This window comes from Lithobates pipiens, unplaced genomic scaffold, assembly GCF_037356315.1.
Source record: "Lithobates pipiens isolate NorthernLeopardFrog02 unplaced genomic scaffold, aLitPip1_a1.2 Scaffold_8, whole genome shotgun sequence".
Taxonomy (NCBI): domain Eukaryota; kingdom Metazoa; phylum Chordata; class Amphibia; order Anura; family Ranidae; genus Lithobates; species Lithobates pipiens.
This window is the reverse complement of record NW_027507903.1, coordinates 380,207,233-380,351,411: the sequence shown is the minus strand read 5'-3', so window position 1 is coordinate 380,351,411 and position 144,179 is coordinate 380,207,233. Positions and strand designations below refer to the sequence as shown.

Sequence of the window (144,179 nt, the reverse complement as noted above, 5' to 3'; positions counted from 1 at the left end):
GCTTTAACTGGTAATTGCGCGGTCATGCAATGTTGTACCCAAACACAATTTGCGTCCTTTTTTTCCCACAAATAGAGCTTTCTTTTAAAGGTATTTGACTGACTCTGCGATTTTTATTTTTTGCGATATAAACGTAAAAAGACCGCAAATTTTGAAAAAAAATTATATTTTCTACTTTTTGTTATTAGAAAAATCCAATAAACTCAATTTTAGTCATACATTTAGGCCAAAATGTATTCAGCCACATGTCTTTGGTAAAAAAAAAGTCAATAACTGTATATTTATTGGTTTGCGCAAAAGTTGTCACATCTACAAACTAAGGTACGTTTTCTGGAATTTACGGTGCTAAAATGGCAGGGCAGTACAAAACCCCCCCCAAATGACCCTATTTTGGAAAGTAGATACCCTAAGGAAATTGATAAGAGGCATGTTGAGCCCATTGAATATTTAATTTTTTTGCCTCAAGCGATTGAATACACAAAGTTGGCACTAAATGATATATTGCTCACACATGCCATGGTTATATGTGGAATTGTACCCCAAAATACATTCTGCTGCTTCTCCTGAGTACGGGGATACCACATGTGGTCGACTTTTTGGAAGCCTAGCCGCATACGGGGCCCCGAAAAGCCAAGCACCGCCTTCAGGATTTCTAAGGGCATACATTTGTAATTTCACTCCTCACTACCTATCACAGTTTTGAAGGCCATAAAATGCCAATATGGCACAAAACACCCACAAATGACCCAATTTTAGAAAGTAGACACCCCAAGCTATTTGCTGAGAGGCATGTTGAGTCCATGGAATATTTTATATTTGGCACAAGTTGCGGGAAAATTACAAACTTTTATTTATTTTTATTTTTTTTTCACAAAGTTGTCACTAAATGATATATTGCTCACACATGCTATGGGCATATGTGAAATGACACCCCAAAATAAGTTCTGCTGCTTCTCCTGAGTACGGGGATACCACATATGTGGGACTTTTTGGGAGCCTAGCCGCGTACGGGGCCCCGAAAACCAAGCACCGCCTTCAGGCTTTCTAAGGGCGTACATTTTTGACTTCACTCCTCACTACCTATTACAGTTTTGAAGGCCATAAAATGCCAAGATGGCACAAAACCCCCACAAATGACCCCATTTTAGAAAGTAGACACCCCAAGCTATTTGCTGAGAGGCATGTTGAGTCCATGGAATATTTTATATTTTGCCACAAGTTGCGGGAAAATTACAAACTTTTTTATTTTATTTTTTTTCTTCACAAAGTTGTCACTAAATGATATATTGCTCACGCATGCCATGGGCATATGTGAAATGACACCCCAAAATACATTCTGCTGCTTCTCCTGAGTACGGGGATACCACATATGTGGGACTTTTTGGGAGCCTAGCCGCGTACGGGGCCCCGAAATCCAAGCACCGCCTTCAGGCTTTCTAAGGGCGTAAATTTTTGACTTCACTCCTCACTACCTATTACAGTTTTGAAGGCCATAAAATGCCAAGATGGCACAAACCCCCCCCAAATGACCCCATTTTGGAAAGTAGACACCCCTAAATTTAGGGGTACACTAGTGAGACTAGGTAATAAATGGCGGGTGCCCTGAAACTATAAAAAAATAACTAACCAACCAGCGTCACCTGTAACAGTTATATGGTGATCACTGGTGAAAGGGTTAACTAGGGGGCAATCAGGGGGCTTTATGCGGTAGTATATGGGAGTCCCTGGCGCTATAAAAAGCTGCGGTGAACCTAAATACCTACCTGCCTAACTAGCGTCACCTGTGGCACTAATACAGCGATCAGAAAAACGATCGCTTATTAGGCTGGGTTCACACTGGAGCGATGCGGGAACGCCACAAATCCCCGGCGGGTTCCCGCATCGCATGCCTCCCGGCGGCAGTTCACACTGCCCTATGCGAACTGCTGGGAGTGTCAGTGAAATGTTAATGACACCCCCAGATCAGTTCGCATATCGCAGTGCGATCTGCAAACTCGGATCGCATGGTGTGAACACCCATGCGATCCGATTCTGCTGCGGACCAAAAAAAGGGTCCCGTGCGAGTTTGCGGCGGGTGCGGCGCGAATTCAGTCATCGTATCTGTATGGCTGAACTCGAATCGCACAGAGATCGGATGTGATTTGAACTGCAGTGCGGTGCGAATCACATCCGTTCTCATAAACCGCTGCAATGTGAACCCAGCCTTAGTGACACTGGCGACGGGGGGGGTGATCACGGGGTTAAACCTTTATTGGGGGGGTTAGGGGGGTACCTTAGAACTAAAGGGGGCTAACCCTAACTGCCCTAACAGTTATTACAGTCACAAATGACACCCGCCGGGTGATCAGGGGGTTAAACCTTTATTAGGTAATAAATGGCGGGTGCCCTGAAACTATAAAAAAATAACTAACCAACCAGCGTCACCTGTAACAGTTATATGGTGATCACTGGTGAAAGGGTTAACTAGGGGGCAATCAGGGGGCTTTATGCGGTAGTATATGGGGGTCCCTGGCGCTATAAAAAGCTGCGGCGAACCTAAATACCTACCTGCCTAACTAGCGTCACCTGTGACACTAATACAGCGATCAGAAAAACGATCGCTTATTAGGCTGGGTTCACACTGGAGCGATGCGGGAACGCCACGAAATCCGTGGCGGGTTCCCGCATCGCATGCCTCCCGGCGGCAGTTCCCACTGCCCTATGCGAACTGCTGGGAGTGTCAGTGAAATGTTAATGACACCCCCAGATCAGTTCGCATATCGCAGTGCGATCTGCAAACTCGGATCGCATGGTGTGAACACCCATGCGATCCGATTCTGCTGCGGACCAAAAAAAGGGTCCCGTGCGAATTTGCGGCAGGTGCGGCGCGAATTCAGCCATACTATCTGTATGGCTGAACTCGAATCGCACAGAGATCGGATGTGATTTGCACTGCAGTGCGGTGCGAATCACATCCGTTCTCATAAACCGCTGCAATGTGAACCCAGCCTTAGTGACACTGGCGACGGGGGGTGATCACGGGGTTAAACCTTTATTGGGGGGGTTAGTGGGGTACCTTAGAACTAAAGGGGGCTAACCCTAACTGCCCTAACAGTTATTACAGTCACAAATGACACCAATGCAAAAAAAAAAAATGCAATTGGTGTCACTGTGACTGGGGGGGGCAGGGGTAATTGGGGGGGTGATCGGGGGTGAAGGGGGGGTGTGAGTGTGCCTGGCATGTTCTACTGTGTAGTGTCGTGTTGGTGCAACTCACCGATCCTCTCTTCTCGGTGCCGGAACGAAAAATACCGACACGGAGGAGAGATTACATCACTTCCTCTGCCTGTGTTTACATTACAGGAGAGGAAGTGATGCAATGCTTCACTTCCATTCGTCAGGAGCGATCGCGAGGGGGTGGCCATGAATGAATGGCCGCCCCCTCATCCCGGATCGCTCCTGAACGGATACCGACCGCCGCTGGCACCGGGGGGGGGGCCCGATCGGGCCCCCCACCCGCGGGAAGGCAGGGACGTACAGGTACGCCCATATGCCTGCCCGTGCCATTCTGTCGACGTATATCATCGTGCGGCGGTCGGCAAGTGGTTAAAGGAGGCCTTGGCATCCCCAACCTTTGGCTTTATTATCTTTCTGCCAGACTCACCCAACTAGTCCAATGGTATGCCCCTTCACTTCAAATCCCTTGGCTTTGTTTTGAGGAAGAATCCATCCTACCCTATAATTTACAAGGACTCCTTTGGTCCAAATCAACCCCACCACAAAAAAGACAATTAAACCTTATTGTCACCCACACCCTACAACTATGGAACAGACAAACTACTGAGTTCAGTTTGCTCTCTGAAGCTCCCCCCTGGCTTCCTTTCTATGTGACCCTCGTTTTTCCCCCCTAAGCAGCGCTCAAGATCCAAACCTTCTAACGTATTGGAAGATACATAACCTAACACATTTAAAATCGCTCTCCCACAATAATTATATTCTTAGTTTCTCCAGTCTACAAGCAAACTATGATCTCCCATCTACCGAACTGGAAAACTATACAAAAATAAGACAAGTCTATCAGAAATATCATTCGCTTACACTCTACCCCCCTTATTAACAATTTGAACAAATCTGTATCTCCTCCCCTCATGATATCGGCTTATTCTCCAGTATATATAAATGGTTAAATGAGACCAAAATGCCTGAGAAATCACACCTCAAGCTACAATGGGAATTAGATTTAAATTCCACATTCACCCCTGATCAATGGGATACTAGTTTCACAAATTTACATAAATGTACCAAAACAACCTCAATCAGAGAATCTGCCATCAAATTACTCTCTAGATGGTGTCTCACCCCTGCTAAACTAATCACATTTTATCCCCCACTTTCCCCACTCTGCTTTAGGGGTTGCCCCTCACAGGGAACACTTCTACATATCTATTGGGACTGTCCCCACATAAAAAAACACTTGGCATAAGGCCAGTACGATCATAGAAAAAATATCTGGCAGAAAGATTCCTCTTACACAACAAATATGCCTTCTATTCCTCCCTATACAAGATATCACCATGATTACCACAAGGCTAATCCACACACTCTTCAGCTCTATTCATTGGGCCATAGCCTATAAGCGGCGCTCTACTACGGTACCTTGGCCACAAATTCTCAACCGCATGATGCACATCAAACTCTCGGAAATAATTCACCATACATTATATGACACAATGCCCCTCTATCAAATTAAATGGATCCTCTGGGATACCTCCTCTCTGATTTAGACATGGAGGACAGAGGGGAGGTGCAGGAGAAGGGGGAGAGGGGGGGAGGGGGTGAGAGATGAAGTTTTGTTTTCTTGTCTTGCTTCTTACCCTTCTCCCCTTAAAAACATATATGTATTTGTCATTTTTTTTCTTCTCTCTACTTCAATACTTTTGATTGGCCTGATCATAACACCATGTAAATCTTTTTTTTTCTCTCCTTCTAGTTTACCTGACTAACCATAACCCTATTACACTTCCTGTACATCATATAATGTCAAAGATATTTGTATATTCACCTGTACCATCATTGTAACAGTTTTATACATTGATCTTTTCCATAATAAAAATCGTTTGTAAACATAAAAATAACAAACATGTTATACTTACCTATATAGTCCAAAGTGCAGCGCTTATCAAAATTCATTATTTGAAGAGAAAGCTGTAAACACTATGTGATAGTGAGAGAGAACTTCCACCGCTTCCAATAAGTGCAGAAAGGGGCACACAACACCCAGGTGTATCAAATATGCTTACGAGATATCAAATAAAGGTGAGAATAAAATAAAAATCCAGGAGATATATAGTTCCCACTCTCCAATGGATAAAAAGATTATATCCAGGAAACGGCCAATCTTAACAGTCACTCTCCCAGAGCAAGTGTGAATATATCCAAGAACCAATAACTTCAAGCCACAGCAATTCAATGTTTACATATGACATGCAAAGCAAAAAGTAGAGCAACAAAACACAGTGAAGCCGTACAGGAAAGGAACAAATTTTATTGTAGTGCACTTACAGTGATGAAGTCACAAACGAGCATCCAAAAAAGGTAAAGAGAAGACCATAGAGAGAGCAGACTGCAGGGGAGCGTAGCGGAGGGCCGGACCTGACAGTGTGTCTAGTGTCACACTTGGTATTACGTGGTTGGGTGGAGAAAAGGGGCGGGGTTGTAATCGGGGGAGCGGCAGTAGAAGAAGGCGGCGGAGCCGAGCGGGGCCAGTCCGGAGAGTGCGGCACACGAGGAGGCAGGTTTTGTTACTGCTCCTCGTACGGACGGAAGGACCAAGATGGCAGACGTCGGAGTGCTTTTAGCACGGTTGCAGAAGGCAGTGGCATCTAGAGGGCCAGAGCCAGGTCGTGGCCGTGTTAGCTGAAGGCAGCGGCCCCGCGGCGGGAGTCAACGAGGTGGCGCGCAGCAGGATCTCCAGGCCGCCTTCAAGGTATTCTCCTGGGGTGGTCGCCGGGACTTCTAGGGTCACCAGGAGCCCAAGGGGGAGCTCTCCACCCCCTGCAAAGCGGAGCCAATATTCCCCCTTCGCGGGGCCTGGGCGGCTTGCACGCTGTGGGTTCAAGCCAGTGGGCGGGGCCACGGGCCAGCATAGTGCCACTTCACAGGACACTGTTGGAGGCCCAGTTCCCCCAGCAGCTCTGCACGAGCTGAGGGGGGCAAAGAGGCGGGGGGCCAGGGATCCGGGGGAGCAAGCACGGACAGGATGGTAGCCAGGACTTTGGGTGTGGCAGCAGTGGCGGTCCCCTCAGCAGCTCTGCACGAGCCGAGGGGGCAGGACAGGCACCGGCTAGGGGAGGTGCAGCTTCAGCGAAGGGGGGAAGATGGTCCTCAGCAGCAGGGCGCACTGCAGTGACGGTCCCCCCAGCATCTCTGCACGAGCCGAGGGGGGAGGACAGATGGTCGGCAAGCAGAAGTGCAGCTTCAGCCAAGGTGGGCAAGGGTTCCTCAGCAGCAAGGCGCTCGGCAATGTCAGCCCCCCCGAGCAGCTCTGCACGAGCCGAGGGGGGTGGACAGACAGGACAGCAGGACACTTGCCGCGGCTGTCCGAGCGGGAAGAGGAGCAGGCGGACGCCACCCGGCGGTTTTCGGAAGGTGTTATCCTACAGGTACGGTGCCCAGGCCGACCCAGCGCCGCGGGTATCAGGGCGGCACAGGGCTATGGGCAGCAGCGGAGCGGAGGATGGTAGAAGAATCCCAGGACAGAGTCACACAGCATCAAAGAGTTCCTCGCCTGCAGGGCTTCTGTTGCTATCTGAGCAGGAAGAGGAGAGCCGATCCGAAGGGGAGTTATCGGAGGAGGAGTCAAGCCAACCGCTGACGGCGAGGGAGGTCAGCACAGCAGCTGTTGGGAGGTCCCCCAGTCAGCCCAGTAAGTCAAGTGTTAATGTTGCTTTTACCAATGCTTTACAATGTTTGCTGGGGGTTATGTCTGCTTGGGGGGGAGATCCCACACCGCTGTTGGAGACAGCTGACCAACCGCGGGCTGGGATTGGGCCTACAGGAGGGGGGTCTGGGGGGCAGATGCAAGAGTTACTGGAAGGTCTGTGGGTTTTGGTGGGGCACTTTGGGGGAGGGCAGGGGCAATCCTCGGCAGGAGTGCAAGGGGTCACCAGTGGGGGGACAGCCGGGGCGCTGGAGGGGCAGGTGGTGGTGGCCCAGGTGGTGGCAGGAGTGGAGAAGGAGACTCAAAGCGACAAGGGGTCAACGGAGCCGACTGCAAGGACTGACATCTTGAGGATCGCAGATGCGGCGAAATGCAAGGTGTATGTATGCTTTGAGGGCCTGTTGGGAGTGCACTTGAAACAGGAGGTACGGGACAACATTTGTAAAGGGGAATACATGGAGATTTTCTCCTTGTTACCTCTGGAAAAGTTGAATTTAGAGGTTCAAGCCGGATGACTCTAAAAAAGAAGACAAGGAAAAGAGGAGATACCGGTTAATCCCGCAGACGTTTGCCAATTGGCTGCAAGCGTTTGCCATTATGGCTAGTGTCATAGGCGATAAGAACCCCCGAGCATTGCTCGGCGTTGTTTTGTTATATGGATGCTATCGGAGAAGCGCATAGGGTTTATGGAGGCTCGGCGTGGCTGCGTTATGACGAGCAGTTCCGCCAACGCAGGGCAGTTCACCCCGCTCTTTGGTGGGACCATAACGGGCTCCGCCTCTATTATTTCAAGGGGGGCCGGGGGTAGCCACTCCTCGGGACAGCCGGCCGGAAAGAAATGGGGAGTGTGCTGGCAATTTAATGAGGGCTCGTGCAAGTTCGGTGGAATGTGTAAATTTAAGTGCTCAGGGTGTGGGGGGGCCCATGCACTCGCCAGGTGTTTCAAGAAAGGAAAGCACGCCGGAGAGCCTACTTACAAGAGGGACAACTCTGGTGATGTGGGAAAGGATGCACCCTTTCCTAAGTAGGTATCCGGATAGGGCCGCGGCAGGTTTGATCTCTGTGGGGTTTAGGCAGGGGTTCAAAATTCTGTGTGCATTGAGGGTGGTGCCGCCGATGGCAAAAAATTAAAAATCGGCGTTGCAGCACCTGGAAGTGGTTACGGACAAGTTGTCGAGAGAAGTGGCTTTGGGACGTATGGGGGGGCCATTTGAGTTTAAACTGCTTTCGGACTTAGTGGTGTACCCGTTGGGGGTTGTTCCCAAAAAGGAGCCAAATAAGTTTCGGCTGATACACCACTTGTCTTTCCCTAAAAAGGGCTCAGTGAACGATTTCATTAACCCCCGAGGCCTGTATGGTGTCGTATACATCATTTGACAAGTCCGCACGGTGGGTCAGGTGATACAGCCAGGGGGCCTTGATGGCGAAATCGGATATAGAGTCGGCATTTAGGCTCCTTCCCATTCACACTGAGAGTTTTCGGTTACTGGGTTGCTGCTGGCAGGAAAAATTTTACGTGGACAAGTGTTTGCCTCAAACATCACACAGGAGATGGAACAACCCATGGGCATTCAGTTCCTTTTTAGAGTGGGTGGTTAGGGACATGGCAGGAATAGATTCCATCTTCCATTACTTGGACGACTTCCTGTGTGTGGGCTTCCCTTCCTCCAATGTGTGTGCAATTTTGCAATCCACGTTGCAGCACATTGCGAAGAGGTTCGGAGTGCCCTTGGCAGCCGAGAAAATGGAGGGTCCACGGACAGAGCTGAGTTTCCTCGGTATTGTGATCGACTCCATGGCTATGGAGTGCAGGCTACCAGAGGAGAAGCTAAGGGACTTGCAGAAGGAGATTAGGGAGATCCATGGTTTGAAAAAGGTTCAATTGCATGCGTTGCAATCGTTGTTGGGGAAGTTAAAGTTCGCATGCAGGATCATTCCCATGGGCTGTATTTTCTGTCGTCGTACGTCGGCCGCTACGGCGAGGGTGAAGGCTCCTACGCATTTCATTCGGCTGAACAAGGATCTGAAGATATGGTATCAATTCCTCTGGGTATACAATGGCAAGTCGGTGTGGATGTTGGGCCCGGTGAGCAATTTCGATGTGGAATTGGTTACGGACACCGCGGATGGATGAGGCGGCTGTGTGACGGCATATCATCAGAGGCATGACTAAATGATGCAAGCATGCTCTATATATAATGAACCCAATATGAATGTCAGGTGCTGTACTTTACTCACAATGCAGCAGCTGTATGCAGTGCTCTACCCTGAAAGGACAAGCTTGAGCAGCCAGTAAATGAGACTGTCACTGAAGGGGCAGGAGTAAATATATGCAGGGAGTCCTGTGGAAGCTGTGGGGATAGAAGCTGAGTGGGTGAGTACATTATGCATTCATTACACTGTGCGGAACTCACCCAAGCTGGCGTTCATGGATGACAAAAGTGGCAGGTGTGGGTCAGGGAGGAGGCAGGGAGGAGAGAGAGTGGGAGGGCAGCCTAGTGACCAGTCCAAAACCTCTAGGTCAGGGGTGCCCAATCAGTGGCCTTGGGGCCACATGTGGCCCGCGGAGCCCTCTGATGTGGCCCGCCACTTCCTGCTCTTGGATAGAATACTATTACTAAAGGTCAGTTAATTACTAAAATAACCGTGTATATATGGGTATATCAGTTCTGCAGTGGTTACTGGGTTGCTTTCAAACTGATCCGCAGGTGCAGAGGAGTTTACCTGCAGGTTATCTGCACTGAGCCATAGACTTCTATTATTACCTGCGAGTTTGGTGAGCTTTCTGAAAGTGCACCAAACCTGCAGAATATAATAGAAGTCTATTGCAAACTGCACGAAAGCCAAAGGTACACTGCCTTGCACATGTGGTGCGGGTAAACCACAGCGCATCAGTGTGAAAGCAGCCTTGGACTCCTTTTACACAGTCAGTCTGACAGTTCAACCAATTGGACCCTCCATTCACCCCGCCAAGTAGTGGCAGACGTAAACCGACTTGTGTTCTACCTCCAATACGATCCGCCAAAAAGTATCTTGGGCTGCGTCTGTGTCCGCTCTGCAAATGCCTAGTGGACACGAACATGGCATCCACCCGCTCCGCTCATTGTGGCCCGCGACCCGTTACCAAGTCGCTTAAGTGGACCTTGCTCTTCAAAAGGTTGGGCACCCCTGCTCTAGGTTATACTTGCCCCCTGGGCCAAAAGTTGCCAGTCAGCTCCTGTCTGCAGGCTTTTGTCGAATTGAATTGTAATCAACCCAGTCCTTACGTTATATCTGAGGACAATCCACAGAGCAAAGATTTGGGTTTGAAAGTGATCCCAGAAGTAGTTGCCACAAAGGTTCTATGGGGAGAACATGTGAGAGAGTTTGTGTCAGTGTACATAATGCACTTCTAGTCTAGTACAGCTTTGGGCTAGAATGATGATAGAACACGTGAACCCAACTACACCTCTCTTACCACATGCCTAGGTGGGTGGGGGGGGGGGGATGACACAGAAGAGTTTTCAGAGGACCAGGTTTAAGAACCCCCTATGATGTCCAAATGAAAAGAACAGGCCACAGCACAACTTCTACACTGGTAGAATATGTATTACAAAAACAATTTTGACATGAGATTCGCAAAGACCACTCAAAAGCGCATTCCGAGAAAAGTCTGATGAATCCCTTTGGCAGATCTAGATGACCTCAGAGATCAGATTACAAATTTGAATAGGAAGGGAGTCATATACTGGGATACCAAAAGTCCCTATGGAAAAGGGGGGGGGGGGGGTGGGAAAATGGTTCAACGTGTTGGACTTGAGAATCAGGTACCATCAGATCCCCATGTACCTTGATGATCGTGAGAAAACTGATTTTAACTATGGACGGGTGCCAGCGGTTAAGCAGCGCTATTTTTAGCATCTCTTTACCGTAGTTTTAGCGGCGATATTCGGCCGCTAGCGAGCCGATTTTAACCCCCACTAGCGGGCGAAAAAGGGTTAAAACTGCCCGCATAGAGCAGCTGCAGCTGCGCTATGCCAGCAGTTTAGCGGCTGTCATGAACTAGATGTGACCAGAACTGTGTGGCTGCGACAGAGTGAACCAGACATAAATAGGTGAAGGTAAATTTATTAAAGTAAATGCATATAAATGTGAACACACCACCAATACAAACTGAGTGAACAAACCAAACAACCAAACAATGAAGATAAACAAACAAACCAGCATATGTAGCAAAAGGGAGTACCAGAATCGTAGTCAAGCCAGGCCAGGGTCATAAATAGGTCAGCAGATGGGGGAACAAGGAGAAAGGGATCAGGTTGCAACAGGTTCAGGAGGCAGGATGCAGGAAACAAGGATCGGTATCAGGTAAACAGGCTGCAGGTCAGGGCACAAGGACAATACCAGGGCAAGGTGTGTGTGCACTTGCAGGGTATTTATACTATGACTGCTATCAGTCATGTGATGCCTGGCTGCAGAAGGTAATACCTGCTCCACACTGCCAGGATCCCTCCGCTGGTGGACGCCAGTACTGCGGACCAAAGATTACATATTTCCAGCAGGGAAAAGCTCTTCTGACAGCTCCAAACTGCCAGGAGACACCTGCTGGTGGATCTCAGTACTGCACGCCAAATGAACGATATCACCAGCGGAGGGAACCTTTCCTGACAGTACCCCCCTCGAAGCAGCGACCTCCGGACGCTCAAACTAGCGGCTGCTGGGAAAAGTACATTGCGTTAAGCTGGGCTATGAGCAATGTCACATCAGGTTGGGTAATAAGTAGGTCAAGCTGGAAAGCAGGCATAGAAACCTCAAGCTGAGTAGCAGGCAAATCGAACTGGGCAACAGGCACATTAAGTTGGGCAGCCAGCATGGGCACATCAGGTTGAGAAGCAGGCACTTCAAGCTGGGTAGCAGGCATGGGCACATCAAGCTGGGCAGCAGGCATGGGCACATCAAGCTGGGCAGCGGGCACATCAAGCTGGGCAGCGGGCACATCAAGCTGGGCAGTGGACAGGAACACCTCAGGCTGGACAGCAGACGGAAGCACATCGGACCGGGAAGCTGGCACATCGGACCGGGAAGCTGGCACGTCAGGCTGGAAGACAGGCAGCGGCACGTCAGGCTGGAAGACAGGCAGCGGCACGTCAGGCTGGAAGACAGGCAGCGGCACGTCAGGCTGGAAGACAGGCAGCGGCACGTCAGGCTGGAAGACAGGCACTGGGACGTCAGGCATGTCAGGCTGGAAGGCATCAGACTGGAAGGCCGGGACATCAGACTGGAAAGCCGGAACATCAGACTGGAAGGCATCGGACTGCAAGGCCGGGACATCAGACTGGAAGGCATCGGACTGGAAAGCTGGCTCTCCGGGCTGGAACTCTGGCTCTGGCTCTCCAGGCTGGAACTCTGGCTCTGGCTCTCCGGGCTGGAACTCTGGCTCTGGCTCTCCGGGCTGGAACTCTGGCTCTGGCTCTCCGGGCTGGAACTCTGGCTCTGGCTCTCCGGGCTGGAACTCTGGCTCTGGCTCTCCGGGCTGAAACTCTGGCTCTGGCTCTCCGGGCTGGAACTCTGGCTCTGGCTCTCCGGGCTGGAACTCTGGCTCTGGCTCTCCGGGCTGGAACTCTGGCTCTGGCTCTCCGGGCTGGAACTCTGGCTCTGGCTCTCCGGGCTGGAACTCTGGCTCTGGCTCTCCGGGCTGGAACTCTGGCTCTGGCTCTCCGGGCTGGAACTCTGGCTCTGGCTCTCCGGGCTGGAACTCTGGCTCTGGCTCTCCGGGCTGGAACTCTGGCTCTGGCTCTCCGGGCTGGAACTCTGGCTCTGGCTCTCCGGGCTGGAACTCTGGCTCTGGCTCTCCGGGCTGGAACTCTGGCTCTGGCTCTCCGGGCTGGAACTCTGGCTCTGGCTCTCCGGGCTGGAACTCTGGCTCTGGCTCTCCGGGCTGGAACTCTGGCTCTGGCTCTCCGGGCTGGAACTCTGGCTCTGGCTCTCCGGGCTGGAACTCTGGCTCTGGCTCTCCGGGCTGGAACTCTGGCTCTGGCTCTCCGGGCTGGGACAGTTTGGTGGGTGTGGAGGCAGGTTGGGTTAATGGTAGGATCATGTGAGTGGGGAAGAACTTTTGTTTCTTCTTTGGCTTAACTGAAGGAGACCTGTAGGTGGCTGTAGGACTGTAGGTAGGAGGTGAGGCATACTGAAACGAAGGGCTGGGATATGGTAGAGAAGAGGTAACAATAGCTGGGGGAAGAACTTGTGGGTTTGTAGGCAGCAGAGAGGAGGCAGGTGGGTTGAATGCAGGATAAGTACAGGAAGCAGAGACTGGATATGAGTATTTGGTTGGGAGCAGCATGTAGTGGGCTGCAACTGAGGTTGACATGGCTGATGGGGAAACATACATTTGGGTAGGCTCATATCTGATGGCAGAGGCGGTTTATTTGGCTGGGGCTGATTGCACCATGTCAGACCATGCTGAAACTATAGGTTGTACAAACTGAAGTTTTAAGCCTCCCTGTCCAACAAAAGACTGAGCAGACACAATGCACTCAGCAATCACCTGTGGGGAACAGGCTGAGTAGTGTTCACAAAAATCAGCAGGATCATCTTCAAAAAGCCATACTAAAGATACAACCTGATTCATATTAAAAGGAGGAGTGAAATCATCACGGCCATCTGGGATACAGGGGCAGGGCCAGATCAGTACAGATCTTGATCAAAGGCTGCACCTCCCCAAACAATATATAACCCTGATTGACCAGGGAGTGAGCTAAACGGATAGCTGCAAACAACTGGTCACTAGACCATCCTTTCAAAGCCTGGCGGCAATAATCACTACTCTCAGATGCCAGCAGAGAAAAATAAATAACCTCATCAGCATTCATGTTTGCAACCAAACTGAAGCAAAATGGTTCCCCTGTGCAGCCACTTCTGGTCAGGAATGGCCCTGGTATTCTGTCATGAACTAGATGTGACCAGAACTGTGTGACTGCGACAGAGTGAGCCAGACATAAATTAGGTGAAGGTAAATTTATTAAAGTAAATGCATATAAATGTGAACACACCACCAATACAAACTGAGTGAACAAACCAAACAACCAAACAGTGAAGATAAACAAACAAACCAGCATATGTAGCAAAAGGGAGTACCAGAATCGTAGTCAAGCCAGGCCAGGGTCATAAATAGGAGGTCAGCAGATGGGGGGACAAGGAGAAAGGGATCAGGTTGCAACAGGTTCAGGAGGCAGGATGCAGGATGCAGGAAACAAGGATCAGTATCAGGTAAACAGGTAAACAGCCTGCAGGTCAGGGCACAAGTACAATACCAGGGCAAGGTGTGTGTGCACTTGCAGGGTATTTATACTATGGTTGCTATCAGTCATGTGATGCCTGGCTGCAGAAGGTAATACCTGCTCCACACTGCCAGGATCCCTCCGCTGGTGGACGCCAGTACTGCGGACCAAAGATTACATATTTCCAGCAGGGAAAAGCTCTTCTGACAGCTCCAAACTGCCAGGAGACACCTGCTGGTGGATCTCAGTACTGCACGCCAAATGATCGATATTACCAGCGGAGGGAACCTTTCCTGACAGCGGCGTTGCCCCATTGTTTTCAATGGGAAGAGGCGCATTAGGAGCAGTGAATACAGCACTCCTACACGGCTGCAAAGATGTGGCTTGCAGGGCTTTTTTGACCGTCCTGCAAGCACATCACTCCAGCTTTCACACTGGAGACACAGGAATGGCTGTTTACAGGCTCTACACTATTTTTAGCGCTGTAGCGCCTGTAAAGTGCCTCAGTGTGAAAGAAGCTTTAAACATTTGATGGAGCTAAACATATAAACATTTGATGGAGCAACATGAACCTTATTGAAGTGTTGGTATACCTGGATGACATAATCATCTTTGGTTGGACTTTAGAAGAACATGTGGAGTGTTTGGATACAATTTTGAAGCAACTCTGAAGAAGGGTTGAAATTGTCTCTGGAGAATTGTCAATTCTATCAGCCATCAGTTACCTACCCTGGGCATGTTTTCTTGGCTGAGAGAGTGGCCACTGACCCCAAGAAATTGGAAGCCATTACCACTTGGCCCAGGCCCCAAAATGTGAATGGGCTGAGATCATATCTGGAGTTCTTTTCTTACTATAGGAGGTTCACGGAAGGTTTCGCAAAGCGAGCTCAACCCCTCCCTGAACTCCTGCAGGCTAAAGAAGAATAAGAAGAACAAGAAACGTCAGAAACATAGGGGACCGTACTAAATGTGTTTCATCATGGACATGAACATTTGGGACCTGACAGAACATTCAAGTTAGTTATAGATTGTTTCTATTGGCCTTGTATTGCTGTACCTGCTGCATCCTGCCCCCATGCACACACATTATAGATACAATTCATAATTTTATTTCAAAGAGCCTTGTTAAAAGGGAAAAAATACCAATGGTAAAAACATGACAGAATAAAAGTGTCTATAATAAGCACCTCATATTATATCAGAATACATATAATCAAACATAAGAAATACAAAACCATGGCCTTTGAAAAAGATTCATAAACAAAAAATGAGACAGAGGTGCTGTGTCCCAACTTCATCTGGATCAATTCCTTGAGTATTGATCGCCATGCGAACAGCCAAGGGAATGTACTGGTATTGACTGATCATTTCACTTTGTTTGCCCAAGCTTTTCCAGTGAGAGATCAATAATCTGCTACAGTCACCAAATTATTAGCAGATAAGTTCTTTGTTCATTAAGGACTACCCCAGAGAATCCACTCTGATCAAGAAAGGGATTTTGAGTGCAGACTCATCAAACAGCTGTTTTATCTGTTCAGCATTTAGAAGTCAAGAACAACATCTTACTACCCTCAAGGGGATCCACAACATACCACAATCATACCCTCCTTGACATATTAGCGACCCTTTCCTTAAGAAAGAAAACAGCATTGGAGCAGACATCTGCACTGTGGTGCATGTTTACAGCTGTACTGAGAATGATGTGACCCTTATAGACGTATGCTTGGGAGAGAAGCTCATCTGCCAGTGGATTTGGCCTTTGGCATCTGTAAAACAAGAGTAATTATGATCTGAAAGTTTGAGTACATGACTTACAGCTGGGAGACATGGGGGTTGATTTACTAGGCAAATCCACTATGCACTACAAGGTAACATTCTTAGCAATTTATGCAAGCAACTGCCTAGTCTTCCTGTACATCAAATACACCTTGATGTGAGGACAGGGCACCTGAAGACCTGGCATCAAAATCATTTACTGTCCCTAAGTGAAACCGTCAAGAGTACCTGCAAGAATTGAGACACCATCACTCAGACTGACTACTTCCAGATGAGTTTTTCAGCCACTAGGTCTCAACCACTGCCACATTCTGAAGCAGGACAAGAAGATCACAGTAATGATGTCTAAGTAGATGTGGATTGGTTGTGACTGTAAGGGTAGGGAGAGTCACCCTTTAAGCTTATGCTAGGAATATATTAAGAGCTTCATGAGTTAAAAGCATATTACTTGTAAGCATTCACAGTGGCTCTTGTTTTGCAGACTTGCAGAAGTTTGCAAAACACAGGATGTGTCTGTGGTTAAAAATTTTATAGGAAGTAAGAAAAGTTCATAAGGTGATTTTATATGTGTTAAAATAAATAAAATCTTAAGGTCATATATATAAATATTTGTCTATGTCTGGAAATCTTATATCAGAATTCCCCTAAAAAAGTCCGCTAACTGTATGACGCACTAGAATGTCAACGCTATTTGATTGGTGAATGTTTTGTCTAAATCTCATTGGTTGGTAATACAATGTTTTGAATCATAAAAAGACTGGTAAAGAGGAAATTAAAGTGTGTGTATTCAGAATCAAACCAGTGTGTGTGTCTGGTCCTTTTTTGAATAACCACCCCGATCGATTGAAGAGAGTTTTTCCAGTGAAAGTCCATCTCAAGCAAGAAAGACAGGGGCGCTCCTTACAAGTGGTGTCAGAAGTGGGATGGTCAGCCATTGAACAGGTGAGCTTTCTTTGAAATTACTTTTTATAAGTCTTTTTGAGAAACTTGCCTGTTTTAATGCTGTACCTAGAACACTTCATGTACTTGATTATGGTTTTCAAAACAGTGATATAATCTGTCTCTGTCTTTGAAAAAAGGAAGCTCGCTAAGTTAAGGAGTTATAAGAGTTGAGACCCTTGCTAGGCGGGCCGGGGTCAGTAATAGGATGAATTTTCCTCGCTAGGATGGCCGGTAAGAATATAGATTTAAGTTTTCAGTTATAAAGGACTGTTCACTGGAAACCTCTAGAATTAATGTCTGGACCTTGTCCTGCGTATTTGACCGCAGGGCGTTGTCCCGAGTGTTTTTTTTTTTAAATCAAAAAGGTGTTTATTTAAGTTACAGGTATACAGCAATTTCCAGCGCACATATACATCCACTTGACACACAGTTGTTAAAATACATACAGGCAATACAGCAGTCCATGACCTCCTCCCTCCACCCCACAATTGCATAAAGTTCCCCAGTAGGTATAATTTTCAAGCTAGGGCTCACATACCTGCCTTGCGTCACACATCCTACAGTAATCTGGACAATATTAGTTCGGTTGGACTTAGCCCAGGGGTGTCCAGCCAGCATGACCACAGGCGCTCAAACCTTCCCGGGCATCCCCTATGCTGGTAAATGTATTTCTCCATAATAAGGGTCCTGCCCATATGAGTTATCCAGGTCGCTGCCACAGGGGGTTCTACGGATTTCCAACCTAGCAAAATAAGCTTCCTAGCCTGGAACAGCGCCCTGGAGACTGCCACCTTGATAGGCTCCAACGACACCACCCCCTCCAGTATCCCCAGAACGCAGCACACTGGGTCCCTGGGTATCTGTGTGTGAAACACCGCATTAACAGTGTCCACTACCTCCTTCCAGTATCTGTGGAGTTTCGGGCAACGCCATAGAAGATGAATAAGGTCCCCCTCGTGTTGCCCGCACCTACCACACAGGGGGTCAGCCAGTCCACCCATCCTACTCAATCTCACCGGTGTATAGTGCGCTCTCAGTATGATATAGAGTTGGGAGACCCTTTGCGCCACATTCAGTGAACAGTAGGTGATAGCCTGCAGGGCCTCCTCCCACTGCTCACCCGTAAGGGCGCCAACATCTCGTTCCCAAAGCGACAGTGCTTTGCAAGGATGGCCACGCAGGTGCTGTACTAGCAGCATCTGATAACATTGCGAGATTATACCCTTCGTGCCATCCGCAGAGTGCAACGCGTGAAACAACGGGGTGGGCGACAACACCCAGTCACCCGAGTCCCCCTGCGCGGCCACCGCGTGCCGCAACTGCAAATAAGGGAAGATCATAGCCTCCGTAAGGTTAAATTTTTGCTGCAGGGCTGTAAATGATAGAAGCTTTCCATCCTGAAATACATGGGACAATAGCTGTACGTTATGGGCTCTCCATCTAGGGTCAGGCTGCAACTTAGCGATCTCAACATATGTTTGATTTCCCCATATCGGACTATATTCCGTGAATCCTTGCACCCCCTGTAGCTGCCTACTCTTGTTCCATATTTTTTGTATCATAGATAGTGTGGGGGTTAGTCTGTTGGAGCCCTTGAACCTCTGGGCCTCCAGTCCCATAGGGATGGTCTCTGCCCCCGTTGCATGAAGCAGCAGCCTCGCAGAGGAGCCCGCCGGTCCATGCGCCATGGAGCCCACCAGATGCTGCAACTGGGCCGCAATATAGTACAGCCAAGGGTTGGGCACCGCCAACTGTCCCGAGTGTTTAACAGGCCTGTTATTTGTGTACAAAGGTTCTCAAACATATTTGGTGTCTAGTGTTGTTGGAGGTTATTTCCATAAGATAGGAAAAGGTCCATTATTCCGTGAGGGTGTCCCACGGATACAAAGATTTAGATTTAATATACATAGTAATTTTGTGTTTCAAGAAGGTTTAACTGTTAAAGGTGTTAGGAGTACCATTGAATTCAGGACAGGTGAACAATTTATAGTCTGTCCTAAATCATTAAGAGTGTGTTCTGCAGCCGATGTATATAAATAGAAGTCATATTATAAGTTAAAGTATAAGAATTGAACATGGGAAATCAGCTGGGTAAGGGAGGCCCAGGAGGTAAGCTGGAACAGCCCACCCCATTTGATTTCGTGTCGGGAAATTATGGAAAACATTGTACTGAACCCTTTTGGGCAAACATACTATCCAGAGCCCATATTCTTCAAGTTTCAGGTTTGACTACTGATGGCCCTTGTTGCCAAGAGGATTGGGAGGAGGTTACTAAAATTTGTGGGCAACACAAACAGTACAATTATCTACCATTTCCCCATGATAATGATTACATGATTGAATGTTACAAAATATGGTCAAAAGCGTTGAAGGAATATAAGAAGAGGTTCCCTCAAACAATTTACAGGGGTTCAAGACTTCTCTCAGTGCCGTCTGCTCTTATTGCAACCCCTTATGGGCATGCAGGAAGGATTGCAACTAATCATGAGCCATTGGCACCCCCACCACCTTATGCCATGGTTAAAACGGATACAGAATCTCCTAAAAGTAGAACAAAACTTTACCCTTCCGATGAGTTAACTATAGGAGCTTTAGTAGCCATAGCAGAACAAAAGGGGGAAAATTGGTTAAGACAGGTTGAGGATACTAGAAGGTCATTAGAATTCAATAGAACAATGCATAAACAACAAAGGGAACTTGAGGAGGAGGAAGAAAGGCAGAGATTATTAAAAGAAAAGAATTTAAAAAGACAGCATAAAAGGGAGGAGATAGAGGAAGAGAAAAAAAGGGTTTTAAGTCAAATAACAGAAGAAGGACAAATGAAGACTCGTTTTCAGATGAAAACGGCTCAAGTGATTCAGAGACATAGTTCTAGGAGTCGTTCTCGCTCTCCTATCCGGTCAGAGAGTGAGGAAGAAGGCATAGAGGATTCACAAGAAGATCTCTCTTTAAAAATGAGTCACCTTAAAATGCCTTTACAGAAAACCTTAAATGAAACTGAATTAGTGTCAGAAGATGCAACAGCCTTTAAATTTCCCCTTATTACTATGGGTACCTCCCAAGTACAAATTCCTTTGCCACTGGGCACGGTCAAGGAAATTAAGGAAACATGTCCTAAACCTAAAAAAGATCCCAAATCAGCTGTAAACTTTCTTAAAAGATACTGTCAAGGGGCAAGGATGTCAGGAGAGGATTTGGAAGTTATTATAACTTCTGTAGATCCTGAGACCACTGCAGAACTGAAGGTCACAGACTGGGTACGGGAGTGTAAGTTATATGAAGATGAGGAGGATTGGACTGGCTTCTGGAACAAACTCCTAGCCGCCTGGAGGAAAGCATATAAACCAGAAATGCCCATAAATGATTTGCTTGCATGTAGACAACAGACAGGGGAAGATTTTTATTCCTTTGTGTCACGGTTGTTTAAAATTTACACATCCTGTGAAATAGATAGCCCACATTTGTTTGTCAGTACAGCCATGAATAATGGGGACCCTAAAGTCACACAAATTATAAAATTTGTTAATTCTAATTGGGCTACACAGAGTCCTAAAGAATTTATGGAGGACGTGAAAAAACGAGCATCCTCTGGGGTTTTCCATACAAAAGGGGGATTGTTCACGTAAACCACACCTGAGGTCTCCCCTGGTATTTCTGCCATGTTTCCTGCTCTCAATGACCTACCACGAGGGTCATATCCTCAGCCCTATGACAATCAAGGATGTTTTAACTGTGGGGATCCTTCCCACTGGAAATCTGATTGTCCTCAAAGAAAGGGCTACAGACCCCGGCGAGGTGGTCCCAGGAGAGCTGATTTCAGAGGCAGATACCAGGGAAGAGGTCAGCAACACCACAACAACAACACGGGTTATCCGCAAGAACGGATACCTGCTCACATACAAAGTGAAAGTAGAACTCCTGATCGCCCTCCAAATCAATCTTATCCAAATCAACATACTAACAGGCAGCCCATAGAGCCGAGAAATTCAGTAGATCTAATTCAGATGAACTGGCCGGGGTACAGGGATAATAATCCCCATAACCCCTTCCACCCTAGAACATAGGGACGCCCGGAGCATATAATTCCCTCCTTGGTAATGCATTTTTTCTCTTCTCATTGGAAAACACTTCCACAAGTAGTTTTAAAAGTTGAAGGACATATGGTGATGTTTTTAATTGATTCAGGAGCTAGTAGCAGTAGCTTAAATGACCCCAAATTTATTAATGAGAATTGTACCGAGGGATGCTCTGTGGGAATAAATGGGACTGATGTTTCACACAAGATCACTGCACCTCTAGAGGTGACAGATCTAGAAGGTAAATTATTGACCAAACAAACTTTTGCCATCTTAACCGAATGCCCCTTGTGTCTAATGGGGAGAGATCTTATGTCATCTCTAGGACTGACCATCAAATTTGACTTACAAGGGGGTATGACAGCTAAAGCAGTTAACTGTGACTTGACCATGCCTAAACGAAGGGATCTGACATTTTACTACATGTCCATACCAGCCCCCCTGGAGACTCACCCAATTTGGGCGAAGTCCAAGACAGATGTAGGACATATCAAATGCACTCCATATGTCCCCACTTTCAATCCCAACATTTCTCCCGTCTTTCAGAAACAATACCCATTACACATTCAAAAATTACAGGGTATACAGCCACAAACTGAGGATTACTTACAAAGGGGAATCCTCAAACCAATCATCAGCCCCTGGAACACTCCCATCAATCCTGTTAGAAAGGCCAATGGGGAATGGAGGATGGTGCAGGACCTACGGGGAATAAACAAATGCATACAGCCCCTTCCGCCTTTAGTTTCGGACATTTTGGGCGTATTCATAAGCATACCTGCCTCATCCAACATTTACACGGTACTAGACTTATCCAATGCTTTTTTCAGCATTGATGTACATGAGGATTTTCAGGAAATCTTTGCCTGGTCAGCAACTGCAACTGACTTGGAGGCGTCTTCCTCAGGGATATGTAGACAGTCTGACAGCCTTTTCTATGGTTTTGAAGGCCACATTGGATGATTGGGTACCCCCTCAGGGATCAGTCCTGCTACAGTATGTAGATGACCTACTGTTGTGTAGTGAGAGTAGGACGCAGTGTTCGGCAGATTCGGAAAGCCTGATGAGCCATCTGTTTCTCAAGGGCCATTTGGCGTCTCGGAAAAAGATCCAATGGTGCAGGGACAAGGTGGAATACCTAGGATGTATTATCTCAGGTGGGACGCGGCAAGTGTCTCGTGAGCGCGTCAAGATGCTGACCTGCCTCGGTCCTCCAAAGGATAAGGCGGCACTCCTTTCCTTTCTCGGCTCGATGATCTACTGCAGACAATGGATCCCAGACTGTTCTTTTTATGACTCAATCCTACGCCCTGCCACTGCATTGACTGCCCCAAAACAGGTCACATATACTGAGGAAATGACGCAAGCTTTTAACTCTCTATTGCAGTCCTTGGCCAGTGCCCCAGCACTGGGTTTGCCAGATTACAGAAAATCTTATGTGTTATATTGTGTGGTCAGGGGCCCTACATTTGCTGCGGTTCTAGCGCAAATGCACGGCACTCACTACCGCCCCGTGGCCTACCTTTCAAAAAAACAACCAATTCAAGTCCAAGGCATGCCAGCTTGTTTGCAAGCTGTGGCTGCTTGTGCTATGACCGTAAAGGAAGCATCAGAAATTACTCTAGGGGCTGAAACCACTCTGTATACCACACACACTGTAGTGCATCTTCTACAAAACATGTCAACACAGCACATGACAGCTCAAAGATCCAGTGGTTATGAGATTGTGCTATTAAACACACATGGACTCACAGTCAAATCATGCTCAGAGACCACACCAGCAGTTAGACTGCTACATTCCTTACTGAGACTGCCCATTGCAATCACTCCCACCCATGACTGTTCTAAAGAATTGACTAATACAACTTTACCAAGACCAGACCTCACTGACAATCCCAACCCTGAATTTTTAGACATTTTTGTTGACGGAAGTTGTTCAAGGCCCTCAGATAACACGTACAAAACAGGGTATGCAGTAGTTACTTTGCCTGATGTAATTATTGAAGCGAAACCACTAACAGCCAGTTCAGCACAACAAGCTGAGCTACATGCCTTAACTAGAGCATGTCAGTTGTTTCAGGGACAGGAAGTGAACATTTACACTGACAGCAAATATGCTGTTATATTACATATCCCATCCCTCCTTTCCGAATAGACTCTGATCCCATCACTCCCTGCCCCAGACCACCTTTCCCTCGGACCCGAAGAGACTCTGATCCCATCACTCCCTGCCCCAGACCCCCTCTGACCCACAGCCAAGCTGCCTCCCTACTAGGGACCCCCAAGCCCCAATCCACAAAGCTCAGGAGGTGCAATGTTAAAGTTATTCTTATTTTGTCAGTTGCATTGACCATGAAGATGGTTTTATTAACTGTTACTGGGTGCTGGCTTACATCTTCATGCGGAATGAATAGGAATAACAGTATAGAGGTCAGGGAGAGAGTAACAAGAGCAACACCCACAAGAGTGATGTATAATCATCCCTGCTGTATACAGACAGTATATACAATGTCAAGAGCTCAAGTTGCAGCAGTAAGTGAGTATCGCTTTCAGAAGAGGGATGGGATATGTAATATAACAGCATTCGTACTGTCAGCAACATATGAAGGAGAGAACAAAACCTGGTGTATGAATCCTGATAGTTTAGTAACAAAAAAACTTATGAGTAAACTTAAAAGACAGAAAATGGAAGCCAGGGGTATTTATATTACTATACAACATAGAAGGTCCCACAGGCAATCTGAATACCCCCTGTCACAATCACACCTAAAATTATTGTCTTTTCCAAAGGCAAGGAAAGAGATCCTAAAACCAAATTTGAACAGCAATAATAATGGAGCTCAATTAGACCCAGAGACCTATTCAGTCCCCGATACCATCCCACATCACTTCATAATGATGCATGCTTTCGCAAGGATGCAGAATCATTCTGAATGTTGGGTATGTTCTCATATAGGCACGGGCCGACATTCAGTTCCCATGGTTGGAAGGCCCATCACCCTAGAACAGCTGCTAGATATCACCCAGCAGGTCCCTTTAGCCAATACAACTACAATTAACAAGCCCCTGTTATTCACTGGATATACCAGGAAACCCCAATTCTGCTTCTTAAATGGAGCAGGGAGAGATCTCTATAATGCTCAGTTCTGTAGAGATGCTTTGGTGAATTTCACCATGTTAGATTTGCCCCTAGCTTTGAATGGTACAATAGAAGTAGAAGGACTACTTACGCATAATATCCCTAACCAAGATGATAGGATATCCAGTATGTCCCTTTATAATATAACCAAATGTGCCAGAGGGTATAACTTATCCCGAGCACTTGAATGGCTGCAAGACACACATATGAAAAACCCTTGGATGGGGGAAGAGGAGAATGATACCCCCTCCTTGGGAGATTGGCTGTGTCTTGTAGGACTCCGATCCAAACTAAGTTCCCCCAAAATAGTACCAGCACCTCATGTCCCACATGGGTGGATGGTTTGCTGTGGCTTATGGTGCCACACCACTATTCCCTACCCCATGGACAGGAAAACCGCTGGCTGGTGTACCCTTGTAGAAATGATACCCTTCATGGGAACCACAACAGGAGATTCTCCTGTCTCAATGGTACCAGCACATGGCCACTTAGAGTTCGGGAGGCACAAGAGGGAAATTACTACCTGGTGGGATAAGGTATTTGCATCATTTGGTGGAGCAGGTATATACAATGCTCTCGCCAAGGTGGATGAATTCGGGATGTTAGTGGATTCTTGGATGAATAAAACTGCCATAGACATAGGATTGCTAAATGAGGAACTGAGAAAGATTTTGTTTGAGCAAGAAATTATTAAACAGAGACAGGAGAGAATGATGATGATCCTCACTGGACTCTGTGACATTACAGGAGACAGAAGCCTGTGTTGCACATATATGAATAATCTAACAAGGCCTTCAGAGAACCTGCAAATAACTGATTATTATGAAATTATAAAGGGACACAATGATGAGAGGGCAAAATTGCAGGACCGAATGAGACGTCTGGGAGACTCCTGGAATCCATTCTCTGGAGTGGGAGGTTGGTTTGGTTCATTCTGGGATAGTATCATGAATTTCTTTAAGAAAGTAGGAATGATCCTCATTAGGGATGAGCCGAACACCCCCCTGTTCGGTTCGCACCAGAACCTGCGAACAGACCTAAACTTCGTGTGAACTTTAGAACCCTATTAAAGTCTATGGGACTCGAACGTTCACAATCTAAAGTGCTCATTTTAAAGGGTAATATGCAAGTTACTGTCCTAAAAAGTGTTTGGGGACCCGGGTCCTGCCCCAGGGGACATGGATCAATGCAAAAAAAAGTTTTAAAAACGGCCGTTTTTCAGGAGCAGTGATTTTAATAATGATTAAAGTGAAACAATAAAAGTGTAATATTCCTTTAAATTTCGTAGCTGGGGGGTATCTATAGTATGCCTGTGAAGGGGCGCATGTTTCTGGTGCTTAGAACTGTCGCTGCACAAAGTGTCATTTGTGCAGGAAAAAAAGTCTTTTAAAATCACTTGCGGCTAAATTGTCGGGTCTCCATAATACAGAGAACACTCAATGAGTGTTCTCTGTATTAGCCGACAATTCATTCATTCATTGATTAAAAAAAAAAAAAAAAAAAAAAAAAAAAAAAAAAGCGTGGGGGTTCCCCTAAATTCAATTACCATGCCCTTCAGGTCTGACATGGATATTAAGGGGAACCCCCCAAATTAAAAAAAAAAAATTGACGTGGGGGTCCCCCCAAATATCCATACCAGACCCTTCAGGTCTGATATGGATATTAAGGGGAACCCCGCATCAAATTTAAAAAAAAAATTGACGTGGGGTCCCCCTAAAAATCCATATCAGACCCTTTATCCGAGCACGCAACCTGGCAGGCCGCAGGAAAAGAGGGGGGGACGAGAGAGCGGCCCCCCCTCCCTCCTGAACCGTACCAGGCCACATACCCTCAACATTGGGAGGATGCTTTGGGGGTCTGTGACCCCTCAAAGCACCTTGTCCCCATGTTGATAAGGACAAGGGCCTCATCCTCACAACCCTGGCCGTTGGTTGTGAGGGTCTGCGGGCGGGGGGCTTATCAGAATCTGGAAGCCCCCTTTAACAAGGGGACCCCCAGATCCCGGCCCCCCCCCTGTTTGAAATGGTAAGGGGGTACAAAAGTACCCCTACCATTTCACAAAGAAAGTGTCAAAATGGTTAAATAAGACAAACACACTTTTGAAAAATTCCTTTATTAAAAATGAAAAAAAAAATAAAATAAAGATTCCAGCGGTGCTAATCCACTCTTGCTATCCAGCGACGGATCTCCGGGGTCCAGCGATGGATGATCATATCCAGCGACGGGGGAATCTCTCAGTCCAGCGCTGTCCATACATCCTTCTTCTGTCTCCTCTCCGGAGACACTGCAGAGAGCACAGCGCGGACGTTTCTTATATTGGGAGGGCGGGGCCACCCGTCACCTGACCCCGCCCCTCTGACGCTGCAGAGGGAAGCCAGGGGTTCCCCAGTGACGTGTGGGTGACCCCGCCCCCTCTGATGTAACGCAGGTTTCCGTTACATCAGAGGGGGCGGGGTCACCCACACGTCACTGGGGAACCCCTGGCTTCCCTCTCCAGCGTCAGAGGGGCGGGGTCAGGTGACGGGTGGCCCCGCCCTCCCAATATAAGAAACGTCAGCGCTGTGCTCTCTGCAGTGTCTCCGGAGAGGAGACAGAAGAAGGATGTATGGACAGCGCTGGACTGAGAGATTCCCCCGTCGCTGGATATGATCATCCATCGCTGGACCCCGGAGATCCGTCGCTGGATAGCAAGAGTGGATTAGCACCGCTGGAATCTTTATTTTTATTTTATTTTCATTTTTAATAAAGGAATTTTTCAAAAGTGTGTTTGTCTTATTTAACCATTTTGACACTTTCTTTGTGAAATGGTAGGGGTACTTTTGTACCCCCTTACCATTTCAAACAGGGGGGGGCCGGGATCTGGGGGTCCCCTTGTTAAAGGGGGCTTCCAGATTCTGATAAGCCCCCCGCCCGCAGACCCTCACAACCAACGGCCAGGGTTGTGAGGATGAGGCCCTTGTCCTTATCAACATGGGGACAAGGTGCTTTGAGGGGTCACAGACCCCCAAAGCATCCTCCCAATGTTGAGGGTATGTGGCCTGGTACGGTTCAGGAGGGAGGGGGGGCCGCTCTCTCGCCCCCCCCCTCTTTTCCTGCGGCCTGCCAGGTTGCGTGCTCGGATAAAGGGTCTGATATGGATATTTGGGGGGACCCCCACGTCAATTTTTTTTTAAATTTGACACGGGGTTCCCCTTAATATCCATGTCAGACCTGAAGGGCCTGGTAATTGAATTTAGGGGAACCCCCACGCTTTTTTTTTTTTTTTTTTAATCAATGAATGAATGAATTGTCGGCTAATACAGAGAACACTCATTGAGTGTTCTCTGTATTACGGAGACCCGACAATTTAGCCGCAAGTGATTTTAAAGGACTTTTTTTCCTGCACAAATGACACTTTGTGCAGCGACAGTTCTAAGCACCAGAAACATGCGCCCCTTCACAGGCATACTATAGATACCCCCCAGCTAGGAAATTTAAAGGAATATTACACTTTTATTGTTTCACTTTAATCATTATTAAAATCACTGCTCCTGAAAAAACGGCCGTTTTTAAAACTTTTTTTTGCATTGATCCATGTCCCCTGGGGCAGGACCCGGGTCCCCAAACACTTTTTAGGACAGTAATCTGCATATTACCCTTTAAAATGAGCACTTTAGATTTTTCCCATAGACTTGTATAGGGTGTTCCGGCTTTTCGAATTTGCTGCGAACAGCCCAAATTGTTCACTGTTCGCTGAACAGGCGAACAGGCAATGTTCGAGTAGAACATGAGTTCGACTCGAACTCGAAGCTCATCCCTAATCCTCATCATCATACTTATCCTGGGAATTGCAATCTATGCTACCATTAAGATTATATTCTGTCTGATGGGCAAGGCTACCAAGATCAAACTTTCCACTTCAGAGCCAGACACAGTCAAGGCCATGTTGTACTCAGGACACAGGTGCTACTGAGAATGATCAATAAAGGACTTCGTCCTTCATGATCAAAGGAGGGATTGTAAGGGTAGGGAGAGTCACCCTTTAAGCTTATGCTAGGAATATATTAAGAGCTTCATGAGTTAAAAGAATATTACTTGTAAGCATTCACAGTGGCTCTTGTTTTGCAGACTTGCAGAAGTCTGCAAAACACAGGATGTGTCTGTGGTTAAAAATTTTATAGGAAGTAAGAAAAGTTCATAAGGTGATTTTATATGTGTTAAAATAAATAGAATCTTAAGGTCATATATATAAATATATGTCTGTATGTCTGGAAATCTTATATCAGAATTCCCCTAAAAAAGTCCGCTAACTGTATGACGCACTAGAATGTCAACGCTATTTGATTGGTGAATGTTTTGTCTAAATCTCATTGGTTGGTAATACAATGTTTTGAATCATAAAAAGACTGGTAAAGAGGAAATGAAAGTGTGTGTATTCAGAATCAAACCAGTGTGTGTGTCTGGTCCTTTTTTGAATAACCACCCCGATCGATTGAAGAGAGTTTTTCCAGTGAAAGTCCAGCTCGAGCAAGGAAGACAGGGGCGCTCCTTACAGTGACCTTCTGAACCTGTAGATGGAGTGGCATCCATTTCTGTTGCGTTGAGTAAATCCAGTGTGCTTAGGCCTCAAGCCCTGAAATTCATACCACAGATTCAAGTAGAAGAGATGGAGAAACCCACATCTCAGAGTTGGTAAAGCCTGAATAAGAAGATTCTATCCTAGAGTCATCTGAACCTGGCTAAAGAAAATGGTATGATCCCCACAAAGACTTACATATGAATCATGTGGCAACAGTTCAGAATAGGGATGAGCTTCGAGTTCGAGTCGAACTCATGTTCTACTCGAACATTGCCTGTTCGCCTGTTCAGCGAACAGTGAACAATTTGGGCTGTTCGCAGCAAATTCGAAAAGCCGGAACACCCTATACAAGTCTATGGGAGAAATCTAAAGTGCTCATTTTAAAGGGTAATATGCAGGTTACTGTCCTAAAAAGTGTTTGGGGACCTGGGTCCTGCCCCAGGGGACATGGATCAATGCAAAAAAAAGTTTTAAAAACGGCCGTTTTTTCAGGAGCAGTGATTTTAATAATGATTAAAGTGAAACAATAAAAGTGTAATATTCCTTTAAATTTCGTAGCTGGGGGGTATCTATAGTATGCCTGTGAAGGGGCGCATGTTTCTGGTGCTTAGAACTGTCGCTGCACAAAGTGTCATTTGTGCAGGAAAAAAAGTCTTTTAAAATCACTTGCGGCTAAATTGTCGGGTCTCCGTAATACAGAGAACACTCAATGAGTGTTCTCTGTATTAGCCGACAATTCATTCATTCATTGATTAAAAAAAAATAAAAAAATAAAAAAAGCGTGGGGGTTCCCCTAAATTCAATCAAAAGGCCCTTCAGGTCTGACATGGATATTAAGGGGAACCCCGTGTCAAATTTTAAAAAAAAATTGACGTGGGGGTCCCCCCAAATATCCATACCAGACCCTTCAGGTCTGATATGGATATTAAGGGGAACCCCGCATCAAATTTTTAAAAAAAATTGACGTGGGGGTCCCCCTAAATATCCATACCAGACCCTTTATCCGAGCACGCAACCTGGCAGGCCGCAGGAAAAGAGGGGGGGACGAGAGAGCGGCCCCCCCTCCCTCCTGAACCGTACCAGGCCACATACCCTCAACATTGGGAGGATGCTTTGGGGGTCTGTGACCCCTCAAAGCACCTTGTCCCCATGTTGATAAGGACAAGGGCCTCATCCTCACAACCCTGGACGTTGGTTGTGAGGGTCTGCGGGCAGGGGGCTTATCAGAATCTGGAAGCCCCCTTTAACAAGGGGACCCCCAGATCCCGGCCCCCCCCCCTGTTTGAAATGGTAAGGGGGTACAAAAGTACCCCTACCATTTCACAAAGAAAGTGTCAAAATGGTCAAATAAGACAAACACACTTTTGAAAAATTCCTTTATTAAAAAAAAAAAAAAAAAAAAAAAAATTCCAGCGGTGCTAATCCACTCTTGCTATCCAGCGACGGGTCTCCGGGGTCCAGCGATGGATGATCATATCCAGCGACGGGGGATCTCTCAGTCCAGCGCTGTCCATACCTCCTTCTTCTGTCTCCACTGCAGAGACACTGCAGAGAGCCGAGCGCTGACATTTCTTATATTGGGAGGGCGGGGCCACCCGTCACCTGACCCCGCCCCTCTGACGCAGGAGAGGGAAGCCAGGGGTTCCCCAGTGACGTGTGGGTGACCCCGCCCCCTCTGATGTAACGGAAACCTGCGTTACATCAGAGGGGGCGGGGTCACCCACACGTCACTGGGGAACCCCTGGCTTCCCTCTCCTGCGTCAGAGGGGCGGGGTCAGGTGACGGGTGGCCCCGCCCTCCCAATATAAGAAATGTCAGCGCTCGGCTCTCTGCAGTGTCTCCGCAGTGGAGACAGAAGAAGGAGGTATGGACAGCGCTGGACTGAGAGATCCCCCGTCGCTGGATATGATCATCCATCGCTGGACCCCGGAGACCCGTCGCTGGATAGCAAGAGTGGATTAGCACCGCTGGAATTTTTTTTTTTTTTTATTTTTTTTTTAATAAAGGAATTTTTCAAAAGTGTGTTTGTCTTATTTAACCATTTTGACACTTTCTTTGTGAAATGGTAGGGGTACTTTTGTACCCCCTTACCATTTCAAACAGGGGGGGGGCCGGGATCTGGGGGTCCCCTTGTTAAAGGGGGCTTCCAGATTCTGATAAGCCCCCCGCCCGCAGACCCTCACAACCAACGGCCAGGGTTGTGAGGATGAGGCCCTTGTCCTTATCAACATGGGGACAAGGTGCTTTGAGGGGTCACAGACCCCCAAAGCATCCTCCCAATGTTGAGGGTATGTGGCCTAGTACGGTTCAGGAGGGAGGGGGGGCCGCTCTCTCGTCCCCCCCTCTTTTCCTGCGGCCTGCCAGGTTGCGTGCTCGGATAAAGGGTCTGGTATGGATATTTAGGGGGACCCCCACGTCAATTTTTTTTTAAAATTTGATGCGGGGTTCCCCTTAATATCCATATCAGACCTGAAGGGTCTGGTATGGATATTTGGGGGGACCCCCACGTCAATTTTTTTTTAAATTTGACACGGGGTTCCCCTTAATATCCATGTCAGACCTGAAGGGCCTTTTGATTGAATTTAGGGGAACCCCCACGCTTTTTTTTTTTTTTTTTTTTTTTAATCAATGAATGAATGAATTGTCGGCTAATACAGAGAACACTCATTGAGTGTTCTCTGTATTACGGAGACCCGACAATTTAGCCGCAAGTGATTTTAAAAGACTTTTTTTCCTGCACAAATGACACTTTGTGCAGCGACAGTTCTAAGCACCAGAAACATGCGCCCCTTCACAGGCATACTATAGATACCCCCCAGCTACGAAATTTAAAGGAATATTACACTTTTATTGTTTCACTTTAATCATTATTAAAATCACTGCTCCTGAAAAAACGGCCGTTTTTGAAAACTTTTTTTTGCATTGATCCATGTCCCCTGGGGCAGGACCCAGGTCCCCAAACACTTTTTAGGACAGTAACTTTCATATTACCCTTTAAAATGAGCACTTTAGATTGTGAACGTTCGAGTCCCATAGACTTTAATAGGGTTCTAAAGTTCACACGAAGTTTAGGTCTGTTCGCAGGTTCTGGTGCGAACCGAACAGGGGGGTGTTCGGCTCATCCCTAGTTCAGAAGAGATAATCCCACAGTGCATCTGACTTCTGACACTGCAGTGCTACCCATAATGTGATGGACTGGCGTATATATGGTCATATAAGAGACAAAATAGACACTCCATAGTCCACATTCAATTTTTTTTTTTTCTAAGCAAAGAAAATGGAATTGCTATCCTGCTATTCTATTTACAACCAGTAGATGGCAGAGAAGGCACACAGAGTCAATATAAGACCACACACCATGTGACTGAAAGCGAAACCACTTCAGTCATAAAAGTGATTGGTCATAACTTCTCCTGTTCATGTCTTTCTTTGCAGGTACGTACTTTTAAATTATTAATAATCCTTGCTAAACTGTGATAGAAAGATTCCTAAATATCTTGAGCAGATGCAGGGAACGTTTCAGAAGATTTTATGTAATTGCTTTGCTGTAATTAGAGGTTCAGAACAACATGTGTTAGGAGCAGTAGAAAGGGCACCAAAATGATAAAACTACTGTACTAGTCAGAACAAATATCTATTGTAAGCACTAAACTGTTATACATAAGTATATTTAAACCTGGTTTGTTGCAAAGTCACATACAATTAGAAACCACATGTTTAAAAATTATATTAAATGGTTAAGAATCGATTGTACTGGAAAGGTTATACATTGCTTTGTACAGACATTCAATGTACACCATCTAGTGGTCAAAAGAGAGAAGTACTGAAGGATATCCGCATTAAACAGTATTAAAGCAAAACAATGCAATTATCATTATGGCACAGCTAAAGTGTACCAGAGAAATAAAGATATTTATCTATAACACTGAATAAAAGGAAAATATATGTTACTAAAATATAATAATGTTCATTGTTGTAACTATGTTTTAAAGTATTTCAGTCAAAATCTGTACTATTATTATTGTTAATGGTTATGAACATGTGACTATAAAAAATGTAAAATATGTATGGTTATATAAAAGTGAAACCACTTCAGTCATAAAGGTGATTGGTCATATCTTCTCCTGTTCGCGTCTTTCTTTGCAGTACCTGCCGAGATGATCACATTACCTTATCACGTCTACAATCATTGGCTCTCTTAATTTAGATTTTGAGACCGGTAACATTTTGGGGGCTCGTCAAGTGATTAGTTGTGTTACTAGTGAGAGGGAAGAGTGAGACAAGCGTGAGCCTACTGCAGAGCTACAAGGAGAGTCGTGAGTGTCGTCTGCCTTGGGAGTGCAAGTGTTCAGAGTGCAACAGATATGGTGTCTCCTCGTCGTGCGCTGATGTGGGATATACGGAAACAAATTCATCTGCTTAGCAAAGAACAGGTGCATAGCCTCACTATTATGCTGGATGATGAAAGAGACGTGGACGTTCCATCAGTGACTGAAATCAAAAAAAGAAGGAAACCCTCTAAATGGGACTTTAACCACTTGACCACTGGGCACTTAAACACCCTTAATAACCAGACCAATTTTCAGCTTTCGGTGCTCTCACATTTTGAATGACAATTACTCAGTCATGCAACACTGGACCTATATGAAATTTATGTCCTTTTTTTTCACACAAATAGAGATTTCTTTTGGTGGTATTTAATCACCGCTCGTTTTTTTTTTGTGCTATAAAAGAAAAAATACAGAAAATTCTGTAAAAAAATGAATTTTTCTTTTTTTCTGTTATAAAATTTAGCAGATTAGTAATTTTTTCTTCATAAATTTTGGCCAAAATTTATACTACTGCATATCTTTGGTAAAAATAAGTACAAATTGGTGGATATTATTTGGTCTTTGTGAAAGTCCACAAGCTATGGTGCCAATATCTGAAAATTGATCACACCTGAAGTACTGACGGCCTATTTGAATTCTTGAGACCCTAACATGCCAGAAAAGTACAAATACCCCCCAAATGGCCCCTTTTTGGAAAGAAGACATTCCAAGGTATTTAATAAGAGGCATGATGAGTTTTTTTAAGTTGTCATTTTTTCCCACAATTCTTTGCAAAATCAAGTTTTTTTTTTTTACTTATTTTTTTCAAAAAATTGTCATATTATCAGTTTATTTCTCACACACAGCATATGCATACCACAAATTACACCCCAAAACACATTCTGCTATTACTCCCGAATACGGCGATACCACATGTGTGAGACTTTTACACAGTGTGGCCACATACAGAGGCCCAACATGCAGGGAGCACCATCAGGCGTTCTGGAGCACCCAGGACAATTCTGACATTTCTCTCCTACATGTAAAAATCATCATTTATTTGCTAGAAAATTACATAGAATCCCAAAACATTATATATATTTTTTTAGCAAACACCCTGGAGAATACAATGGTGGTTGTCGCAAGTATTTGCGCAGCAATTTTTCGAATGCTTTTTTGGGGAAAAAAACTGTTTTGTGCTTAAAAAAAAGAAACACAGTAAAGTTAGCCCAATTTTTGCATAATGTGAAAGATGAAGTTACGCTGAGTAAATAGATACCTAACATGTCACTCTTCAAAATTGCACACTCTCGTGGAATGGCGCCAAACGTCGCTACTTAAAAATCGCCTTAGGCGATGATTACATTTTTTTTACTGGTTATATGTTTTGAGTTACAGAGGAGGTCTAGGGCTAGAATTATTGCTCTCACTCTAACGTTCGCAGCGATACCTCACATGTGTGGTTTGAACACCGTTTTCATATGTGGGCGGGACTTACGTATGCGTTCGCTTCTGCATGCGAGCACATGGGGACAGGGGCGCTTTAAAAAATTTTTTTTTTTTATTGTTCATTTTACTTTATTTATTTTAGTTTGACATTTTTTTCCCCAAATATAAATTTTTTGATCACTTTTATTCCTATTACAAGGAATGTAAACATCCCTTGTAATAGGAATATGGCATGACAGGTCCTCTTTACAGTGAGATATGGGGTCAATAAGACCCTGCATCTCACCTCTAAGCTGGGAAGCCTGAAAAAAAAAAAAGATTCTGGCGAGTTGGTAGAAGCACCGGAGGGCGGCGGGAGGGGGGGGATGTCTATGGCTGGGTATTGCAGGGTATCACCGACTATGGCTGGGTATCTCCGAGTATGGCTGTATGGCTGGGTATCTCAGAGTATGACTGGATATCAATATGGCGTTGCAGAGTATTGCGTTGCAGAGCATTGCAGGGTATTGGCGGGTGTTGCAGGGTATTCCAGAGTGTTGCAGGGTATTCCAGAGTGTTGCAGGGTATTGCAGAGTGTTGCAGGGTATTGCAGGGTGTTTCAGGTTATTGGCGGGTGTTGCAGAGCATTGCAGAGTGTTGCAGGGTATTGGCGGGTGTTGCAGAGCATTGCAGAGTGTTGCAGGTTATTGGCGGGTGTTGCAGGGTATTGGCGGGTGTTGCAGGGTATTGCAGAGTGTTGCAGGGTATTGGCGGGTGTTGCAGGGTATTGGCGGGTGTTGCAGAGCATTGCAGAGTGTTGTTGCAGAGTATTGCAGAGTGTTGTTGCAGGGTATTGCAGAGTATTGCAGCAGAGTATTGCAGCAGAGTATTGCAGCAGAGTATTGCAGCAGATTATTGCAGCAGAGTATTGCAGCAGAGTATTGCAGAGTAATGGCAGGGTATGATGGGGTTAATTTTCGGTGAGCAGCGATGTGGGCACTGCAGATGCAGCCCACAGCGCTGCTGACACCGATCTCTACCCCCTCCGCTGTACCGATCGGTACAGAGAGGGGGAGGGAGGAACTGGCATCATAACATTACGCTGGTTTGTTTACAAGTGATCACTCCGTCATTTGACGGAGCGATCACGTGGTAAACGGCCACGATGAGCGTCCGTTTACCGTGATCCGTGATGCACATCAGGGGTGGAGAGCAGGAAGTAGCGATAGCGTGGTAATTCTTGTCACCAGCACTCCTCCATATATATATATAAGCTAGGAACGCTTAGAGATGCCAAGATAGTTTGGCCGCAATTTATGGGTCTTTTGCTGACAATGTAGCTCACGGCAACATTCCTCCAAGAATTGTTCCACAGTGAGCGGATGTTATGTATACATCCACTTCCCAAAAGGCTGAGGGTGGGTTTTTTATAAGTTTGTTTAAAATAAGTCGTCCCCTTGACAACATTTTTGTCGGCCCTCAATGAGGCTCCCCAAATCGCTGATGGGTAAAAGACCTAAGAAGCGGGGGTGTACGCTGCTGTATGGCCCGGAATTCATTATTAATTATACACACAGTATTGAGAATAATCAATCCTGGTAATTTTAAAGATATGTTGACTGACAAAGATGATTTTACTGTTGCTGAATTGAAAAGGTTTTTGAAGTCACATATGAGAGAAAGAAGTGGTACTGAGTTATTTCAGGACCTTAGCAATGCTACCCAGCAAGAAAGAGAAACGGCACAACAATTTGTTTATAGGCTAGTGGGGTTAAAACAGAAAGTTCTGTCTATATCACAACATGATAGGCTAGAGCTTAACTATGACAAAATACTGGTGCAAGGCGTAATCCTTCATACATTGTATCAGAGACTAAACAAGAAAAATTCTAATGTTAGACAAGATATCAAGCCTTAACCACTTGAGACCCGCGCTATAGCCGAATGACGGCTACAGCGCGGATCTCCTTTTCCGGGACTACGTCTATTGACGTAGTCCCGTGCACGAGCGGCCTGCGCGCTCTGTGATCGGCGAGTCTACGAGACTCGCCTGATCACCGATCCGTGCAAGGGGTCGATCCCGACCCCTTATCACGTGATCAGCTGTCAGCCAATGACAGCTGATCATGTGATATAAAGGAGCCGGTAATCGGCTATTATTCCTGTCAGCGCGAGGAGAAAAAAAAAAAGCCGATCACCGGCGGCCGTGATCGGGACATCATTCCCGATCACGGCCAGCCCTGCCAGTGCCCACCTGCCCCCTGCCAGTGCCCACCTGCCCCCTGCTTTGCCTGCCTGAATAAAAAATGTGTCCCCCCTGTCAGTGCCACCCAGCAGTGCCCATAGTGCCACCCAGCAGTGCCCACAGTGCCACCCAGCAGTGCCACCCAGCAGTGCCCACAGTCTGCCTCAACAAAGGTGCTGCACCCCAGTGCCACATATCCGTGCCCAGCAGTGCCGCCCATCAGTGCCCAGCAGTGCCACCTATCAGAGCCACCTATCAGTGCCACCTATCAGTGCCCATCAGTCCCATCTATCAGTGGTACCTATCAGTGCCCCTTAGTGCCACCCATCCGTGCCATCTTATCTGTGCCCGTCTTTGCCCATCAGCGCCGCCTTATCTGTGCCCATCGTGCCGCCTTATCTGTGCCTATTAGTGCCGCCTTAACTATGCCTATCAGTGCCCACCAATGCAGCCTATCAGTGCCCACCAGTGCAGCCTATCAGTGCCGCCTCATCAGGACACTTCAATGAAGGAGAAAAATGACCTGTTTGCAAAATTTTATAACAAACTATTAAACATGGTTTTTATTTTTTATTTTTTTTATTTCCATCTTTTTTTGTTTGTTTAGCAAAAAATAAAACTCCCAGCTGTGATTAAATACCACCAAAAGAAAGCTCTATTTGTGGGAAAAAAATGATAAAAATTTAATTTGGGTACAGTGTTGTATGCCCGCGCAATTGTCATTCAAAGTGCATTAGCACTGAAAGCTGAAAATTGGTCTGGGACTGAGGGGGGTTTAAGTGCCCAGTAAGCAAGTGGTTAAGAGAGAAGAAGAGAAGTTGAGAGAGTTGAGGGAGACACTAGAGTAAATCACACTGCATTAACGGGAATAACAAAACAGGTTTCAGCTCTCACAAAGAACTTGGAAAAGATAATGAAGCAAACCCCTGTTGTTGGAAACCAAATGACTAAGCCACTAACCAATGTTCAAGTTCCAGATCAGCTCACTGCAAGCCCAGGTGTGATGATTGCATCAAACGAGAGAGTCAGAAATGCTACCATTGTTTCTACTGTGGTTGGACAGGACACAGAGCGGTTGATTGCTTGAAGAAAAGAAGGCAGTCGGGAAACGACAGACGGTCACTGGGAAAGGGACAACCAGTGACCACCTCAGATGATCTGTCCCATGCGAATGTAAACAGAGTATTCAACCACTGGTCAACTAGAACACTCCCAAAAGAGAATTGATTCTCCAAACAACACGTACACAATTAATTGGAGGAAAATGCCTACTGTCATGTTGAATGAATGGTGTGCCGGTTGACATGTTGATGGACACAGGAGCTCAGGTTAGCATTGTCAGGAAGGCATGGTTAGAAAAGTTTCTACCCAGTGCCTTCATTAGGCACATACAAGATTTACTTTGTGACCACAACTTATCCATTACAGCTGGAAATAGTTCCATCTTTCCATTCATCGGATGGATTGAAGTCCTCCTGGAATTCTAAAGTAGTGGACATGGAAACTCAGCCATCTCTGTGCCAATGCTGGTGAGCGACTGCTGTAATGACAATCCACTTGTTAGGTTTAATGTTATTGAAGAATTGATCAGAGAAAACTATGACCAATCAGACAGCACCTACATCCTGACTATCATGCTGAGTGAAGCTCTGAAAGTGAGACAGAGAGTAGCGAATAATGTTGTCAACGCTGTCAGTCAAGCAACTGACCCGGGAGAAATATCTGATAGTTGTGTCATCAAAGTGGGGAAGAAGGGATTCCAGATTAAATGAGGCAATCTCTATAAAGTCAAATGCAGAATTAGAACATGCACGAAAAGGAGGAATTATACCATTTGAACCACTTCCAGAATATCCAATTGAAGAAGGACCTGAACTATTTCCTTCAGTGGTAGATGTGCCAAACGGGTTCTCTAAGCTGGAGAAGATACCTATACTGAACCATGCTCAACATGATATCTACCTTTCGCCCAGAACAGTATTAGTTTTAGCTCTCAAGTGGGCAGTCTGTGACAAATACAGAGATAACTTGTAATATGCTCCAACATTTACAGTCTACACAGACAACAATCCATTGACATATGTATTGAGTACTGCCAGACTGAATGCTGTGAGTCATCGCTGGGTTGGCGAGTTGGCCGATTTACACTTCGATATCAAGTACAGGGCAGATAAACAGAATGCAGACGCGGATACACTGTCACGATTTCCGGTGGAACTCACAAAGAGCTTGTACCATCTGAGGTTGTGTCAGCTATGTGGCAAGGGAGCAAAGCTGTCAACGAAGAAGAGGCACCATTATTGAGAAAGTGATGTGACAGAAGAATTACTCAAAGGACAGACAATTTGCCCAATGAGAATATCAGAGCATTACAACAAGACGATACCAACATTAGAGAAGTGGTCTGGCTTAAGGAGAACAATTGGATCCCAAACAACAAAGAAAAGGAGAGTATTACCAGTAAAACAAGAAGTTTGATGCACGAATGGAACAAACTCGGAAGTTGAGGAAGGAATCCTCTACCAGCACTCTGGAACCTGAAAACAGCTAGTTCTACCAGAAAAGCTAAAACAGTTGGTCTTAAGAAATCTTCATGATGACATGGGCCACATTGGCACTGACAAGGCCCCCCCCTAGCACGTGAACGATTTTACTGGCCATTTATGCAAAGAGACATTGATGAATATGTGCTTAAGAAGTGCAACTGCATCAAACAAAAGCTTCCAAATATCCCTGAAAGGTCACCTCTAGGTTTGATTACTACCAGTTCACCCTTGGAGTTAGTATCCATTGATTATATTCACTTGGAGAGAAGCAAAGAAGGATATGAGTATATACTTGTACTAGTAGACCATTTCACACACTTTTCACATCCAACTAAGAACAAATCTGGAAAAACAGCAGCAGAAAAGATCTTTCAAGATTTCATATCACGTTTAGGATATCCAGAGAAACTCTACCACGACCAAGGAAGAGAATTTGAAAACAACTTTTTTCAGACATTGCAATGATTGACAGGGATTTCTCATTCAAGAACTACTCCATACAGTAACCCAGGGGAGAGACTGAACCAAACTTTGTTACAGATGCTTTGCACCTTAGAGGGATAGAAAAAGGCCGAAAGAACATCTTCCACATATGGTTCATGCATACAATTGCACTAGGCATGAAGCCACTGGATACTCTCCATTCTTTCTATTGTATGGGAGATCTCGTTGTTTGCCAATTGACCTAATGCTCAACCTAAATTTGGAAAAGTAATCAGAAAGTCAACCAACATGTACTCAGAAATTGGCATCCAGAATGCAAGAAGCCTACAAAATTGCATCCGAGAATAGCACAAAATCATCTGCTAAAGGGAAGAAGTACTATGACAAGAAGATAAAAGGAGCACCTCTTCAACCAGGTGATTGGGTTTTAGTAAGAAATCTCTCTGAAAGAGGAGGTCCTGGTAAACTTTGTTCATACTGGGAAGAATCAGTACACAAAGTGGTAGAAAGAATCAAAGATGGGCCCTGTGTACAAAATTCAGCCTGAAAGTGGTAAAAAGACTATTCGAGTACTGCACAGAAATTTCTTACTACCAATTGAAGGACAAATTTCAAAAGTACCAATGAGCCAAAGACAATCAAGTAACAGAAAGAAGACCATAATTGATCTGGACCAGGAGGAGGAATGTTCAGATGAAAAAAGATGGTATTATTCTTATATACCAGAGACTACAGAAAGTCATGATCGTGTTGTGCCTCAACAAAACTCCCAAAACGTACAGAAACCCCCATTACAAATTTCTGCTGAAGAGTTCTATCCTACAACTACCACACCCAATCTTGAACAAGAACAAAATTATGGAACAGTAGTTGGCAACCAAATTTGGGCTACAGACATGGTGGGACTAGACACTGCAGAATTACCCCCATTAAGTCAAGACTTGCCTGGGAGCAAAGATATGCAAATGGATAATGATGATGATGGAGAAGACTCAACTCCTGCCAGAAGATCGACTGGACAAGCTAAGCCTAAAGAGATCTTTACATATGACACACTAGGTCAGCCAATGTACAGACCAAATCAGATTCACAATGTACAAACTCCTACAATGCTAGCTACCCCCATTACTTACCAGGTAGTTAACGTAGCTCCTTGGTGGCAACAAGTACCTATTTGGGTTGCATAACTACTTCCAACCCAGCCAATGTACATATACAGCCGGGTGGGAGCTCTCTACTTCTGAGTGGACATTCCTGAACATGCCCACGCAGCGGCGCAATCCGGATGCGCTCGTGGCACCCGGACACAGCGCATCTCGGATCGGCAGGAGGGCTCTGCGATTGGCCCTCCTGATCACATGACGGCCAATCACGGCCGTCATGTGATGTAAACAAACAACCAGTTGCTAGGCAATCGGCTCATCTCTCCTCACAAGGAAGTTGTCACTGAGGAAAGGAGAGCGGATCACTGCAGCTGGCTGGTGATCAGTGAGTATGAGCTGTTTTTTGCAGTTTTTTACTCACTGATCACCAGTCTATTGAAAACACACATGTCACCACACTGTGTAAACACAATGTCCCCACACATGTCCCCAAAACACATATGTCCCCAAATAATAAAAACACATGTCCCCAATAATAAAAACACATGTCCCCCACATATGTCCCACTAAAATCACATGTCCCAATGATTTTCTGCACACATATGTCCGTGATCACCTGCACACATGTGTACATGATCATTTGCATACATATGCCCGTGATCACACAAACCAATTATTATACACTTAACCAAATTTTTTTTTACCAAAGACATGTAGCAGAATACATTTTGTTTAAATTTATGACAAAATTCGATTTTATTGGATTTCTTTTAAAATAGAAAGAAGAAAATATTGTTTTTTTTTTCAAATTTCCGTTCTTTTTTCACTTATATCGCAAAAAATAAAAAATGGAGGGGGCGCATGCGCGGCACGATGGAGAGCGGACGTCCTTAGAAGGAGCTCCGGAGGCATGGAGACAGTTTTCCTTCCCGCAGGGCTAAAAACCCTCCGATTCCACCAGCACTACTTAAGTCACTGGTGCGGGAGCTCCAGGTGTATGCCATCCCACGAAAAAACGAAGAAGAACAAGCTGCAAGAGTCACGTACAACTTATCTTCTCCACACAACTCCTAGAACAAGCATGGCTAAAGATGGCGCCCATACACAGCGGGACGCCTCATCCCCAAAGATCAGCTCAGGGATCTCCACCCCAGCTCAGGATGACGGTGAGTGCCCCACATATCTTACTAAAGCTGACCTGGAAGACAGCCTGACATCTATGCATGAGAAACTAGCTGGGACTTTCCAATCAGAGCTGCACAAATACTTTATCATTGGAAATCACCAATCTAGGCAGCCGCACTGATATCCTAGAGACTAAACACGATGAACTGGCATTAGCACATGCTGATCTCCGCAAGGATTATGAATCCTTGGCTGAAAATTTTCAAATGGTTCAATCGCAGGTCGAGGACCTTGACAACCGTAACCGCAGGAACAATCTCAGATTGCGTGGCATTCCTGAATCGGTTACTGACCTCCCTGCTGCAGCCATCAAAATATTTCAAGCACTTCTCCCCACCACCCTTTCCTCATCATTTACATGCGACAGGATTCACAGGGAACTCCGTCCCAAGCCTCCTGCTGATAAGCCACCGCGTGATGTCATACTTTGTCTAAAAGACTATCTGACTAAAGAAGACATTTTACGCTCAGCAAGAAATTCCAATAACATTGAGTTGGAGGGAGTTAAAATTCAAATTTATCCAGACATTTCCCAAGCTACCTTAGATCGCAGACGGAAAATGAAAGAGGTCACATCTGTGCTTCAATCTGCCTGCATCCGTTACAGATGGGGATTCCCATTCAAGCTCACTGTGCCACATAACGGCGCAACATATACAGCTTATAACGCCTCAGAAGGAAAGGAGATACTGATCAAGTTAGGACTTTTGGAACCAGACAACCTGATCCGCCGTCCTTTTATACCAGTACCTAGTCCTATTTGGAACACACCCTCTTCTCGTCGTAGTCAAGGTAGTTGGCGCCAATCTCTCAGAGATAAACCAGCCTGAATCATCTCATAATCTATGCTCTCTTTCAATACAGACTTTAGTTCAAGTTAAACTTTGATCTTCTTCTCTCACCCGAACTTCCACCTTTGGCTATTTAGGCCTACTTATCTATCACTCAACCCTTGCCACCCTTTTGTCCTATATCAAGGATGTAATCACCCCCTTCTCCCTTTTTTTTTCCACCCCCCACTTTTTTTTCCCACCCCCTCTGAATCGCATAAATGTGAGACGGCTCTTCCACACCTAAATACCCCTTTTTTGGCACTTTTAAGCCTTTGGGTGGCAGGTCTAATTTCTGTTTTTTGGTCATCAAGAACTTTTTTTTTTCTTCTGACCCCATAGCTCACAAGTAAATGTGAGCTACTTTTTTGTTTTAGGTTTTTTCTTTACTCAGTTTTTGTGTTATTACATAATGTTTGCTTACTTTTAACTACACTAAATATTGTAGATTGTCAGACGGAAATCTTTGCAATATTAAGACAAATATTTTTTTCTTCTTACAATGTATGCGTTTTGGATTTGGTCACTCCACGGTATGTACTTACACTTTATCCCTATAATAATCTCTCAATTAAGAATATTCTAACTTACCAATGGCTTTAAAAATAATATTGCATAACGCAAGAAAGCCTTTTATCAATATAAAAGCCTTGGCGCAGATATCCTCTTATTACAGATAGCATGTATATAAGCTTTTTACAGTGTACATCAGGGATGGAGGAGAAGCATAAGCAGATTTGCATCGTGAGGGTAATAGGACGACCTGCTATGGAGGCAACTATGGTAGAAGCCTTCTGCCATATTGGGTTAAGATAACTACAGCTCCAAAAAACATGTGATAATGTGCCTGTTTCATTGCATCCACAAAAACAAAGTGGGGCTACTGCAGGGTATATTGAGTGGATTTTTGCAGGGGTCATGTACCATCTTGTGTGATGTATAAAAAACCGTACAAACCTTGGGATCTATGGCATCATTCACCGAACCACCTTTCGGAAACAAAAGGTGATCAATCAGGTGTAACTTGTTTGGTTCCTTTTTGGGCACAACCCCTAAAGGTGACACCACCAAATCCCTTATAGGCTTCTCAGAAAACGGGCCACCCATTCGCCCCAAAGCCACCTCTTTTGCCAATTTTTCCGAAACCACCCCAGGATTCTGTAGTGCTAACTTCAAGTTCTGCGCCATCGGAGGGACCACTGCCAATGAGCATGGAATCATAGTTACATAGTTAGTAAGGTTGAATAAAGACACCAGTCCATCCTGTTCAACCTCAATGTCTACAATTCTCCCTATCCCTGTACATTGCACACTCATATCGGTCCCTACCCTCAAGGAGCCCACGATCCAAGGTCCCCATTCATATACTGGGGCCAATTTTGGACAGAAGCCAATTAACCTACCTGCATGTCTTTGCAGTGTGGGAGGAAATCAGAGTACCTGGAGGAAACCCACGCAGGCACAGGGAGTACATGCAAACTCCGGGCAGGTAATGTCATGGTTGGGATTCGAAACAGCGACCCTTTTTACTCCTAGGTGAGAGTGCTAACCACTACACCACTGTGCCTCCCTAAAAAAAATTGGCCCCTCCTTGAAAAAACAGATTCTGGGCCCTGGCAGACGACATCAACCGCATCCATAGGCTAATGTCCTTGTGATCCCACCTGAGAGCAGGTCTAACCGCCCCATTCTGCCTGAACGGCTCGTCGTAGCGCAGCCACGCGGTCCCTCCATACACCCTATGCGCTTCCCCTATGGTGTCCATATAGCAAAACAATGCCGAGCAATGTTCCGGGATCTTTTCACCTATCACGCTGGCCATGAAGGTGAATGCCTGCAACCAATTAGTGAATGTCCTCGGTATCAGCTGATACCTCCTCTTCTCCTTGTTCTCCTTTTTGGAGTCGTCGGGCTTGACTCTGTCCAAATTAAATTTCTCAAGAGGCAACAGGGAGAAGATTTCCACGTACTCACCTTTTCCTATCTTGTCTCTGACCTCCTGTTTCAGGTGTGCCCCCAATGGTCCTTCTTAGCAGACCTATACCTCGCATTTAGCTGCGTCCGCCAACCTGACCACGTCCGCTCTGGTAGTCGATGCTGCTTCCCTCACTTTCTCTACCCCAGCCATACTCGTCTACCCTCTCCCTGAGGTAGTAGACGAGGGCTCCACGGTCTCCCCGGACTGTACAGCATTCCCCATCTTCTCAGCCTGTCCCCAACCCACGGTGCTGTCTGAGGGGGCCCCCGTTCGTTGTCTGCGAAACACTGTATTAACTCCTTCAACCCCCCCAACAGCTCCTGCAGGGGCTCTTGTGTCCCGGGGTGGCGGGTACACTGCCCTGCCCCCCCCGTGGGCCAGTCGACACCCCCACACTGTCCTCCGCTGTGATCCATGCTCCCCCCACTCCCCACATCTAACAACCTGCTCAATGCTGCATTTAAATCATTGGAAGATATATTAATGGCCTTGGCCTGCTCCCCTCAGCTCTGGTCTCTCCTGGCGTCACAACCACCCACCGGTCCTCTTCTTCTGATCCCCAGACCTCCCCTTCAGATCACACATCTGCGGCCAGCTGCATTGGCGTGACCAGCCCTCCTTGGGACTCCTGCCGAGGGGCCACGTCTTCCCGTCTCAGTGTGCCTCTCCTCTCCTGGTAGTCTGACATTCCTTTGTCCTGCCATGTGAGTCCACACTCCTGATGGGCTGGGCTGGCCTGCCTCTCTCTTGCTTGGTGCTGCTGCCACTACACTGCTCATCATACCTGCCAACAGCATCTGGTAGCTGCCCTGCAGGTGTCTGGCCACTTCTCCCACACCGGATCTCCCCCCTTTCTGCATCTGGTGTGAAGGGGGGATCGCTCTCCTGCTCCGCTCTGAACACGTGGATGGGGTGCGGGCGCCATGTTAGCTTGAAGCCCCACCCGGAGCTCCGCCGTTGTGGAGGATTCCGCTCGGTCCCCCGGCCAGAGTCAACGGGTTTGCTAAGGGGCTCCTAGGGGGCGCTGAGCTCTGGCGGACTCTGGTGAAAAGGGCTCCGGAGGCCGGGACCTCCGAGCATGGAGTATCAATTCTCCCCTCGCTGCTGACACCCCCGCCTCATCCTCTGTGATCGCCGCTACCTGATCACGCAGCCACTCGGTTCCCTTCTTGGCTGCCGCCGCCCGCAATCACGCCAGTAATTGGTCCACCTCCGCCAAAAAGACACACTCTCTAAACACAGCACTCACGTTGGTTGTTTCTTCCACTCTTGCTCTGCTTCCGTTCCAGCCTCACTTTCCCCCTTTATAGCGCCCCTCCTGCCACTTATTTTCTGCCTCCATGTCTCCTTCCTTTCTTACTCCTCAAGACTTAACCCATTGATTGCCTCTCCTTGTCCCATTTGTCATGTCCCGGCCCTCCAATATTCCTTTTCCTGTCTTTTATTCCGGGCCTCTCTCTTCAGTCGTAAAAGTAATTGGTCATGTCTTTCTTTGCAGTACTAGCCGAGATGATCACATTACCTCATCACGTCTACAATCATCGGCTCTCTTAATTTATATTTTGAGACTGGTAACAATAACATCACCAGAGAAGAAGGCCCTTGCTTCACCCCAACATACTTAGTGGGAGCTTCCGTTACCTGATGTGTTTGTTAGAAAATATCATATAAAAAGGGCTGCTAGAGAAAGGAAGCACCGTTGCGCCATCAGCCTGCAGAATATAAGGAGGAAGCTACTGGATCTGATGCTCTGCTTGCCAGAAAAAGAGGGTTAATCTGAGATTGTTGCTAGCATCATGCTCTGTGCAGTGCTGCCTGGGTATGGTTCTGGGGACAGGCAGATATGTGGAAAACAGAATGACCTGCAGCTGCTGCTGCTCCTGGATGAACAGATCCCTGCCCTAGCTGACCACAATTGGGCAAAAACACAGAGAAGCAAAGAGACTGAGATCCTTCTCCTTCAGTTTGATTTGGATGCCTGGTGAGACCAGACTGTAAAAGAGGGACTGTCTCAGCAGGATTGAAAGATAGAGATCATCAGCAGCTCTATCCCTGTGTGACTTGAAATTGGCCAAATTTCCATCCATGTAAGGGCAGGATGGTTGTACAGAAGTCGGATTACCGATTGACTTCTCTACAACCAGCCTGCTAGCTTTTTCCTGATCCATCAATGCCGCTGGCCACGGGGAAACAGCTGTCAGAAAACAATAGCTCAGCAGGAGTGATTCCCCTATCCACATGGAGTGTGGGAGTGGGAGGAATCGGGTTCCTTTTTTTTTCATTCAACCCTCTGGTTGAATTAAAAAAATTGACCAACCTATGGGCTGCCTCAGTACTGTTGCCACTGTTGCAAGAAATTAATACAAAACAATAAATTGTGTCAATTTGAGAAGCAAAGCTGGTTGCAAATTTAAAATAAAAGTTACATTTATTAATATGAGTGGTTGGTGTAACAAATAGATTATAACTGTTAATGATGTTGTTAACCTTAATGTGGCCACTCATCACCATGTTTTCTTTTCTTTTTAATTGTTAATGTTTTAACCACTTTCAGACTGGACCATTTTGCTGGCTTAAGACCAGACCACTTTTTGCGATTCGGCACTGTGTCGCTTTAACTGACAATTGCGTGGTTTTGTGACATGGCTTCCAAACAAAATTGATGTCCTTTTTTTCCCACAAATAAAGCTTTCTTTTGGTGGTATTTGATTACCTCTGCGGTTTTTATTTTTTGCGCTATAAACGAAAATAGAGCGACAATTTTGAAAAAAAAACCATTCGTTTTTACTTTTTGCTATAATAAATATCCCCCAAAAATATATAAAAACTTTTTTTTCCCTCAGTTTAGGCCGAAACGTATTCGTCTACATATTTGTGGTTAAAAAAAATCTCAATAAGCGATTATTGATTGGTTTTGTGCAAAATTTATAGCGTTTACAAAATAGGGGTTCGTTTTATGGCATTTTTATTAATAATTTTTTTTTACTAGTAATGGCGGACACATCGGACATTTTTGACACATTTTTGGGACCATTGTCGTTTATACAGCAATCAGTGCTATACTGTCAGGAAATGTTCCATCCGCTGATAATATCTGTCTTTTGGCGTGCAGTACTGAGGTCCACCAGCAGGTGTCTCCTGTCAGTTTTGAGCTGTCAGGAGAGCTTTTCCCTGCTGATGTTATATCATCTTTGGGCTGCAGTACTGGCGTCCACCAGCGGATGGATCCTGGCAGTATGGAGCAGGCAGCACCTCCTGCAATCAGGTGTCACTTGAGGCCAATCACAGGCCTATAAATAGCTGGCAAGCACTCATATGTTTGCCTCGGTATTGTCCTTGTGCCCTGACCTGCTGCTTCTGAGCCTGAGCCTGAGCCTGAGCCTGAGCCTGAGCCTGAGCCTGAGCCTGAGCCTGAGCCTGAGCCTGTTCCTGCGCCCTGAACCTGTGACCCATGGTTCTGATCCTGTTTCCCTGTCCTGGTCCCTACCCTGTCCCACCTGTTACCATCATCCCTGTCCTGCAGTCTGATCCGTCCATCCTCTCCCTGTCCTGTGTTCCTTACCCCATCTGCTGATCTCCCTGTGTATGACCTTGGCCTGGCTTGTGTCTCTGATTCTGGACTGCCCTTGTTTATCTACTGATCCTCTGTGCATGACCCTGGCCTGGCTATCGTTTACGATCCTGGTATTTCCCATTTATTGTACATATCTGTCTGTTGTTGTTTGGGGGTCTCTGTTGGTTGATTTATTGCACTGTGTGGTTGTATTTATATTATTCACTTTCCTTAATAAATCATTATATTTCACTTATACACATTTGGGTTTCCTCTGTTGCAGTCCACACAGTTCTGGTCTTATCTGATACATGACAGAATACCAAGGCAATCCCTGACCAGAAGTGGCTACACAGAGGAACCATCTTGGTTCAGGATGCTTACTGAAATTAATTTAGAGGTGATTCGTTATTAACCACTTCAGGACCGCCGTATTGCCAATGTACGTCAACACAATGGCACAGGCAGGCACAATCACGTAGATGTACGTGAATGCCTTCTAGCGGGTGGGGGGTCCGATCGGACCCCCTCCCGCTAGATACGGCGGTCCCTTTCGGTGCCGGAGCGATCCGCGATGAGGGGATGGCCGTTGGTTTCTGGCCATCCCCTCTCGATCGCTCCTGGCCAGTGACGAACTTCCTCCCCTGTGAAAATGTAAACACAGGAGGAGGAAGTGATGTCACACTCCTCGTGGCGGTCTTTTTGAACCGGACAGCGAGGAGTGAAGACGTCCAAGTAAGTGCACCAACAGTCCACTGACACATAGGTACACACAGGCACACATTTCACCCCAGTCACCCCCCGATCACCCCCCGATCGGCCCCCCGCCCCCCCCAGTCACAGTGTCACTAATGCAGTGTTCATTTATTTATTGATCACTACATTTAGTGTCAGTTGTGACTGTAAAAAGTGTCAGGGCAGCTAGTGTTAGGCCCCTTTAGGTCCAGGGTAGCCCCCTACCCCCCCCCTAATAAAGGTTTAACCCCTTGATTGCCCTCCCAGTTAACCCTTTCACCCTCTTTTACCAGTGTCACTAAGCGATCGTTTTTCTGATCGCTGCAATAGTGTCACTGGTCCCGCTAGGAAGCTAGTTTTTTTTTAGGTTCAACGCCAGGTTTTTATACCGTTAGGTACCCCGATATATAACCTAATAAAGGTTTTAACCCTTTGATTGCCCCTAGAGTTAACCCTTTCACCAGCGATCGCTGCATAAGTGTCACTGGTGACGCTGGTTAGCCAGTTAGTTATTTAGTTATTTAGGTTCCCCGTCAGGTTTTTATAAAGCTTCAGGTACCCCCATTTAAATACCCAATAAAGGTTTTAACCCCTGATTGCCCTTAGTTAACCCTTTCACCAGTGATCACCGTATAAGTGTTACGGGTGACGCTGGTTAGGTAGTTCGCTTTTTATAGCATCAGGGCACCCGCCATTTATTACCTAATAAAGGTTTAACCCCCTGATCACCCGGCGGGTGATATAAATTTGGTTTTAGGGTCAGAAAGGGTCTGCGTCGCCCCAGGCAGTGCTAGGTTAGTGCCAGCACCGCTAACACCCACGCGCAAAGCATACACCTCCCTTAGTGGTATAGTATCCGAACAGATCAATATCTGATCTGATCAGATCTATACTAGCGTGCCCAGCAATTTAGGGTTCTAAAAAAACGCATTGTTAGCAGGATCAATCCAGATACCTGCTAGCACCTGCGTTTTGCCCCTCTGCCCAGCCCAGCCCAGCCCACCCAAGTGCAGTATCGATCGATCACTGTCACTTACAAAACACAACACACATAACTGCAGCGTTCGCAGAGTCAGGCCTGATCCCTGCGATCGCTAACAGTTTTTTTTTGTAGCATTTTATACAGTCGCTGACAGGCTAGGTGCTTTTTTACCTGTGAGTCTCACTACTGTACCCCTAAATTTAGAGCCCAAAATGGCAAAGCGAAGGTACACTAGTGAAGAGGCCTACACGTTTCTGAGCATGACAGATAGTGAAGAGGAAGACACTGATCTGTCAGATTCAGGCTCAGAATACGAACCTGTAGAGGACAGCGCCTCCATGTCAGATAGCTCTGACGACGAAGAAGAGGTCCCTGCTATTGTCAGGCGTACCCGACCCCGATTTTCTGATGTTGTTGAGGTGCAGGAACCGCAAGTCCCTCGTATGGAGTATAGAGCCAGTACTAGCGCCGCTCATCCTTTTGGTGAACTGGCAAGCACCAGCGGCCTAGTACAACCTGGACGTACATCCAGCACTGCAGTATCACGTGGTGACGTGGCGAGTCCCATAAGTGCAGTTCAAGCTGGCGAGGTGGCAAGCACAAGTAGTGTCCTGCTGCCACCAAGAAGAAGACAAAGACAGGCCCGTCGTACCCATAGTGCCCTTCCTGCAGAATTCGCCTATCCTAATTGGGTGCCCACCACTTCTGCAGAACCCGTACTTCCCCCATTCACTGCCCAACCCGGTATTCAGGTGGATACAGATGATTTTACGCCACTCGATTTTTATTCTCTGTATCTCACGGAAGATCTCTATAGATCTATTGTGGACCAAACCAATTTATATGCTGGTCAACGCATCGCCGCTAATCCCCAGTTGCCGTCTCTTGCCAGAGATTGGAAACCAGTTACGGTTTCCGAATTTAAGACGTTTCTGGGCCTTTCCCTCAACATGGGCACACATAAATTCATGCGGATGCGGGGCTTATTGGTCCACGCATCCGGCTGACCACATGCCCGTGTTCTCTAACTCCATGTCCAGGAAACGATACGAGCAGATCTTGCGGTTCTTGCACTTCAGTGACAATGAACTTTGTCGTCCACGTGGAGACCCTGAATACGATCGGCTCTACAAAATTCGGCCCCTCATAAACCACTTCAACCAACGTTTTGCAGACTTGTTTACTCCCCAAAAAGTTGTCTGCGTTGATGAGTCCCTGGTTAAGTTTACTGGTCGCTTGTCATTCAAACAGTACATTCCCAACAAGCATACCAGATACGGGGTCAAGCTCTATAAGTGCTGTGACAGGGCCACAGGCTATGCATGGAGCTTTATGGTTTATGAGGGTAAAGATAGTTACGTAGAGCCGGAGAACTGCCCTGATTACATAGGAAGCGCTGGCAAGATAGTGTGGAAATTGGTGTCACCCTTATTCGGAAAGGGGTACCACTTGTACGTGGACAACTATTACACCAGCGTGCCACTGTTTAGTCATTTATTTGATAATCAGATTGGAGCATGTGGCACCGTGCGACCTAATCGCCGGGGCTTTCCCCAGCGGCTTGTAGATTCCCGTCTTAGGCTGGGGGAGAGAGCCTGCTATCGGTGTAATAATTTGCTCGCTATGAAGTGGAGGCATAATAAGAATGTTTTAGTTCTTACCTCCCTTCATGCAGACACGACGGTCCAAATTTCTACGGCGACTGGTATTGTGGAGAAACCCCTCTGTGTCCACGAATATAACAAAAATATGGGAGGGGTGGACCTCAATGACCAGATGTTGGCGCCATATCTAACTTCCCGTAAGACCAGACGCTGGTACAAAAAAGTGTCTGCTTACTTATTTCAATTGGCTTTGCTGAATGCTTTTGTGCTATACAAAACTTCAGGCGGAACATTAACCTTTCTTTTCTTCCAAAGAGAGGTTGTCACAGAGCTTCTGTATCCAGAGGGTCCTGTACCTCACCATTCCCAACCAAATGCAGTAAGCCGGCTGCATGAGAGGCATTATTCTTATGTCCTCCCGAGTACCCCTACCCAACGAGCCCCCCAAAAAAGATGTCGTGTCTGTAGCAAGCGCGGATATAGGCGTGACATGACACCCGTTCTTATTGTCCACGCTGTCCTGGCAATCCTGGTCTTTGTCAGGGTGAGTGTTTTGAACGCTACCATGAACTAGTGAAGTATTAGCGTAGGGTACAGCATTTCACAGGCTAGGCACACTTACACAGGGTCTCCCAAGATGCCATCGCATTTTGAGAGACCCGAACCGTTACAGTTACAGTTTACAGTTCAAAAAAAAGTGTATAAAAAAAAAAAAAGTAAAATAAAAAAACCAAAAAAAATATAAAATATAAAAACCAAAAATAGTTGTCGTTTTATTGTTCTCTCTCTCTCTCTCTCTCTCTCTCTCTCTTCTCTCTAATTTTTTATACTTTACTGTTTACTGTGTTATTGTTAACCATTTTTCATGTTTTCAGGTACGCCATTCAGCTGCAGCGTGGATTTATTTATCTTGACAGCAACAGCGTTTGCTCCCACGATACATAAAGCCGCGACTCCAGTGCTGTAGGAGGTGATTTCACCACCACAGTTAAAAAAGAGCATATATGCCGAAGCATGGGGGCATAAGGGGTGGAGGAGCGATTTTGCTCCTAATGCCGCGTACATACGGTCAAAATTCCGACGGAGGGCTTGCCCGTGGAAAAGTTTGAACGTATGTACGCAGCATAACTTTTTTGCGGGAGGATGCCCCCATGCTTCGGCATATATATATTTTAGGCACAGGTTGTGTTAAAAAATGTTTTATTTTTTACTGTTTTTTTGGGCAATTGCTTTGCAGGTATGGTATGGTAAGGTTTTACTGGGATGTTACTTTGTTTTAACGTTAACCATAATTTGCTTAGCAGGTACGCCATTCAGCTGCAGTGTGGATTTATTTATCTTGACAGCAACAGCGTTTGCTCCCACGATACATAAAGCCGTGACTCCAGTGCTGTAGGCGGTGATTAGGGATGAGCCGAACACCCCCCGGTTCGGTTCGCACCAGAACTTGCGAACGACCCCCGCGTTCGGTACGAACGTTAGAACCCCATTGAAGTCTATGGGACTCGAACGTTCGAATTGGAAAGTGCTAATTTTAACGGCTAATATGCAAGATAGTGTGCTAAAAAGGGTTTGGCGACCTGCCTCCTGCCTCAGGGGACATGGGTCACTGCAAAAAAAAGTTTTAAAAACTACCGTTTTGGCGGGAGCAGTGATTTTAATGACGATTAAAGTGAAAAAAAAAAAAGTGAAATATTCCTTTAAATATGGTGCCTGGGGGGTGTCTATAGTATGCCTGTGAAGTGCCACGTGTTTCCCGTGTTTAGAACAGTCCCTGCACAAAATGACATTAAACGGAAATAACACCATTTAAAACTGCTTGCGGTTTTAATGTTATATCTGGTTCCTGCAATATGGTTGAAAATCATTCAGAAAAATGGCATGGGTAGCCCTCCCTGCCCATTACCAGCCTATTTGGGTCTTGTACACATATTAAGGGGAACCCCGTACCCATATTAAAAAAAGGAAATGCGTGTGGCCCCCAGGCCCTATATACTCAGAACAGCAGTATACAGGCGGTGCAAACAAGACAGGGACTGTGTAGGTTTGTTGTGTTAAGTTGAATCTGTTTGTCATTTTCAACCGGTACATTTTTAAAGTGTAGCTCCAGTCAAAAAAAATATCTTTAAGCTTTTTGGAAAACATAGGGAAGGGTTATCACCCCTGTATAATTTTGTTTTGTCGTCCATCTTTTTTCATCTCACTTGCTGCTGTCTCCTTGCGTTTGCAAGTAGGAGATGTTTGTAAGTTGGATGTTTGAAAGTAGGGGCCTGCCCTATATTATAGCGGTATGTACTGGGTACAGAGCACGCAGACAGCACGCACTATCTCCTAACACTACTGACTGCAAGCTCTATTATTAACCACTTGTTAGCCCAATGTTTGCATAAAGTGAAAGATGAAGTTATGCTGAGTAAATAGATATCAAACATGTCACTCTTCAAAATTGCACATGCCCGTGGAATGGCGCCAAACGTCGCTACTTAAAAAATCCCCATAGGCGACGCTTTAAATATTTTTTTACTGGTTACATGTTTTGAGTTGCAGAGGAGGTCTAGGACTAGAATTATTGCTCTCGCTCTAACATTCTCGGCGATACCTCACATGTGTGGCACATGCGAGCACATGGGGACATGGGCGCTTTAATTTTTATTTTATTTTTTTATTGTTCATTTTACTTTATTTTAGTTTGACATTTTTTTTCCCAAAAATATATTTTTGATCACTTTTATTCCTATTACAAGAAATGTAAACATCCCTTGTAATAGGAATATGGGATGAAAGGTCCTCTTTACAGTGAAATCTGGGGGGTCAATATGACCCCACATCTCACCTCTAGGCTGGGAAGCCTGAAATAAAAAATTTAAAAAAAGATTCTGGCTTTGATCGTACTGGCGAGTTGGTAGAAGCACCAGAGGGCAGTGAGGGGTGGGGGGCGTCTATGGCTGGGTACTTCAGGGTATCACCGAGTATGGCTGGGTATCTCTGAGTATGGCTGGGTATGGCAATTTATGGCAGGGTATTACAGAGTATTGGCGGGGTATTGGCGGGGTACTACAGAGTAATAGCAGGGTACTGCAGAGTATTGGGGGTACTGCAGAGTAATGGCGGGTACTGCAGAGTATTGGGGGGTACTGCAGAGTAATGGTGGGGTACTGCAGAGTAATGGCAGGGTACTGCAGAGTATTGGGGGGTACTGCAGAGTAATGGGGGGTACTGCAGAGTATTGGGGGGTACTGCAGAGTAATGGGGGTTACTGCAGAGTAATGGGGGGTACTGCAGAGTAATGGCGGGGTACTGCAGAGTAATGGCAGGGTACTGCAGAGTATTGGGGGGTACTGCAGAGTAATGGGGGTTACTGCAGAGTAATGGGGGGTACTGAAGAGTAATGGCAGGGTACTGCAGAGTAATAACAGGGTACTGCACTGCAGAGTAATGGCAGGGTACTGCACTGCAGAGTAATGGCAGGGTACTGCACTGCAGAGTAATGGCGGGGTACTGCACTGCAGAGTAATGGCGGGGTACTGCACTGCAGAGTAATGGCGGGGTACTGCAGAGTAATGGCGGGGTACTGCAGAGTAATGGCAGGGTACTGCAGAGTATGCACTGGTATTGCAGAGTATTGGCAGGGAATTGAGGGGTTAAATTCGGTGAGGAGCGATGTGGGCACTGCAGATGCAGCCCACATCGCTGCTGACACCGATCTCTTTCCCCTCCGCTGTACCGATCGGTACAGAAAGGGGAGGGAGGAACAGGCGTCATAACATGATGCCGGTTTGTTTCCAAGTGATCACTCCGTCATTTGACGGAGCAATCACGTGGTAAACGGCCGCTATGAGCGGCCGTTTACCGTGATGCGCCGGGTCCTATGGATGCTCTCGAGTGCGCACACCTCGGGGCACGCGAGAGCAGAATTCTGGGAGGCCGTTAATTAACGGCCTCTCTGAGTTAAACAACCGCCCTGAAGCCGTTAATCGGCAATGGGCAGTTGTTAAGTGGTTAAAGCTAGATCACTAGCTATATAGGTGAGGTGAATATAGTGGTGTATACTGCAGTCAGGCACAGACAACAACCACTACACAGCAGCAAGATAGGAAATCAGCCAAAAACGATTGGTGTGTACTGTGTTGAAGGTACACAGAACACCCACTGCTTCAGATGCAAAGTAACACACTACAGGAGGCCGCCTTAAAGGCGGCCTTATATAGTGTGGGGCGTGCACTACACAGTCTGAGCTATGATTGGCCACAGGCAGGATGCCTGTGGCCAATCATGGCTCTCCTCGCTGCCGGCGCTGCGATTGGCCAAGCATGCGGGGTCACAGTGCATGCTTGGCCAATCATCGGACAGCAATGCACTGCGCCAACGCAGTGCATTGTGGTCCGCGCGCGCGTCACTCGAATTTTGACGCGAACGGCCAAAACGTTCGGAATTCGCCGAACGCACGAACGGCCAATGTTCGAGTCGAACGTACGTTCGACTCGAACACGAAGCTCATCCCTAGCGGTGATTTCACCACCACAGTTAAAAAAGAGCATATATGCCGAAGCATGGGGGCATAAGGGGTGGAGGAGCGATTTTGCTCCTAATGCCGCGTACATACGGTCAAAATTCCGACGGAGGGCTTGCCCGTGGAAAAGTTTGAACGTATGTACGCGGCATAACTTTTTTGCGGGAGGATGCCCCCATGCTTCGGCATATATATATTTTAGGCACAGGTTGTGTTAAAAAATGTTTTATTTTTTACTGTTTTTTTTGGCATTTGCTTTGCAGGTATGGTATGGTAAGGTTTTCCTGGGATGTTACTTTGTTTTAACGTTAACCATAATTTGCTTAGCAGGTACGCCATTCAGCTGCAGCGTGGATTTATTTATCTTGACAGCAACAGCGTTTGCTCCCACGATACATAAAGCCGTGACTCCAGTGCTGTAGGAGGTGATTTCACCACCACAGTTAAAAAAGAGCATATATGCCGAAGCATGGGGGCATAAGGGGTGGAGGAGCGATTTTGCTCCTAATGCCGCGTACATACGGTCAAAATTCCGACAGGGGGCTTGCCCATGGAAAAGTTTGAACGTATGTACGCGGCATAACTTTTTTGCGGGAGGATGCCCCCATGCTTCGGCATATATAAATGGTGCATGTATGTCCATCATTAGAAATGGGTGGATGAAGGGAGGTATCTAATGGTGGGCATACCCACCGATCAATCTCTTTTTTTTCGTTCAGACAACATGACTCTCAGTAAATAGCTTGGGGTGTCTACTTTCCAAAATGGGGTAATTTGGGGGGGTTTTGTGCTATTTTGGCATTTTATGGCCTTTGCACCCTTAGAAATCCTGAAGGTGGTGATTGGTTTTCGGGGTGCCGTACGCGACTAGACTCCCAAAAAGTCCCACACATGTGGTATCCCCATACTCGGGAGAAGTAGCTGAATATATTTTGGGGTGCAATTCCACATATAACCATGGCATGTGTGAGCAATATATCATTTAGTGACAACTTTTTGTACATTTTTTTTTTTTTTGTCATTATTCAATCCCTTGGGACAAAAAAAAAAATTATTCAAAAGTGTCAAGATGGCCCTCGGCAAATAGCTTGGGGTGTCTACTTTCCAAAATGGGGTCATTTGGGGGGGTTTTGTGCCATCTTGGCATTTTATGGCCGTCAAAACTGTGATAGGTAGTGATAGGTAGTGAGGAGTAAAATAAAAAAATTATGCCCTTAGAAATCCTGAAGGCGGTGCTTGGATTTCGGGGTCCCGTACGCGGCTAGGCTCCCAAAAAGTCCCACACATGTGGTATCCCTGTACTCAGGAGAAGCAGCAGAATGTATTTTGGGGTGTCATTTCACATATGCCCATAGCATGTGTGAGCAATATATCATTTAGTGACAACTTTGTGCAAAAAAAAAAAATGTTGTAATATTCCCGCAACTTGTGGCAAAATATAAAATATTCCATGGACTCAACATGCCTCTCAGTAAATAGCTTGGGGTGTCTACTTTCCAAAATGGGGTCATTTTGGGGGGTTTTGTGCTATTTTGGCTTTTTATGGCCTTCGAAACTGTGATAGGTAGTGAGGGGTGAAATCAAAAATTTGCACCCTTAGAAATCCTGAAGGTGGTGATTGTTTTCGGGATGCCGTGCGCGACTAGACTCCCAAAAAGTCCCACACATGTGGTATCCCCGTACTCGGGAGAAGTAGCGGAATATATTTTGGGGTGCAATTCCACATATAACCATGGCATGTGTGAGCAATATATCATTTAGTGACAACTTTTTGTACATTTTTTTTTGTTTTTTTTAGTCATTATTCAATCCCTTAGGACAAAAAAAATAAATATTCAATGGGCTCAACATACCCATCAGCAGTTTCCTTGGGGTGTCTACTTTCCAAAATGGGGTCATTTGGGGGGGGGTTTGTGCCATCTTGGCATTTTATGGCCGTCAAAACTGTGATAGGTAGTGATAGGTAGTGAGGAGTAAAATAAAAAAATTATGCCCTTAGAAATCCTGAAGGCGGTGCTTGGATTTCGGGGTCCCGTACGCGGCTAGGCTCCCAAAAAGTCCCACACATGTGGTATCCCTGTACTCAGGAGAAGCAGCAGAATGTATTTTGGGGTGTCATTTCACATATGCCCATAGCATGTGTGAGCAATATATCATTTAGTGACAACTTTGTGCAAAAAAAAAAAAGTTTGTAATATTCCCGCAACTTGTGGCAAAATATAAAATATTCCATGGACTCAACATGCCTCTCAGTAAATAGCTTGGGGTGTCTACTTTCCAAAATTGGGTCATTTTGGGGGGTTTTGTGCTATTTTGGCTTTTTATGGCCTTCGAAACTGTGATAGGTAGTGAGGGGTGAAATCAAAAATTTGCACCCTTAGAAATCCTGAAGGTGGTGATTGGTTTTCGGGATGCTGTGCGCGACTAGACTCCCAAAAAGTCCCACACATGTGGTATCCCCGTACTCGGGAGAAGTAGCGGAATATATTTTGGGGTGCAATTCCACATATAACCATGGCATGTGTGAGCAATATATCATTTAGTGACAACTTTGTGCAAAAAAAAAAAAGTTTGTAATATTCCCGCAACTTGTGGCAAAATATAAAATATTCCATGGACTCAACATGCCTCTCAGTAAATAGCTTGGGGTGTCTACTTTCCAAAATTGGGTCATTTTGGGGGGTTTTGTGCTATTTTGGCTTTTTATGGCCTTCGAAACTGTGATAGGTAGTGAGGGGTGAAATCAAAAATTTGTACCCTTAGAAATCCTGAAGGTGGTGATTGGTTTTCGGGATGCCGTGCGCGACTAGACTCCCAAAAAGTCCCACACATGTGGTATCCCCGTACTCGGGAGAAGTAGCGGAATATATTTTGGGGTGCAATTCCACATATAACCATGGCATGTGTGAGCAATATATCATTTAGTGACAACTTTTTGTAAATTTTTTTTTTTTTGTCATTATTCAATCCCTTAGGACAAAAAAAAAAAATATTCAATGGGCTCAACATACCCATCAGCAGTTTCCTTGGGTTGTCTACTTTCCAAAATGGGGTCATTTGGGGGGGGTTTGTACTGCCCTGCCATTTTAGCACCTCAAGAAATGAGATAGGCAGTCATAAATTAAAAGCTGTGTAAATTCCAGAAAATGTACTCTAGTTTGTAGACGCTATAACTTTTGCGCAAACCAAAAAATATACGCTTATTGACATTTTTTTTACTAAAGACATGTGGCTGAATAAATTTTGCCCTCAATGTATGACTAAAATTTAGTTTATTCGATTTTTCTTATAACAAAAAGAAGAAAATATCATTTTTTTTCAAAATTTTCGCTCTTTTTCCATTTATATCGCAAAAAATAAAAATCGCAGAGGCAATCAAATACCATCAAAAGAAAGCTCTATTTGTGGGAAGAAAAGGACGCAAATTTCGTTTGGGTGCAATATTGCATGACCGCACAATTACCAGTTAAAGCAGCGCAGTGCGAAATTGGAAAAAGACCTCTGGTCCTTAAGGTGTTTATTGGTCCGGGGCTGAAGTGGTTAAGCTTTGCTGGCGTCTGAGAGTAGTGATTATCTCCGCCAGACACTGAAAGAGTGGACCAGTGATCAGCTGTTGGAAACCATTCGTTTAGCTCACTCCTGGGTTGATCAGGGCTGTATGTTGTTTGGGGATGTTCAGCCGTTAATTCAAATCTGCACAGAGCTGGCCCTGCCCTGCATCCCGGGGGGCCATGATGATTTTTCTCCCCCTTTCAGTATTAATCAAGTCACATCACTGGCATGGCTTCTGAAAGATGATTCCCCTTACTTTTTTGAGCAAAAGACGATAATAGAATGTGTTGATTCCGTAGTTAGACAGGCAGTATGTAACCCGCAGTTTGTACAACCACTACTTTTAGTCTGGTATTTTGCAATCAGCTACAGCCAGCCCACAACAAACCATCTCTGCTACCAACCACCTGCCTGCCCAAGAGTTTCTTCCTCCATCACCCATGGCAACCTCAGTTTCAGCCCAAATATCAATACCCTGTTTCTCCCTGCTGCACATATCCTGCCTTTAATCCAACTGCCTCTTTCCCGTGGCCTACTATCCCTCAAGAACTTCCCCCAGCCACTGTTACCTCTTCCCTGCCATATTCCAACCCTTCTCTCCAGTCTGCTTCATCCCCTACCTATAGATCTGCAGCTACCTACAGGACTTCAGTAGCTAAATCTAAAAGAGACGGAAGTTCTTTCCTACCCATTTGATCCTGCCAGTAACGCAACCTGCCTCCACACCAACCAACCTGCTCCAGTGTGCCTGCATGCCAGCTGAACCTGATCACCCACCTGATTCTGCCAAACATCTGCCTGCTATCCAGCCAGTGTCTCCGCCTGGAGTTCCTGTTCTCCAGTCTGACGCCTTCCAGTCTGACGCCTTCCAGCCTGATGTCCCGGCCTTCCAGCCTGATGTCCCGGCCTTCCAGCCTGACGCCTTCCAGACTGATGTCCTGGCCTTCCAGCCTGACGCCTTCCAGCCTGATGTCCCACTCTTCCAGCCTGATTACTTGCAGTCTGATGCCTTGCAGTATGATGCCTTGCAGTATGATGTCTTGCAGTCTGATGTCTTGCAGTCTGATGTCCCGGCCTTGCAGTCTGTTGTCTTGCAGTCTGATGTCCCGGCCTTGCAGTTTGATGTCTTGCAGTCTGATGTCCCGGCCTTGCAGTTTGATGTCTTGCAGTTTGATGTCCCGGCCTTGCAGTCTGATGCCTTGCAGTCTGATGTCCCAGCCTTGCAGTCTGATGCCTTGCAGTCTGATGTCCCGGCCTTGCAGTCTGATGCCTTGCAGTCTGATGTCCCGGCCTTCCAGTCTGATGCCTTCCAGTCTGATGTCCCGGCCTTCCAGTCTGATGCCTTCCAGTCTGATGTCCCGGCCTTCCAGTCTGATGCCTTCCAGTCTGATGTCCCGGCCTTCCAGTCTGATGCCTTCCAGTCTGACGCCTTCCAGTCTGATGTCCCGGCCTTCCAGTCTGATGCCTTCCAGTCTGATGTCCTGGCCTTCCAGTCTGATGCCTTCCAGTCTGATGTCCCAGCCTTCCAGTCTGATGCCTTGCAGTCTGATGCCTTGCAGTCTGATGTCCCGGCCTTCCAGTCTGATGCCTTCCAGTCTGATGTCCCGGCCTTCCAGTCTGATGCCTTCCAGTCTGATGCCTTCCAGTCTGATGTCCCGGCCTTCCAGTCTGATGCCTTACAGTCTGATGTCCCGGCCTTCCAGTCTGATGCGTTCCAGTCTGATGTCCCAGCCTTCCAGTCTGATGCCTTCCAGTCTGATGTCCCGGCCTTCCAGGCTGATGCCTTGCAGTCTGATGCCTTGCAGTCTGATGCCTTCCAGTCTGATGTCCCGGCCTCCCAGTCTGATGCCTTCCAGTCTGATGTCCCGGCCTTCCAGTCTGATGCCTTGCAGTCTGATGTCCCGGCCTTGCAGTCTGATGCCTTCCAGTCTGATGTCCCGGCCTTCCAATCTGATGTCTTTCAGTCTGATGTCCCGGCCTTCCAGTCTGATGCTTTCCAGTCTGATGTCCCGGCCTTCTAGTCTGATGCCTTCCAGTCTGATGTCCCGGCCTTGCAGTCTGATGCCTTGCAGTCTGATGTCCCGGCCTTGCAGTCTGATGCCTTGCAGTCTGATGTCCCGGCCTTCCAGTCTGATGCCTTGCAGTCTGATGTCCCGGCCTTCCAGTCTGATGCCTTCCAGTCTGATGTCCCGGCCTTCCAGTCTGATGCCTTCCAGTCTGATGTCCCGGCCTTCCAGTCTGATGCCTTGCAGTCTGATGTCCCGGCCTTCCAGTCTGATGCCTTCCAGTCTGATGCCTTCCAGTCTGATGTCCCGGCCTTCCAATCTGATGTCTTTCAGTCTGATGTCCCGGCCTTTCAGTCTGATGTCCCGGCCTTCCAGTCTGATGCTTTCCAGTCTGATGTCCCGGCCTTCCAGTCTGATGCCTTCCAGTCTGATGTCCCGGCCTTCCAGTCTGATGCCTTCCAGTCTGATGTCCCGGCCTTCCAGTCTGATGCCTTCCAGTCTGATGTCCCGGCCTTCCAGTCTGATGCCTTCCAGTCTGATGTCCCGGCCTTCCAGTCTGATGCCTTCCAGTCTGATGTACCCGGCCTTCCAGTCTGATGCCTTCCAGTCTGATGTCCCAGCCTTCCAGTCTGATGCGTTCCAGTCTGATGTCCCAGCCTTCCAGTCTGATGCCTTCCAGTCTGATGTCCCGGCCTTCCAGGCTGATGCCTTGCAGTCTGATGCCTTGCAGTCTGATGCCTTCCAGTCTGATGTCCCGGCCTCCCAGTCTGATGCCTTCCAGTCTGATGTCCCGGCCTTCCAGTCTGATGCCTTGCAGTCTGATGTCCCGGCCTTGCAGTCTGATGCCTTCCAGTCTGATGTCCCGGCCTTCCAATCTGATGTCTTTCAGTCTGATGTCCCGGCCTTCCAGTCTGATGCTTTCCAGTCTGATGTCCCGGCCTTCTAGTCTGATGCCTTCCAGTCTGATGTCCCGGCCTTGCAGTCTGATGCCTTGCAGTCTGATGTCCCGGCCTTGCAGTCTGATGCCTTGCAGTCTGATGTCCCGGCCTTCCAGTCTGATGCCTTCCAGTCTGATGTCCCGGCCTTCCAGTCTGATGCCTTCCAGTCTGATGTCCCGGCCTTCCAGTCTGATGCCTTCCAGTCTGATGTCCCGGCCTTCCAGTCTGATGCCTTCCAGTCTGACGCCTTCCAGTCTGATGTCCCGGCCTTCCAGTCTGATGCCTTCCAGTCTGATGTCCTGGCCTTCCAGTCTGATGCCTTCCAGTCTGATGTCCCAGCCTTCCAGTCTGATGCCTTGCAGTCTGATGCCTTGCAGTCTGATGTCCCGGCCTTCCAGTCTGATGCCTTCCAGTCTGATGTCCCGGCCTTCCAGTCTGATGCCTTCCAGTCTGATGCCTTCCAGTCTGATGTCCCGGCCTTCCAGTCTGATGCCTTACAGTCTGATGTCCCGGCCTTCCAGTCTGATGCGTTCCAGTCTGATGTCCCAGCCTTCCAGTCTGATGCCTTCCAGTCTGATGTCCCGGCCTTCCAGGCTGATGCCTTGCAGTCTGATGCCTTGCAGTCTGATGCCTTCCAGTCTGATGTCCCGGCCTCCCAGTCTGATGCCTTCCAGTCTGATGTCCCGGCCTTCCAGTCTGATGCCTTGCAGTCTGATGTCCCGGCCTTGCAGTCTGATGCCTTCCAGTCTGATGTCCCGGCCTTCCAATCTGATGTCTTTCAGTCTGATGTCCCGGCCTTCCAGTCTGATGCTTTCCAGTCTGATGTCCCGGCCTTCTAGTCTGATGCCTTGCAGTCTGATGTCCCGGCCTTGCAGTCTGATGCCTTGCAGTCTGATGTCCCGGCCTTGCAGTCTGATGCCTTGCAGTCTGATGTCCCGGCCTTCCAGTCTGATGCCTTGCAGTCTGATGTCCCGGCCTTCCAGTCTGATGCCTTCCAGTCTGATGTCCCGGCCTTCCAGTCTGATGCCTTCCAGTCTGATGTCCCGGCCTTCCAGTCTGATGCCTTGCAGTCTGATGTCCCGGCCTTCCAGTCTGATGCCTTCCAGTCTGATGCCTTCCAGTCTGATGTCCCGGCCTTCCAATCTGATGTCTTTCAGTCTGATGTCCCGGCCTTTCAGTCTGATGTCCCGGCCTTCCAGTCTGATGCTTTCCAGTCTGATGTCCCGGCCTTCCAGTCTGATGCCTTCCAGTCTGATGTCCCGGCCTTCCAGTCTGATGCCTTCCAGTCTGATGTCCCGGCCTTCCAGTCTGATGCCTTCCAGTCTGATGTCCCGGCCTTCCAGTCTGATGCCTTCCAGTCTGATGTCCCGGCCTTCCAGTCTGATGCCTTCCAGTCTGATGTACCCGGCCTTCCAGTCTGATGCCTTCCAGTCTGATGTCCCAGCCTTTCAGTCTGATGCCTTCCAGTGTGATGTCCCGGCCTTTCAGTCTGATGCCTTCCAGTCTGATGTCCCGGCCTTTCAGTCTGATGCCTTCCAGTCTGATGTCCCGGCCTTCCAGTCTGCCTTCCAGTCTGATGCCTTCCAGTCTGATGTCCCGGCCTTCCAGTCTGATGCCTTCCAGTCTGATGTCCTGGCCTTCCAGTCTGATGCCTTCCAGTCTGATGTCCCGGCTTTCCAATCTGATGCCTTCCAGTCTGATGTCCCGGCCTTCCAGCCCGATGCCTTCCAGTCTGATGTCTCGGCTTTCCAGTCTGAGACCTTCCAGTCTGATGTGCCTGCCTTCCAGCCTGCCGTGCCGGTGCCTGCCTTCCAGCCTGCCGTGCCGCTGCCTGCCTTCCAGCCTGCCGTGCCGCTGCCTGCCTTCCAGCCTGCCTTGCCGCTGCCTGCCTTCCAGCCTGCCTTGCCGCTGCCTGCCTTCCAGCCTGCCTTGTCGCTGCCTGCCTTCCAGCCTGCCGTGCCGCTGCCTGCCTTCCAGCCTCCCGTTCTGATGTGCCAGCCTCCCGGTCTGATGTGCCAGCCTCCCGGCCTGAGGTGTTCCTGTCTGCTGTCCAGCCTGCGGTGCCCGCGGCACCAGCTTGAAGTGCCTGTGCCCGCTGCTCAGCTTGAAGTGCCCGTTGTCAAGCTTGAATCGCCCGTGCCCTCTGCCCAGCTTGCGGTGCCCTCTGCCCAGCTTGATATACCCGCTGCCCCGCTTGATGTGCCTGTGCTGGCTGCCCAGCCTGATGTGCCTGTTGCACAGTTCAAGGTGACTGCCCAGTCCGACAATCCGGACCCTGACGATGACCTGGAGCCTGCCGCCCAACCCAATGACCCGAAGCCTGCCGCCCAGTTCGATGTGCCTGCTGTAACATGAAGACGTAAACTTGTTATGTCTTCACCTACTGTCCAGCTTGAGATGCCCATTGCCTGGTTTAATGTTTTAGACTGTCTTCATATCCAGCTTAATGTGACTCCGCCTGCTGCCCAGCTTGATGCCATGGACTTGTCCCAGCAGCAGCTAGTTGGAGCGTCCGGAGGCCGCTCCTTTGAGGGGGGGTACTGTCAGGAAATGTTCCATCCGCTGATAATATCTGTCTTTTGGCGTGCAGTACTGAGATCCACCAGCAGGTGTCTCCTGTCAGTTTTGAGCTGTCAGGAGAGCTTTTCCCTGCTGATGTTATATCATCTTTGGGCTGCAGTACTGGCGTCCACCAGCGGATGGATCCTGGCAGTATGGAGCAGGCAGCACCTCCTGCAATCAGGTGTCACTTGAGGCCAATCACAGGCCTATAAATAGCTGGCAAGCACTCATATGTTTGCCTCGGTATTGTCCTTGTGCCCTGACCTGCTGCTTGTGATCCTGATCCTGATCCTGATCCTGAGCCTGATTCTGAACCTGTTCCTGCACCCTGAACCTGTGACCCGTGGTTCTGATCCTGTTTCCCTGTCCTGGTCCCTACCCTGCCCCACCTGTTACCATCATCCCTGTCCTGCAGTCTGATCCGTCCATCCTCTCCCTGTCCTGTGTTCCTTACCCCATCTGCTGATTTCCCCGTGTATGACCTTGGCCTGGCTTGTGTCTCTGATTCTGGACTGCCCTTGTTTATCTACTGATCCTCTGTGCATGACCCTGGCCTGGCTATCGTTTACGATCCTGGTATTTCCCATTTATTGTACATATCTGTCTGTTGTTGTTTGGGGGTCTCTGTTGGTTGATTTATTGCACTGTGTGGTTGTATTAATATTTTTCACTTTCCTTAATAAATCATTATATTTCATTTATACACATTTGGGTTTCCTCTGTTGCAGTCCACACAGTTCTGGTCTTATCTGATACATGACATATACAAATGCACTGATTCCTGTGTAAATGACACTGGCAGTGAAGGGGTTAAGTGTGTCCTAGGGGCGTGTTACTAACTGTGGGGGGGCTGGGCTGTGTGTTAGTGAACACTGATCTCTGCTCCAATCACAGGGAGCAGAGATCAGCGTCACCTGTTGCTAAGCAGAATGGGGAGATGCTATTTACATCAGCATCTCCCCGTTTAACCTCTCTGTGAGACAATTGCGGGTATCCCCGCGGCAATCGAGTCTGCGGGACCTGAGACTGGACTCACGGGGGCCCTCGCCGGTGGCGCGCATGTGATGGCAGGGCAGCAATTACAAATGGACGTACCTGTACGCCAATTTGCCTGCCCGTGCCATTCTGCCGACGTATATCGTCGTGCGCCGGTCGGGAAGTGACTAAAGAATAAAAGAATGGACTTTCTTTTTTCTTTTTTTTTTTTTTGAGTTTCAAAAACCATTTATTACATCTTTAGAACATCACATCCATCCGATAATGACAAAAAAATGCAGAGGGTGAAGTTGGTACAAAACATGTGTCAACAGACTCTCAACGTCAAAGCAGGTATGACAAAATACTGTTAGATGAGGAGAATATAAAGTAACTTAGGAGAAATACAACAAAAAAAACAAAAACAAAGGGGTCCCGGGTAATAAAGTAGACTTCCATGTAAATGGCGGTCCACTGGGAGAAATCAGCTCGCTCTGCTAACAGGTCTAAGATGGAGGAAGTATACACTAAGACGTGGGGGTCCCAGTTTTTGGGTCCACCAGGATCAAACCCAGTCCAGGCCAAAAGAATGGACTTTCAATGGTATTCTCTTGTGTCCAATTTGGTATAAATCTAGCAAAACCATTATGACCTTTGTAATGATTTTTCTTTAGAGATAAGGGCCTCCATTGTAATAAACCAAATAATAAATCAAAAAAAGATTTTACATACACACAGGATGGTGTCTTCTGTGCTTTAAGGTATCGACATTCTCCATGAATACAAAAGTTTTTGTATTTCCTTAGACATGGATCCCTCTTTCGGCCTCTTCCTTTCTTCCTTCTGTGACTTTTATTTTTTGGGATATCATCACTCTTTGGTAAATAGGCAGCTAAAAACCAAAACAAAAAAGGAAACAAATACAAGCCATATAGTCACAAAAATTAATGGCTTTTAAGGTAAATGCCAGTATAACTGTTTAGTTTACAGCAGCTCACCTTTCAACCACTTGTCTACAAGTAAACTTTTTCATGCACATTTTATTGTCTGCATTGTTTGCTAGAAATTACTGTAAACTCACCAAAAAAAGAGATTTTCTGAAAGCAGAGGCCCTGAAGAATACAATGGTGGTACTGTAAAACCTTGATTTGAAAACGTTTTGCAAGACAAGCAAAATATTTAAATAAATTTTGACTTTATATACAAGTGATGTCTTGATATACAAGTAGTTTTGTGTTATATCTGAGTATAAAATAGAAGAGAGACAACTCAATACAGTTACATTTAAAGAAGGTACAACATTTAGAAACTCACATGGTTGATGATTAAAAGCATCTAAGTATGCAGACATCAGGTGTAAAGCACATAGACCTTCCTCCATACCGCCATCAATGTAATCCCTTCCACGATGCGATCCATGAGCGGTTTTCAAGCCACACTTTTAAATCGATCTACTGCAGAGTTCTCTTCCCGGTCATGATTGTAGACTGACAGTGGCGCTGCACAAAGATGCTGCTTGCAGGACTTTTCTTTTGCGTCCTGCCAGCGCACCTCTCCAGTGTGAAAGCCCAAGGAGTCTCACACTGGAGAGACAGGTGAGGCACTATTTTTTAGCGGGTGGACATTTTAGTGCTAACAAAAACAATATTTTTTAGTAAATTGACACCAAACATGTCAAACTGCAAAAATTGTTCATTTATGCCCATGAAATCTCAAAAAAAATATGGTATTCAAAATTCTCCCCAAGCAATGCTTTCACCACTTCAATACAGGGCATTTATACAGCTTCCTTACCAGACCAATTTTTTGCTTTCAGCGCTCTTATACTTTGAATGCCAGTTACCCAGTCATGCAACATTGTACCCAAACAAAATTTTTATCGTTTTTTTCATACAAATAGAGCTTTCTTTTGGTGGTATTTAACCACTTCCCACCCCGCCAATGCACATATACGGCCGGGTGGGAGCCGTGTACTCCTGATAGGACGTTCAGGAACGTCCATCAGGAGGAGCGGGATTGCGCGCGCGCGTGCCCGCGCGCGTGCCCGCGCAGCGGCGCGATCCCGATGCACCCGTGTCACCGGGACATGGCGCATCTCAGATTGGCAGGAGGGCTCTGTGATTGGCCCTCCTGATCACATGACGGCCATGTCCAATCACGGCCGTCATGTGATGTAAACAAACAGCTGGTTGCTAGGCAATCGGCTCCTCCTCTCCTCACACAGAAGTCATCGCTGAGGAGAGGAGAGCAGATTGCTGCAGCCGGCTGATGATCAGTGAGTATGAGCTGTTTTTTACAGCTTTTTACTCACTGATCTTCAGTCTAGTGTAAACACACAACACACCACACAGTGTAAACACAGTCCCCACATATGTCCCCATAACACACATGTCCCCAAAACATACATGTCCCCAAAAAATAAAAACACATGTCCCTAATAATAAAAACATGTCCCCCACATATGTCCCACTAAAATCACTTGTCCCAATGATTATGTGCACACATATGTACGTGATCACCTGCACACATATGTACATGATCATTTGCGTACATATGTCCGTGATCACACAAACCAATTATTATACACTTAACGGAATATTTTTTACCAAAAACATGTAGCAGAATACATTTTGGCTTCAATTTATGACAAAATTTGATTTTATTGGATTTCTTTTAAAATAGAAAAAAGAAAATATTGTTTTTTTTCCAAATTTCTGCTTTTTTGCGCTTATATCGCAAAAAATTAAAAAACGGAGTCGTGAATAAATACCACCAAAATAAATCTCTATTTGTGCGAACAAAATGATAAAAATGTCATTTTGGTACAGTGTAGCATGACCGCGCAATTGTCACTGAAAGCGCTAGAGCGATGAAAGCTGAAAATTGGGCTGGGAAGGAAGGGGGCGAAAGTGCCCTGTATTGTAGTGGTTAAGCGCCACAGTTTATTTTTATTTTTTTGTGGCATAAGTGAAAAAAGAGCGAAAGTTTTGAAAAAAAAAACACTTTTTTTTTAGTTTCTATGATAAAATTTTGCAAATAAGTCATTTTTGTTCATATATTTGGGCCAAAATTTATACGGCTACATCTCTTTGGTAAAAATAAACCAAATTAGTGGATATTATTTAGTCTCTTTGAAAGTTATAGAGTCTACAAGCTATGGTGCAAATCACTGAAAATTTATCACATCTGATCACACCTGATGCACTGACGGCCTATCTCATTTCTTGAGACTCTGAAATGTCAGGAAAGTACAAATACCCCCCAAATGACCCCTTTTTGAAAAGTAGACAGTCCAAGGTATTTAGTAAGAGGCATGGGGAGTTTATTGAAGTTGTAATTTTTTCCCACAATTCTTGGGAAAAAGAATTTTTTTTGTTTTGTTTTTTTACAAAATTGTCATAATAACAAGTTATTTCTAATACACAGCATATGCATACTTCCAATTACACCCCAAAATACATTCTACAACTCTTCCCGAGTATGGCGATACCACATGTGTGGGACTTTTACACAGGCTGGCCACACAGAGAGGTCCAACATGCAGGGAGCACCGTCAGGGGTTCTAGGAGCATAAATGACGCCTCTAATTTCCTAACGACCTATTACAGTTGTGAACGCCCTGGAGCACCAGAACAATAGAATTACCTACAAAATTACCCCATTTTGGAAAGCAAACACCCCAATGTGTATTCTATGAGGCATGGGCTGCAAATAGGTACTCGGGTGCTCTTACGGGCTGGTGACAGGTACTCTGTTACTCCAACGGGCTGGTGACAGGTACTCGGGTACTCCGACGGGCTGGTGACAGGTACTCGGGTACTCCGACGGTCTGTGACAGGTACTCAGGTACTCGGGTACTCAGATGGGTTGTGACAGGTACTTAGGTACTCGGGTACTCAGATGGGCTGGGACAGGTATTCAGGTACTCAGATGGGCTGGGACAGGTATTCAGGTACTCAGATGGGCTGGGACAGGTACTCAGGTACTCGGGTACTCAGATGGGCTGGGACAGGTACTCAGATGGGCTGGGACAGGTACTTGGGTACTCAGATGGGCTGACAGGTACTCAGGTACTCGGGTACCCAGATGGGCTGACAGGTACTCGGGTACTCAGATGGGCTGACAGGTACTCAGGTACTCAGGTACTCAGATGGGCTGACAGGTACTCAGGTACTCGGGTACTCAGATGGGCTGGGACAGGTACTCGGGTACTCAGATGGGCTGGGACAGGTACTTGGGTACTCAGATGGGCTGACAGGTACTCAGGTACTTGGGTACTCAGATGGGCTGGGACAGGTACTCGGGTACACAGATGGGCTGGGACAGGTACTCGGGTACTCAGATGGGCTGTGATGGGTGATGACAGGTACTTTGATGGGTGATGACAGGTACTTTGATGGATGGTGACGGGTACTTTGATGGGTGGTGACAGGTCCTCTTTATTGGGGGGGGTAATCAGTGTGGTTGGTGTGTACACTGAGCGGTAACGAGATGTTACCGCAATCTCCTCCTCACACACGATCAGTGTGTAAGGAGGAGAACCCGGTAACATCTCGTTATCGCAGTTTGTTTACATTCTGTGACTGGCTGTGATTGGACATGGCCGGTCACGTGGTAAAGAGCCAATTTCATTGGCTCTTTACTGCGATCAGGGTTGGGGTGTGTCAGGATGACAAGGCACATCCCCGATCGGCACTCTGCACGCGCCCTAGGAAATCCCACAGATCGGGGATGGGCTGTGTCCGAGGGACACAGCTCATCCATGATCGCTGCGCTGTGGGCCCCCGGGGGCCCGCAGGAGCGGCAAAATACTGAGGGCGTCATATGACGTCTACCCAGGATGGGAGATCCCATCTGTGGCCGTCATATGACTATGGCCAGGTATTGAAGTGGTTAAACAGATTTTCCGTTTAGCATTAACATGAATTATGGCCTTAGAATTATTAATCTCACTCCAATGTTTGTGATGATGCCTCACATGTGTGACACAATTAATACACACAAATGCTCACCCTATGCTGACTTTGTATGGAGTGAAGAGGCTCTATAAATGTTTTCAAATCATTTTTACTTATTTAATTATTTTTTTCCACTTTGTTTTTATTTTTTAACTTTATTTTTATCTAATAGACCCCCAATATTTCCCCCAATATCTCTCATGCCCTTGTGGGGCTATTGTGGCTATTCCAGCACAGCTGCATATTTGGCTACACTTGAGGAATGACAGCTGTGATCTCAGATGTAACATAATACACATCGCTTTTGTGGTCATTAGTTGCAGGAGGGATTGGGAGGGATTGGGATTGGGGAATAGACGTTCCCCGGGTTCCTCTTGGTCCCACTAGGTGTTTCCCACAGTCCTGGGCTCCCCAGAAGCACTGTGTTAGCCCCAGTGTGATTACTTTTATCAGAAAGCCCTTTACTGGCTCTTAAAGCCAGTATCAAGCACATTGCTATAGCTAACAGTCTACCATGATGTTTATAGATGCACCTTGATAGGCAATTCAGTGGTTAAAGCATCTGTCAACCCAAAAAAATTAAATAAAGATCCTGTTCCCTTAACGCATATTATATAGCTTGTGCTGTGTCATTTGGACCCATGTATCACCTGAAATATCTGGCTGATCCTGCCTGGCTATACCCTCCCCTCTGCAAACAAACTGATAGTCATGGCTGCTGAGTCCTGACATTGTGGTCCATTTGCATGATTCCGTCAGCTGCAGCCTGCTATCTTTTTCATGTGTCCTTCTCCCCCCCCATCTCTGCCTGTCTCTGCTCTACCACCCCGCCCCCCCCCGCTAATCTCATTTCAGCTGTTGTGCTAGTTTTGTGTATGTGCAATGTCTAATGCCACGTACACATGACCAGACTTTTTGACAGCAAAGGTCCGACGGGCTGAGTTTGTCGGACAATTTGATCGTGTGTGGGCTCCATCGAACCTTTGCTTGTCAAAAATCCGGCGGACTTAAATTTTTCCACCGGAACTCCGCCGGACCAAGAAATACGTTCGTGTGTATGCTAGTCCGATGGACAAAAACCGATGTTAGGGCAGCTATTGGCTACTGGCTATGATCTTCCTTATTCTAGCCCGGTCGTACGTCATCACGTTCGAATCCGTCGGACTTTGGTGTACTTGTGTGTGGCCAAGTCCGTTCATTTGGAAAGCCTGTCGGAAAGACCGTCGGACCTAGTCCCTCGAAAAATCTGGTCGTGTGTACGCGGCATTAGAAGATATTACTGGGAGTAAGATCTCTCTGGGGAAAGATCAGTGTGTGAGAGATGGGTGAACTCTAATTGGGAAAAATGTATGTGTATGCTAGAGGTGTTATGTTACTGCTAGAGCTCATCCGGGCTGAACAGGAGATGGAACTTCCAGAGTGGACAGAAAAAGAATATCTGCATTGGCTGCCTTTTATTCTTTTACTCAGGAATGTCCTATAGGGTGGAGTAGACCTATGCTACTTCTGGCATGACGCAAACCCAAGATATATATATTTATTGCCTTAAGCCCCGTACACACAATGAGATTATCAGACGAATGATCGTTTTTTTGCATGCTAATCTCAGATCAAATCTGATGAGTTTATTAAAGTCACGAAAATTTCTGTGTGACAAAAAAAAAATTCGGAATTGATGTCATGTGTTGCATTTTAGAATGATAGCGTATGAATCATATGAATTGTACGATATGGCATCTTACGAAAAATATTTTAGTGCACGTCCGATAAAATAAAATCGGATGAACTGTCATGATCAGCTTTCAAAAGCTTTGTACTAATGATCCGATTATCGTACGATCGCTTTGAATGCGGTATTTTCTGTACAATTTTCTGATCGTGTCTACGGGGCATTAGGCTTCATGTACATGGGGCGTTTTTACAACCTCTCTCGTTATGTAACGCTGCTTCTCCCTGTGGCCACTAGGGGCGCGTGCAAGCCCCCTGCTCACCCACAGAGGCAATGCGAGTGCACGGTGGCTGCGATCACCACCGGGGTCCCGCAATCGCTCGGGGCACACGGAGAACTGGGATCTGTGTGTGTAAACACACAGTTTCTGGTTCTCTGAGGAGAGAAGTGACAGATCGTCTGTTCATACAGAGTATGAACAGCGATCTATCTCTTCCCCTACACAGTCCTCTCCCCCCTTCAGTTAGAACACACACTAGGGAACACAATTAACCCCTTGATCACCCCCTAGTGTTAACCCCTTCACTGAAGGTCAATGAAATTTTTACAGTAATCAATGCATTTTTAAAGCATAAGGGGCTGGAGGGTAACCAACCCCCGGGACTTTTAAAACGGTACAGTATAGAGGCAAGATAATCACATGCCAACAGTAAAATAAATACAATTTTATTTTGGGTACAAATACATAAATAAAAGACAATTACTAGAAAAAGGAATATGAATGTATATATCAACTACTAGAGTGCAAATGGTGGTATATAATCACAGGTGACCATACATGTTACCAAATTTGTACAGAGACATGCTGCATTTTTCTCTACATGTTTCGCTCTCTTGAGCTTCTTCAGGATGTTGCAGCGTTTACAGTTAAAAAATAAACTGAAAAATAGAGTAATAAATAAAATTACCAATTAGTTCTAAAGAATTTTATTATCGAACAGAAATTCTATATTTTATTTAATATCTGCTTAAATCAACATTGTTGATCCAAACAGAAAAACAGTTTTTAATCAAGATGCATTATTAAAGTGGTTGTAAACCCTTACAAACCACTTTGATCTACAGGTAAGCCTAGATTAAGGCTTACCTATAGGTCCAAGCAATATCTCCTAAACCTATATGGTTTAGGAGATATTTGCCCGAAAACAGGTACCGCTGTCTACGGCGCATGCGCCGTAGACAGCGGCGCGCAGGCGCACTGAGCGCGGCATTTCCAAGAATGGAGCTGCCGCGCGTGTCGACTCCCGTGCGCATGCGCGGGAGTGACGTCATCACGGCTTCGCCGAATGACAGCGGCGGAGCTGCGAGACTCCACCAACAAGATGGATGCGGTGGACTACAGGGGACAGCGGCGACTTCGCTGGCTCCTGTGTCAGGTAAGTGACACATAATGGGCTACTATGCGATGCATAGTAGTCCATTATGCTTTGCCTTTGCAGGGAATGAAAGAGGAAGTAAACTCATCAGGGTTTACTTCCTCTTTAAAGTTATCAATAAAAGGACATATGTTATGTTGTTACTAGATGATAATAAATATGTACTGATATATTGGAAAATGTGTATATAAATACATACATTTCAAGCACTGAGCAAAGAAAACAAAACAGTTTAAATACAAAAAATAGCCATCTTACCAAGTGGGTCATAGATCCATGCTTATTGAGAAGTTTGTCAAATCGACTTTTATAAATAGAAATAACCACAAACAAATGTGCCAGCCAGGAGCCCCGGTATTCCCCGTCAGTCTGCAACAACTGGATGGGGGGCGGGCCGCTGCCACCTCTGAGTCGGGTTTTCGCACGGCCCCCATCTTCTCCCAACCTGTTCACAAAGCACCAGATCACATCTCAAACTCCTCGAGACAGACCAAAACTCCCTCAAAGTAATTAACTTATCTTCTACTTCATTAACCGAAACGCCCAAATTTCTGTATTAAAACTGGGTCTTTCCTTCTGCCCGACACAACATATTGACACTTTCGAATTGGTGAAGGATCTTCATCTGTTTGCTCGTAAACTAATGTTCAAAGCAATTTTTGATAAATCTCAAACCCCTGTGCAAAGTTCACATTCAGGTTGAAACTGTACTCTTGAAGGGACTGAGCCTCTCTGAGGTAAAAGCTATTGAGGAACTGATGAAGTTGTGGGATGAAGGACAAATAGATGAAACGGACCTTGAAGAGGCTTTATTATTGTCATCTAACACAAGCCCAGGTCTCCCTGGGGCCAATCAATCTGATATGCCTTGAACCTCATACTCAGCTAAAGAGTACAAACTTAAATCTAACAAATTCCCAGTCCTCCAAAGCAATCCCAACATATGGGCATTCTTGCAACAAGTTACAAAAGAAATTGTTAAAACTAAGTGGGTGGGGCAGAAACAATCGAACTTGACTCCCCAACAGAGGGAGGCGCTCTCCCTCTTAAAACCAAACACTGCCATTATGATAAAACCAGCTGACAAGGGGGGTAACCTTGTAATAATGGATGTTACACAGTATGAAGAAATGGTGTTGAACCTACTTAATAACAAAGAATGGTATCGGAAAATCCCAGCAAGCCACATTGGACATGTTAATGCCCAATATGGCAAACTGATTGAACTAGGCTATCGACAAGGAATGATTACAAAAAAGACATGGGAATTTCTAAATGTCCAGAACCCCAAAACCCCTACCCTTTATGCCTTACCCAAGGTACACAAACACCCCCAAAAAACCCCGGACGTTCCATAGTCTCAGGGAGGGGCTGTCTAACTGAACATGCTAGCGCCCTTGTGGATTATTTCTTACGCTCCTATGTTGAGGGCCTAACGTCATATCTACAGGACACTTCTGACCTGTTACGAGCCTTGGATGGTATCTCAATATCAGAGGGGACTTGGTTAGTGACTCTTGATGTGGAGGCTCTATACAAAATAGATTCCTTACGATTTGGGTGTTCGCATTGTGGAGAGATTCATAGTGGAGGACGTTAGAACTCCGCACAACTATATGCAATTCATCTTGAACCTTTTACGATTTAGTCTGACGAATAACATTTTTATGTTTGGGCGCTCCCATTACCTCCAGGTGCAGGGTGTGGCTATGGGGATCAAATGTGCCCCCTCATACGCCAACCTGTACCTGGGGGGATGGGAGCGTCATATCTTTCGACAGGAAAATCTTCAAAAATTCTTTGATTTAATCCCAATATGGCGGAGATTTATCGATGATTTTTTTTTATGTGGACAGGCACAGAAACAGATCTAGTTACTCTTGTGAATCTTTTGGGGGTTAATTCCTTCAACTTAAGGTTCACTCTGGAAAAAAGCCTCTCCAGAATAACCTTTTTAGATGTACAAATTTTTGTCGATTCTAAAGGTGAGGTTCAATCTACCCTCCACCGAAAATCTACTGCGGCGAATTCGCTGCTGCATGCATCGAGTTCACACCCGTCCCCTCTGATATCGAGTATCCCCTATGGGCAATACCTCCGTCTTAGACGGAACTGGAGCAACTATAATGATTTTGCACTTGAAGCTAAGAAGCTGAGAATGCGGTTACGCCAAAGAGGCTACAGCAATAAATGCCTCAAACGTGCATATTCACAAGCAAGGAAACAGGACAGGGCGACTCTGATACATGGTCAAAAACCATCCAGAGCTTCTCCTGGAGTTAGACTTATAACTACTTTTAATGAACAACATCTACAAATAAAGGATATCCTTCAAAGGTACTGGTATCTTCTGAAAGGGGATCCAATACTAGCTAAGTATCTTCCGAATGCTCCAGGAGCTACTTATAGAAGATCACGCTCTTTAAAAGACTCTCTAGTTCACAGTCACTTTACCCCTTCCCCGGTGACAGGTAAAAAACGAAAGGGATGTGCACCCTGCCACAGATGTGGTTTTTGCAGATATTTGCATGCTTCTGAATCTATTTTACTACCCAATGGTCATCTATTTAAACCTCAATTCACAGTCACCTGTCAGTCCATTGGCATAGTATATATTATGATATGCCAATGCAATGCCTTCTACATAGGCAAAACGAAACGTCCCTTTTTTCACCGTATCAGGGACCATGTGTCCCTGGTACGAGGGAAAAAGATGGAGACTCCCATCAACCGCCATTTTTGTCTTCATCATCAATTCAATGATAACTTCATGCACTTCTTTGCACTAGAACATGTACCTCCCGGGGAGAGGGGTGGTGACTAGACTATACCCGTACTTTATTGCAACGGGAAACCAGGTGGATATTTAACTTGGGGGCCACACGGTCCCCAGGTTTAAATGATGCGTTCAGTTTCAAGCCCTTTTTATAGGGGACTTATAGGGGAGTCATAACATTTGAACAATCTGTTTTTTTTTTAATATATATTACCTTGTAGCCGTATTACCTTGTTGGGTATCACCATGCTTTTATTTCTCTAGACCGATTATCGTTCTTAAAAAAGATTTTTTGTATTATTACTTGACTATCTTCACCAAGCAACTCTGATTAAGTACCATGATCAATTTTCGCCATGAGGAATTTCTTTCTTTGGTTACCCCCTTAAGACAGTCTGCATGGGCGCCCAGTGGCATTGTTTGCTAATAAGTTGTTTGGCCAATGCGACTTCTGCAAACTTGCCCCTTTTGTAAAACGAGGATCTGCTCGCCCATTGCTGGTTTCCATCTGTCCATTTTTGGAGTTATGGGAGTGATGGACGATAATGGTGCTACCTCTTCGTTCCCCTTGTTCCTATATTTGGCACTTCTTCCTGTTCGTGTATGCGAATGGGTATTCTGCCATTCTCCATTATGGCCGCCTGCGCGAGAACGACGTGTCTTCCGTCGTCCACGCAGGCGCAGAGCTAGAAGTGGGCAACAGCTTGATGTTTGCCATTATTCAAAATAGCCGATGCGCGATGAGGACGGGAGTTACGTCGCTCGCGCATGTGCAGTAATGAAATCTCTCACATCAAGGGGAATCACCTCTAAGAACACGCCCGCAGCCCGGCGGTGACGTCAGACGCCGCCGGGCTGGAGCCACAAGATTTAAACACCTTCACTGCCATTGTCTACTTGGCAATTGACAGAGAAGGATCAACACGATTTTCTGTAGCAGCCAGGACTGATCGTCATAGCTTCTATAATCCTCCCTTTTGGAAAGGTATATTTTAGAACCTTAGTTAGAACGTACTGTGGGACAGTTCTCTATTTGAGCTTTTTTATGATATAAAAAGCTTATTTAGCTATGCATGGGACCTCTTTTTTGGTCTCTATAAACGGACAGTATATCATTGAAAACCTCTTTTGGCTTCAATCCCCATAGGCTAACCATTTACTCAGAGGACCCAACTTTAAGTATTATCTGACAACACCCTGATCCCTTCAAGGCACACTGCCCTCTACATTTAATATTGGCTCTAAGACACCTATATTTCTGATACTTTTCAGGTATGTCCTCATATGACCAATATCTGTCTTTTTTGCCCAAATCTATATTTTTTGCTCATTCTATAATGTATCTCGTGCCTCTGCAGACTGCCGGGGAATACCGGGGCTCCTTGCTGGCGCATTTGTTTGTGGTTATTTCTATTTATAAAAGTCGATTTGACAAACTTCTCAATAAGCATGGATCTATGACCCACTTGGTAAGATGGCTATTTTTTGTATTTAAACTGTTTTGTTTTCTTTGCTCAGTGCTTGAAATGTATGTATTTATATACACATTTTCCAATATATCAGTACATATTTATTATCATCTACTAACAACATAACATATGTCCTTGTATTGATAACTTTAATAATGCATCTTGATTAAAAACTGTTTTTCTGTTTGGATCAACAATGTTGATTTAAGCAGATATTAAATAAAATATAGAATTTCTGTTCGATAATAAAATTCTTTAGAACTAATTGGTAATTTTATTTATTACTCTATTTTTCAGTTTATTTTTTAACTGTAAACGCTGCAACATCCTGAAGAAGCTCAAGAGAGCGAAACATGTAGAGAAAAATGCAGCATGTCTCTGTACAAATTTGGTAACATGTATGTTCACCTGTGATTATGTACCACCATTTGTACTCTAGTAGTTGATATATACATTCATATTCCTTTTTCTAGTAATTGTCTTTTATTTATGTATTTGTACTCTAAATAAAATTGTATTTATTTTACTGTTGGCATGTGATTATCTTGCCTCTATACTTGGTACCGTTTTAAAAGTCCCGGGGGTTGGTTACCCTCCAGACCCTTTATCCCTTCCCTCTTATCTTTAAAAATGTATACTCTGGGATGTGGTACCATTTTGTTCCTTGATCAATTCATCTATCAAATCTTTTCTCTGCATTTTTAAAGCACTGATCGCTATAAAAATGCTAATGGTTTTAAAAATGTGTCAAAATTGGCCGACGTGTCCGCCATAATGTCGCAGTCCTGATAAAAATAGCAGATCACCGCCATTACTAGTAAAAAAAAATTAATAATAAAAATAAAACTATCCCCTGTTTTGTAGACACTATAACTTTTGTGCAAACCAATCAATACACACTTATTGCAATTTTTTTACCAAAATTATGTAGAAGAATACGTATCAGCCTAAACTGAGGAAAAAATTATTTTTTTATATATTTTTGGGATATTTATTGTAGCAAAAAGTAAAAAAATATTTTTTTTTTCAAAATTGTCGCTCTTTTTTTGTTTATAGCACAAAAAATAAAAACCTGCAGAGGTGATCAAATACCACTGAAAGATAGCTCTATTTGTGGGAAAAAAAGGACATCCAATTTTGTTTGGGTGCAACACAGCGCCGAATCGCAAAAAGTGCTCTGGTCAGGAAGCAGGTAAAATCTTCCGGGGCTGAAGCGGTTAAGGGAGTAAGTGAACTGTGGTGCGCGTAATGGCAAAATGTGGGTGTGGCAAAAGTCTTAATGGTGGGAGGGGCTTAAGGGTGTGCTTAAACAAAGCACAGCTCTCTCACCAATGCCCCAGCTCTCACTAATGCTCCCCAGCTCTCTCACAAATGTCCCCCCTCTCTCTCACCAATGCCCCTGTAATGGAAATTTGTAAGTTTTTCATATAATTGTATTTTATTTTCTATGTATTGCACAATGCCCTCACTGTGCACATGGCACTAATAATGTTTTCAGTACATGTTTGAATTATTTTCGAGACCTACATAATCATGTGTAAAAAAAACCTTCAATTGCGTCATAATAAAGCAGAACAGTTATTTGGAAAGATGCTGAGCATATCTTTTCCCTACTGCAGTAGTTATTAATTTGGAACCACTAATCAATAGGATAGGGATAGGAGGTTGGCCTAGGAGGGGCTTTACAGGTGACCCTGAGAATCTGATCCGGGAAGCCTTTTGCTTACATTTCAGTAATCAGACTTCCTTGATTGGTAAGGCATTTTTTCGGGACTAATGCCCTGTACACACGATCGGACTATCCGGTGGACAATTCGCCCGTGTGTGGGCTCCGGCAGATTTTTTTTCCCAAAAGTTCGGCGAGCTTAGAAAGAAGTTTTGACTCAAAATCCGGCCGTCTGTGTGCTAGTCCGCCGGACTTTTGAATTGAACGGACTTGCCTGCACACGGAGAAAAGTCTGATCATTTTGAACGCAACTCCAGGTAGACGGGACTAGTGAAGGAGGTCAATGCCTCTGCCTTCATTGGCGAGATTGACACGTTGCTGGTCCGGTCACCTGGTATGGACTTAAAGGGGAAGCCCTACGCTGAAAAAACTGCGTGGGAGTCCCCTAGGTCCATATCAGACCCTTATCCGAGCACGCAGCCTGGCCGGACAGGAAAGGGGGTGGGGATGAGAGAGCGCCCCCCCTCCTGAGCCATACCAGACTGCGTGCGCTCAACATGGGGGGTGCTTTGGGGAAGGGGGGCCCTGCGGCCCCTCCACCCCAAAGCACCTTGTCCCCTGTCCGGGGGTCTTCTTCCGACTTTGGGGGTCTTGTCCCCCTGTTCGGTACTTCTTGCCGGGCCTTCACTTTCTTCCTATAGCTCTTTTACTAGCAGCGGCTCGGTTTTCTGTCGCTGCCACCTCTTTTTCCGACTTCGGGGGTCTTGTCCCGCTCTTCAGGGGTCTTGTCTCCCTCTTCGGTTCTTCTTGCCGGGCCTCCGCTTCCTTCTTCCAGCTCTTTTACTAGCGAATTGTGGGAAAAAATTACAACTCAAAAAAACTCACCATGCTACTTACTTAATACCTTGGAATGTCTACTTTTTAAAAAGGGGTCATTTGGGGGGGGGCATTTGTACTTTCCTGACTTGTTAGTGTCTCAAGAAATGAGATACACCCGATGTACTGAAGGCCTGATCAGATGTGATCAGTTTTCAGTGATTGGCACCATAGTTTGTAGAATCTATAAGTTTCACAAAGACCAAATAATATACACTAATCTGGGTTATTTTTACCAAACATATGTAGCAGTATAAATTTTGGCAAAAATTGATGAAGAAAAATTACTAATTAGCAAAATTTTATGGCAGAAACAAAGAACAAAGGCATTTTTTTCACAAAAGTTACATTTTTTTTAAATTTATAGCACAAAAAATAAAAAAAAACTGGTGATTAAAGTGGTTGTAAACCCTTACAAACCACTTTGACCTACAGAAATATCTCCTAAACCTACACGGTTTAGGAGATATTTGCCAAAACACAGGCACCGCTGGCTAAGGCGCATGCGCCGTAGACAGCGGCGCGCAGGCGCACTGAGCACGCCGCCGTCAATGGCGATATGCCGCGAGTGGTGGCTCCCATGCGCATGCGCGGGAGTGACATCATTGCGGCTTCGTCGAATGACAGCGGCGGAACAGCGAGACCCACCGAGAATATGGATGCTCCGGACTACAGGGGACAGCGACTTCGCTGGCTCCTGTGTCAGGTAAGTGACACATAATGGACTAGTATGCGATGCATTGTAGTCCATTATGCCTTATCTTTGCAGGGAATCAAAGAGGAAGTAAACCCATCAGGGTTTACTTCCTCTTTAAATACCACTAAAAGAAAGATCTATTTGTGTGGAAAAAAGGATGCAAGTTTCATATGGATACAGTGTTGCATGACTGAGTAATTGTCATTCAAACTGTGAGAGCGCTGAAAGCTGAAAATTGGTCTGGACAAGAAGGGGGTGTAAGTGCACTGTATTGAGGTCGTTAAGGACCCCAAACGAGAAGAACAAGTGGTCCACAGGGGGAAACTTCTTATGAAACAGGACTTTGGAAAAGGTGATCATTTATGTCTGCCAGCCACTGTTTTCCCTCCAGCTTGACACATGGACATCAGTCACAAGCAGTTATGGCTGCCTTAGTAAATGAGCGTGTGATAGAGCCAGGGTTCGCCGCAATTGTTTTCATAACATACCACTTCTTGTTTTACCTATTACCAAAGGTGTTACCAAAAGCTGAACACCCCTTCCAAAGATTACAAAAAGCTATATTCAGATGCCCAAGTCAGGATCTTACGAGTATGCATTTTGTCTGTATGGACATGTTTTCTGAATGTCCAGTGGCATATGCTACTGCAAAGGCCACAGTAAAAAGTGTTATCAGAAGCAGTTTGTAAGTACAGAGTGCAGAATTTACAGAGAGTAACAGAGGAAATCATTTTTATAGGAGAGGCTTTACTAGAAGTTTTTTTTTTTACACCCCCTACTGTCTACAATGTAGCGGACAAAGTAGAGTAAGAAACTAGAAAACTTTTGCCTGAATGTTTTGCCTAAATGGATATTGGACTCTCTCTATGGGATTTGATTAGGGAGTGTGTTACACTCTTGTTTATATTTTGTCTCAGCAGCTGAAGTCCTCCATTCCGATCTCACAGAGAATGTTGCTGATCTTTTAAGGTTTTTTGACAAACTCATTTATGTGTTTTCTCCCCAATTCCAGATCCTAAAAGTTTGTAAAGATCTAAAACTAACGCCAGGTAACTTGTGGATTCTTAAGAGACATTTATATATAAGGAAATGTTTGGAGACTCAATACAGCATCTATTTCATGTACAGTTTTGCAAAACTTGAAGGAAAAGTCACCTGGATCCACACCAGACACTGCAAAAATTACTAAATTAACCACTTCCCGACCGCCGCACGACGATGTACGTCGACAGAATGGCACGGGCAGGCATATTGGCGTACATGTACGTCCCTGCCTTCCTGCGGGTCGGGGGCCCGATCGGGCCCCCGCCCGGTGCCTGCGGCGGTCGGTATTCGTTCGGGAGCGATCCCGGACGAGGGGGCGGCCATTCATTCATGGCCACCCCCTCGCGATCGCTCCCGACGAATAGAAATCCTTCGTGACATCACTTCCTCTCCTGTAATGTAAACACAGGAGAGGAAGTGATGTATTCTCTCCTCCGTGTCGGTATTTTTCGTTCCGACACCGAGGAGAGAGGATCGGTGAGTTGCACCAACACGTCACTACACAGTAGAACATGCCAGGCACACTCACACCCCCCCGATCACCCCCCCAATTACCCCTGCCCCCCAGTCACAGTGACACCAATGTCATTTTTTTTTTTTTTTTGCATTGGTGTCATTTGTGACTGTAATAACTGTTAGGGCAGTTAGGGTTAGCCCCCTTTAGTTCTAATGTACCCCCCTAACCCCCCCAATAAAGGTTTAACCCCGTGATCACCCCCCGTCGCCAGTGTCACTAAGGCTGGGTTCACATTGCAGCGGTTTATGAGAACGAATGTGATTCGCACCGCACTGCAGTGCAAATCACATCCGATCTCTGTGCGATTCGAGTTCAGCCATACAGATAGTATGGCTGAATTCGCATCGCACCCGCCGCACCCGCCGCAAATTCGCACGGGACCCTTTTTTTGGCCCGCAGCAGAATCGGATCGCATGGGTGTTCACACCATGCGATCCGAGTTTGCAGATCGCACTGCGATATGCGAACTGATCTGGGGGTGTCATTAACATTTCACTGACACTCCCAGCAGTTCGCATAGGGCAGTGTGAACTGCCGCCGGGAGGCATGCGATGCGGGAACCCGCCGCGGATTCGAGGCGTTCCCGCATCGCTCCAGTGTGAACCCAGCCTAATAAGCGATCATTTTTCTGATCGCTGTATTAGTGTCACAGGTGACGCTAGTTAGGCAGGTAGCTATTTAGGTTCGCCGCAGCTTTTTATAGCGCCAGGGACCCCCATATACTACCGCATAAAGCCCCCTGATTGCCCCCTAGTTAACCCTTTCACCAGTGATCACCATATAACTGTTACAGGTGACGCTGGTTGGTTAGTTATTTTTTTATAGTTTCAGGGCACCGCCATTTATTACCTAATAAAGGTTTAACCCCCTGATCACCCGGCGGGTGTCATTTGTGACTGTAATAACTGTTAGGGCAGTTAGGGTTAGCCCCCTTTAGTTCTAAGGTACCCCCCTAACCCCCCCAATAAAGGTTTAACCCAGTGATCACCCCCCGTCGCCAGTGTCACTAAGGCTGGGTTCACATTGCAGCGGTTTATGAGAACGGATGTGATTCGCACCGCACTGCAGTGCAAATCACATCCGATCTCTGTGCGATTTGAGTTCAACCATACAGATAGTATGGCTGAATTTGCGTCGCACCCGCCGCACCCGCCGCAAACTCGCACGGGACCCTTTTTTTGGTCCGCAGCAGAATCGGATCACATGGGTGTTCACACCATGCGATCCAAGTTTGCAGATCGCACTGCGATATGCGAACTGATCTGGGGGTGTCATTAACATTTCACTGACACTCCCAGCAGTTCGCATAGGGCAGTGTGAACTGCCGCCGGGAGGCATGCGATGCGGGAACCCGCCGCGGATTCGTGGCGTTCCCGCATCGCTCCAGTGTGAACCCAGCCTAATAAGCGATCGTTTTTCTGATCGCTGTATTAGTGTCACAGGTGACGCTAGTTAGGCAGGTAGGTATTTAGGTTCGCCGCAGCTTTTTATAGCGCCAGGGACCCCCATATACTACCGCATAAAGCCCCCTGATTGCCCCCTAGTTAACCCTTTCACCAGTGATCACCATATAACTGTTACAGGTGACGCTGGTTGGTTAGTTATTTTTTTATAGTTTCAGGGCACCCGCCATTTATTACATAGTCTCACTAGTGTACCCCTAAATTTAGGGGTGTCTACTTTCCAAAATGGGGTCATTGGGGGGGGGGGGTTGTGCCATCTTGGCATTTTATGGCCTTCAAAACTGTAACGCCCTTAGAAAGCCTGAAGGCGGTGCTTGGTTTTCGGGGCCCCGTACGCGGCTAGGCTCCCAAAAAGTCCCACATATGTGGTATCCCCGTACTCAGGAGAAGCAGCAGAATTTATTTTGGGGTGTCATTTCACATATGCCCATGGCATGCGTGAGCAATATATCATTTAGTGACAACTTTGTGAAAAAAAAAAAAAAAAAGTTTGTAATTTTCCCGCAACTTGTGGCAAAATATAAAATATTCCATGGACTCAACATGCCTCTCAGCAAATAGCTTGGGGTGTCTACTTTCTAAAATGGGGTCATTTGTGGGGGTTTTGTGCCATCTTGGCATTTTATGGCCTTCAAAACTGTAATAGGTAGTGAGAAGTGAACTCAAAAATTTACGCCCTTAGAAAGCCTGAAGGCGGTGCTTGGCTTTCGGGGCCCCGTACGCGGCTAGGCTCCCAAAAAATCCCACATATGTGGTATCCCCGTACTCAGGAGAAGCAGCAGAATTTATTTTGGGGTGTCATTTCACATATGCCCATGGCATGCGTGAGCAATATATCATTTAGTGACAACTTTGTGAAAAAAAAAAAAAGTTTGTAATTTTCCCGCAACTTGTGGCAAAATATAAAATATTCCATGGACTCAACATGCCTCTCAGCAAATAGCTTGTGGTGTCTACTTTCTAAAATGGGGTCATTTGTGGGGGTTTTGTGCCATCTTGGCATTTTATGGCCTTCAAAACTGTAATAGGTAGTGAGAAGTGAACTCAAAAATTTACGCCCTTAGAAAGCCTGAAGGCGGTGCTTGGCTTTTGGGGCCCCGTACACGGCTAGGCTCCCAAAAAGTCCCACATATGTGGTATCCCCGTACTCAGGAGAAGCAGCAAAATTTATTTTGGGGTGTCATTTCACATATACCCATAGCATGTGTGAGCAATATATCATTTAGTGACAACTTTGTGTAAAAAAAAAAAAAAAATTTTTTTTTTGTCATTATTCAATCGCTTGAGGCAAAAAAAAAAAATATTCAATGGGCTCAACATGCCACTTATCAATTTCCTTAGGGGGTCTACTTTCCAAAATGGGGTCATTTGCGGGGGTTTTGTACTGCCCTGCCATTTTAGCACCTCAAGAAATGAGATAGGCAGTCGTAAACTAAAAGCTGCGTAAATTCCAGAAAACGTACCTTAGTTTGTAGATGTGACAACTTTTGCGCAAACCAATAAATATACAATTATTGACTTTTTTTTTACCAAAGACATGTGGCTGAATACATTTTCGCCTAAATGTATGACTAAAATTGAGTTTATTGGATTTTTCTAATAACAAAAAGTAGAAAATATCATTTTTTTTCAAAATTTGCGGTCTTTTTACGTTTATATCGCAAAAAATAAAAATCGCAGAGGCAATCAAATACCATCAAAAGAAAGCTCTATTTGTGGGAAGAAAAGGACGCAAATTTTACCAGTTAAAGCAGCGCAGTGCCAAATTGTAAAAAGACCTCTGGTCATTCACCAGCAAAATGGTCCGGTCTGAAAGTGGTTAAAGAAATTTGTTTTTCTCACAGTCTAGGGTACTTTTTGATTCAATTACTTTAATTGTAAGGGATATATATATTTGAAAAGTAGTTTAGCCATGTTGAAGTCATATTTGCCTTTCCATTTTAAACAATTAAGCTAGAAGGCCATTCTGGCCACAGGAGTGTATAGCCAGAACTCTGTAAATATGTCTTATCAATCATTTGTTTTTCACAATGAAAAGTCATTTTGTAATGAAAAAACCTGCTCGGTTATTATTTTCTCCACAATGTAGTTTTTGCCTCTTTGGCCAGGACCACCTTCACCTAAGCTTGTGGAGGTTCCAGGTTAACCCCTTCCCACCGGGCGTACGGAGATGTGTGTACTCGTCTTCCGGGGAGTATGCCGGGATGATGCCCACACCTGCAGGCATCATCCCGGTACCGTTCTTTTCAGCAGGCGATTGGCTATCCATGCATAACAACCGATGCGGCTAAAAGCCGCTCGGCTGTTATGCCGGAGGAGCGGGAGGGGATGCCCCCCCCTCCCGCCGCCTCCCGCCGCTGTTACCGGTGCTCCCGCTCAATCGGGAGCACCGATTCAAGTTCCGCTGCCTCCGGCTGCTGGGGAGGAACTGGAACGAAGCCGTAATCGGCTTCGTTCCAGTCTCCTCATAGTAAACACGGAAGCGACGTCATGACGTCACTTCCCGTTTACTCGGCTGCCAATGGCGCCGGTTTTAAAAATATATACGGTATTCAGAATTGCCGTTTTCAGGGGTCTGAATACATTGAAGTGTAAAGGAGGGGTGGGGGGTCTTTTAGACCCCCGATCCCTCCATATAGAGTACCTGTCACTACCTATTACTGTCACAAGGGATGTTTACATTCCTTGTGACAGCAATAAAAGTGATCAATTTTTTTTTTTTTAAACAATTAAGTCATTTTAAAATAAATAAAATAAATGAAAAAAAATAATAATTTTTAAAGCGCCCACCGTCCCCGCGAGCTCGCGAAGCAAAGAAAACGCATACGAAGTCGTGCCCGAGTTGTACACGGTGTTTAAATCACACATGTGAGGTATTGCCGCGATCGTCAGAGCGAGAGCAATAATTCTAGCACTAGACCTCCTCTGTAACGCTAACCTGGTAACCGTAAAAAATTTTTTAAAGTGTCGCCTATTGAAATTTTTAGGTACCGTACTTTGTCGTCAATCCACAAGTGTGTGCAATTATAAAGTGTGACATGTTTGGTATCTATTTACTCCGCGTAACATTATCTTTCACATTATGCTAAAAATTGGGTTAATTTTACTGTTTTTTTTTTTTAATTCATGAAAGGGTCCCTTTTCCCAAAAAGTTCCTTTAAAACACCGCTGCGCAAATACCGCGTGACATAAAATATTGCAACAATCACCGTTTTATTCTCTAGAGTCTCTGCTAAAAAAAATATATAATGTTTAGGGGTTCCAAGTAATTTTCTAGCAAAAAATATGGATTTTAACTTGTAAACACCAAATGCCAAAAATAGGCTTAGTCATGAAAGGGTTAAAGGTGATAGCAGGTATGGTTAGTGATCAAAATATTGATCAAAAGAGAGGAGACTGTAATGGAAATTTGTAAGTTCTGTAGCATATCTTTTGTGTTTGTTCCCTACTGCAGTAGTTATCAATTTGGAACCACTAATCAATAGGGATGGCCGAACTGTTTGCCCGGTGGTCGGTTCGCCGCGAATTTCGGCTGTTCGCGGTCCGCCCGATCGGCGGACTATTGCCGCTGTTCGCCCGGCGGACTTAAGTGTTTACTGTGTAAAAGAACTTTGACCTATGATGACACATCCATCATGTGGTACAGGACAGCCAATTGAGACATTACAGCACATGGACACTTGGACATTCCCCCTAACTTATAAGTAGACCCGATCCGGCGGCCATTTTACATTCTTACTACTGTCACTATAGGGAGAGGTTTCTGTGTGGAGCAGGGAGAGACTGCAGTGACACAAATTGCTAGCTATTAGGTCCACAAAAGTCCTTTTAAGGACTGGTATGGTATAGGAGTAGTACAGTATATAGGGTTGAGTGAACTGCTGTTCTTGTAAATCCAACAGCCTGTCTTTAGTGAGTGCAGGGAGGGACAGGACGCTGTGTGTAGCAGGGACAGTCAGTTTAATCATTAGCTGTTACTATTAGGTCCACAAAAGTCCTTTTCAGGACTGGTATGGTGTAGTAGTACAGGATATAGTTTTGAGTGCAGTGCTATTCAAGTTATTGTTGCAGCAGCCTGTGTTTTGTCAGTTTAAATAGGGACAGACAGGAAGCTGTGTGTAGCAGTGAGGGACAGTCAGTTTAATCATTAGCTGTTATTATTAGGTCCACAAAGGTCCTTTTCAGGACTGGTATGGTAAAAGGGTTGTACACGTATAATATTCTTTCTTCCAAATATAGAAAGAATATTATACTTGACTGCTGCCCTTCTGCTGCAGTAGTCCTTTAGGAGTATAGGGACTGAGGTACAGTCTGCTAATCACAACCTACTAGTTCCACAAAGGTCCTTCTAAGGACTGGTAAGGTATAGCGTACTACAGTATATAGGGTTGAGTGAGGTACAGTCTGCTAATCCTTAAGGACTGGTATAGGTCCACAATATATAGGGTTGAGGTGCACTACTGCTGACTTCTGCCCTATTCTGCAGCAGTCCTTTATCAGTATCGGGACTGAGGCACAGTCTGCTAATCACAACCTACTAGTTCCACAAAGGTCCTTCTAAGGACTGGTAAGGTATAGTGTACTACAGTATATAGGGTTGAGTGAGGTACAGTCTGCTAATCACAACCTACTAGTTCCACAAAGGTCCTTCTAAGGACTGGTAAGGTATAGCGTACTACAGTATATAGGGTTGAGTGAGGTACAGTCTGCTAATCCTTAAGGACTGGTATAGGTCCACAATATATAGGGTTGAGGTACACTACTGCTGACTGCTGCCCTATTCTGCAGAAGTCCTTTATCAGTATCGGGACTGAGGTACAGTCCGAGGCCGACCCGTCCCTCGGCTCTCGGGTCCCGGCGCCGCCATTCCTTGTAAGGGAAACAGGCAGTGGAGCCTTACGGCTTCACTGCCCGTTTCCTACTGCGCATGCGCAAGTCACGCAGCGCTTTGTGAATGGGACGCGCTGTGTTCTGGAACACAAAGTTCCCAGAACACAGCGCGACCCATTACCCAGAAGACGCCGCACGGAGGACAGAAGAAAGAAGATCTCCGCGAAGGAGGAAGAGGAAGATAAGGATTATGTGCCTAGCAACAGGCACTTCTGGTAAGTAAAAAAAATATTTTTTTTCATTTTTTGTTTTAGATTTTTTTGTAATTTTTAATATATTTTTTTTTTTCAGGGTGGCCCTCCACTTTAAGGACTGGTATAGGTCCACAATATATAGGGTTGAGGTGCACTACTGCTGACTTCTGCCCTATTCTGCAGCAGTCCTTTATCAGTATCGGGACTGAGGCACAGTCTGCTAATCACAACCTACTAGTTCCACAAAGGTCCTTCTAAGGACTGGTAAGGTATAGTGTACTACAGTATATAGGGTTGAGTGAGGTACAGTCTGCTAATCACAACCTACTAGTTCCACAAAGGTCCTTCTAAGGACTGGTAAGGTATAGCGTACTACAGTATATAGGGTTGAGTGAGGTACAGTCTGCTAATCCTTAAGGACTGGTATAGGTCCACAATATATAGGGTTGAGGTACACTACTGCTGACTGCTGCCCTATTCTGCAGAAGTCCTTTATCAGTATCGGGACTGAGGTACAGTCCGAGGCCGACCCGTCCCTCGGCTCTCGGGTCCCGGCGCCGCCATTCCTTGTAAGGGAAACAGGCAGTGGAGCCTTACGGCTTCACTGCCCGTTTCCTACTGCGCATGCGCAAGTCACGCAGCGCTTTGTGAATGGGACGCGCTGTGTTCTGGAACACAAAGTTCCCAGAACACAGCGCGACCCATTACCCAGAAGACGCCGCACGGAGGACAGAAGAAAGAAGATCTCCGCGAAGGAGGAAGAGGAAGATAAGGATTATGTGCCTAGCAACAGGCACTTCTGGTAAGTAAAAAAAATATTTTTTTTCATTTTTTGTTTTAGATTTTTTTGTAATTTTTAATATATTTTTTTTTTTCAGGGTGGCCCTCCACTTTAAGGACTGGTATAGGTCCACAATATATAGGGTTGAGGTGCACTACTGCTGACTGCTGCCCTATTCTGCAGCAGTCCTTTATCAGTATCGGGACTGAGGTACAGTCTGCTAATCACAACCTACTCGTTCCACAAAAGTCCTTCTAAGGACTGGTAAGGTATAGTGTACTACAGTATATAGGGTTGAGTGAGGTACAGTCTTCTAATCACAATCTACTAGTTCCACAAAGGTCCTTCTAAGGAATGGTAAGGTATAGCGTACTACAGTATATAGGGTTGAGTGAGGTACAGTCTGCTAATCCTTAAGGACTGGTATAGGTCCACAATATATAGGGTTGAGGTACACTACTGCTGACTGCTGCCCTATTCTGCAGAAGTCCTTTATCAGTATCGGGACTGAGGTACAGTCTGCTAATCACAACCTACTAGTTCCACAAAGGTCCTTCTAAGGACTGGTAAGGTATAGTGTACTACAGTAAATAGGGTTGAGTGAAGTACAGTCTGCTAATCACAACCTACTAGTTCCACAAAGGTCCTTCTAAGGACTGGTAAGGTATAGCGTACTACAGTATATAGGGTTGAGTGAGGTACAGTCTGCTAATCCTTAAGGACTGGTATAGGACCACAATATATAGGGTTGAGGTGCACTACTGCTGACTGCTGCCCTTCTGCTGCAGTAGTCCTTTATGAGTATAGGGACTGAGGTACAGTCTGCTAATCACAACCTACTAGTTCCACAAAGGTCCTTCTAAGGACTGGTAAGGTATAGCGTACTACAGTATATAGGGTTGAGTGAGGTACAGTCTGCTAATCACAACCTACTAGTTCTACAAAGGTCCTTAAGGACTGGTATAGGTTTACTATTTGGTGTGCAGTATATAGTTGTGTAATACACGTATAAAATACTTTCACATATAGAAAGCATAGTATAGTGCGTTTCCATTGTGCAGCATGGTAACTGCTGAGCGGTTCTGCAGCGATACTACAAAGAGTGACAAACACAATCCAAATAAAAAGTATTGTAACTGGTGTGATAGACCAGTGGCCCCCAAAAACAACAGATTGAAGGGGGGTGTTATATACCTTCTTCCACATACATACTGCACTTTTGTAGAGAGTTTTGTCACAGGGTCATTTAAAAAATGACAGGCAGAGGAAAAGGCAGGCCCTTCCGCAGGGGTGGTAGGGGTAGGGCAGGAGCAACAGGCTTGAGCCAAAGTGGGAAATTGCAGAAGGTGCGTGCGATTACGTCAAAGGAAGCATCAGAATTGGTTGACTGGCTCACTCAGCCTTACTCTTCTACACCCTCCTCATCCTCTCGATCTGCACCCTCTTCTTCACTCTCTGCTATGTGCACCCCCAAAGACACTACCACCAACAACACCACCACCACCACCACCACCACATACCTTCCGCTTGAGTCACAGGAATTATTTTCCGATCCATATCAAGACATTTCTGATGCGCAGCCACTCTTGGCATTGGATCAGGAAGAGGAGGTAGCAACAACCGCCACTCAGCAGTCTGACGACAGTACCCAGATCAGCCCAAGGTGGAGGTTGGTCCCCGGTGTTGCTGCCTACTCCGAGATCTCTAATTATAGCGCTGGGGAAGGTGACGTCGATGATGACGTGTCTAGTGATGTCACGTGGGTGCCCACAAGAGAGGAAGAGAAGGGGAGTTCAGAGGGAGATATGGACCAGCAGATAGGGAGGAGAAGCAGGAATAACTTACATTGCACTGGAGGGACAAAGCAGACTGCTAATGTATCAGGAGCGAGTCATCGACCATGTACGGTCACATCTGGCGCTCCCAGGATGCCGGCACATGGCTCTGCAGTGTGGGCCTTTTTTTAACGTGTCCGCTGCTGACAATAGTGTTGCCATCTGCAATCTTTGCAGTCAACGCATTAGTTGCGGTAAGCCCAACACTCACCTAGAGACGACCGTCTTAAGAAGGCACATGAGCTGCCATCACCGAGCCCAGTGGGAGCAACTCCTCCTTTTCTGTTGCTAGCTTCTCTTCCGCTGCGCCACCCAAGCTCCCCAGAACCTATTCGACATGCCAGGTGAGACGTTGCCATGCTGTGCTGCGTCTGTTGTGCCTGGAAGCCAAGAGCCACACTGGCCCGGCACTCATTTCAGCTTTGCGTTCACAGGCAGATCAGTGGCTAACACCGCTCAATTTGACATTTGGTAAAGTGGTGTGTGACAACGGTGCCAATCTGCTTAGCGCATTGAAACAGGGCAAAATTACGCACGTGCCATGCATGGCACACGTCTTAAACTTGGTTGTGCAGCGATTCGTTGTCAAATACCCTGGGGTCCAGGACATCTTGCGGCAGGCAAGGAAAATCTCGGCCCATTTCAGAAGATCTTACACGGCCATGGCTCGCCATGCTGACATTCAGCGGCAACACAATCTGCAGATGGAACTCAACCTTCTATATGCTTGATAGGCTGCTCCAGCAGAAACGTGCAGTTAACGTCTACCTGTATGAGCTCTGCGGCAGAACAGGTTCTGGGGAGCTGGGGTTTTTTTCACCACGCAAGTGGCTGCTCATGCGCGACGCATGCAGACTTCTGCGGCCATTTGAGGAGATCACCAAACTGGTCAGTCACAGCCATGGCGCCATCAGTGACATGGTACCTTAGGCCTTCTTTATGGAGCGTGCATTGCGTCGTGTCATTGATCAAGCTGTGGAGGAGCAGGAGCGGGAAGATGAGGAAGTCGCAATGCTGGATGAATTCCAAGGGGGGGCTACTCTATCTGAGACAAGTGAACAACAGGAGTCTGAAGAGGAGTCAGAGGAGGATGGTGCCGGGGCGGATGAGGAGGAGCAAGAAGAGCATGCTTTAAACCTTTCTGGGATCCCTGTTGTTGCGCGTGGATGGGGAGAGGAGAATGAAGAGGACGACATTATCCTGGATGATGAGCAGGAGCCAGGCCACCACACCGCTTCCAGTTTAGTGCAAATGGTGGCCTTCATGCTCCAGTGTTTTAACAGGGATCCCCGTATAAAAAGCATAAGGGTCAAGGACCAGTACTGGGTGGCAACGTACTTAGACCCCCGGTACAAACACAAAATGGCGGAAATGTTACCGCCGTCACAGAGGGCTGTCAGAATGGAGCACTTCCAGGCCTTGCTTTGAGAAATGCTGCATTCTGCTTTTGCGTGCGCTGGCAGAGGAGCAATTCCCACTCCCAGAGAAGGAGCTGCGGGTACCAATCCAACAGCGCCTGCAAGAAGAGGCCGGTTTGAAGATGTGTTGGTGACTTCTGATATGAGGTCATTCTTTCAGCCGACCCGACAGGTGTCATCCGGATCCAGCATCAAGGAACGCCTAGACCGACAGGTGTCCGACTACATCGGGTTAACGGCCGATGTGGACGCTCTGAGGAGTGATGAACCCCTTGACCTCTGGCCAGAGCTTGCCCAATTTGCAATCGAACTGTTGGCTTGCCCCTCGTCCAGTGGGGGGATCGTGACCGATAAGCGTACTCGCCTAGCTCACAACAGTGTTAACTACCTCACATTTCTAAAAATGAATGAGGCATGGATCTCGGAGGAATTCAACACATGTGACCAGTAGACCATGTATATGTCTATAAACAATTTTTTTAATCGAGCACACAGACCTTCTTTCTTCATTTGGCTCACTTCCTTGTCCAAAAAAAGCACACCGTACTATATGCCCTTACCCTCCTGTTTGAAGAGGTTGAGCGGTGTCATATTTTTGGGGCCCAGCAGCAAGTTGCTGGTATCAGTGCTGCTGTTAGTGCTCTCTATCTCGGTGCTGGTGTCAGTGCACTCTATCACGGTGCAGGTGTCAGTGCTGTATATCACTTTGCTGGTGTCAGTGCTTTATGTCACACTGCTGATGTCAGTACTCTCTATCACGGTGCTGGTGTCAGATCACTCTATCATGGTGCAGGTGTCAGTGCTCTATATCACAGTGCTGGTGATGATCATCTCCTGCACCCTCTTCTTTGCCTACCCTGATCTTCCCTCGCCTCCATTGCCTCATGAGTACTGAAGTTTCAGAATTTCACATATAAAAAAAGAATGCTTGTAGTCGTCGATCCCATATTCACCTCATACATGTGTTATGTCATTGGCCATGTGGTGGGACTATGTGTGCACAGCTAGTAATTATTTAGTGGCTGCAAATATGACCTGTAGGTTTGTAAAGTTCACCATCCCTGTGCTGTGCTGACTTCCTCCTGGGGCTGCTTATTATGAGGGGCTCCCACCATCCCTGTGCTATGCTGACTTCCTCCTGGGGCTGCTTATTATGAGGGGCTCCCACCATCCCTGTGCTGTGCTGACTTCCTCCTGGAGCTGCTTACGGTGCAGGTGTCAGTGCTGTATATCATGGTGCTGGTGTCCAGTGCTTTATGTCACACTGCTGATGTCAGTGCTCTCTATCACGGTGCTGGTGTCAGATCACTCTATCACAGTGCAGGTGTCAGTGCTCTATATCACAGTGCTGGTGATGATCATCTCCTGCACCCTCTTCTTTGCCTACCCTGATCTTCCCTCGCCTCCATTGCCTCATGAGTCCTGAAGTTTCAGAATTTCACATATAAAAAAAGAATGCTTGTAGTTGTCGATCCCAGATTCACCTCATACATGTGTTATGTCATTGGCCATGTGGTGGGACTATGTGTGCACAGCTAGTAATTATTTTGTGGCTGCAAATATGACCTGTAGGTTTGAAAAGTTCACCATCCCTGTGCTGTGCTGACTTCCTCCTGGGGCTGCTTATTATGAGGGGCTCCCACCATCCCTGTGCTATGCTGACTTCCTCCTGGGGCTGCTTATTATGAGGGGCTCCCACCATCCCTGTGCTGTGCTGACTTCCTCCTGGAGCTGCTTACGGTGCAGGTGTCAGTGCTGTATATCACGGTGCTGGTGTCAGTGCTTTATGTCACGCTGCTGATGTCAGTGCTCTCTATCACGGTGCTGGTGTCAGATCACTCTATCACGGTGCAGGTGTCAGTGCTCTATATCACGGTGCTGGTGATGATCATCTCCTGCACCCTCTTCTTTGCCTACCCTGACCTTCCCTCGCAACCATTGCCTTATGAGTCCTGAAGTTTCAGAATTTCACATATAAAAAAAGAATGCTTGTTGTTGTCGATCCTAGATTCACCTCATACATGTGTTATGTCATTGGCCATGTGGTGGGACTATGTGTGCACAGCTAGTAATTATTTTGTGGCTGCAAATATGACCTGTAGGTTTGAAAAGTTCACCATCCCTGTGCTGTGCTGACTTCCTCCTGGGGCTGCTTATTATGAGGGACTCCCACCATCCCTGTGCTATGCTGACTTCCTCCTGGGGCTGCTTATTATGAGGGGCTCCCACCATCCCTGTGCTGTGCTGACTTCTTCCTGGAGCTGCTTACGGTGCAGGTGTCAGTGCTGTATATCATGGTGCTGGTGTCCAGTGCTTTATGTCACACTGCTGATGTCAGTGCTCTCTATCACGGTGCTGGTGTCAGATCACTCTATCACGGTGCAGGTGTCAGTGCTCTATATCACAGTGCTGGTGATGATCATCTCCTGCACCCTCTTCTTTGCCTACCCTGATCTTCCCTCGCCTCCATTGCCTCATGAGTCCTGAAGTTTCAGAATTTCACATATAAGAAAAGAATGCTTGTAGTTGTCGATCCCAGATTCACCTCATACATGTGTTATGTCATTGGCCATGTGGTGGGACTATGTGTGCACAGCTAGTAATTATTTTGTGGCTGCAAATATGACCTGTAGGTTTGAAAAGTTCACCATCCCTGTGCTGTGCTGACTTCCTCCTGGGGCTGCTTATTATGAGGGGCTCCCACCATCCCTGTGCTATGCTGACTTCCTCCTGGGGCTGCTTATTATGAGGGGCTCCCACCATCCCTGTGCTGTGCTGACTTCCTCCTGGAGCTGCTTACGGTGCAGGGGTCAGTGCTGTATATCACGGTGCTGGTGTCAGTGCTTTATGTCACGCTGCTGATGTCAGTGCTCTCTATCACGGTGCTGGTGTCAGATCACTCTATCACGGTGCAGGTGTCAGTGCTCTATATCACGGTGCTGGTGATGATCATCTCCTGCACCCTCTTCTTTGCCTACCCTAACCTTCCCTCGCAACCATTGCCTTATGAGTCCTGAAGTTTCAGAATTTCACATATAAAAAAAGAATGCTTGTAGTTGTCGATCCCAGATTCACCTCATACATGTGTTATGTCATTGGCCATGTGGTGGGACTATGTGTGCACAGCTAGTAATTATTTTGTGGCTGCAAATATGACCTGTAGGTTTGAAAAGTTCACCATCCCTGTGCTGTGCTGACTTCCTCCTGGGGCTGCTTATTATGAGGGGCTCCCACCATCCCTGTGCTATGCTGACTTCCTCCTGGGGCTGCTTATTATGAGGGGCTCCCAACATCCCTGTGCTGTGCTGACTTCCTCCTGAAGCTGCTTACGGTGCAGGTGTCAGTGCTGTATATCACGGTGCTGGTGTCAGTGCTTTATGTCACGCTGCTGATGTCAGCGCTCTCTATCACGGTGCTGGTGTCAGATCACTCTATCACGGTGCAGGTGTCAGTGCTCTATATCACGGTGCTGGTGATGATCATCTCCTGCACCCTCTTCTTTGCCTACCCTGACCTTCCCTCGCCTCCATTGCCTCATGAGTCCTGAAGTTTCAGAATTTCACATATAAAAAAAGAATGCTTGTAGTCGTCGATCCCAGATTCACCTCATACATGTGTTATGTCATTGGCCATGTGGTGGGACTATGTGTGCACAGCTAGTAATTATTTTGTGGCTGCAAATATGACCTGTATGTTTGTAAAGTTTGCCTCCCATTGAAGTCAATGGGGCCCGCCGCGAACGTTAAGGTTCGCGAACTATCGGCCGTGTTCGCGTTTCGCGTTCGCGAAACATCCCGTCGGAAGTTCGTCCATCACTACTAATCAATATGAGGATAGGAGTTGCCTATCTAAAAATGTCCAAGTCAACCCCAACTTAGCTTTCTCAGCAATGCCCCCCCAAGCTCTCTCATCAATCCTCCCTAGCTCTCTCACCAAAGCCCCTCTCCTCTCTTACTAATGCCCTCCAGCTCTCAGCAATGCCCTCCCAGCTCTCTCACAAATGCACCCCCTCTCTCTCACCAATGCCCCCAACTTTGCTCTCTCACTAATCCCCCCCAGCTCTCTCACCAAAGCCCCTCTCCTCTCTTACTAATGCCCTCCAGCTCTCAACACTGCCCCCAGCTCTCTCACCATTGCCCCCCAACTCTCTCACCAATTCTCCCTTCCTCTCTTACTTATGCCCCCAGCTCTCTCACCAACCTCCCTCTCTTTCTAATGCCCCCTAGGTCTCTCACCAGTCCCCCTTCTTTCTTACTAATGCCCCCTGTTCTCTCACCAATTCCTCCTCCTCTCTTACTAATGCCCCTCCCAGCTCTCACACCGATAACCCCCTCCTCTTACTAATTCTCCCCGTTCTCTCACCAATTCCTCCCTTCTCTCTTACTAATGCCCCCAGCTCTTTTACCAATCCCCCTCCTCTCTTACTAATGCACCTAGCTCTCTCACCAATTCCCCCTCCTCTCTTACTAATGCCCCCAGCTGTCTCACCAGTTCCCCCCTCCTCTCTTACTAATGCCCCCAGCTCTTTCACCAATTCCCCCCTCCTCGCCTTACTAATCCTTCCAGCTCTCTCACCAGTTCCTCCCTCTCTTGCTAATTCACCCCAGATCTGTCACCAATTCCCCCCTCTTCTCTTACTAATGTCCCCCGCTCTTGTAACAACTCCCCCCTTTTCTCTTACTAATGCCCCCCAGCTCTCTCACCAATTCCCTCCTCCTCTATTACTAATGCCCCCCCCAGTTCTCTCACTAATTTCCCATCCTCTCTAACTAGTGCCCCCCAGATCTCTCACCAATCCCCCCTCCTCTCTTATTAATGCCCCCCAGCTCTCTCACCAATTCTCCCCTCCTCTCTTACTTATGCCTCCCCAGCTCTCTCACCAGTTCCCCTCTCCTCTCTTACTAATTCTCCCCAGATCTCTCACCAATTCCCCCTCTTCTCTTACTAATGCCCCCTCAGCTCTCTCACCTGTTCCCCTTTCTCTCTTACTAATGTCACCTCAGCTCTCTCACCAATTCCCCCTTCTCTTACTAATGCCCCCTTAGCTCTCTCACCTGTTCCCCTTTCTCTCTTACTATTGTCACCTCAGCTCTCTCACCAATTCCTCCTCCTCTCTTACTAATGCCCCTCCCAGCTCTCACACCGATAACCCCCTCCTCTTACTAATTCTCCCCGTTCTCTCACCAATTCCTCCCTTCTCTCTTACTAATGCCCCCAGCTCTTTTACCAATCCCCCTCCTCTCTTACTAATGCACCTAGCTCTCTCACCAATTCCCCCTCCTCTCTTACTAATGCCCCCAGCTGTCTCACCAGTTCCCCCCTCCTCTCTTACTAATGCCCCCAGCTCTTTCACCAATTCCCCCCTCCTCGCCTTACTAATCCTTCCAGCTCTCTCACCAGTTCCTCCCTCTCTTGCTAATTCACCCCAGATCTGTCACCAATTCCCCCCTCTTCTCTTACTAATGTCCCCCGCTCTTGTAACAACTCCCCCCTTTTCTCTTACTAATGCCCCCCAGCTCTCTCACCAATTCCCTCCTCCTCTATTACTAATGCCCCCCCCAGTTCTCTCACTAATTTCCCATCCTCTCTAACTAGTGCCCCCCAGATCTCTCACCAATCCCCCCTCCTCTCTTATTAATGCCCCCCAGCTCTCTCACCAATTCTCCCCTCCTCTCTTACTTATGCCTCCCCAGCTCTCTCACCAGTTCCCCTCTCCTCTCTTACTAATTCTCCCCAGATCTCTCACCAATTCCCCCTCTTCTCTTACTAATGCCCCCTCAGCTCTCTCACCTGTTCCCCTTTCTCTCTTACTAATGTCACCTCAGCTCTCTCACCAATTCCCCCTTCTCTTACTAATGCCCCCTTAGCTCTCTCACCTGTTCCCCTTTCTCTCTTACTATTGTCACCTCAGCTCTCTCGCCAATTCCCCCTCCTCTCTTACTAATGCCCCAGGTCTCTCACCAATTTCCCCCTCCTCTCTTACTAACGCCCCCTAGCTTTCTCACTGATGCCCCCTTCTCTCTTACCATTCCCCCAGTTCTCTCACCAATTCCTCCTCCTCTCTTACTAATGCCCCTCCCAGCTCTCTCACCAATTAGCCCCTCCTCTTACTAATGTCCCTCAGCTCTCTTACCAATTCCTACCTTCTCTCTTACTAATGCCCCCCCCCCCCCCAGCTATTTCACAAATTTCCCACTCCTCTCTTACTAATGCCCCCAGCTCTTTCACCAATTCCCCCCTCTCTTACTAATCCCCCAGCTCTCTCACCAGTTCCCCCTCTCTTACTAATGCCCCCCAGATCTCTCACCAATTCCTCCTTTTCTCTTTCTAATGTCCCCCAGCTCTCTCACCAGTTCCCCCCACCTCTCTTACTAATGCCCCCCAGCTCTCTCACCAATTACCCCCTCCTCTCTTACTAATGCTCCCCCAGCTCTCTCACCAGTTCCCCACTCCTCTCTTACTAATTCCCCCCAGATCTCTCACACATTCCCCCCTTTTCTCTTACTAAGGCCCCCCAGCCCTTTCACTAATTCCCCCTCCTCTCTTACTAGTCCCCCCAGCTCTCTCACCAATCCTCCTCCTCTCTTACTAATGCCCCCCAACTCTCTCACCAATTCTCAATTCCCCATTCTCTCTTACTAATGCTCCCCCAGCTCTCTCATCAGTTCCCCCCATCTCTCTTACTAATGCCCCCAGCTCTCTCATCAATCCCCCCTCCTCTCTTACTAATGCTCCCCCAGCTCTCTCACCAGTTCCCCACTCCTCTCTTACTAATTCCCCCCAGATCTCTCACAAATTCCCCCTTTTCTCTTACTTAGGCCCCCCAGCTCTTTCACTAATTCCCCCTTCTCTCTTACTAGTCCCTCCCAGCTCTCTCACCAATCCTCCTCCTCTCTTACTAATGCCACCCAACTCTCTCACCAATTCTCAATTCCTCTCTTGCTAATGCAGCCCCCTCTCTTACTAATACCCCCAGCTCTCTCACCAATTCCCACTCCTCTTTTACTAATGCTTGTCCCATCTCTCTCACCAATTACTCCCTCCTCTTACTAATGCTCCCCCATTCTCTCACCAATTCCTCCCTTCTCTCTTACTAATGCCCCCAGCTCTCTCACCAATTCCCCCCTCCTCTCCTACTAATGCCCCCCCAGCTGTCTCACCAGTTCCCCCCTCCTCTCTTACTAATGCCCCCAGCTCTTTCACCAATTCCCCCCTCCTCTCTTACTAATCACCCCAGCTCTCTCACCAGTTCCCCCCTCTCTTGCTAATGACCCCAGATCTGTCACCAATTCCCCCCTCTTCTCTTACTAATGCCCCCCCCCCCCCGCTCTCGTAACAATTCCCCCCTTCTCTCTCACCAATTCCCTTCTCCTCTATTACTCCCTTTTCATAATCTTTATTTATTTTCTTCAATATTTTACAGAAAACATTCTTTATAAATATATAACCAATTTTTAATAAAAAAAAAAAGTTAGGACACAGCAAAAAAACAAAAACAATAAACAGCTCTTACCCACAATTTAACAATAATTCTGCTAACATCTCGTTCTCCTTTTCACCCGCTCAGACGTTTTTCTTTCTTTGCTCCCCTTCCTACCCTTAATCAATTCCCCTTCCCTCTTAGCTATTCTATATATTTTCTCTTTCTTTCCCCTTTTCTTCCTTCCCTCTGTCCTCCCTTTCTAAGATTTGTTTCTTATTATTTTCTACTCCTAACTTCCCTTCTCCTTTTCCTCCGTCTTCCTAAGCCCCTACACTGGGTATCCCAACCTATCCAACCAAGGTTTCCATTTTTTTTTTAATTCTTTAAAATTTCCTCTCCTTTTATATACTACCTTTTCCTTCCATAATGTGTCTGTAATTAACTTCACCCAGTCTACTACCGAGGGGGGTTTCTCTGCCTGCCACCTCTGCACTATCAGTTTTCTTGCCTGGAACATACACCTCAATACTGCTTTAGTTGTGTAGGCCGATCCTCCTATTCCCTCATCCAGACCCAGCACACATAATCTGGGGTCCCCACTAACCGCCACTCTAAATGTTTCATTCAGAAAAATAAGGATCTCTGACCAGTAGCGAAACAGTTTAGGACACCACCAGAACATGTATGCGAGATCCCCAGTATCCTGACATCTTGGACACCCATCATCCGCTCTCCACCCAAAACTAAACAGTCTCTTCGGCGTATAATATGGTCTATGTAACAACATCAGGTGTGAGACCTTCTGGGTGGGTGAGACTGAGATCAGATGCCCTCCCTCCAATATCCTCATCCACTGCTTATCCGAAAATGTTCCACATTCCTCCTCCAATTTCCCTCTGCTTTTAAGCTTTTCCGGGCTTTCTATACTCCCTTCACATATGTATGGATACATTTCTGCTATAAATCCTCTTGCCCTTTCTTGGGAGTTTAGTCTACAATAGATAGGGGAATTACTCCAAGCTGGTCCTTGTTTATCAAATTGTTTATCTAAAGCATGCCTAATTTATAGGTATTTATAAAATAAGTATTTTGGTAAATCAAATTCCACTCTTAATGCCTTAAATGGTTTTAATATATTTCCTTCATATAACTGGGCCAGCTTGTCTATCCCCTTTGCAGCTCAATTGCAACATCTGGGAATAATTAAGGATATTGCTGGAGGAATAAATAAGGTATTAATGATTACAGGGACAACCCATAAGACAATAGTAGAAGCACTGGAGGCAAATTCATTTACTCATAGAACACCCACAATAAAATTTGCCTTAAAAGTGTGGAAGGCAGTAAAGGCATTAAAAGGCTTAGAAGGTATGACCAAATATGCCCCTGAATAACCTGAATTTGCAGGAGTTGGAAACGATAGGAAGATGTAAAATCTTCCTATCGTTTCCAATTCCTGCAAATTCAGGTTATTCAGGGGCATCAACATTGTACCATCAACAATGAGTGATCTGACACCCCCCTAGGTTGATATACTATCTCCCTTACTACTTGATTTGCTTCCTCATTCCCCAGAACTAAATCTATTCTTGAGAGTGAGGAAAGGGAACGTGAAAAACATGAATAGTGTAACATATACGGATTCCGCACTCTCCACATATCAAACAACCCCCCTTCCTGCAAAAAATGAGACAGCCGACTCTCATCTCCCTTCTGCGTATAAATTCCTGGTGGGAACCTATCCTGATTTTTATTAATAAGCTCATTAAAGTGGTTGTATACTCATTTTTTTTACTTTTACCTACAGGAAAGCCTATAATAAGGCTTACCTGTAGGTAAAAAAAAAATCTCCTAAACCTGTACGGTTTAGGAGATATTCCCCTCGGTATGCGCCGCTGACTGCAGCGGCGCATGCGCACAAGGGGATTCTCGGCTGAAAGCCCGGCAGTGGCCGGACTCGGCCGGGATGAAATCTCCAGCGCGCATGCGCGGGGGTGAAGATATCGCGGCTCCGGCCACTCACAGCGCCGGACCCGCAATACCCAGAAGAAAAGCTGAGGGAGCATGTCAGCTCCCTTGGCGTGGATCGGGCCAGATGTCGGGGCCTCGTTCTAAGGTATTTCATAATGAGCTAGTATGCGGTGCATACTAGCTCATTATGCCTTTTCCTTTGCAGGTGGCAAAAAAAAAAAAAACATCTGCGGGTTTACTCCCGCTTTAAAATCCCCCACTACTATAACTGGGATCCCAGGTTTATCCACGATATATTCCATTAGGCAATATAAAACTTCTAATTTGAATGGAGGAGGAATATAAATATTTGCAAAAACATACTCCCGGTTTTCTATTACACATTGCAAAAAAACATACCACACCTCTTTATCTATGCTGGCCTGCGGACAGGTAAATGCAACTTCTCTCCTTACCAACACAGCCACACCCCTTAAATAAGAGGTGTGAACTGAGTGGTATTGATATTGAAATTTCCTATTTAGATTTTGTAACTTGGTATCTTCAGTTAGATGTGTCTCCTGTAGGTAGATCAACCCTGCATCCCATTTTTCAAGGGTGTCAAACACCGCTGCTCTTTTAACAGGTGTACCCATCCCTCGGTCATTCCATGAACCAATATTCAAAACTCTAGACTGCATAGTTTAATCAAAAAAACAAAAAAGAAACAACAAAAAAAAGAATGCCAAAAGGTTAACGCCCTTTGACGCAGGAAAGGAAGCAATCCCTGGGCAATGCCTGATAAACTGAGAAAAGGAAGGAGGGAGAAAGAAAAACCCCACTGAGCAGAAATCATAATAAATTTGTGCATCCCCTTATACATCACAATGTCATCCTGTCCTAATCTTCCCATCTGAGTGAAAAATATAAACTTTTCTTCTACTCATGCTCTTAACCCTTGTTTTATCATTAATTTTAATTTATCATCTGTTTCTGTGCAAACTACACCATTTTCCTGTGTCTTATATACCCCTTTATTACTTAACCCCTCTCCCTACCCCCCTTGTACCATTCTAGGTTACCCCTAGGGGCCTTTTCCGTGACCAATACATACCATCCCGTGCCTTCAATCCTATCCCCCTCCCTCCCCCCCCCACTCTCCACTTATACACAAACAGTGTCTCTCTTTTAACCCCTCTTCTTCTCATTCATATATTGTCTATTGTGCTGTGTGTCTCCCACCTCCCGCCAAAGATACATATTGTACTTATAATTCAAATGCAGTGGTGTACCCCAGCGTGTAAAGAAAAATAAAAAAAATAAAAAAAGGGGGGATTTTCCTTCACTTCCTCGTTAACTGAGCCCCTTTTTCCTGCACCCATGCTGTCACACTAGCTGGGGAATCATAAAATAAAGTCTCTCCCATTGCTACCACCCATAACCGGGCCAGATACAGCAAAGCATATGTAACGTCCAGTTTCTGAAGTCTACGCTTAGTTTCTATGAATTCTGCTCTGTGCTTCTGCAGATCGGGTGAAAAATCAGAATAAAACGAGATTTTGGCTAATTTGGATAATACTTCCCATCTCTCTAGCCTTGCGAAGCAGAGCTTATTTACCTTTATAGTTCAAAAATTTCAATAGCATGGATCTAGGCTGTCCTCCCCGAGGTGGGGTTCTAAGCGGGATTCTGTGTGCCCTTTCTACTGCAAACTGTTGAGAAAAAGTCTCTCTTCCAAATACTTCAATAAGCCATTTTTCCACAAATATAATTTGGTCAGAACCTTCACATTTTTCCGGGAAGGCCTACCAGCCTCACATTGTCCCTTCGGAGTCTATTTTCCATTTCGTCCAATATCCCTTTAAATTTACCCATTTTTGTTTTTAGATCTTTAACCTCTTGATTCAATGGGTACAACTCATCTGACTAATTCTCCCCTCTGCTGCTGTTATTCTACCAACCATCTTTTGGAGTTCATGCCGCATCATAGCTAACTCCTCTTTAATGCCTTTTGTTTGATCGTATAGCTCTGCCAGAGACTGTTTGCATATATTAACTACCCCCAGCACCTCCTTTAATGTTGGTTCTCCTTCTACCAAGGACACCTGCATGGGGGCTGTTTCGGATCTTCCAGCAGCGCCCATATTTTTATTAGTCGTATTCTTTTCTCCCACCGAGGTTAACTGTCCTTGACTCTCTCTATCCATTGATGATTTTACTTGGGCCCCTGTCCCCCCTTAGTTGGCGTATGGTCGGGGGTATGAGCATACCTTTCCAGTTTAGCTGCTGCTAATGCCCCGGTTGTTGCTGTAGGCTGGGACCCTTTCTCCTTATCTTTATCCTTGGCTGATCTCAATGATTGTGTCCCAACATTCTCCTGGCTGGCATGCTCATCCCCTCTCCTCCTTGTTGACATAATTCAACCCCGCAGGTATCCCCAAAGGAGTTAAAAAAAAAAGGGGGTAATTCTCCTGGGTCAAAGCTCAACCATGGAAGACTGGTATAGGATTACAAAATCAACAGTTCCCACGCTCCATCTAATCCACTGACCAGAAACTGTCCCTTTTTTTTCTCCTTTCCCTAAAAGCAGCAACAGCAGTATTTCAAGATGCAGATACAGCTATATATCTATATATTGTGCACTGTACGGTGCGCAGCACACACTTAATGCCACCTCACCTTCACCTTCTTCACGCTGGTGTCAGATGCAGTAAATGATATTAAGTGGTGTTGAGTGGTAAAGATATTCCCCGGGGGTCCCCCTTCCGGTGCTGTGTCTCCACTATCCAGAATTCAATACCTGGCTGTGTCGCTCAACCTTCCTCTAGCGTTGTGTCTCCACTAAGGATGAGCCGAACACCCCCCTGTTCGGTTCGCACCAGAACCTGCAAACAGACCTAAAGTTCGTGTGAACTTTAGAACCCTATTAAAGTCTATGGGACTCGAACGTTCACAATCTAAAGTGCTAATTTGAAAGGCTAATATGCAAGTTACTGTCCTAAAAAGTGTTTGGGGACCTGGGTCCTGCCCCAGGGGACATGGATCAATGCAAAAGAAAGTTTTAAAAACGGCTGTTTTTTCAGGAGCAGTGATTTTAATAATGATTAAAGTGAAACAATAAAAGTGTAATATTCCTTTAAATTTCCTACCTGGGGGTGTCTATAGTATGCCTGTGAAGGGGCGCATGTTTCCCGTACTTAGAACTAAGTGTCATTTCGCAAGGAAAAAAAGTATTTTAAAATCACTTTGAATTGTCAGCTCCCGTAATACAGAGAATGTCCTCTGTATTACGGAGCCGACAATTCATTCATTGATAAAAAAATATATATAAAAAGAGCGTGGGGTTCCCCTAAATTCAATTACCAGGCCCTTCAGGTCTTGTATGGATATTAAGGGGAACCCCACGTCATTCGAGCATGCAACCTGGCAGGCCGCAGGAAAAGAGGGGGATGAGAGAGCGCCCCCCCTCCTGAACCATACCAGGCCACATGCCCTCAACATTGGGAGGATGCTTTGGGGGTCTGTGACCAAAAAAAAAAAAAGATTCCAGTGGTGGTAATCCACTCTTGCTATCCAGCGATGGATGATCATCTCCCCGGGGTCCAGCGATGGCTGATCTGATCCAGCGACGGGTGATTTTCAGTTCAGCGCAGTCCATCCATCCATCTTCTGTCTTTTTTTTTTTTTATCAATGAATGAATTGTCGGCTTCGTAATACAGAGTACACTCATTGAGTGTTCTCTGTATTATGGGAGCCGACAATTCAAAGTGAATTTAAAAGACTTTTTTTCCTTGCGAAATGGCACTTTGTGCAGGGACAGTTCTAAGCACGGGAAACATGCGCCCCTTCACAGGCATACTATAGACACCCCCCAGGTACGGAATTTAAATGAATATTACACTTTTATTGTTTCACTTTAATCATTATTAAAATCACTGCTCCTGAATAAACTGCCGTTTTTAAAACTTTTTTTTGCATTGATCCATGTCCCCTGGGGCAGGACCCAGGTCCCCAAACACTTTATAGGACAGTAACTTGCATATTAGCCTTTAAAATTAGCACTTTAGATTTCTCCCATAGACTTGTACAGGGTGTTCCGGCTTTTCGAATTTGCCGCGAACAGCCCAAATTGTTCACTGTTCGCTGAACAGGTGAACAGGCAATGTTCGAGTCGAACATGAGTTCTACTCGAACTTGAAGCTCATCCCTAGTCTCCACTCTCTGCTCCCTCAGTGCCTCTCTGTGTCTCTCTCCACCGAGATCTTGCGAGACTTCGCGGCAGCAGACTGAGGTCCTTTCGTCACTCACCATCAGCTGGGCACCCGAGACCTCACCGTCCAACTGGGATACACGCTTCCTCCCTCACCAAACGCCAAGCGCCGAAGGCTCCAAAAGCTCCAAAGGTACTCTCGGGTCATGCAGAAATCCACCGCCTCTCCACCAGGGACAATCCGGGCCCACACTGCGGTTTATTGTTTATGCATCGGCGTGTAGTGAGAGCACACACCTCTCTCTCCTTCTTTATTACTAATGCCCCCAGCTCTCTCACTAATTCCCCTTCCTCTCTTACTAGTGCCCCCCAGCTCTCTCACCAATCCCCCCTCCTCTCTTACTAATGCCCCCGAGCTCTCTCACCAATTCCCCTCTCCTCTCTTACTAATGCCCCCCAGCTCTCTCACCAATTCCCCTCTCCTCTCTTACTAATGCCCCCCCAGCTCTCTCACTAATTCCCTTTCCTCTCTTACTAGTGCCCCCAGCTCTCTCACCAATTCCCCTCTCCTCTCTTACTAATGCCCCCCGAGCTCTCTTACTTATTCCTCCCAGATCTCTCACCAATTCCCCCCTCTTCTCTTACTAATGCCCCCTCAGCTCTCTTGCCAGTTCCCCCTTCTCTCTTACTAATGTCACCTCAGCTCTCTCACCATTTCCCCCTTCTCTCTTACTAATGCCCCCCCAGATTTCCCACCAATGCCACTTAGCTTTCTCAGAAATGGCCCCCCACTCTCTCACCAAAGCCCCCCTCCTCTCTTACTAATGCCCCCTCCAGTTCTCTCACCAATTCCTCCTCCTCTCTTATTAATGCCCCCCAGCTCTCTCACCAATTCCTCCCTTCCCTCTTACTAATACCCCCAGCTCTTTCACTGATCCCCTCCTCTCTTACTAATGCCACCAGCTCTCTCACCAATTCCCCCCTCCTCTCTTACTAATGTCCCCCAGCTCTTTCACTAATTCCCCCCTCCTCACTTACTAATCCCCCCAGCTCTCACACCAGTACCCCCTCTCTTACTAATACCCCCAGATCTCTCACTAATTCCCTCCTGTTCTCTTACTAATGCCCCCCGCTCTCAAAACAATTCCCCCTTCTCTCTTACTAATGCCCCCAGCTCTCTCACCAGTTCCCCCTCCTCTCTTACTAATGCCCCCCAGCTCTCTCACCAATTCCCCCCTCTCTTACTAATGCCCCCCACCTCTTTCGCCAATTCCCTCTCTTCTCTTACTAATGCCCGCCCCGCTCCCTCACTAATTCCCCCCTCTTCGCTTACTAATACCCACTCAGCTCTCTCACCAATTCTTCCTTCTCTCTTACTAATGCCCCCCCACCTCTCTCACAATTCTCCCCTCCTCTCTTACTAATGCCCCCCAGCTCTCTCACCAATTCCCCCCTCCTCTCTTATTAATCCCCCCCCCCCAGCTCTCTCACTAGTTCCTCCTTATCTCTTAATTATTCCCCTGAGATCTCTCCCCATTTCCCCCCACTTCGCATACTAATGCCCCCTTAGCTCTCTCACCAATTCCCCCTTCTCATTACTAATGCCCCCTCAGCTATCTCACCAATTCCCCCTTCTCTCTTACTAATGCCCCCCAGCTCCTTTACCAATTCCCTCTCCCCTCCTCTCTTACTAATGCCCCCCAGCTCTCTAACCAGTTCCCCCCTCCTCTCTTACTAATGCCCCCCAGCTCTTTTGCCAATTCCCTCTCTTCTCTTACTAATGCCCGCCCCGCTCCCTCACTAATTCCCCCCTCTTCGCTTACTAATGCCCACTCAGCTCTCTCACCAATTCTTCCTTCTCTCTTACTAATGCCCCCCACCTCTCTCACCAATTCTCCCCTCCTCTCTTACTAATGCCCCCCAGCTCTCTCACCAATTCCCCCTCCTCTCTTATTAATCCCCCCCGAGCTCCTTTACCAGTTCCTCCTTATCTCTTAATTATTCCCCTGAGATCTCTCCCCAATTCCCCCCACTTCGCATACTAATGCCCCCTCAGCTCTCTCACCAATTTCCCCTTCTCATTACTAATGCCCCCTCAGCTATCTCACCAATTCCCCCCCTCCTTTACCAATTCCCCCTCCCCTCCTCTCTTACTAATGCACCCCAGCTCTCTCACCAGTTCTTACTTGTCCCTTACTAATGCCGCCCATGTTTCTCACCAATTTCTCTCTCCTCTCTTACTAATGCCTCTCCCAGCTCTCTTACCAATTCTCCATTCCTCTGTTACTAATGCACCCCCTCTCTTACTAATGCCCACAATCTCTCTCACCAATCCCCCCTCCTCTCTCAATAATGCCCCCCAGCTATCTTACCAATCCCCCCTCCTCTCTCATTAATGCCCCCCAGCTATCTTACCAATTCCCCCTTCTCTCTTACTCATGCCCCCTAGCTTTCTCACCAATCCCCCTTCTTTCTTACTAATGCCCGGAAGTTCTCTCACCAATTCCTACTCTTCTCTTCCTAATGCCTCTCAGCTCTCTCCCCAATTCCCTCCTGCAATCTGCAATACGAATGTCCCACAGCTTTTTTTACCAATTCCCTCCTCCTCTATTACTAATGCCCCCCCCCCCAGCTCTCTCACCAGTTCCCCCTCCTCTCTTACTAATGTCCTCAGCTCTCTCACCAATTTCCCCCTCCTCTCTTACTAATACCCCTAGCTTTCTCACCCATCCCCCCTTCTCTCTTACTAGTGCCCCCCCAATTCTCTCACCAATTCCTCCTCCTCTCCTACCAATGCCCATCCCATCTCTCTCAACAATTACCACCTCCTCTTACTAATGCCCCCAGCTCTTTCACCAATTCCTCTCTTCTCTCCTACTAATGCCCCCCCGGCTCCTTCAGAAATTCCCCCTTCCCTTCTCTCTTTCTAATACGCCCCTAGCTCTCTCACTAGTTCTGCCTCCTCTCTTACTAATGACCCCCAGCTCTTTCAGCAATCCCCCTCCTCTTTTACTAATGCCCCCCCAGTTTTCACCAATTCCCCTTCCTCTCTCACTAATTCCCCCCAGATCTCTCACCAATTCCCCCCTCTTCTCTTACTAATGCCCCCCCAGCTCTCTCACCAATCCCCCTCCCTTCCTTACTAATGCATCCCCCAACTCTCTCACCAATGCTCCCTTCCTCTCTTAATAATGCATCCCCCTCTCTTACTAATGCCCCCAGCTCTCTCACCAATCCCCCTCCTCTCTTACTAATGCCCCCCAGCTCTCTCACCAATTCCTCCCTTCCCTCTTACTAATACCCCCAGCTCTTTCACTGATCCCCTCCTCTCTTACTAATGCCACCAGCTCTCTCATCAATCCCCCCCTCCTCTCTTACTAATGTCCCCCAGCTCTTTCACCAATTCCCCCCCTCCTCGCTTACTAATCCCCCCAGCTCTCACACCAGTACCCCTCTCTTATTAATACCCCCAGATCTCTCACCAATTCCCTCCTGTTCTCTTACTAATGTCCCCCCGCTCTCAAAACAATTCCCCCTTCTCTCTTACAAATGCCCCCAGCTCTCTCACCAGTTCCCCCCTCCTCGCTTACTAATGCCCCCCAGCTCTCTCACCAGTTCCATCCTCTCTTACTAATGCCCCCCAGCTCTTTCGCCAATTCCCTCCCTTCTCTTACTAATGCCCGCCCTGCTCCCTCACGAATTCCCCCCTCTTCGCTTACTAATGCCCACTCAGCTCTCTCACCAATTCTTCCTTCTCTCTTACTAATGCCCCCCACCTCTCTCACCAATTCTCCCCTCCTCTCTTACTAATGCCCCCCCAGCTCTCTCACTAATTCCCCCCTCCTCTCTTATTAATCCCCCCCAGCTCTCTCACCAGTTCCTCCTCATCTCTTAATTATTCCCCTGAGATCTCTCCCCAATTCCCCCCACTTTGCATACTAATGCCCCCTCAGCTCTCTCACCGATTCCCCCTTCTCATTACTAATGCCCCCTCAGCTATCTCACCAATTCCCCCTTCTCTCTTACTAATGCCCCCAGCTCCTTTACCAATTCCCCCTCCCCTCCTCTCTTACTAATGCACCCCAGCTCTCTCACCAGTTCTTACTTGTCCCTTACTAATGCCGCCCAGCTTTCTCACCAATTTCCCTCTCCTCTCTTACTAATGCCCCTCCCAGCTCTCTTACGAATTCTCCATTCCTCTGTTACTAATGCACCCCCTCTCTTACTAATGCCCACAAGCTCTCTCGCCAATCCCCCCTCCTCTCTCATTAATGCCCCCCAGCTATCTCACCAATTCCCCCTTCTCTCTTACTCATGCCCCCTAGCTCTCTCACCAATCCCCCTTCTCTCTTACTAATGCGCAGAAGTTCTCTTACCAATTCCTACTCCTCTCTTCCTAATGCCTTTCAGCTCTCTCACCAATTCCCTCCTGCAATCTTACGAATGCCCCACAGCTCTTTTTTTACCAATTCCCTCCTCCTCTATTACTAATGCCCCCCCAGCTCTCACCAGTTCCCCCTCCTCTCTTACTAATGTCCTCAGCTCTCTCACCAATTTCCCCCTCCTCTCTTACGAATCCCCTAGCTTTCTCATCGATTCCCCCCTTCTCTCTTACTAGTGCCCCCCCCCCAATTCTCTCACCAATTCCTCCTCCTCTCCTACCAATGCCCATCCCATCTCTCTCATCAATTACCACCTCATCTTACTAATGCCCCAAGCTCTCTCACCAATTCCTCTCTTCTCTCTTACTAATGCCCCCCCCCCCCCCCAGCTCCTTCATCATTTCTAAGAATGTAAGGGCTGATGCCTTGCCACGACAATTTTCCTCCACTTCCAAGTCGGAGTCGGTTCTGGTTCCTATGATTCCTCCTGATCGTATCTTGGCTACGGTTCGCACCAGTCTTACTTCTACTTTGGGTGACAAAATTCTTGCTGCTCAGGTCCATGCTCCTCCTGATAAACCTTGTGACTGCTGCTTTGTCCCAGAGAGTCTCCGTACTGCAGTGCTCCAGACTTACCATTCTCCCAAGGCAGCTGGCCATCCTGGGAAGAATCAACTTATTTGGGCCATCTCCCAACAATTCTGGTGGCCTAGTCTACGGGCTGATGTTACTGCCTTCGTAGCTGCCTGTCCCGTGTGTGCTCAGAGTAAGACTCCACGACACCTTCCAGTGGGCCTCTTACAACCCATACCCAATGGAGAGAGGCCCTGGACTCACCTGTCTATGGATTTCATTGTGGAATTGCCCAACTCCCAAGGCAACACTGTTATCCTTATGGTGGTTGACCGGTTCTCAAAGATGTGTCATTGTATTCCACTTAAGAAGTTGCCCACCTCTAAGGAACTGGCTTCCATTTTTGCTCGGGAGATCTTTCGCTTACATGGGCTACCCAAGGTGATTGTTTCGGATAGGGGCAGTGTCATGGTTATGCAATAGAGTTCGTCTGCTTACCTGTCTCCATGTGTTCATCTCTAGAGACCAGCTGACCGTCACCTGACTGCTTTTGTAATCCATCCTCTGGCATGGCTCCACCCTACCTCCTATCAGAGAACTCTATATTAACCTGTGCACTGCAGGCCAACCCTGCTGATCAACCTTTGTGTGTTAGCTTCCTGTTACCTGCCGTGTGCTCTGCTGTTGTTCCGTTACTGACTTTGGCGTGTCCTTGACTATCCCTGTTTGCCTGTGATCCTGACCTTTTGGCGTGTCCCTGACTATTTCTGTCTGCTTGTGGCCCCGACCTTGGCTTTGTCCCTCACCATCCCTATCCTCCTGTTGCCTACTGTGGGTGTGAGCTGGGGGACCCTGGGGGGCGCAACCTGGAGCCAGTTGCAGCCAAGTTCATCCTCACCACTAGAGGCTCTGGTGAACACCTGCTGGCTCTTAGACTCTGCGCCCCAGGGAATCTTACGCTCTAACCCCGGTGGGATCCATCTTGGTGTTCTGGCGGCCCTGCCTTCCTATCACCTTGACCCCCGTCCTCAGCAGTCAGCCGTAGGGTCCACAACCTTGCGGTGCACTCCTGATCCCTACGGTGTGCATCTGTCACCTGGCCTCAAGGTGACCTGACAGGCAGTCAGTTTGTCTCCCAGTTCTGGTGAGCCTTTTGTGCACAGTTGGGAATCCAGCTTGCGTTCTCTTCTGCGTATCACCTGCAGTCTTGGAAGTATAGGACTAGGAGAAACATCCACAACTACCAGTGACCCTGGAAGATTCCCCAACCACACTGAGTTTATTAAGCCTGATACCATCTAAATAGAGGTAAGAGCATATAGAGCAGGGTTATGCAATTAGCGGACCTCCAGCTGTTGCAGAACTACAATTCCCATGAGGCATAGTAAGACTCTGACAGCCACAAGTATTACATCCAGAGGCAGAGGCATGATGGGACTTGTAGTTTTGCAACAGCTGGAGGTCCGCTAATTGCATATCCCTGATATAGAGCATTGAGTGACATACACAAAGATACTATACTGGAGATTATATTAAAGACTCTAGGTTCCCCTGTTTCTGAAGGTTTTGGAGCCCACCGTGAAGGGTGAAAATTGGGTTTATCTCAGATAAGGTAAGGTAAGTGGAGATTTCTAAGAGATATCTTTGGATTTTCCTATGAATTTCTCCTTTAAGTTTATAATGTTGTCATGCCTATATGTCACCACTGGGGGGCTGTATTGAGCACTCACCGCCTTATGCTCTATTTTACCAGTAAAGAAGAAGTTTAAACATTTCTCCTTTAAGCGTGCTTCCTCACCTGTGCCAGGGGCATCAGCCTCTAGGCAGTCTTGACGGCCTCCACTGTCAGGTTCAAGAAGAAGACCCCATGGGCAGCACCAGGGTCAAAAGAGGTCTTGGGGCAGAAAGCCTGCAAAGCAGAATGCTAAAGTCCCATCAGGCATAGCAAGACTCTTACAGCCACAAGCATGACACACCCAGAGGCAGAGGCATGATGGGACTGGTAGTTTTGCAACAGCTGGAGGTCCGCTAATTGCATATCCCTGCCTAAAGCTCGATTCACACTAGTGCGTTTTTTGATGCATTTTGCCGAAATGCAAGGAAATTTTTTAACATGGGTTCCTATGGAACATGTTCACATCAATGCATTTTTGTGCCTCTGCGTTTTTGGAAAGGGTCGGGGACTTTTTTTCATGCAAAATGCAGCGTTTTGCATGTAATAGAAGTCAATGGACCTGCATCAAAAACGCAAGTACCGCGTTTTTGTTGCGTTTTTGCCACGATTTGCGTTTTGCGTTTTTTTTTCTTTTTTTTCACTGTATATATCTGGTTGCTAAGCAACCACAGTGTAAAAAGAAAAAAAATGCAAAACGCGGCAAAATCGCGGCAAAATTGTGGTAAAAACACATGTCCAAAAACGCGACAAGCACTGCAAAAACGCTCAAAAGCAACATGCATAGATGTGAATCGAGCCTTAGAGGAACTGGGCACAGGTTTTTTTTCAAACCTTTTCACGGTCAAACAGAGTGGTAAGACCCATTCTAGATCTCAATGATCTGTATCGGCACTTATATATCCGGGCCTTTCGCATGGAATCAATCCAATCGGTTGTTTCCATCCTGCAAGGAGGGGAGTTTTGGGCATCAATCGATATCAAGGATGCATATCTCCACGTGCCAATATTTCCCGCTCAGCAGAAATTTCTACTCTTCGAGATAGAAAATCATAATTTTCAGTTTGTGGTCTAGCAACAGCACCGTGGGTGTTCTAAAAAATTCTGGCACCTCCTTTAACCAGATTAAGGGCTCAGGGCATAACAGTCCTAGCCTATTTAGACAATCTACTTTTAATAGATCATTTAGTCTTCGGTCTAAACCAAAGTCTAGTCAGAGCTGTAAACTACCTGGAATCTCTGGGTTAGATAACCTAGAAAAATCCTCCTTAAAACCTTTAAGAAGATTACAGTACTTGGAGCTGGTCATAGATACCGTACAGAAGAAGGTATTCTTACCCCAGACAAGAATCAGTTCCATTATTGTAATCAACAACACAAAACTCCAACGCTAAGATTTTTTGGTCTTATGCTGGCCATACACCATACAATTCTCCTCTATGGATCTACCCCACATCCACCAAAACCATATAATAGGAGGCCAAATCTAAACACTCCCAATGTGTGTGCCATGATACAGGCCCTTGTACCACGCAGCTGAAGGCAAACCCAAAGGAAATTGAATTAGAAAATTGCATGGTGTATGGCCAGCTTTATTGGAGACAACCTATCAAAGTCAGATTAAAAACTAGTGATTCCGAGTGGTATCCAGTGCAGCTGAAAAAACTTCCAGGGGGGAGGTTCACATGAATACAATTTAAAATCAGCGCTCCGTGTAACTCAACATAAATACAATCAATTAATTAAAAATATCACATTTAATCAAAAGAGAAGCACAGAGGTAAAATCATTAATTTCCAGCACAACAATGAGGGATGTACTTATTGCATAGTCAAGTAAAAATCCCAACAGGTAGCCAAAGCATAGAGGACTCAGTAGTTCCATGTTGCAGCAACTTGGCAATTCCCTTATCGCAGGCTGCTGTCCACTTAAAAAACATGTGCGCTATTTTAATCTCAAAATTGAGATGACCAGGGATCAGACAGCGCTGTGCCAAGACAGTCACCAGAATACCTCTATTCACGATGAGCGGCGTCCTATAATGTATGTCTGAGAGACATCGGGTTGGTGTCCCATGACGCCCGCCGTGTGATGAAGAGGGGAGGAGCCTGAGTCGCAGAGAATGACCGGAAAAGGACAACCACCACCGTTCACAAAATGGAGCTCCCGTTTGGAAGGAAAGGGCGGTCAGTGAAGCTTAGTAAGTTGCCGTGACGACCGTAACTGACATGTTTCACGCGCCTGCGCTTTGTCAAAGTCACGGGAGTCACTGGCAGGGTGAAATATAAAGCATAACAGACACCGAGGGATGGACCGATCAGCTGTCTGAAGTAACCTTAGATTTAACCCCTTTTGGATGCTTCATATACATAGCATAGCATGGCTAAGAGATAATACTATTAGACACTTACTACAAAGATATATATAAATATAGATAATATAACATATTGTATGTATAAAATGTATATATATATATATATATATATATATATATATATATATATAAAATCACATATAAACAAATCTGAATCTAAAAGGCTAAATTAATTGGTATAAAAAATATATATATATATTTTATATATATATATATATATATATATATATATATACACACACATTAAATTAAAAAAATTATAATTTTACATATAAGATAAACTGAATAATGGATAGCTTATTTTCAAAAGATGGTAATAATGAGTATATCCCCATGGGTACAGATATACGCATACACGTAAAGGCATATCAATTTTGTTAACTGACAATCAGACCCAGGGGCTGGGCTCAACTTGAAACTATACTGAGGACGTCAAGGTCTTCGTTCATACCCTTAGGGGCAAGGGACCCCAGATGATAGATCCAGAAGGCTTCCCTTCGACACAGAAGGGAAAACCTTTCGTTCTCCGTGAGGGTATCCCTGGGTATAGCCTCTATGGCCCGAACCTCTATTTGGTTAAAATCTTTATTGTGAGCTTGGCGACAGTGACGTGGGACACTATGTTTAGTGCAGCCTTTCTTTGTCAGTCTATGGTGTTCACCCACCCTGGTACGTAGGGTACGCATTGTGCGTCCCACGTAAAGTATGCCACATGAACATCGCAGGATGTAAATGACAAATTCAGTTGAACAGGTAATGAATTGTTTAATTTTAAAAGTTTCGCTCTTACTGGTGGTTACCTCAGAACATCTGTGGGGAATGGACTGACAGGTAAGACAACCCCTCTTACGGCACTGAAATATCCCAACCCTGTTATCAAAATAATTTCTGATATCGGAGAGGGGATCCCTCACAGAGTTTGTCAACTTGCTGGGAGCAATAAAATTCTTCACTGTGCGAGAACGCCTGAACATCACTTGTGGTCTCGAGGGAAGCATCGGAGCCAGGAGATGATCAAGTTTGACAATGGCGTAATGTTTATTTATGATTTTAGAAATAGATCTGAACTTAGTATTAAATGTGGAAATGAACCTTACTGCATGGCCCATTTAAACTGGATCACTCCTGTTCTTTTTTGGGGGACATATCTCATTTAAACGAAAAAGCCTCTGCTATTAGTTCACTGGAGTAACCCTTTTCTTCAAACTTTTTGGTCATCAGTTGACCCTGTTTCCTGTAATACTACATAGATAAATAAAATGCATAATGATCATGCGCAAACATTAATATGTATAAAGGAAATTAAACTAGAATGTATAAAAATGTTGGGCAACACGGAATAAGTCACTAGTAGCAGTACTGAGTGAGAAAAAAAAAGCATAAGGCAATACTAAATGCTATAAAACGATAACAGATATGATGTGTTGACACCATTGTGCCAGAGAAGTAAAAGAGTGGAAGGCCCCCTGGTGGTGGAGAACAAGATAAACAGCAGAATTCCCATAGTTTGATGCGATTTAACAAAGGAGTGGAGGTGAGAGTTCTGAGAGTCCAGATTTGGATCTCCCTGATTATTTTGTTCTCTTCTATGTGTGGGAACCAGCTTTTTCCATATATATTTACTAAGACATCTTTTTACTATTTGAGAGACTTTCCATACCCGAATTGATGAGATGATGCATGCGTTTTATAGCATTTAGTATTGCCTTATGTTTTTTTTTTTTCTCACTCAGTACTGCTACTGGTGACTTATTCCGTGTTTCCCAAAATTTTTATACATTCTAGTTTAATTTCCTTTATACACATTAATGTTTGCGTAGGATCATTATGCATTTTATTTATCTATATAGTATTATGTGAATACTATTAGACCCTGCTGCATATATATAGCACTTTTAGGTGTATTTATACGTGTATATTTTATATCACTTCGAGCACTTTATTACTGATGATAATACTTTATTATCAATGACACTTTATTACTGATGTTAGCACTTTACTATTGATGATACTGATTTACTTGTAGTGCACTGGTTTCTATACTATTAGCACTGATAACATTATTAAGAGTTATAAGGCCTTATTTATTTATTATTTATCATTAATTTTTTCTTATATTTCTTATTATTTATTACACGTAGAACTTTCTCATTTATTTAGTAGTGCGAAGGCTATCTATAGACACTGTTTCCTGTACTCCTCCATTTTGGTACAGTTCCTACGTAGCCAGTGGAATTGTCCACTGGGAATGTTGTTTTTCCATATAGGATGATGACAACTACCATAGTGGAGGTAGGAGTTGCCAGCCGTAGGTTTATTATGATTACTGGTAATGATAACATTGTTCTCATGTGACAAGACCAGATCAAGAAAAAAACAGTTCGCTCTGGCTTATCTCATGCGTAAAAGTCAATCTAAAAGAGTTATCATTACAATAGGCTACAAATGTGATAAAAAGTTCTCTACTACCACTCCAGATCATCAAGACATCATCGATATAACGTCTATAAAAGACGATATATCATGAAAAGGGGTTCTCGACCCAAATTTTTGTGGCGATGAGCCTCTGTTCCGGAGTGATGGCTTGCCGCATGCAGGTATCCTGCCTGCTGATATAAGGGGACAGCAAAGCCATCAGACGGTGAAAAACGGGGTCCGTCATCCGGAGATAATTCCTGAAATCATCAGGATTATTCTTCCGTATCTCACGAAGCAAAGGCATGTGCGAGAACTGGTCACGCTGGCGCAACCAATTCTTGGTCCATAAACTCCTCTTCGCCCTGTTCATGGACTGGGCTTGTGTCAAAGCTAAAAGCCCAACACCAAGCCCCTGCACAGTACAAACTCTATGACCAGTACGTACATGAAACATGGCTTGAAAACGGTCGGCTGGTCAGAACGGACAACAGAAAGCACCGATAAACAGCAATGCCTGAAAGAACGACCTAAAAACCAGAAACGAGCAGACAATAAGCAATGAAGATCAAAGCGTACTATACCAAGATATAGTCCACAATGAGCAGCAAATGCTTACTGATTACACGCACTGATGAGCAGATATGCACCCACAAGCACAAACTGAAGAGCAGTAACGAACTGAAGCACAAATCGTCTCTCACCAAACTTCTACTAACACGCGATAAACACGAGATCAACAGAAGGAGCCCAAAGGGTGCCGGACGTGGTGCTGAACTTCCCTATTCTAGTGCCGTAAAAATTTCCGACAACTGAGTCCGACCGTGTGTATGCAACACCACTTCCGGACCACTTCCGGACCACTTCCAGACTAAATCCGTTGGAATTTATTAGACGGATTTGGTTGCCGGAATGTCCGACCGTGTGTACCAGGGCTAACACACATTACTTTGTTACTCCATTACTTAGTGGAGAGGGTTTCCTGTCCAAAACATACCCTGACCCCCCCCCTAAAATATTTCCAAGGGACCATCAGAGAAGGGAAGGAATCTGATAAGTGGCAACAGGGGCAAGGCGCAGACATCATGGCTCTTTCCTGAGTGGCTCTGTCACGAGTGATGCGCAGTTTCACCGACGCAGTTATCAATCCTGCTCATGTCTTCTCCTCTGCTTTCTTGCAGGTAAATGTCTTATCCATCTGTACACTCTATACTGCTGAACTGACATTGCTGTAACATATTTGGTAAATGTCTTATCCATCTGTACACTCTACTCTGCTGAACTGACATTGCTGTAACATATTTGGTAAATGTCTTATCCATCTGTACACTCTACTCTGCTGAACTGACATTGATGTAACATATTTGGTAAATGTCTTATCCATCTGTACACTCTACTCTGCTGAACTGACATTGCTGTAACATATTTGGTAAATGTCTTATCCCTCTGTACACTCTACTCTGCTGAACTGACATTGCTGTAACATATTTGATAAATGTCTTATCCATCTGTACACTCTACTCTGCTGAACTGACATTGCTGTAACATATTTGGTAAATGTCTTATCCATCTGTACACTCTACTCTGCTGAACTGACATTGCTGTAACATATTTGGTAAATATCTTATCCATCTGTACACTCTACTCTGCTGAACTGACATTGCTGTAACATATTTGGTAAATGTCTTCTGCTGTCATCTCTTTAAACTTCTATATTTAATGCTAGCTGTATAACACTACACTACAATAGCAACATTACTGGTGATTGATTCTAACCCCCATTTGGCGTGAGTGATCAAGAGAAGTAATTAGCTTTACGACCCTAGCCTGTGTCTGGTATTGGCCATCTTCTCTCCCATATTCAGGTGTCTTAAATCAGACCCTATGATGACCAATAGAGAAATGCATGCTTGCTTACTCTCCCTATAAATTTAAAGCAGCCTATGGTGTGGCGCAGACAGGGGCAAGGCGCAGACATCATGGCTCTTTCTGGAGTGGCTCTGTCACGAGTGATGCGCAGTTTCACCAACGCAGTTTAACAAAAGCAGGTTAACTAAAGCTGGATGAAGATACAACAAGAACTCTGCTCCACTCTGCAAGGCGACAAGCAAACCAGCATTTCACATTTATTTTGTATCGAGTCAGATTCCCACTCTATCTAGTACGATGCTCCTCATTCTCTTCCTTCTCACATCAGTGTCTTCTATCCTCAAATTCTCCTTACTCTACCCCCCCTCTCTACCCTGCAGCATGCACATATCACCCTCACTCCTACCCTCTCCCTACTACTGCACCCATCATCTCCTGCATTTGCTGCATCCATATGCTGGCATAAACTCCAAGGCCACTAGACACATGCGCTCATGCACATCTCACTCCCATCTTGTGTTCCTCACCCTCCTCCTTCTCCTAGTCTCAGGTGACATTTCTCCTAATCCTGGGCCGCCATTCTCAAACTGCAAGCCACATCTCCAATACCCCTCCCTCTCTGGAAACCACCGCAATCCACTTAATTTGGTTTCTATCCCCTGTTTCCTCAAAGCAGCCCACCTATCTCATGCGCCCTTTGGAATGCCCGCTCCATCTGTAACAAGCTAACTAACATCTGTACATGACCTCTTCATCTCTCATGGCTTTAACATACTCGCCATAACTGAAATCTGGCTTCAAAATTTGGACTCAGCTTCTCCTGCTGCCCTCTCCCATGGAGGTCTCCATTGGACTCACTCCCCCAGACCCAATGGACAGAAAGGAGGTGGAGTTGGATTCCTTCTATCCCCACAATACACCTTCCAAGTCCTTCCCATCCCTCCCTCTCTTTCCCTCTCTTCTTTCGAGATGCACTGTATTCGTCTGTTTTCTCCTATTTCTCTGAGAATTGCAGCAATGTATCGGCCTCCTGAACCAGTGTCACGCTTTCTTGATGACTTTGCTGCCTGGCTACCCTATTTTCTCTCCTCTGAAATACCCACCATCATTCTTGGTGACTTTAACATTCTTGTCAATGTTAACAAACCAACTACAGCTAAACTTCTCGACTTAACCTCATCTTTTGACCTAACCCAATGGACACATACTTCCACTCACTCCAATGGTAATACCCTTGACCTTGTATTCTCCCATCTCTGCAACCCTGGCAACCTCACAAACACCCCCTTTCCTCTCTCTGATCACAACCTCATTAGTTTCACTGTATCCTTGCCTCCAACCACCCATCCTTCCAAGCAGCAAACAATCACTTGTAGAAACCTTTGCCACCTTAAGCCTTCTCTTCTCTATTCTGCTACTGATCACCTATATGAAATAATCTCTCCCCTGTCCTGTCCTGACCTTGCCATCTCTGTCTACAACAGTTCACTCTCTTCATCACTAGATGCACTTGCTCCTCTAACCACACGCAGAATCAGGCCCCGACCATTACAACCCTGGCAAACTGAAAAACACTAGAAATCTCAAGAGACATTGCCATGCTCTTGAACGGCTGTGGCGTAAAACCAAATGCCTCCAAGACTTCCCCATATATAAATCTGTCCTTCTAAAATACAATTCCTGCCTCCATACTGCCAAACAAGCCTACTTTGTATCTCTTATTCATAGTTTCATAGTTGCTAAGGTTGAATAAAGACACCAGTCCATCCAGTCCAACCTGAGTGAGTGTCTTCAATTGTCCCTATCCCTGTACATTGCACACTCACATCGGTCCCTACCCTCAAGGAGCCCAAAATCCAAGGTCCCCCTTCATATATTAGGGCCAATTTTGGACAGAGGCCAATTAACCTACCTGCATGTCTTTGGATTGTGGGAGGACCCGGAGTACCCGGAGGAAACCCACGCAGGCACAGGGAGACACTTGCAAACTCCAGGCAGGTAGTGTCGTGGTTGGGATTTGAACCAGCGACCCTTCTTACTGCTGGGTGAGAGTGCTACCCACTACACCACTGTGCCGCCCATGCTTTGTTATCCAATCCCCGTCGGCTCTTCTCAACTTTTAACTCTCTGCTTTGTCCCCCACCCCATCTACCCACTAGCTCACTCACTGCCCAAGAGATTGCCAATCACTTCAAAGACAAGATTGATGTAATTCGTGTGGACACCTCCGCTGTGCGTACATCTTCCCCACCCAACATATCTGGCCTAATAGCACATTCAACACTCTCCTCTTTTGAATTGGCTACTACTGAAGAGGTTGCAAAACTTTTCTCAGATGCTCACCTAAACAATTGTCCCTTGGACCCTGTTCCCTCACAACTATTAAGGTCACCGTCTAATTCTATCCTATGCTCCCTCACTCACATCTTCAATCTCTCCCTCTCAAGTGGCACCTTCACCTCCCCTCTAAAACATGCACAGATCACCCTCATACTTAAAAAACCCTCACTGGACCCCACCAACCCGAAGAACTTAAGATCTATCTCATTGCTCCCATTCACCTCTAAACTTCTCGAACGCTTAGTCTACAACCGCCTTAGCTCCTACCTCAGTGAAAATAACCTTCTTGACACATTGCAGTCTGGCTTCCGCTCACAGCACTCCACGGAAACTGCCTTACTAAAACTCACTAACGATCTACTAACTGCTAAAACCAACAGCCAGTACTCCATACTCCTACTACTTGACCTCTCTGCTGCCTTTGATACTGTTGACCACCCGCTCCTCCTCAATAAACTACATTCCCTTGGCCTCCAAAATTCTGCTCTTTCCTGGTTCTCTGCCCATCTATCACAGTGCTCCTTCAGTGTCACCTACAACTCTGTATCCTCCTCTCCATTGCCTTTTTCTGTGGGGGTCCCCCAAGGCCGTGTTCTTGGACCCCTTCTCTTCTCTATTTACACCTCCTCTCTTGGTCACTTGATAACTGCCCACGGCTTCCAATGGCACTTATACACCGATGACACCCAAATCTATCTGTCTACTCCTCACCTCACTCCTTCAGTCTCCTCTCGCATTACTAACCTGCTAACTGACATATCAGCGTGGATGTCACACCACTTCCTTAAACTTAACCTCTCTAAAACTGAGCTATTAATATTCCCCCCTACACATGCCCCCCTCCATGACTTTTCCATCAAAATCAACAATGAAACCATCAGGCCCTCCCCTCACGGCAGGGTACTAGGTGTAACCCTAGACTCTGACTTGTCATTTCAGCCCCAAGTCCAATCGTTGTCAAAAGTTTGTAGATTTCACCTCTGTAAGATCTCTAAAATTCACCCCTTTTTAACAAATGAAACCACCAAGCTCCTCATTCACTCCCTCGTTATCTCTCGCCTTGACTATTGCAACTCCCTTCTCATTGGCCTGCCTCTCCTCTTCAGTCTATCATGAATGCTGCTGCCAGACTTATCCCCCTTACCAACCGCTCAGTGTCTGCCTACCCTCTCCTCCAATCCCTACACTGGCTCCCAATCACCCAGCAAATTAAATTCAAAATACTAACAACAACATACAAAGCCATTCACAACTCTGACCCGAACTACATCACCAATCTTGTCTCCAAATATCACCCAAATCGTCCCCTCCTTTCTTCTCAAGACCTCCTACTCTCAAGCTCTCTAGTCTCCTCCTCCCATACCCGTCTCCAGGATTTCTCCAGAGCCTCTCCAATCCTCTGGAACTCGCTACCTCCACTGGTCCGGCTATCCCCTACTCTTGCTACCTTCAGGCGATCCCTGAAAACTCATCTATTCAGGGAAGCCCATCATGTCTCAAACGAATCTCCTACCACTTCCATCAGCTCATTCCCGACAGTTATAACCTTTTGTACCACCTGCCCCACCCTATTAGATTGTAAACTCTTCTGAGCAGGGCCCTCTTAAACCTCTTGTATTTTATTGTATTGTAACTGTATTGTCTCCTTTTTATATTGTAAAGCGCTGCGTAAATTGCTGGCACTATATAAATCCTGAATAATAATAATAAGTGGGACTTATATTTTAGCCTTTCAATACTCTTTACAATAAATGTTTTACTGATGTTGGCCAAAAATGTTTGTGTCTAATCTGCTTGCAATGTTTATGTGCAAAATTATTAATTCGATTTTTCTTGTTTGACTCCACAGTATCCGTCAAAGCCACAAGAATGACAGACTGTGACTTCCCAATTTGCCCAGCAGTGGGATTTTCCTAACTCCGGAGGGGCAATCTATGAGAAGCACGTCCACATCGTCCCACCATCCCATTCGGGGTCATACTATTTTAACTATAAGGGGTTTCATAGTATCCTGTTGACGGCGGTGGTGTCGGGGACATACGGTTTCTGTATGTGGATGTGGGGAGGAATGGTCGGATGGAGGAATATTTACGTTCTACCGACGTCTTGAGAGTGGTGGCTTGGGATTGCCACCACGGAGGTGAACATCGAAGCACTGCCATTTGTCTTTGTCACAGATGAGGCATTCGGTCTGGGTAACCATGTCATGAGGCCATTCCTCCAGAGGATCCTCACTCCGGAAAAGTGCCCTGTGAATTGAGTCAAATTTATTTGGACTATTTTTCGGGTAGGGGGGCCATTGCTTTGCCAGCACATTTGGAATAAATGTTATATTTAATCAGCTAAAATCTAGTTTTGGATTTACTTCTTGTGTTTCTTTTTGCTGTCTCCTAGGTGCTCCTGGTGCACTTGTAGTGCCAAGTGGATTTTCCCCTTATTAAATAACACTCATTGTCACTGTAAACACCAACTTCAACACAAAAACTGGTATTTATCATTGAAAAAAGAAGCCACACATTGTTGAGTATAAAACCTTTTACTCCTTTTTTTAAACTTTTTTTGAGTAACAAATTTTGAGTTATCAGAATAATTCTTTTACATTTTTTTTAGGTTACATAAACAGCCATGTTTCAAAACATAACAGCCATGTTTCAAAACATAACATACACAACTCTGGAACCTACAAAGTTCAACAGTGAAATACCTAAGGCAAGATCAGACATTATATTGTCCAAAATGTGGATTTTGCCATCAACAGATCGGGTGATGTTAATCCTGTAAAAGACACATTTTGAAGATGCACACAAATTGGGAGTCAAACTGGCAATTTCCATCCTTAACCTATGCATAATGTCAACAAGAAGAAGGCATAAATTGAGATAAAATCTTAGTAACAAAGAACGCGGAGGAGAGATGGGTTTGCTTTAAATAAGGGCATTAGCCAATGCATCCCAATTGGTAATACATTTTAAAGAGCGAACAAAAGGCCTGGATGTCTTAACTCCAATGTAAAAATGCATATAAAAGCAAAGGAGAAGGCCTTTTAAAAAAATACAAGGTTGAGGGATCATCATCAGCATTCAGACTTTATAAAGAATTCAACAAGAAAAGTATGTATATAGTAAAAAAGGAGGACAGACCATATTGGCTCCATAAAGAATGAGGAAGGACATCTGGTTACAAAGGATGGGAAGATGGCAAATGTATTGAATTTATTCGTCTCTTCAGTCTTCATGAGGGAATCAGGGGGCTTCAGTAACCAAAACTGCAGTGTTTATCCTCATGACACATCACAGGAAGCATCTCCATGGTTAACAGAGGACAGAATTAAAATTAGACTTGGGAAACTTAACATTAATAAATGTCCGGGACCAGATGGCTTGCAGCCGAGGGTACTTAGGGAACTCAGTCAAGTAATTGCCAGACCATTGTCCCTAATTTTTACTGACTGGAATGGTACCAGCTGATTGTTGAAAAGCCAATGTAGTACCAATATTTAAAAAGGGCCCAAAATACATCCCTGGGAATTACAGACCAGTTAGCCTAATATCAATAGTATGTAAACTCTAGGAGAGGATGATAAGGGATTATATACAAGATTTTAGTAAAGAGAACAGTATCATTAGCAGTAATCAGCATGGATTCACGAAGAATCGTTCTTGTCAAACCAATCTACTATGTTATAAATAATGGTGCGCTCAAATAAATTTTCTATTAATTCACTGCTCAAAATATAGGTGCTACTCATGCATCTACAATGTTTGAATATACTGTACCTTCCTCACAAACATACGTAAGGCGATGTTAGCTACTGTGCAAAATACGCAAAATAATAATATCAAATATACTGTGCAAAAATTGCTATAAAAGTGCAAACATACATCTAAAGTGCTTGATGTTAATAATGAATAACATGCAGAGAAAATTGCAAAGGTATTGCTATGTAAACTCCAATAAATTCCCAATGTAAAGCAATATACTTATATGATCCTTATTAGTACCTATATAGTAAAGTGCAAACTATATGTGCAAAAATACTAATTCCTTATTATTACACATATAGTACAACACAAAAATAAATATACAAATATATCCTTAGTAATCCCAAAAATTATATGTGCAAAAGTTAGCTGTGCAAATTGCTGTGCAAAAATATATGTGCAAATTGTTTAATTATATCCACAAACAACTCCTACATAAATTTCTATTAATAAAAGTGTCTTAATGTCTCTGAGACCACCTCCAAAATATAGTGCAAACCATATACAAATGAGTAAAATTAACTACAAAAGCAAACCATAAATGCGTGTCAATAATGTGAATTCCCCAAACACAATATGAGTATGTCAAACTCTGTGCATATACCCCTAAAAATTTAAAATAAAAAATAAGATATGAAAAAAATATTTGCAATTTTTACATAAATGAACTATCGAAAAAGAATCGTATTTAGAGACACTCTATATAATGTCCATATAGTCATATATCAAAAGATAATAATAAAATGTCCATATGGTAAACGAGCACCAGTGAAGTAAAACTTCAAGTGAAGTACAGCAGTGAAGAAAAAACTTCAAACAGCTGAGTTATAAGTACACAAATTAAAAATCTTCTCCAAAGATGTAATGTGCTTTTCCCATCACCGAATGAGTGAATTGGCTCCTTACCAGATCCAAGCGACCCCCCGTTACAGAGGGTCACCACAGGCGACAACAGTCAAAGGATATCCGGATAGCGCTTCCTCCTCAGACGATCCCGAATCTTTCACGCGATAGGGTTATGGCTGTTATTCCACATATCACTCCCAACTCAACGTAGTATCACATAGGGAAAAACATAGGCTCCAGATAGTGTAAAACCAAGTGACTTTAATTTGCAAAAACGAACGTATACACTTACATAAAAGACTTTAAAAGCAGGTTCAAAACAGAAGCATGCACCGGCCGGATACACGCTAACGCAGAGACCAACCCGTCCTTCCTGGTCCAAAAAGAACGAACACGACTGGGGTGACGTCGACACGTTCACACCGCCCTACGCGTTTCGTAATAATTTACGTCGTCCAGGGGCACGGGCGGCGTGCGACGTCACCCCTTTTATAACCATCAACTTAGCCAAGCCTCGCTTTGGGTCAGCGGCCATCTTAGATATCACATAAGCATTAGGAATCAATGACCATAGGCCAAGCCTCACTATCAATCACGAACGTCAGATGTGCATATCCGCAACGAACGTCCTATGATTGTGGACCATGCCTCGTTTCCATACGAACGTCATATGGTCATAAACCAAGCCTCACTTCCAGGTAATAACCCTATTGGAAGAGAGACGTGGCAAATGCCCTCATTTTAAAGTACCCTTCCTATGTCCAGAAACAGGGCATAGTGTAGGTCAAAAAGGAGGGTAAACTAAAATAAAAAATTAATAAAATGAAGAATAATAATAAATTGTAATAAAATAAAACAAAAATAAAATGAAGTAAAATATCACAAATTGGTATAGAGATACACCAAAAATTATGCGTTTCTTGATGTATTTATATGTCCATCAAATTCAATTAGGAACTGGGGCTACTGTAAATATGTATTTCAAATACCTCACTGACTCGCGTATTCCCCAGGGATTAGCCTAGGGCATCCCAAACAAATATCAAGGAATGCAATTAAACATGAATCCCCAAATCTAGAGGGCCACCAAACCCAAAACCAGGCCTGCCATCCAAAAGGGGCCAAAAAAGGAGAAAAACACGGATATGTTCTACAATAATATGTACCAAAATAAACAGCAAGAAAAGTACAGTAGAATGGTATTTCACAGTAACTGATACAAGAACCGTGGTAGAAAAGCATTACATCAAACAGGTCACCTCAAGAGTTATTAATAAAGGCATTTACATCGGTGTCCACATTAAGGCCAAACGGAACATATGTTTTTAATTTATGGATCCAGGCCATTTCGAGCTTGGATATTTCCCTAACCAAGGACCCTCCCCTCCAGTGGGGCCTATATTTGTCTAAACTGACAAATAGGGTGCCTGATGGGTCTCTCTTATGTGTCTGGTCATAGTGTCTGGACACAGGGTGTTTATCAAACCCACGTCTGATGTTGCCTATGTGTTCGTTCAACCTGACGCGGAGTGCCCTCTTGGTCCGCCCTATATACTGGAGGCCACAAGGGCACTGTAAAAGGTAAACCACAGCCTCCGAGGAGCAAGTAATAAAAGACTCTATTTCGTATGTTCTAGAAGTGCTTGAGGATACAATGCTAGAAATCTTAGAGCCCCTATGTGAATTCAGGGTACAAACCTGACAGTTCTTACATTTATAGTAACCAATTAAATTTTGAAAGAAACATCTGTTGGCCCTAGGCGGGTCTTGTACACTGGGGGCAATCTTGTTTCCCAGTGAAGAGGCCCCTTTAAAAATAATTTGGGGTTTAACAGGTAGAATTGGATTCAAAACATGGTCACTAGTGAGTAAGTGCCAATGTTTTTGAATCAAATTTCTCACACCGCGATGTTGGACTGAGAAAGTCGTGACAAACGGTACGCCACCCTGTATGTTAGCCCTAGCACTTTGTCTGTCTGCCAGTAGTGAAGATCTATCTCTAGTCCGGGCAGTCTTCATGGTTGCATCAAGGGAAACAGGATCATATCCCTTTTCCAGAAATCTGTCTGCCAAAATCGCTGCCTGTTCATCATATTTTGCAATATCCGAACAGTTCCGTCTGAGGCGTAAAAATTGCCCCAGGGGAACAGCTTTTAGCCAAGGTTGAAAGTGGCAACTGTCGGTAGGGATGTACGAGTTCCTATCGGTGGATTTAAAATATGTAGATGTGATAAACCCATCTCCAACCCTCCTGATGTTAAGATCAAGGAAATTGACCTCATCCTGGCTAGCCTCAAAGCTAAATTTGATCCCTCTATTGTTTTCATTTAAACTAGCCATAAACGACCGCAAATCTGGCTCTGTTCCTTCCCAAAGGAGGAGGACGTCATCGATATACCTCGCCCACAGGACTATCTCAGACCTTCTAGGGGCATCGATGACGTCCTCCTCCCATTTGGCCATGAAAAGGTTGGCCAAGCTGGGGGCATATTTTGCCCCCATGGCCACACCCCTGTCCTGGCGATAAAATTGCTGGTCGAACCAGAAATAGTTGCGTCCGGCCGCATATTCCAGAAGTTCTATTAGGAAATCAATCTGAGGTGAAGGAAGACCCGACCCCCTCTCTAGGAATAGTCTCACTGCCTCCACTCGAAATGGCCTGGATCCATAAATTAAAAACATATGTTCCGTTTGGCCTTAATGTGGACACCGATGTAAATGCCTTTATTAATAACTCTTGAGGTGACCTGTTTGATGTAATGCTTTTCTACCACGGTTCTTGTATCAGTTACTGTGAAATACCATTCTACTGTACTTTTCTTGCTGTTTATTTTGGTACATATTATTGTAGAACATATCCGTGTATTTCTCCTTTTTTGGCCCCTTTTGGATGGCAGGCCTGGTTTTGGGTTTGGTGGCCCTCTAGATTTGGGGATTCATGTTTAATTGCATTCCTTGATATTTGTTTGGGATGCCCTAGGCTAATCCCTGGGGAATACGCGAGTCAGTAAGGTATTTGAAATACATATTTACAGTAGCCCCAGTTCCTAATTGAATTTGATGGACATATAAATACATCAAGAAACGCATAATTTTTGGTGTATCTCTATACCAATTTGTGATATTTTACTTCATTTTATTTTTGTTTTATTTTATTACAATTTATTATTATTCTTCATTTTATTAATTTTTTATTTTAGTTTACCCTCCTTTTTGACCTACACTATGCCCTGTTTCTGGACATAGGAAGGGTACTTTAAAATGAGGGCATTTGCCACGTCTCTCTTCCAATAGGGTTATTACCTGGAAGTGAGGCTTGGTTTATGACCATATGACGTTCGTATGGAAACGAGGCATGGTCCACAATCATAGGACGTTCGTTGCGGATATGCACATCTGACGTTCGTGATTGATAGTGAGGCTTGGCCTATGGTCATTGATTCCTAATGCTTATGTGATATCTAAGATGGCCGCTGACCCAAAGCGAGGCTTGGCTAAGTTGATGGTTATAAAAGGGGTGACGTCGCACGCCGCCCGTGCCCCTGGACGACGTAAATTATTACGAAACGCGTAGGGCGGTGTGAACGTGTCGACGTCACCCCAGTCGTGTTCGTTCTTTTTGGACCAGGAAGGACGGGTTGGTCTCTGCGTTAGCGTGTATCCGGCCGGTGCATGCTTCTGTTTTGAACCTGCTTTTAAAGTCTTTTATGTAAGTGTATACGTTCGTTTTTGCAAATTAAAGTCACTTGGTTTTACACTATCTGGAGCCTATGTTTTTCCTTATGTGATACTACGTTGAGTTGGGAGTGATATGTGGAATAACAGCCATAACCCTATCGCGTGAAAGATTCGGGATCGTCTGAGGAGGAAGCGCTATCCGGATATCCTTTGACTGTTGTCGCCTGTGGTGACCCTCTGTAACGGGGGGTCGCTTGGATCTGGTAAGGAGCCAATTCACTCATTCGGTGATGGGAAAAGCACATTACATCTTTGGAGAAGATTTTTAATTTGTGTACTTATAACTCAGCTGTTTGAAGTTTTTTCTTCACTGCTGTACTTCACTTGAAGTTTTACTTCACTGGTGTTCGTTTACCATATGGACATTTTATTATTATCTTTTGATATATGACTATATGGACATTATATAGAGTGTCTCTAAATACGATTCTTTTTCGATAGTTCATTTATGTAAAAATTGCAAATATTTTTTTCATATCTTATTTTTTATTTTAAATTTTTAGGGGTATATGCACAGAGTTTGACATACTCATATTGTGTTTGGGGAATTCACATTATTGACACGCATTTATGGTTTGCTTTTGTAGTTAATTTTACTCATTTGTATATGGTTTGCACTATATTTTGGAGGTGGTCTCAGAGACATTAAGATACTAAGACCCATTTTGTGGGTCTGGCACATATACATACCCTACTCATTTTGGGTATTCGTGGTTAGCGCAGTTCTTTCTTTTTTCTATTTCTGTTTGGTGTATTCTTGGTGTACATTTGAATTGCAGCTTCCGTCCAATACCATTTGTATTCCGTAGCGCAGTTTTTCCCCTTTTTTTCATTAATAAAAGTGCCTGGGGTATTGTGTGTGATCAATTCATACAATCATAATACCACAGATTGACATATATAATAGTAACCACAAACTCAGTCCATTTCCATGTATGGCTTTAAACACGGTTATATCGTGATCACACCACGACAGAAAGGATACCCCTTTTATGTTCAAAACCCTGTTTCAAACACTGTTGCTCACGATCATATTTCTCATTGGCATGGGCACTAAACAGAGAAAACTTTCATTGCGCAATGATTAACGCTCCTGCGTATCACACACAAACTGCTTCACTCACATAACCTGGACCGACAACAGTGCATTAAAACAATCAGCTGGTTGGAGGCGTTCCCCACACAATCTTCTTCGCCTCTGTGTGGGGAACGCCTCCAACCAGCTGATTGTTTTTTTTTTATCAAATAACTTTTTATTCGGTTGAACAATGCAATACACTTTATGCTTTACATCATCACATAAGCTTGACAAGAAAGTAAGTGAGCAGTCGCTAGAGGCCTCCCGGCCATTGACCCACAACAGGAGGCCTCCTGGAGTAGGTACAGACCAGGCCGAGGAGACTCCTCCGCGGTCATCCGGGCCATCACTGGAGTTAGATATGTAGTGCTACCCATCGTAGTATCCAGTGAGGTAGCCCAATACAGTGGTGTGAAAAAGTGTTTGCCCCCTTCCTCATTTCCTGTTCCTTTGCATGTTTGTCACACTTAAGTGTTTCGGAACATCAAACCAATTTAAACAATAGTCAAGGACAACACAAGTAAACACAAAATGCAATTTGTAAATGAAGGTGTTTATTATTAAAGGTGAAAAAAAATCCAAACCATCATGGCCCTGTGTGAAAAAGTGATTGCCCCCCTTGTTAAAACATACTATAACTGTGGTTGTCCACACCTGAGTTCAATTTCTCTAGCCACACCCAGGCCTGATTATTGCCACACCTGTTCACAATCAAGGCATCACTTAAATAGGAGCTGCTTGACACAGTAAGGTCCACCAGAAGATCCTTAAAAGCTACACATCATGCCGAGACCCAAAGAAATTCAGGAACAATTGAGAAAGAAAGTAATTGAGATCTATCAGTCTGGATAGGGTTATAAAGCCATTTCCAAAGCTTTGGGAATCCAGCGAACCACAGTGAGAGCCATTATCCACAAATGGTGAAGACATGGAACAGTGGTGAACCTTCCCAGGAGTGGCCGGCCTCCCAAAATTACCCCAAGAGCGCAGCGACAAATCATCCAAGAGGTCACAAAAGACCCCACAACAACGTCCAAGGAACTGCAGGCCTCACTTGCCTCAGTTAAAGTCAGCGTTCATGCCTCCACCATCAGGAAAAGACTGGGCAAAAATGGCCTGCATGGCAGAGTTCCAAGGAGAAAACCACTGCTGAGCAAAAAGAACATCAAAGCTCGTCTCAATTTCTCCACAACACATCTTGATGATCCCCAAGACTTTTGGGACAACATTCTGTGGACCGATGAGACAAAAGTGGAACTCTTTGGAAGGTGTGTGTCCAAGTATATCTGGCGTAGAAGGAACACTGCATTTCATAAAAAGAACATTATACCAACAGTAAAATATGGTGGTGGTAGTGTGATGGTCTGGGGCTGTTTTGCTGCTTCAGGACCTGGAAGACTTGCCGTGATAAAAGGAACTATGAATTCTGCTGTCTACCAAGAGATCCTGAAGGAGAATGTCCGACCATCTGTTTGTGTACTCAAGCTGAAACGAACTTGGGTTCTGCAGCAGGACAATGATCCTAAACACACCAGCAAGTCCACCACCGAATGGCTGAAGAAAAACAAAATGAAGACTTTGGAGTGGCCTAGCCAAAGTCCTGACCTGAATCCTATTGAGATGTTGTGGTATGACCTTAAAAAGGCCGTTCATGCTCGAAAACCCTCTAATGTAACTGAATTAGGACAATTCTGCAAAGATGAGTGGGCCAAAATTCCTCCAGGACGCTGTAAAAGCCTCATTGCACGTTATCGCAAACGCTTGGTTGCAGTTGTTGCTGCTAAGGGTGGCCCAACCAGTTATTAGGTTTAGGGGGCAATCACTTTTTCACACAGGGCCATGATGGTTTGGATTTTTTTTTCACCTTTAATAATAAACACCTTAATTTACAAATTGCATTTTGTGTTTACTTGTGTTGTCCTTGACTATTGTTTAAATTGGTTTGATGTTCCGAAACACTTAAGTGTGACAAACATGCAAAGGAACAGGAAATGAGGAAGGAGGAAAACACTTTTTCACACCACTGTACATAGAGACAGAGATCTACAAATGTTACTAACTGCTCACTCCAGTCGTTATCTTCAAAGCATCATTCTAGAGGAGCAACGAAAGATAAGGAAACGAGAGCCAGAGAGAAGAGAAAAAGGAGAAGAAAAAGGGAAGGAAATAATTAGTGAGAGGGAGAAGAAAAGAAAGTATAAAGGCGAGAGAAGAGAAGATAAAAGGGGTAAGAAAAGAGAAAAAAAAAGAAGGGAGGGAAAGGGAAGAGGGGGTAATCACCGTGTGTGGTCCCCGCACCTGGTCACATCCGGTCCTCCCGGAGATTCCATGGGCTCCAGACCACATCATGAGCCTCCAGCCGGTCCTGTATCCTGGCGGTCATCCTTTCCATCAACTCCACATCCCTGATTCTAGTATGGAGAGCACCGAGGGTGGGGGGCTGTACTTTTTTCCAATGAAGAGCAATTAGACACCTCGCCGCTGTCAAGATATGTCGTGATAGTTTCTTTCGGGACTTCGTCAATTTAGGAAAGGGGATGCCCAACAAGAAGGTCTTGGGGTCCAGGGCTACTCGCTGATCTAGGATACTAGTCAAGAGGTGCTGGACCTCTTCCCAAAAAGGAACTATACGGGGGCACTGCCAAAAAATGTGGAGCAGCGTACCCCTGTGTTCCAAGCATCGCCAGAATCTGTCTGAGGTGGTGGAGTAGATGGCGCGAAGAACGTCCGGGGTCATGTACTAGAAAAATAAAATTTTATACGCATGCTCCCTGTAGAGCGTGCAGGGAGCTTTTTGAGGCCTGTGACCATATCGTCTGCCACTGCTCCTCCGTAATCTCTTCACCCAACGCCTCCTCCCACTTGAGCATATAGGCATGTTTGCCTTTTGAAGCTATAGGGGAAGCATTAATTATTTTATATATGGCAGATATCGTTCCCCTTTGGGCCGTGCCCGCTAGAATTACAGGCTCAAAAGCAGAGGGTGGGGAGAAGCGCAGGTCAGAGGATATGGTCTGGGCATAGTGTCGTATTTGTAAATAACTGTAAAAACTCTGTCGCGGGAGGTCGAATTTAGATTGGAGGTCGGTGTATGTCAGCAGTCTCCGCGATCTGGGGTCCACCAGGGTCCCCAGATGGAAAAGATTCCGGGAAGACCATGGATGAGACATCTGGTGTGTTAGGCTATCTGGCACCTTGGGGTGGTATAAAAAGGACGTCAGGAGCGACTTATTCGAGGACAAATCATATAACTTAGATAGCTTGCGCCACAGGCACTGCAGGTGAGACATAGATCCCAGTAAGCGGGCCCGGGGGACCAATGCTGCCGCACTCCAGAGCATACTATTAGGGTGAGCTGGGGCCAGCCAAAGTTTTTCGATTTCCGTCCATCTGTTATACGACCGCTGGGTGAACCATGAGGTCACTGCTCGGAGCTGGACTGCCTGGTAGTACTTAACGAGGTCCGGAAAAGCCAGTCCCCCGTCTGAACGAGAGGTAATTTTTTCAGGTGGTGGTAAGGTATGGGAATAGGAAGGGTCTGGAAGAGGTAGAGGAGCTTCGGAAAGGATCGTCATTTTCACCGATGCTATCCTACCGAAGAGGGAAATCTGGTGCTTCTGCCATTGGGAGAGCAACTGCCTAATAGTTCCATGCAGGGGCGGGAAGTTTGCCTGGTACAGGGAAGCGAAAGTCGGGGTAATATTTATCCCCAGGTATTTGAAGGAGGTGGTCTTCCAGTGATATGGAAAAGTGGATCGGAGATGATCTACCTCCAGGGGTGGGATATTTACTGGAAGGGCTTCCGATTTTGAGGCATTAATTTTGTAACCCGATAGGGCGCTGTAGCAATCTAGCTCCTTGTGTAAATTGGGCAGGGAAATCCTAGGTTGGGTCAGGGTAAGGATAACATCGTCCGCGAACAGCAAGACCTTAAATTCCCTATCCGTAACCGGGATACCCCTGATAGCCTGATTCCGCCTAATGGAGGCCGCCAGGGGTTCTACGCAGAGGGCGAATAATAAGGGTGACAGGGGGCATCCCTGGCATGTGCCATTAGAGATAGAGAAGGTCGATGAAGTAGCGAAGGGGGTCTTAACTTGAGAGGACCTGCAGGAGCGATCCCCCCATCCCCATGTGTTTCAGCGTGGCGAACAGGAAGGGCTACCCTAGTCTATCAAATGCTTTTTCCGCGTCCAAGCTAAGGAGCAGGGACGGGATACCCTCCCTATTCGCCACGTCGACTAAGTCTATAACCTTCCTGGTATTATCACCAGCCTGATGGTGAGGGACGAATCCCACCTGATCTTTGTGAATAAGGGAAGGGAGGACCATGTTGAGCCGCAGGGATAGCAGTTTTGTAAAGATTTTCAGGTCTGCGTTCAAGAGCGCAATGGGCCTGTAGTTGGCACAGAGGATGGGGTCCTTATCCGGCTTGGGTATCAGGGTAAGAAAGGAGCGTTGCATATCGGGGGGAATCGGGGTATTCTGCAGGAACGCATTAAACAATCTGCTCATATGTGGGAGCAAGAGAGGTAGGAACGTTTTATAGTATTCATAGGGCAGGCCATCCGGACCTGGAGATTTATGAGCCGGTAGGGACTTGATGGTTAGTTCTATTTCCTCCTCTGTAATGGGCTTGTTCAAGGAGGCTAGATCCTGGGCTCGGATGCGGGGGATCCCGCTGTCCATCAGGTACTGTTGCATACGTTGGGAGAGCTCCGCCGGCAAGGCATGTCACAGCTGTTGTACAGCTCCTCATAAAAGCTCGCAAACGTGTCGACGACCTCCCTAGGGTGGGAGACCACAGTATTGGATTTAGTTTTAATCTGGTGTGGGTTAGACAGGAGGGTTCTATCTCTGTTTCCTTGCTAAGAGAGAGTGCGCTTTATTGCCCCTGTCGTAAAATGTCTGTCTGATCCTCAAGTGGGTCTTTTCCACCCGGCGAAGTGCCAGATCCCTAAGCGCCATGAGGAGGTTTGTTATTTTTCGGAGAGTTCGCAGTGACGGGGAGGCTTGCATGTCCCGTTCTAATTGCCCGAGCTCCCTTTCTGTATGCAATTTGGTGGCCTCGATGTCTTTCTTCAAAGCTGAAGAAAGGGCCATGCACTTACCGCGGATGACCGCTTTGTGAGCCTCCCACAGTGTAGGAAGGGTAACGTCAGGGGTGGCGTTTTCAGCAAAGTCGTATTTCAAAGTTGAGACTAGTTCCGCCTGGGAGGGGAGATGTTGTAGGAGGAAAGTGTTTAGCTTCCAATTATAGGGCCTAACTGCAGGGACACCTAGGTCCAGCGTTAGTAGAATCGGGGCATGATCCGACCATGAGATCGGTAGGATGAGGGCACTCCGGACCGCTCTCAGTGTAGTATTATTGGTGAAAAAGTAGTCTATGCGGGAGTGCAGCTGGTGGGGGGCCGAGTAGTACGTATACTGCCGATCTACCGGGTGGAGGGCACGCCAGACGTCAAAGAGAGCGTATCGTCGGGTCAGTTGGCGAAAAAGCTTTGAGTCCCTAATCACTTTAGCTGAGGGCGGCCGGGGCGTCGCCGCCAGGCGGTCGGCAGTAGCTGAGTGGGCCAGGTTAAAGTCACCCCCCACTACTAGGTAACCGTGGTCCGATTTAAACAGATGCGACAAGAATTTGGAGAGAAAGCTGTGCTGACGGACATTCGGGGCGTATAGGGTGCACAAGGTGATCAGTTGAGACCGCCACGTGCCTTTAAGTACCAGGAAGCCTCCCCCGGGAGGTAGGTTAATGGGGCTCCGTGACGGATCAGGATAGCCACTCCTGCTCTCTTATGGGACCCCGAGGATAGGTAAGCGAGAGGGAAATATCTAGAGGCAAAAGCAAAGGAACCCCCCTTGTCAAAGTGTGTCTCCTGAACAAGGACACTGTCCGCTCCAGACTGCCTAAATTCCCTCAGTGCCAGATGCCGTTTCTTGTTTGAGTTTAAGCCATGGACATTTAGGGATAACATTTTAGCCATCAGTCATGTCGGGGGGGGGGGAATGTAAGCAAATTCTTACCCAGCTTCCACCTCTCAGGAAGACCGCCAGGAGCCAGGAGCTTGCTTGTTCTGGTGGAGGAACCCGACAGGATGTTCTCCGGTATCTACGGACCCCACCACGGTGGGAGGGTAGAGAAGGGAAGGAGGGGGAGACAGACAGAAAAAGAGAAAAGAAGAGGATGTTAGAATAGCAAACAAAAGAACTCATACCAAGCAGGTAACTGTTATGCAACAAAACATACAACCATATGAGACCATGAACAGGCAAGTCGCTCAGGTCTAGACAGATTCCCAGGGGGCCACCAGATCCCGAACCCGAGGGCCGGGCCTGGCGGCCGCATGGGTGTCCAGCTCCCCTCGTTAGACACTGCAAGTGGTGTGGGCGGTTATAAGTGGAGGGGAGCTTCGGAAATGTAAATGCAATAATAATCGCCAAACATTTCCTAGGGTCCCGGATACATCGCCAGTGCATCCGGGAAGGAGGGGGGTGACACAAGAACAGGAGGAAACCCACTCTCTCGGATCTCCCACGTGTACCAGCCTAAAAGCAAAATGTCAATGAAAAGGCACGGGGGGGGGGGGAAGGGGACTCAGGAAGCAGCGTATGGGGGCAGGAACGTAATGTCCAGACACCGGTCAACCAACAAAAACAAAACGGGCCATTCTCTCTATCGCCACAAGGACGAAGGGGATCAGTAAAGAGAAAAAAATAAGCAAAAATAGACGTGATACGATGCTTCAGCCATGTCCTTGTCGAGCCGGTTTTTTAGGTGCTTCCCGGTTTTGAAGGAAGTTGTCGGGAGGGGACCTTCTGCCACAGCGTTGGAGGTGTAAGCTGAGTAGCCACGAGATCCCAATCCGGCAGCTGTGGAGGGCGAACGCCCAATTCTTCACAGAAGGCGCGTAGGTCTTCTGGATACCGCAAAGATGCTGTCTTGCCTTGATGCTTAGCTGTAAGGGTGAATGGAAATCCCCAACAGTGATACGATGCTTCAGCCATGTCCTTGTCGAGCCGGTTTTTTAGGTGCTTCCCGGTTTCGAGGACGTTGTCGGGAGGGGACCTTCTGCCACAGCGTTGGAAGTGTAAGCTGAGTAGCCACGAGATCCCAATCCGGCAGCTGTGGAGGGCGAACGCCCAATTCTTCACAGAAGGCGCGTAGGTCTTCTGGATACCGCCAAGATGCTCTCTTGCCTTGATGCTTAGCTGTAAGGGTGAATGGAAATCCCCAACAGTAGGGAATGTTGGCGTCCTGTAAGGTGCGTAGCAGCGGCTGGAGAAGTCTGCGTTTCTGCAGCTCAAGCCAGGAGAGGTCCGGAAAGAGTTGCACTTGGGTGTCTCGGAAGGTCACCACCCGAGCCAGGCGGGCCTGCCTCAGAATGTCCTCTTTAAGGTGGAACGAATTAATTCTACAGATGATGTCCTTGGGGCTTGAGGTAGCATTTTTGGGGCGCAAGGCCCTGTGCGCTCTGTCCATTTCGATAAACTTGGTGGGGGGTTCCCCAAGAAGGTTATTAAATATTTCCTGCAGGATAATTTGTACGTCCTCTGGACCATCCCCCGCACCCTTATGTTATGCCTGCGCCCCCTGTTATCCAAGTCCTCCACATGGCGCTGCATATCCCTCAGTAGCATGCGATGGTCGGCCCCTTGTGCTTGGGTCTTGTGGATCGCTATTTTGGTCTCCTGGATCTCCTCCTCGGCCATCTCCACCCGGTCCGCTAAGTGCTTAAGGCCGGAGTGTAACATTTGTATTTCCGATCTACATGTAGATTTGACATCTTTGATCAATTGCTTAAAGTCCTCTTTAGTGGGAATTGCTTGCAGGTATTGTTGCCACTGCGGGTGCAAGGGCGGAGGGGAGGGCCCTCCAGGGTCATCCCCAGCTGAATGCAAGTGGGGTGGCGACGCGGGTCCGGGGGCTTCGCGTGGGGGGGCAGTCTCAGTGGGTGGGTCCCACACCCCCTCCCATGCAGGTATAGGAGTCGGGGGTCTGACGGCTCTGCCCTTTCCCCCGTCATGGGGTTAATCCTGCAGGACCCGCCAAGTAAGCGGAGGAGGTTGGGAATCCACTCCGGCGTCGTGGTGGGCTGGGAGCCCATGATGAAGCCAGCCTCTGGGACTTGGGTGGAGGCGACCGGGCTTCGGGGCTCTGTCGGGCCCCCCCATGTCCCTGATATGACCAGGACCGTGGTTCCCCCGGGGGGGGGGCAGGGCAGGAAAGTCATTGTCATCTAGGGAGGGAGGGGACCCCAAGGAAGTGGCCGGGATAAGGGGGTCCGACGCTGCTCGGAACAGCCTGGGAAGTGCCAGTGTGCACTGCGTGTCCAATGGGGGGGAGGGGAACCGCTCCTTAAGTGCTCCGGGCGCCGTCCGGGCGCCATCCGGCCGCCATCCCCCCTGTCAGGCTCCCACTCCACTGCTGTGCATGGGAGGGGCTGCTGGCCCCAATGCTGTGGTCGCTGGCCCCCGGAGTCTGTACTCTGCCCCGATGCCTGCGGGGGACTATCCTCGTGGGTTCCAGGAGAGGAGGTCGTCACAGTAGGCCTCAGGCCTAGTCGGGCGGCCTGATGCAGGGCCAAGAGCGGGGATTCACTCACCCCGCCGGATGTCCTAACGGCTGCGCTGGAGCCGGGCGGTGTCTTGTCCCCCTCGGAGCCCGTGCAGCGGCTGTGCTGCAGGCAGGATGCCGGGGATGAGGCCTGGGACGTCTCCTTAGCCGCGGCCGGCGCCATCTTGTGTGATACGCAGGAGCGTAAATCATTGCGCAATGAAACTTTTCTCTACAGTGTTTGAAAAAAGATTTTGAAGATAAAAGGGGTACCCTTTCAGTCGTGGTGTGATTGCGATATAACTGTGTTTGAAGCCATACATGGAAATGGACTGAGTTTGTGGTTACTATTTTATATATGTCAATCTGTGTTATTATGATTTTATGAATTGATCACAGACAATACCCCAGGCACTTTGCACTTTTATTAATAGAAATTTATGTAGGAGTTGTTTGTGGATATAATTAAGCAATTTGCACAGCTATTTTTTGGGGATTACTAAGGATATGTTTGTATATTTATTTATTTTGTGCTGTACTATAGGTGTAATAATGAGGAATTTGTATTTTTGCACATATAGTTTGCACTTTACTATATAGGTACTAATAAGGACCATACAAGTATATTGTTTTACATTGGGAATTTATTGGAGTTTACATAGCAATCCCTTTGCAATTTTCTCTGCACATTATTCATTATTAACAGCAAGCAATTTAGATGTATGTTTGCATTTTTATAGCAATTTTTGCACAGTATATTTGATATTATTATTTTGCGTATTTTGCACAGTAGCTAACATCGCCTGATGTATGTTTATGAGTAGGGATGAGCCGAACACCCCCCGGTTTGGTTCGCACCAGAACTTTCGAACAGACCTAAAATTCGTGCAAACTTTAGAACCCCACTATGGGACTCAACTGTTCGAAATAAAAAGTGCTAATTTTAATGACTAATATGCAAGATATTGTCCTAAAGGGGGTGTGGCCTGCAGCAGAGCCGTATGGACGCATAGCTCCGGAGCTCCCGCTACACCGAGGATACAGCGGCCCAGAACGGCTCTCAGACTCCGTTTTTTCAAACGCACACCTGGCGATCCAGTGGGGGCACACATTAACCGCAGGATGGGCAATTGGAAAGGGGCATCCAAGCCACAGAGGCTGACGGACTTCTTCACTCAGCCGCGACATGGAGGTAGGCAAGATGACGCCGGCTAGGCACACACGCTAGCTGCCAATAACCTACCCAGACAGCTCTCCAGGGTAACATCCCCAGATAATAATGGATAATTTTGCCAGCACAACGCCCCACCCTCATCCTCACCATCAGGGAGCCCAGTTAAGACCAAGCCTAAGCTGGATGGCGTTGGATGCAGCCCCGCACTGAGTCCGGTGGTGGACTCAGAGGATGACACTAGAGAGCTTCATGACTCCATTAATAACTATCCCACTACAAATCAGCTGGTATTGGATACGGTTTTAAAAGACATGTTGGTCTCTCTAAGGCCGCGTACACACGGGCGGACTGTCTGTCCAACTAAGTCCGTCAGACAATCCGACAGACAGTCCGTCCTACTTTCGAATGAACGGACTTGACCACACACGATGAACAGACAGTCTGCCGAAAGCTTGCGCGATGACGTACAGCACGTACGACGGGACTAGAAATAGGAAGTCCAAGACACAGCAAAGCACCCTTTAGGCTCCTTCTGCTGACTTTGCGTTAGTAGAAGTTTGGTTAGAGACGATTCGTGCTTTTCAGACTTCAGCTTAATTTGTCCGTTTACTGCGGCGCAGTCAACCTGTGAGGTTTGTATCTGTCTTTCGGTACGCGTGGATCAGTTGTACCTGTTGTTAGGCGCTTCTGGTCCGCTCTTTTCTGGGTTTCAGGTCGTTCTTCATAGGTCTGGCTGTTCTTCAGTGCGTTCAGTTGAGCTTGTTTGTCCAGCCGACCGTTTCAAAGCCATGGAGAGTGGACATACTCGGGAACGAGTTCGTGCTATATTGGGGCTTGGTGTTGGGGTTAATACTTTGACCCGAGCCCAGTCTGTGAACAGGGTGAGGAGGAGTTCATGGACAAAGAATTGGTTGCGCCAGCGTGACCAATTCTCGCATATGCCTTTACTCCGTGAGATCCGTGAGAATAATCCTGATGATTTCAGGAATTATCTCAGGATGACGGACCCCGTTTTTCACCGTCTGCTGGCTTTGCTGACCCCTTATATCAGCAGGCAGGATACCTGCATGCGGCAAGCCATCACTCCGGAGCAGAGGCTCGTCGCCACGTTGCGCTACTTGGCGTCAGGGAGAAGCCTTCAGGACCTCAAGTTCTCGACAGGCATCTCCCCCCAGGCTCTGGGGATCATTATTCCAGAGACCTGTTCTGCCATTATTCGGGTCCTGCAGAAGGAATATATGAAGGTAAGTTTGTTCTTTTAATATTGCATTATATGCATTGTATGTTTGTATTCATTTCATCATGACTTTTAATATCCATGACAGGAATATAATGTGAATGTCCCCTTTATATGAATGCATGCATTTTGTATTTTTATTTTTTGATGTTTTTTTTTTTTTTTGTGTCATTTTTTTTTAGCTTTTTACCTTTTTGTGTCCCACGTGCATATTTGCTTTCACTAACGTCCTCAGCATGCAATCCTGGGCCCCTATACACCCACAGCCGAGACTGTTTTTCTCTATAATTCATATTGTCAGCTCCATTGTACTATTTTACTGCCCCCCCACCCTTTGTATACTCTTTGTATACACCCTTTGTGTGTATGTGTGTGTATATATATATATATATATATATATATATATATATATATATATATATGGATTGTCTACTCATTAATTAGTCCTCCACCCCACTCAAATTGGTTGCAGGTATTGTCTACTCATTAATTAGTCCCCCCACCCCACTCAAATTGGTTGCAGGTATTGTCTACTCATTAATTAGTCCCCCCACCCCACTCAAATTGGTTGCAGGTATTGTCTACTCATTAATTAGTCCCCCCACCCCACTCACCCACCTAACTTATGTCCCCTGGTCCATCAGAGGGGTGAGTAATCTGTGAATTGGGCCGTCTATTTTTTTTTTTGGCAGAATTTTTTTTCAATATTTCTGTTTAACTGTTGTTCCAAAATGTTTT

The 144,179-nt window shown here is 46.0% G+C and overlaps 1 long non-coding RNA gene across 1 annotated transcript; it reads left to right on the top strand.

Annotated features, from left to right (window-relative positions):
* The first annotated feature begins 32,036 nt into the window (after positions 1-32,036).
* Positions 32,037-125,401, top strand: LOC143964134 (uncharacterized). Its single transcript, XR_013271072.1, has 2 exons — positions 32,037-32,104; positions 124,903-125,401. It is a non-coding gene; the product is annotated as an uncharacterized LOC143964134 (long non-coding RNA).
* Positions 125,402-144,179: the final 18,778 nt, after the last annotated feature.